Source organism: Thalassophryne amazonica, chromosome 6 (assembly GCF_902500255.1).
Source record: "Thalassophryne amazonica chromosome 6, fThaAma1.1, whole genome shotgun sequence".
NCBI classification, from domain to species: domain Eukaryota; kingdom Metazoa; phylum Chordata; class Actinopteri; order Batrachoidiformes; family Batrachoididae; genus Thalassophryne; species Thalassophryne amazonica.
In genome coordinates, this window is record NC_047108.1 from 98668917 (window position 1) to 98813095 (window position 144179).

Below are 144179 nucleotides of genomic sequence, written 5' to 3' on the forward strand. Positions count from 1 at the left end.
GCCAAGCAGAATTACATCCCATAGTGCTACCTTAATTGATAATATATTCAGCAATGATATTGAGAATAACACTGTGAGTGGATTATTAATCAATGACATTAGTGATCATCTACCAGTTTTCATCGTTTATAATAGAAACCATCGGCGGAATCAGCCAGAGGAGAAAATAAAATACAGGCGAGTGCGGACAGAGGAAAACATGAACACACTAAAGAAGGATTTACAGGAGCAAACTGGGAAAAGGTATACAGTGAAAGTGATGTTGATAGTGCATATGAAACTTTTTTACAAATATTTACATCATTATATGATAAAAACTGTCCAATTAAACAAGACTACAGAAAACAAAAAATCCAAGCTCGACCATGGATGACGAAAGGGTTACGAAATGCATGTAATAAGAAAAATACACTGTATAGAGAATTCATAAAACTAAAGACTAAAGAGGCAGAAAATAGATATAAGAAATACAAAAATAGATTAACTAATATTATACGGGTATGTAGGAAGGAATATTATAGTAACATATTATATAATAACAAAAACATATTAAAGGAATATGGGATATATTAAATAGCATTATCAAAAATGGTAATAAAAAACAGAGTTACCCTCAGTATTTCATTGATAATAATGTCAAGAAGGAAAATAAGGATGAGGTAGTCAACGGTTTTAATAATTTTTTGTAATATTGGACCAAGCTTGGCAGAAAAAATTCCCGATTCCCAACCTGAGGATTGGGATAATAATCTCATAGAAAGAAATCCCTGTTCAATGTTCCTCACAGCAGTGGATGGAAATGAAATTATAGACATTGTGAATAATTGTAAATATAAAACATCTACCGATTAAATGAAATTGATATGGTGGTGGTAAAACAGGTCATTGAATGGATTGTAGAACCATTAACATACATCTGTAACTTATCATTTCAAACCGGTAAATTTCCCAATCAAATGAAAAATAGCTAAGGTTGTGCCGCTGTATAAGACTGGGGATAGACACCACTTCACAAATTATAGACCTGTTTCTTTGCTTCCACAATTTTCCAAATTATTAGAAAAGTTATTCAATAATAGATTAGACAATTCATAAATAAACATAAATTACTTACTGATAGTCAATATGGATTCAGAGCACATAGTTCAACATCACTTGCATTAATAGAATCAGTTGAGGAGATTACAAACGCCATAGACCACAAATTACATTCAGTTGGAATATTTATAGACCTTAAAAAGGCTTTTGATACAATTAATCATGACATATTAATCAATAAACTTGAACAGTATGGGATTAGGGGGTTGGTGTTGCACTGGGTGAGAAGCTACTTAAGTAACAGAAAACAGTTTGTGAAGTTGGGGGAATATACATCATCATGCTTGGACAATGCTTGTGGCGTCCCACAGGGGTCAGTATTGGGTCCAAAACTGTTTCTAATTTATATAAATGATATTGTCAATGTTTCCAAAATATTAAAATTAGTATTATTTGCAGATGACACAAGCATTTTTTGTTCAGGGGGGGATTTGCAGGAGTTACTGAGGAGGATCAGTATAGAAATGGGAAAATTGAAAATATGGTTTGACAGAAATAAATTATCATTAAACTTAAGTAAAACAAAATACATGTTATTTGGCTATTGTAATACAGACATACAGGTTCAGTTACAAGTCGAGGGGGTCGATATTGAAAGGGTACATGAAAATAAGTTTCTGGGGTGATAATAGATGATAAGATAAACTGGAAGACTCATATAAAACATATACAAAGTAAACTGTCAAGAAGCATTTCAGTTCTAAACAAAGCGAAACATATTCTGGACCACAACTCACTCCGCATTCTTTACTGCTCACTGGTTTTTATCATATTTACAGTACTGTGCAGAGGTATGGGGTAATACTTATAAAGGTACACAATCACTATCAGTAATGCAGAAAAGAGCTATAAGAATTATTCATAATACTGGCTATAGAGATCATACAAATCCACTATTTTTACAATCCAAATTCTTAAAATTCACAGACTTGGTTCATTTTCAAACAGTACAAATTGTGTATAAAGCAATAAACAATTTACTTCCAGCAAATATTAAAAATATGTTTTTTAACAGATCAGGGGATTACAGTCTGAGGGGGAAATTTAATTTAAAGCATCAGTGGGCACGAACAACATTAAAAGGTTTCTGTATTTCTGTCTGTGGGGTGAGGATGTGGAACAGATTGGGAGTGGGGCTCAAGCAATGTCCAAGCATGAACCAGTTCAAACAGCGGTACAAAAATATGGTTTTTTCTGGGTATAGGGAGGAGGAAGGGTAATGAGGGTTAGGGTGTTTTTGTTTTTTGCTTCGGCTTGTAAATATATAGTATTTTGTATGTAAGTAGGTATGTGTAGGTGTATATTTATGTTTGTGTATATATATGTGTATATATGTATATGTGTATGTATGTTGATGTGTATATGTATGTGTATGTGTATATATATGTATATATATATATATTGATATCGGTTTAGGTGTGTAGGATTTATGTGTATATGTGGCAAAGGGTATTACTGGTTGTGGGGAAGAAGGGGTAGGGATAAATAAGCTGATGCTTCACCCTACCCCTTTTCGGACATGTTGGGTACACAGTAGGAACTTTTTTGTTGTTGTCTTTACTGATCTATCTTGTAATTGTTGTTGTATCAAATGTTCGAAATAAACAGTTTTCATTCATTCATTCATAGATTGAAGGTTTACTTTCAGCCTTAAAATCAAAACAAATATAGAAGAAATTAACAAACAAAAATAGAAAAGCAACAAATCACAAAATAAAAAAACAAACAAAAAAGGTAAAACAAAGAACAGTGTCAACATAACATGTCTGAAAGATTGTAGGAAGAAGCATATTTTATTCATCGTACCCATTGCACTTTCTAAGGCCTTTTCTTAATCATCAGTTGATTTCAAAATACTGTCTTTTAAACGTAAAGTATTTGCAACTAGATGTATGTAAATACCTACTAACACCTCACAATTCTACATATTTACATATGTGCATATTTACAGACAAAAAAAATAATATATATAAGTAAATGTGAGTTTCTTTGAAACATCTGGTGACCATCAAAAGCCTTTATCCTCGGTTTACCCTGTGAGACCATGTTGAACAGTTATTACCCTCTGCCAAGGAGGTTATGTTTTCACCGCGTTTGTCTGTTTGGCATTTGTCTGTCTGTCTGTTTAACTGTTAACAGGATAACTCAAAAAGTTTTGAACACATTTGAACGAAATTTGGTGGAATGATGGGGAATATGTCCAGGATTATTCGATTAAAATTTGGTGATGATCCGGATTAAACTCTGGAATATAGCATAATGTATTAGTTTGCCCCTTTGTGAATCCACATCCTTCTATATTGATATGTGGCGTGGTGGAGGTATGCACTCTACTGAGTGACCTTCTAGTTTAGACTCACTTACTCATCTTCAACCTCTTACTCCAGTTAAGGATCACGGGGGAAGGGAGGGGGGTGGCTGGAGCCTATCCCAGCAGTCATAAGGCGTGAGGCGGGGTACACCCTGGACAGGACGCCAGTCTGTCGCAGGGTCACATATAGACAAACAAACATTCATATCTGCACACCTACAGACAGTTAAAAGTTTCCAATCCACCTAACCTGCATGTTTTGGATGTGGGAGGAAGCCGGAGCACCCGAGGGAACCCACGCAAACACGGGAGAACATGCAAACTCCACATAGAAAGACCTCAAGTGGGAATCCATCCCATGATGCTCTTGCTGTGAGGCAGCAGTGCTAACCACTAAGCCACCGTGCTGCACCAGTTATTTAGACTTGATTCTCATAATTCAGTAATCCCAAAGAAGATATTCTGGGGAGCTGCTGTGTGAGAGGGAGCTTTGTGTGTGTGATGTCTGTTGGGGACAGTAGTTCACACTCACTAATGGAAAATTAACTGTCCTGGGGCTCGTGAAAAACAGAATGGAAACATTGTTTTCTTCCCCTTTAACAACTTTTTTTCTCATCTGGAGTTGACACTTGTAATAAAAAAATGTAAACACACTCCGTACATTGTGCTCTGTGCTGTGTGGGTGTGTGTGTGTGTGTGTGTGTGTGTGTGTGTGTGTGTGTGTGTGTGGGTTGTGTGTGTGTGTGAACTAAATGAAGCTTCTTTCCTGCAGGCAATAGGACAGTCAGAGCGGCAGAATGAAAGCAGCTCAGTCACGGCTCAAAGGTTTCATCTGTTTGCTTTGCCATTACGCGTTACGTACTTTCTGGAATAGAGATTATGCTTTACTTAATTAAAAGAGAAAGCTGAACAATTACACTTTAATGAACAAACATTAATTGGACAATATTAATGTGTGATCTGTGATGTGTTCATATGCGTTCGTTTCTCTAGGCTATGTTTTGCCAGGATGAAACTCACACTATCGTGCACGCACCCGGATGGACTCACATTCCTCAGACTCATTTTCTGTTTTACTGCGTGTGTTAATATCACTTCAAAGTATCCAATTATGTCCGAAATGAATCACCAGAAATAACAATTGAATGATGTTTTCACAAAATTTTTTTCAAGTAACAGGCAGCATATTGGAATTTTTTTTTTTTATTTCCAAGCAATGATAATTATTTAACTCTGCCAATGAGGTTCTGTTTTCATATGCATGTGCTGGTGCACAAACCCGTTTTGGTGAGATGGTTTGCTGGAGGTTAGAAGCAACAGTCTTATGACGAGAAGACTCGTGGCTCGGTGTGCAGTCGAGCACCTTGCGTGGCAGGACCCTGACATCGGTGTGTGATATGAGCAACAAAGGGAAATTTGCGATATAAATTTTAGCACAAGTGTGCTTATGGCATGTCTAACTCCATTTAGCTATTTGCATGGCACCTTATCTGAATGCAAGTCAAACACTGTTCACAAAGGGGTTGTGTTCAGAACATTAAATAGACCAAAGTGTCACCCATCATTGCCTGTAAAAGACAGGTACACCATTAAATCTGGCATTACAATTTAGATCGTCAACTCAGAAGTGAGCGGTTCACTGGTGAAGAAAGGTTTTCTCTGCAAAGAGTCAAATCACACAAACCTGAGCATGAGTCATCCACCACAGCTCCCTGAGGTGAAGCATTTGTGTGCCTCCTGCAACATCTCATCATCATCATTGGGATGAAGAAAGCAATGTAAAGATAGAGTGTTATGTAGAGTGTAACTATCTGAATATTTCACTGTACAAACAGCAAAAAATAAAAAAGGAAAGAAAAAAAATCCTTTGCAGTCAAATTTTTATGTAGATGTTTGGTGTTCTATGGCACAATCACTTTCTGCTGCTTCAAAATAGCAGTGCACCTAAACAGTACCTGACCACGCCTCATTTTAATGCTCTGGGGTTCCGGGATATTTTCTTGATTTTACCATACTTTCAGTAATTCCCCTTGTAAGGTATTATTTTTTAGTACAATGCCCATGTGTTACATATCAAAATGTTTACAACAATCTCAGCTTTCAGGATAGATTAATGTATATTTTGTGTTACTGAATCACGACAATCCGTGAGACTGGTTTGTATGTATCACATATTTGCCTAGACCACTGCATGTACAAACAATATGGATCTAAACCTGAAAAAATGAAATGTGTTTTTATAAAATTCTTCAAATCTTTATTAAAAATGTACCTTTATTCATGTGGACAAACATTTTTGGTCTTAGAAATGGTTTCACCAAAATTTTTGGCTCACAAAAGTAGTGAAAATTTTTTAAAAATTGCATATCATTGTATAATAAGAGTCTAAGATTAAAATATGTAGTTTCACTTTTTTTTAGCATGTTTGTCACTCTGCATTAACCAGATGTTAGAGGTATAATGCCCATGTAGTAGAGCGGTTAAGGCCAACTTTTCACAAGAATCGTTCAGTTTGTGAAGAAAGCATGAAACTTTGCACAGGGATACTATGGGATCTAAGGACCATGAAAAAAAATAGACCCCAAAAATTGCGCCCCCCGGTGGCTGCCATATTGAATTTTAAAATGGCCACTGAAATTGACCAATTTTTAATGTTATTTCAATTTATGATATGCAAAGGACAGTAATTACAGCATCTATCACTGTTTTCAATATCAGGCACTGCTGGACTGATAGTATTGCACACCGGGCATTTGCCCGGCGGCCTGATAGCCTACTGGCCTGCGGATTTTTTTTTTTTTTTTTTTAACTAAGTAAAGTGAGCTGTGAGCTTTTCATCCGCGTTTTTTTTTTTTTGTAGCAGCTACGACTCGTCCTCACCTCTTAAAGCGCGGTGATCAGCACACCTGCACTGAGCTTTACAAAGACATTTTTAGACTTTTTTCCTCCTTTATTTAGAATTCTGAGCTGAGCCGCTCCGTATCTGCTCGTTAAAAACAGCTGATCCTCCGCGACGTGTCCACACTATTTTCCACTCAAATGCACCTAAACTCTCTTTCTGAGGACCACATGATGTGAAAACACAATAAAAATTTCTTACCTGTCAATCTGGTCATGTTTTCTGCATAAATAAATGTTATCCATTCTTTGTGCTCAAACGCCAAAGCAGGGGCGAATCCAGATGGAATGGGGGCGTGGGGCAGGGATGTGCCCCCCCACAACACTCCTAGATTAAAGGTCCAGTTTTGAAGCCTTTTTTTTTTACTACAACTACTAATACTACTTAAAATAATAATAATTTCGACAAGCAAAATGTTTAGAGAAACTTTAAATGTTATAAAAATGTTAGAAAGAATTTAACTGTTGTGTGGGCCGCCAGAAGAGGAGGTACTGCTGGCCCACCACCAGAGGGCGCCCTGCCTGAAGTGCGGGCTTCAGGCACGAGAGGGCGCTGCCGCCATGGACACAGCCGGGGGTGACAGCTGTCGCTCATTACCTCCTGACAGCTGTCACCCATCTACTCAACATCATCTCACTCCATAAAGACCAGACGTCATCTCCACCTCGTTGCCGAGATATCATACTTCATAGGAGGTAATACTCTCAGCCTTTTTGTGAGATTTGTAACTCTGTTATTGTGAGAATTTGCAGGAGAACCGGTCGTTTGTGAGGAGGCTGTGCAAGACGGCGCTCCTTTTCAGCTGAGACCGCTGCAACATATTGAATGAGAGGTGGAGGTGGCATTCCCACCGTTGTTGTTACTGGGTGTACACACACCCACACTTGACTGTCTTTGTTCTTCGCCAGCAGTACCAGATCCGACAGTCGGGGACGGTGATCACCTGGGAATTCGGGACTTGGCGGCTCCAGTATTCACCAGGTTCTGGGGCGGCGGAAATCGTGTGGTTCCGGCTCTTCTCAGGACAGACGTCTTCTATCCTCGAGCCTGCCCACACGTCACCTTTGTGTATTGACTGTTATGATATTCTGCGATTGTCTGTATGTTCGTTGTGCACATTCACAACATTAAATTGTTACTTTTTGGCTCATCTATTGACCGTTCATTTGCGCCCCCTGTTGTGGGTCCGTGTCACTACACTTTCCCAACATTAACAGTTACATTTATTAACAATGTAGGTTAGAAATTACAAGTTTTACTGTTACAGTGCTGTCAACAGTTAAATATGAGGTCAAGAAAAAGGTCTTTATTTTACTTTTTATAAAACAAGTATATATTTTCATTGAAGTCAAGAAAGGGTGACTATAAAGTGAGTTTTGGCAAAACAGGTATCATTGTCATGTTGAGGTGGCAGAGGGTTGTTGTGGGCAGCTGGGGAAAGTAACTAAAAAGTAACTAGTAATCTAACTTAGTTACTTTTACAATTGAGTAATCAGCAAAGTAACTAAGTTACTTTTTCAAGGAGTAATCAGTAATTGGATTACTTTTCCAAAGTAACTGTGGCAACACTGGATACCAGTATATAAACCCTCCTATTGGTGCATAAACTGGTAGATCGGCCCTTTAGTCATGATTGATTGTGGCCTGGACCAATGAGGTGAGGGGCAGGCCAATTACCCCTCCATCTCGGGCCTCGGTTGGGCTACACAGTGCGCCAGTGCTGGACAGAGCAATAACAAGCGATATGGATGGTGGCAAGAAGACGAAAGGTGGCACTGAAAGAGCCAGGGATCAGAAGAGAGTAGCCCTTCAGGCAGATGCTGCAAAATGTCTTAAAATAACGGACATGTTTGCTTCACGTGGATGTGGAGCATCCACATCTGCGGCAGGCAGCCTCAGCAAATGGCGGAGAAGTTCAACAGGTGGACGAGGTGGGGACCACTACCGCCATGACGGTAAGTGAAGGTTAACTTCAGCTATTAATTGATGAACAGCAACCTAACTTGTTCATAAATCAGACATCTGCGTGTGAAAGAGATATTCTGATCTTCTGGTCCGAAGTACGTAAAGTGCTGTCTAACTGGGTTACTCAGATATGAATTAAGGTTGGATATAATTTTTGTTCGTGCTAACTCTGCCTGTCACGTAACCTAGCCTAGCAATGTAACCTGTGCAAATGGTATGCATGGCTAGCCACCATGCTGCCGCCGCCAGGTTGTTTCTTTATTCTTTATTCTATTTGTGTGACGGTGGTGGGTCGGTCATACGAAGTATGCTGTTTTGCACAGTCTGTTGTGCGGTGGCGTGGTATAACAGCGTCCCTGTCTAAATTGTATTTTCCCAAGTCCTGGCATAATTTCACATACCTAACATTTTACTTTAAATTGAGAGTCATTCTCTAAGTTGATTAGCAACACAAATTGGTAATAAAAGAAATCCTTGATGTTACTTGTAGCTTGTAGTGAGATAGACAACTGTCTCCATCTTGTCGCCTTTTTGTGTATTGCAGTTTCAAAAGTTCAACCTTTGTATCCAGTCATTGGGTCCAGTCATCCAGTCATTCCTTGCTTTATATGATGAATTGTATCACACACGTAATGATATATTATTTATAGTATAGCCTACAGTCTTTCTATAACAAATGTTTTTATATAATTTCTATTTCTAAATTTAAGTAACAAGGCTGAATGAAATGACGGCTTATTATGTCTAAAAAGTAATGTGACCTACTGTCAATAGATCGTACTTTTGATAAGCCTATGATAACTGTATTTTGGGAGAACTTTTCATAATGCTTCTTATAGTGTTAAAATGTATGTGTCTCCTGGTGCACATTGATTGGTTAAGGGACCAAAACCCCCCCCCCCCCAAAAAAAACAAAAAAAAAACACTGCCACAACAGGCTTAATTTTTTTCCCCTTCGATACCTGGTGGTGGCCTGGTCTTGGTTAAAAATGCCCGGCCTGAAAAATTTCCAGCCCTGATATCAGGGTATATTTCAATTAAGTTCTGAATCTAGTCATATGGCAGCCATATTGGATTTCAAGATGGCTGCCTTGTTTTTTTACTTTTCTTTGCTTTTCTTAAAAATGACAGTAATGCAGGGAAAGAAGTTGATCAAAGTTTAGTATTTTTGGTTCTTAAAACAGTAAATATCAAGGAAAGTCAACCTCAAAGGGCCTTGGGGTTCTTATACCAGTGTTATGTAATAATAAAAACACCTAAATGGATGCTATGGCACTATTTTATGCTGCCAAGCTGCCCAATACATCAGAGATTACAGTTAAGACAGTGCTAAATTTCCAAAGCAAAAGTGCAACTTAAAATCCTATTTAAATTCTTTATCTCTTGTTTGCTTAATAATGCTTATCTTTAATGCATTTCACAATGTTTGGCAAGCTGCTTCATGGTATATGGGGTGCCATATGAGCATAGTATATGATGCAGATGTCAATTCTGCCTGGATGACATTCTTCACAAAATGCTCCAAAAACATTGACAATATTCCTCCAACAAGGGCAGCACTCGAGGAGCACATCAGGAGATCAGTCTTTCAGGCAGGTTACATCTGGGGTCAATGTTTGCATCTTCAGCCAAAACTCCCACAACCAACAGACTGGGGTTGGCAAAAATCTGCAAATGGAGGTTATCAACCATTTTGGACCACATTACCAGTGGCTGAGAAGGTATGCATGGAACTTGAGGCATGCGGCTGCACAAAGTCTTGCACAGGCAATTGCAAATGTTTTAAGACATTCAAAACTAAAAATACTTGCACCCAGCTGTGCAAATGCAATGGGGAGTGCTACGATGGATAAGCTTCTGACATTGATCAGACACATGCCAGCAGGGCAACTTTTAATTATAAACTTGCTGGACATTTGGCCATCTGGGTAAGATTTCCCCACACTTGAGCTATTTGAAATGGATGAAAACGTTCATATATGTTTTTAAAGCACTAAACATTTACTGATGCAACTTTAAATTATTCTGTTTGAAAACAAAAACAACAAAAAAAAATTTGAATATTCAAGTTTGCTGTAACAAAGATAGCATAAAAATCTCCAGTTTTTGCATTGTGCTTTTTAAATAATCTGTTTTGTTCTGTTACAGATCTACACGTTTAATTATAATAAATCAGCTGTTTGTTATAATCTTAATTATATTTTTTTTTTTATAAATTTGGGTCAATAATATCAGTTTGCGCAGGTAATTCCTTGTAAATAACACACTTTATAATGAAGTATCCCAGGAGCGATACAGATTATTCCACTATGGCTAAAATAATTCAACTGAAATGTGGAACTGGCATTAGCTGGTATATGAACCATATCTTTTGGCCTTGTTTATATTCATTTGGCAGCCCACCCATCTATTTTACCTTTAAAGTTGCCATGGTGCATGGACATGTTTGAATTAGATTTCTGCCTCCAGGATTTAAACATAGATCTTTATTACCAGTTACTTAATTTGAAAGGTAATTCTCTGATGTATACTCAACATATATGGCACTGTATGCTAAGTAGGACGCATGGAAAAATAGAAGAAAAATATTTTGACAATAGAGTGAAATATGGCAGCCATCTTGAAATCCAGTATGACAAATATCTAGTAGATGAATTGTGAATGAAACTATTGCAATCACTACTTCATAGATACAAAGGCCTGAGGCTTAAATTTTGAATTTGTCACTAAAATAGCAGAGATAATCAATACTTAATTTTAATTGCAGCCATTTTGGGATCCAATATGGCCAGCATCAGGCAATTAATGTAATAGGTTAATTGGACTCCTCATTACTTATGGGTAAATTTTACAATTCCGCTTCCATCTTTACAGAGGACTGATATTTTTCATAATCTTCATTTTAATGGTGGCCATCTTGGAATCCAATATGGCCTCCATCTCACAAAGTTGAAAATGAGTCCATTGGATTCCCTGACCCCAAAAACATGGGTAAATATTTTGGAATTGTGCTTTTATCTGCCTTAATTTGAAAGTAAATGGCAAACATATGTTGAAAATAATGGCCATTTTTTTATCCAATATTGCAGCCACCAGGTGGCATTATTTTTTGGGGTCTATTTTTTTTTCATGATCCCTAGGTCCTATAGTATCACTGTGCCAAGTTTCATGCTTTCTTCAAAAACTGAACGATTTCTGCCTTAACCGCTCCACTAATGTGTTTCATATCAGAATCTCAGTTCACAGAATATATGAAATATATTTGTCTAGAACACTGTATAGTGAAACAATCCTGTTCCTTTGTTAAAAATTGTTCAAATCTTTAGTGAAATTCCACATTTATTCATGTGGATGAATGGTTTTGATTTTAGAAATTGGTTTTTACCAAAGTGTGAGCTCACAAACATAGTGTAATACATGAAAAATAATTTAAAACATACAAATAAATTACAGCAAATTGTGTGGTGCATTGCAGCCGATCTAACCACTAGGAACTGTTATCAATATCAGAGTCACATTCCATCCATCCATTTCCTATACCCACTTACTCCAATTAAGGATCACATGGGGCTGGAGCCTATCCCAGTAGTCATAGGGCATGAGGCAGGGTTCACCCTGGACAGAATGCCAGGGCCTGTTGCAGGGCCACATATAGAGAAACAAACACATTTACACCTGCACGCACACCTATGGTTAAATTAAAGTCTCCAATCCACCTAACCTGCATGTCTTTCTTTGGATGAGGGAACCCACGCAAACTCCACATAGAAAGACCCTAGGTGGGAATCGATCCCATGAATGTCTTGCTAGAGTCACATTCAAAACCTTAAATAATAATAAATCTTATTAGTAATAATATCCTTAAAATCACTAACAGTTCAAGCTTCTTCTGTCTTCAGAAAACAGAAATGTCCATACTCGTCAAATACATTGGGATTAATTTTGTTAGAATAACTGCAAGAGAAAAGAAGCACTGCAAATTCAATTTAAAAAATGCAATCTAAAATTGTTCAGTGTACAAACGGACTGGCTTTGCATTATCAATCTGATTTCTTCATGAATACACTGCATGACTTTTATGTTGCTTTTCTGCTGTTGGTTTGCACTTCTGTGCTATTTCATCTGTCACACATTTGTATTTTGCACATCAGATTTAATTTTAAATTTGGATATACATGTACCTTGGAAAAAACACTTGAATCCATAACTTGCAACAAAACCTGTTGGAATGTATATGGGGATTCTAGACAAGTCCTTAAAAAAGTATTTTACATAAACCAATTCTTCAACAGTGTGAGCAATAGAGATATTTATGTGATGGTGACATTGGGAAATTTCGGGATTGTTTGGCCTTGACAGATTTATTACTTTTTTGTATCTACAATCAAATGTACATTTTTAAACACTTATATGTTCCTTTTGATAGGCAAAGACAAATGTGTAAAAATTAATGACTGGAAGGTGACCATGTGCACTTTGATTGTCTGATGTGCCCATAGAAAATTTGGCACAGACTATATGCTAAATCACAGATTAGGTAAGCATAATTTTCTAAACTATTTTTAAGGAGACAGGTCTGGGTAATTGCGATTTACTATCACACTTCATTATAATCAAGCACAGTGCTGAGGCCAGTGAGATGAAAAGAAAATATCCTGCAGCGAGATGCCAATGTGAGCTAGAAGCATTGGAAGAAAGTGTCACTCATTTCACAGTCGTTTCTTTGCTGGCTGACCTCAGGGTGTCCTTCCTGTTGCACCAATAACTGCATGTCTTTTACCTTTATAATGGACTCTGTTTTTGTTGTTGTTCTACAACCCCTGGTAAAAATTATGGAATCACCGGCCTCGGAGGATGTTCATTCAGTTGTTTAATTTTGTAGAAAAAAAGCAGATCACAGACATGACACAAAACTAAAGTCATTTCAAATGGCAACTTTCTGGCTTTAAGAAACACTATAAGAAATCAAGAAAAAAAGATTGTGGCAGTCAGTAACGGTTACTTTTTTAGACCAAGCAGAGGAAAAAAATATGGAATCACTTAATTCTGAGGAAAAAATTATGGAATCACCCTGTAAATTTTCATCCCCAAAACTAACACCTGCATCATATCAGATCTGCTCGTTAGTCTGCATCTAAAAAGGAGTGAACACACCTTGGAGAGCTGTTGCACCAAGTGGACTGACATGAATCATGGCTCCAACACGAGAGATGTCAATTGAAACAAAGGAGAGGATTATCAAACTCTTAAAAGAGAGTAAATCATCACGCAATGTTGCAAAAGATGTTGGTTGTTCACAGTCAGCTGTGTCTAAACTCTGGACCAAATACAAACAACATGGGAAGGTTGTTAAAGGCAAACATACTGGTAGACCAAGGAAGACATCAAAGCGTCAAGACAGAAAACTTAAAGCAATATGTCTCAAAAATCGAAAAATGTACAACAAAACAAATGAGGAACGAATGGGAGGAAACTGGAGGAAACTGGAGTCAACGTCTGTGACCGAACTGTAAGAAACCGCCTAAAGGAAATGGGATTTACATACAGAAAAGCTAAACGAAAGGCATCATTAACACCTAAACAGAAAAAAACAAGCTTACAATGGGCTAAGAAAAAGCAATTGTGGACTGTGGATGACTGGATGAAAGTCATATTCAGTGATGAATCTCGAATCTGCATTGGGCAAGGTGATGATGCTGGAACTTTTGTTTGGTGCCTTTCCAATGAGATTTATAAAGATGACTGCCTGAAGAGAACATGTAAATTTCCACAGTCATTGATGATATGGGGCTGCATGTCAGGTAAAGGCACTGGGGAGATGGCTGTCATTACATCATCAATAAATGCACAAGTTTATGTTGATATTTTGGACAATTGAAAGGATGTTTGGGGATGATGAAATCATTTTTCAAGATGATAATGCATCTTGCCATAGAGCAAAAACTGCAAAAACATTCCTTGCAAAAAGACACATAGGGTCAATGTCATGGCATAGGGTCAATGTCAATGAGCAGATCTGATTTGATGCAGGTGTTAATTTGGGGGATGAAAATGTACAGGGTGATTCCATAATTTTTTCCTCAGAATTGAGTGATTCCATATTTTTTTCCTCTGCTTGGTCTAAAAAAGTAACCGTTACTGACTGCCACAATCTTTTTTTTCTTGATTTCTTATAGTGTTTCTTAAAGCCAGAAAGTTGCCATTTGAAATGACTTTAGTTTTGTGTCATGTCTGTGATCTGCTTTTTTTCTACAAAATTAAACAACTGAATGAACATCCTCTGAGGCCGGTGATTCCATAATTTTTGCCAGGGGTTGTATTTTGTCTGTTTCTGTTTTCTGTTTCTTCTGCTTGTAAAAATTGGTAAAATTTTGTAAAAATCTTGTAACTGTTAGAATGACTTAAGCAGTGGGTCACCCCTCTGAGTCTGGTCTGCTTGAGGTTTCTTCCTCATTATCACCGGAGGGTGTTTTTCCGTACCACTTGGTAAGGTTAGCCCTTACTCATTTGAAGCACCTTGAGGTAGCATTGTTGTGATTTTGCACTATACACTCAAATTAGTGTGATATTAGTGTTTAAGAGTAACTAGGCATGTCTTTTTGACCAAGGTCAAAGGTTGTATGGCCAATAGAAAGATGGAATGGCTTCATATTTTGAAGTGTTAGAATACCCATCCTAAATACCACTGAGCCCCAATACTGGCTTTGGGCTGTGATGTTGTTTTTTAATTGCTTTTTCTCCAAAAATCAAGCCACTTTATTTTTGAGTGATCCTCAATCATTCCAACAAGCTTGGTTCAAACAGGATCAGAGCTCTTTGTTATTTTGTTCATACACTGGACAGGTGGACAAAGAGGTTCGAAAACAATACCATGTGTCAGCGCTGCGTTGGAGGTGTAATTACGTCGTGCTATCCGTAAACGTTCGAAGGTGGACACATCCCTTTCAGCCTGGGCAAAGGCTTGTTAGACACAGACACAGTGTGTGTCACAGGGTGTTCAACTTCTCCTCAAAGCCAAACTATTATGACAAAGCTGCTTGTGCATACTTGTAGTTACTGTGCATTTTACGCAGTTCTAGTCACAACAGCTCGACAAAAGGAAGACGGAGCTCATCTTTAATTCAAGACAGGTTTCTCAGAACAGAGACCACTTTCCAGTTCTAAAAGGCTCAAAGTACTCATCTCTCTATTCAGCAACAATTTAGCCTTCGTGTGTATGCTGCAACTTTTTGTTTCTTCTCCGTTATGAGTTACAACTTCATTTTCCAACAATTTCAACACCATCACACCTGGAAATTAAGCATTTTGTCTTATTCTGGCTCTGTGATTCATTGGCATTTTCTTTCAAATACATTTTTAAAGCAGCTGACAATGTGGCTATCTGCAAACATGTCACTGCACAAACACATCAGTGCGGCTGTGACATGACGTGTTATAAGCCGGTGAAGCAGGAAGAGCGCTGGTGTCGTTGTAAATCTGTCTGTTTGCTACGTGCCATCAAGTTGTTATTTCTTTGTGAGGACCCGATGCCTTGAACGGCGTGGCGTTCTCTGCATGAATCATTTAGATGAAAGCCTGAGGAGGAGGAGGGGGAGGAGGGGTGAAGCAACATGAGGCACCTGATGTCAACTTTAATTAGAATCCCGTTCAGGCCGCGTTACCTTGACTTTGAAATCCCAGAATCCTGCAGAGGCGACGGTGAGAGTTCTCGATTACAGAATGTGACCAGACTGGGTAATTGTGGCAATTGCCTGATGCCATCAAAATGAATGTCAGAGAAGTTTGCAATGTTTTTTTTTTTCTTGAACCTTTAAAATGCACATTCTCATTCTAAAATGTACAGCTTCTTGTGCTGTGTGCATTCCACTTCACCAGTGGTGGGCAGTTCCTCATAGTCCGAGGGGTTTTCTTCTCCATCTTCATTTTCCTTTATGTGTTTTTGAATGCCTGATGAGGCCGATAGGAGTGTGGAATTTTTGGCCATATGGACAAGGAATGGTCGCTGGGGGTCTAGGTTGTCTCATCAGACCAGATAATACTGTTTCTCATGGTCTGAGAGTCCTTCAGGTGTCTTTTGGCAAACTCCAGGTGGGCTGCCATGTGCCTTTCACTAAGGAGTGGCTTCCCTCTGGCCACTCTACCATACAGGCCTAATTGGTGGATTGCTGCAGAGATGGGTGTCCTTCTGGAAGGTTCTTCTTTCTACACAGAGGAATGCTGGAGCTCTGACGGAGTGACCATTGAGTTCTTGGTCACCTCCTTGACTAAGGTCCCTCTCCCTCAATTGCTCATTTTAGACGGGCGGTCAACTCCGGGGAAGAGTCTTGGTGGATCCAAATTTCTTCCATTTACAGATGATGGAGGCCACTGTGCTCATTGGGACCTTCAAAGCAGCTATTCATGTCCAATCAACTGAATTTACCCCAGATAGACAGACACTCAGACATCTCAAGGACTATCAGTGGAAACAGGATGCACCTGAGCTCAATTTTGAGCTTCATGGAAAAGGCTGTGAATACTTACGTACATGTGATTTCTTAAATACATTTTCAAAATCTCCAAAAAAAATAAAAACAACAAAAAACATGTCATTATGGGGTTGTCAGGATTTGGAATTTCATTTGGTGTGTGTTCTGTTTTATTTTTCTTTTGTGACGTCTATTCTCTTGCTTTCTCTTTCTGCTTGGGTTTTCTCTGTCCCTTTCTCTCTTGTCTTTCTTTTGGTGCTTGGTGGTGGGCATTTCCCTTTGTCTAACCACACCCCTGTTCTAGAAGATTCTCCTCACACCTGTTCTTGATTTGCAGCTCATCACCTGGGTGTATTTAAGACTCACAGTGCGCTCTTGTCCCTCGCCAGATCGATGCGCCTTGTGCCTTTGCTTCCAGCTCTGTTTGTGTTTTTGCCTTGCCTCATTGTGTTCTTTGACCACCTGCTTGTTTCCTCGACCACGCCTTAAGCCTGATGTTTTTTGTACTGTTGCTCATGTTGGACTGCCTTACCATGTACAGACCGCAGCAAACGACTCCAGTAAACAAATTAAACCTATAGATCTGTGTGTTTGTGTTGTGCACTTGTGTCCAACCTGCCTTGTCAGTCACACCTATACAGGGGTATTGTGTGTAGAACTTTGAGAAAAAATAAAAGTGAATATCATCCATTTTGGAACAAGGCTGTAACATAACAAAATCTGAAAAAAGTGAAGCGCTGTGAATACGTTCCAGATGCACTATAAAACTGGTCTGATGAGATCATCCAAGACAAGCATAGGGGCGTAAACACAGATGATGGTTGTCATGCAGAGGGACACAGAGGTTCATGAGTCACTTACAATAGGTGGTAGGGGTCAGTGACAGATCTTTCACCAACTTCGTCTTCACAGAAAAGCCAATGCCATGTATCCTTCGATCTTTATGATTCATTATCGATATCGGTGGCTTCAGTAATTTCTTTTTTTGTGGTTTCTCAGTTTAGAATTGTTACAGTTAGCAGATTAGCAGTTGTCAAAGCTAACTTTTGGGTGAGCCCCGCCCACCATCTGCCGCTTCACTGCAATTAAAATATCACCTCCACCTTTGAACTCCCATCAAATATATGATCACCCCTGTGTAAGGGTTTTTGCCATGATATGAGTCATTTCATTTCACACTTAATGCGTCCTATCATTTTGCTTTAAGTGTCACCTTAATAATCGCGGCGCGGGTGCAGGCTCTTCCAAATGAAGAGAATGGAGCGTGACTCGACTGTCTGAGTGTTCTGAATGAAACGCGTCTTCTGAAAAGACCCACGAGGGACTCGATTCGCGGGACGGCCCTGCTGTGTCATAAAAGAAGTCGGGGCACCATCACTCGTGTCTTATTTCTCATCATTCTGCTGCTTGATGTGAGACATCAGATCCCACAGCAGGAGCCCAGAGAGCCTCAGACAGAAAATGAGATGCTGCTCGCCGTCATTCTCACCACATTTTGCCCATTTAGCAATCCCATGTCAGACAAGAGAAAAACAAAGTTATTTCAAATACAAATTCAGAATGTGATTGCTTGGAGACAGTAAAACCCAGTGTCTGAATCTTGGTGTAAGTTGACAGTGTTTTTAATGCAGCTGCACCGTCGCTGCAGCTGCTGGCAAACTCTTGTAATTTTTATGGATAATGGACAGCAGGCTGTCACTGTGCATCGACGCTTAATGCTGCACAATCACAGCCAAAATCAGCCATGTGCTGCACTTAAAAATCCATTCATGGCTATTGATTTGGGACAGTGATTACTGACAGGGACTTTTTAATTTAAAAAAAACATGCATTCTGCATCACCGTTATACACACACACACACACACACACACACACACACACACACACACACACACACACACACACACACACACACACACACACACACACACACACACACACACACACACACACACACACACACACACACTTTTCCCTCTTCAGCATATTTTCCACACTATGAACATATAATTTTCAGCTGTAATCCAGACCCGGACTTCAAACAAGTCCTGAGAAAATCTATTTAAAGCCTGTCTACTCACTTTTACATGAAAAACATCCACCTCTTTTACAAATCAACTCTACAGTTACTCAAGATATAACGATGTCAATGCAATGCATCTACTGTGGTTTAATACTGAAATACAAGTCAACATGACGGTGCAGTGATGAACGGTCTTTCCTTGAAGCAAGACAGGTTTTGGTTCAACACGCAGTTCTTTTCTGAGTGTGCTGTAAAATCAGACAAGTCGGCAGGACTTGTTATATATATATATATATATATATATATATATATATACACGCCATTACGCCCCTACGCCATTTCTCCATGTAATGTGGAGTTGCGTCAGGAAGGTTAACCGACATATATATATATATACACACACAGTGAGGAAAATAAGTATTTGAACACCCTGTGATTTTGCAAGTTCTCTCACTTAGAAATCATGGAGAAATCATGAAATTTTCATCTTAGGTGCATGTCCACTATGAGAGACATAATCTAAAAAAAAAAAAAAAAAATCTGGAAATCATAATGTATGATTGTTTAAATAATTTATTTGTATGTTACTGCTGCAAATATGTATTTGAACACCTGTGAAAATCAATGTTAATATTTGGTACAGTAGCCTTTGTTTGCAATTACAGAGGTCAAACGTTTCCTGTAGTTTTTCACGAGGTTTGCACACACTGCAGCAGTGATTTTGGTCCACTCCTCCATACAGATCTTCTCTAGATCTTTCAGGTTTGGAGTTTCAGCTCCCTCCAAAGATTTTCTGTTGAGTTCAGGTCTGGAGACTGGCCAGGCCACTCCAGACCTTGAAATGCTTCTTACGGAGCCCCTCCTTAGTTGTCCTGGCTGTTTGTTTGGGGTCATTGTCATGCTGGAAGACCCAGCCATGACCCATCTTCAATGCTCTTACTGAGAGAAGGAGGTTGTTTGCCATAATCTCGCAATACATGACCCCATCCATCCTCCCTTCAATACGGTGCAGTCGTCCTGTCCCCTTTGCAGAAGAGCACCCCAGAGTATGATGTTTCCACCTCCATGCTTCATGGTTGGGACGGTTTTCTTGGGGTTGTTTTCATCCTCTAAACATGGTAAGTGGAGTTGATTCCAAAAAGCTCTATTCTGGTCTCATCTGACCACATGACCTTCTCCCATGCCTCCTCTGGATCATTCAGATGGTCACTGGTGAACTTCAAACGGGCCTGGACATGTGCTGGTTTGAGCAGGAGGACCTTGCTGCCCTGCAGGATTTTAAACCATGACAGCATCATATGTTACTAATGTAATCTTTGTGACTGTGGTCCCAGCTCTCTTCAGGTCATTGACCAGGTCCTTCTGTGTAGTTCTGAGCTTTCTCAGAATCATCCTTACCCCACAAAGTGAGATCTTGCATGGAACCCCAGGTCTACAGTTTTGTCCCTGGTGTCCTTACACAGCTCTTTAGTCTTGGCTATGGTGGACAGGTTGGAGTGTGATTGATTGAGTGTGTGAACAGGTGTCTTTTATACAGGTAACAAGTTCAACAGGTGCAATCAATACAGGTAAAGAGTGGAGAATAAGAGGGCTAGTTAAAGAAAAATTAACAGGTCTGTGTGAGCCAGAATTCTTGCTGGTTGGTAGGTGTTCAAATACTTATTTGCACAGTAACATACAAATAAATCCAGATTTTTTTTTTTTTTTTTAGATTATGTCTCTCACAGTGGACATGCACCTAAGATGAAACATTTCAGACCCCTCCATGATTTCTAAGTGGGAGAACTTGCAAAATTGCAGGGTGTTCAAATACTTATTTTCCTCACTATATATATATATATATATATATATATATATATATATATATATATATATAAAATAGTATATATAAATAAAATAGTAGTGCTATGTGACTAAAAAGATTAATCCAGGTTTTGAGTATATTTCTTATTGTTACATGGGAAACACGGTACCAGTAGATTCCAACAAGACCAAGCATTCATGATATGCACACTCTTAAGGCTATGAACTTGGGCTATTAGTAAAAAAAAAGTAGAAAAGGGGGTGTTCACAATAATAGTAGTGTGGCATTCAGTCAGTGAGTTCGTCAATTTTGTGGAACAAGCAGGTGTGACTCAGGTGTCCCCTGTTTAAGGATGAAGCCAGCACCTGTTGAACATGCTTTTGTCTTTGAAAGCCTGAGGAAAATGGGACGTTCAAGACATTGTTCAGAAGAACAGTGTAGTTTGATTAAAAAGTTGATTGGAGAGGGGAAAACTTATACACAGGTGCAAAAAATTATAGGCTGTTCATCTACAATGATCTCCAATGCTTTAAAATGGACAAAAAATCCAGAGACGCGTGGAAGAAAACGGAAAACAACCATTAAAATGGATAGAAGAATAACCAGAATGGCAACGGCTCACCCATTGATCAGCTCCAGGATGATCAAGACAGTCTGGAGTTACCTGTAGTGCTGTGACAGTTAGAAGACGCCTGTGTGAAGCTAATTATTTGCAAGAATCCCCCGCAAAGTCCCTCTGTTAAATAAAAGATGTGCAGAAGAGTTACAATTTGCCAAAGAACACATCACTGGCCTAAAGAGAAATGGAGGAATAGTTTGTGGACTGATGAGAGTAAAATTGTCCTTTTTGGGTCCAAGGGCCGCAGACAGTTTGTGAGATGACCCCCAAACTTTGAATTCAAGCCACAGTTCACAGTGAAGACAGTGAAGCATGGTGGTGCAAGCATCATGATATGGGCATGTTTCTCCTACTATGGTGTTGGGCCTATATATCGCATACCAGGTATCATGGATCAGTTTGGATATGTCAACATACTTGAAGAGGTCATGTTGCCTTATGCTGAAGAGGACATGGAAAGGAAATGGCTGTTTCAACAAGACAATCACCCCAAGCACACTAGTAAACGAACAAAATCCTGTTCCAAACCAACAAAGTTAATGCCTCGCAGATGTGAAGAAATCATGAAAAACTGTGGTTATACAACTAAATACTAGTTTAGTGATTCACAGGATTGCTAAAAAAGCAGTTTGAACATAATAGTTTTGAGTTTGTAGCGTCAACAGCAGATGCTACTATTATTGTGAACACCCCCTTTTCTACTTTTTTTTTTTACTAATAGCCCAATTTCATAGTCTTAAGAGTGTGCATATCATGAATGCTTGGTCTTATTGGATTTGTGAGAATCTACTGAATCTACTGGTACCTTGTTTCCCATGTAACAATAAGAAATATACTCAAAACCTGGATTAATCTTTTTAGTCACATAGCACTACTATTATTCTGAACACTACTGTATATATATATATATATATATATATATATATATATATATGCCGGTTGACCTTCCTGACGCAACTCCACATTACATGGAGGGTGGTTTAGGGGTGGCATTTGAACTGTTTTTCTGCACCAAAACCAAGTGCAATAACCACTTGGGCAGGGTGCTAAATATAGCCCAATTAATGTCGGATGCAAGAGACATATACGAGGTATCTTATAAAACTAACCGGCAGTTTTATAAAAAAAAAAAAATATGGATTTGATTGACATGCGATTACACCAATCATGCTTGAACCGCGCATGTGTGAGTTTTTTCATGCGTGTCGGTGACGTCATTTTCCTGTGGGCAGGCCTTGAGTGAGATGTGGTCCCGCCCTCTTGGCTGAATTCCTTTGTTTCACACGCTGCTCGAGACGGCGCGCGTTGCTTTATCAAACTTTTTTCTGGACCTGTGAGGAATATCTGAGTGGACACTATTCGAGAAATTCAGCTGGTTTTCGGTGAAAAGTTTAACGGCTGATGAGAGATTATGGGGTGTTTCTGTCGCTGTAAGGACTTCCCACGGAGCAGGACGTCCTGCAGCGCTTCCAGGCGCTGTCATCAGCCTGTTTCGACCTGAAATCATCCTAATTTAAGGCTTAATTCACCCAGGACGTCGTGAGAGAACAGAGAAGATTCAGAAGAGGCCGGCATGAGGAGTTTATGCGGACATTCCACTGTTTAAGGACATTTTGTAATGAAAGACGTGCGCGCAAATTCGCCGAGTCATTTCCGTGATGACTCGGCGAATCTGTGTGCGCCGCGACAGGAAAAACACCTCCGTGTTGAAAACCATTTGTAAAATTCAGGCGGCTTTTGATGGCTTTCAACAAGTGAGTAACTGAGAAATTGTTTAACAGCTTGGGCATGTTCCAACTTGCCCGTTAAGGTTTCCAACTGAGGTGTTTTTCCTGTCGCGACCCCCCGCGGTCGGGTCCGGCCCAACATGCGACTCTGCCCGCACGTTCTTTCATTACAAAATGTCCGTTAACAATGGAATGTCCGAATAAACTCCTCATGCCGACTTCTTCTGAAAGTTCTCTGACGACTTACTGGGTCAACAGAGCCTGAAATGTGGAAGTTTTCAACTTGAAACGGTGAGACGCTGCTGCCTCGAAGCGCAGATTGCCGTCAGGCGCCTTGGCCGTCCTTACGGTGACACTACCAGACCAAAATCTCTCATCACCCGTTAAAATTTTTACCGAAAACCAGCTGAATTTATCGAATGGTGTCCACTCAGTTGTGCCTTACAGTTTTGAAAAAATTTTGATCAAACAAAGCAGCAGTCTCTGAGCCATTCCTAAACAATGAAAAAAATCGACCAGAGGGTGGGCGACTCCTCACTCAGACTGCCCACAGGCGAATGACGTAACTGACAGGCGTGAAAAAACTCTTGCATGCCCACGAGGGTTCAAGCATGTCTGATGTAATCACACGTGATTCAAATCTATATGGTTTTTGAAAAAAATAATAAGGTCGGATACTTTTCTAACAGACCTCGTATTGCTACATAGATGGGAGGATGATAGCAAAATGGCCCATATTGTTTTGAATCGTGGTGCAACCATACATCTGAAGGATCATTTTTTACTGTGTGTAGTCGGGTGCAAACTTTGCCAGGGCACTTTACAAATACAGCCCGATCAATGTTCGATGCGAAATAGACATTGATATATCTGAGATGCACTGTTTGCACATTGCAGCATTTTCTGCGAGACATCCAGATGCAGTTGCTTCTGCTCCGTCTTTAGCACTTTAAGCCCCAGTCACACGGCACTAACAAAGGACACCGAAGCCAAAACGACACAAGAAATCTGGACTTACATTGACTTTCAGAGACATCGTTTAACTGTCGTCCAGCTTCGTTATGTAGCTGGCGCTTTGTCAGAATTTTCAAACTGTTGAAAAATGTGAACGAATCCTGATGACAACCTCAATTCGTCTGTATTCCATTTTGCTTTCTGTCTTGACAGTTCCTCATCGTTTGTGTAGTATCCGTAACATCAACGTTCTGTTTGATTGTCGTCCCACTTCGTCCAACCTCCCAAGTCCGACGTTTGCACAAACGCTGACGATATCTGGACGGATCAATAACTAAAGCTCAGTCGAGCTGAATGTGACTTGTCCATGTGTGGGATGAAAAGCAACATTTTCATACTGAAAGAATAGCAGCAAGGGCGTTTTTTTATCAACTACTGTAACTATTTACGCACATTCCAGCTGTTTGTGGCTCGCCTGCGTGTGCACACACATTGTTGTCAAGACAACCAAACCCCACACCTGTTGGTGCTGCAGACATGAGGAAGCAGTTGGCTGCACTCGGTCTCATATCCACTGTCAGTCACGTCATCATGAATGTTTTGTTTTTATTTCGTTTAAAGCATCAAGGTCGCTGTTCACTACTTTTTTCTTTTTGGTTTTGTTTCGTTACTTTTGCGCTCTTGATTCACAGGCTTTTCGGTGATGGGAGAAGTTTGGGATTATTCATCTACCTTTTCTCAATGATTTGTGACTTTTTTCCTTCATTCAGCTATCGTCATGTACCATGTGACTAGGCCCTTAGCAGTTTTGGCACGTATTTCGCTGACACTCTCCATATGCCCACCTCCTCTGTCAAAACAGAATGTACTGGACCTGTTCTTATCCCCATCTCATCTGCACATTTTTGGATGGTGACACAATGGTCATGTGGACACTTTGGTGGTTGAGAACGCTCCCCAAGCCCCTTATGTTGACTTTATGATGTCATCAAGCATGGGAATTTTTTTCTTGATTTTTGCAAAAATGAAAGAAGCAACATACTGTAGCTCAAATTTGAGGCCATCCAGTGCGAAAGAGAATCATTTGAGCTTTCAGAAAATCATGTTGGATTTGTTTCCCCTTTCCTTCTTCAAGTAAATCACAATTCAAGTTAGCTTTTTTTGTGGAGCATTTTTAGAAATCACCAAAATGGGGATGTTTATTCTCTCACCAGGAAGTTTCAATAAGCTCACAAGCTTCGTAATTATGGCCAAGGGTCTCCTATAAGATTTTTAATTTTGAATGATTTAACACTGGTTAAGTTCTCAGAATCTCCCCATGCCTCATGACCCTCTGAATCCAACTATCATCAGTGTGTACGCTCCCACTCTCGATGCAGAGGATGTAGTCAAAGAAGAGTTCTGTAGCCAACTCGACAATGTCCTTTCTGCCACTCCAACGGATGACAAGATCATTCTCATGGGAAACTTTAATGCCAGAGTCGGGAAAGAATGTGAACTCTGGATAGGAACCGTCGGCAAGGAAGGATTGGGAAAAGTCAACATAAATGGAACTCTCCTACTTACCAAATGTCCTGAGCACAATCTGGTGATAGCTAACACCCTTTTTAGCCAGAAGAATCGGAATAAGGTCTCCTGGCAACATCCAAGATCGAAGCACTGTCATCTGATTGATTACATTATTGTAAGATCCCGAGATCAGCAAGACGTGATTCTCACTAGAGCCGTCACTGGAGCAGATGAATGCTGGACAGATCACCACCTCATCACTTCCACTATGAAGATAAAACTCTGACCCAAAGTGAAACATTGCAACACAGTCAGCCTCAAGAAATTCAACATCGAAGCACTGCGAGACCTCAAAACTTGTGTAGACTTTCAGCAGCACCTCCAGGTCAGTCTCCAAAACAAGACTCCAAACAACTCCATTCAAGAAGATTGGAAGCAATTGAACGAAGCCATCATCAACACTTGTGAAAAAACCATTGGTTGCAAGAAGAGGAAACATCAGGACTGGTTCAGTGACAATGATGAAACTCTTAGAGAAATGACTGGCCAAAAACAGAAAGCTTTCATCATCCTCCAGAATGACCCACAGTTTGCTACCAAACGAAAGTCTTACAAGGTGTGCAAATCAGCAGTTCAGAGTAAATCCCGCACCCTGAAGAACCAGTGGTGGAGAGAAAAAGCTCGTGAAATTCAACAGTTAGCAGATTACAATGACTCCAGAGGTTTCTTCAATGCCACAAAGGAAATCTCTGGACCATCCCCACATGGGCAAGCTCCTCTGAGGAGTAAGGATGGAATGACCATCCTGAAAAGTAACACCAAAATAGGAGGCAGATGGAAAGAACACTTCGAAGATCTTCTCAATCTGTGTAGGCTCTCAGTTGTCCAGGTGGTTTCCATAGTAGAGAAGCTTGAATGTTCGACTGGACTGGCTTGCTTGACGCGAGGACGTTTTGCTTCAAATCGCAGAAGCTTCCTCAGCTAAAATTCTTGCTCTGGAAGTCTGACTTCTGTCTGACTCTTGTAGAGAAGAATGACTCTGACTCTACAAGAGTCAGACAGAAGTCAGACTTCCAGAGCAAGAATTTTAGCTGAGGAAGCTTCTGCGATTTGAAGTGAAACGTCTTTGCGTCAAGCAAGCCAGTCCAGTCAAAGATTCAAGCTTCTCTACTATCTTCTCAATCATAAAGCTGCCACTGACAGAAACCTCCTTCTCATGATTCCAAACGAAGCTAAAGATGACGCTCTTGCTCAAATTCCATCCTTTGAAGAGGTCAGAAATGCCATCAAATTGATGAAGAACAACAAAGCAGCAGGTCCTAATGGAATCCCAGCTGAGATCTACAAATTTGGAGGTGAATTACTCTAACATCAGTTCCACCAACTCCTGATCAAAATTTGAATCATTGAAGATGCACCATCTGATTTCAGAGATGCCAATATCATTACCATTTACAAATGCAAAGGTGATTGATCTGAATGTGGAAATTACCGCGGGATCTCCTTGTTGGCATCTGCAGGAAAGATTCTTGCACGCATCCTGAACAACCGCCTCAAAACACTGTCGGAGAGGATCCTTCCTGAAACACAGACTGGCTTCAGACCACCACGAAGCACAACCAATATGATTTTTTCACTGCGCCAGCTGCAAGAAAAATGTCATGAGCAACACCAACCACTCTACATGGCCTTAATTGATATTTCCAAAGCCTTCGACTGTGTCTCAAGAGAGCTCCTCTGGGAAATACTCGCCACATATGGATGCCCTGAAAAATTAATCCAGATTCTCCGACTGTTGCATGACAACATGCATGCCAGAGTTCAGACCAATGGGGACAGTTCTGAACCCTTCAAAGTCACCTCTGGAGTGAAGCAAGGTTGTGTGATAGTGCCCACTCTCTTCACCATCTTCATTGCAACAATCCTGCAAATCATAAGAGATGACCTTCCACCTGGCATCGAGATTTTGTACCGAATGGATGGCAAACTTTTCAACCTCGCTTGCCTCAAAAGCAAGACAAAAACAAGAGTGTGAAGTCTGCTAGAATTTCAGTATGCTGATGACAACTGTGTAGCGGCTCTCAGTGAGAATCATCTCCAACAGATCCTGAATGCAACATCAAGAAGACTCAGATACTCTACCAACCGCCTCCCGACCCCTGTGATGACAATCCACCAATGATGCAACTTGACGGAACACCACTGGAAAATGTAGAACACTTCTGCTACCTTGGGAGCCACCTGTCAGCAAACGCTGACCTTAGTGATGAAATACAACATCGACTGAAATGTGCAGGGACAGCTTTTGGCAAACTTCAAAGGAGAGTCTTTGATTATCTTGACCTCCGGAAAGAAACCAAACTCATGGTGTATAAGGCTGTCATTGTACCAGTGCTCCTTTATGCGTCTGAAACCTGGACTCCGTACGGTCACCACCTGAAAATGCTTGGGAAATTTCACCAACACTGTCTTCGGAAAATCCTCAACATCAGCTGGGAAGACAGGAAAACCAACGTCAGTGTACTACAAGAAGTGAGCACTGCCAGCATTGAAGCCTGCATCATTTAGAAACAACTAAGATGGAGTGGTCATGTAGTACAGATGCCTGATGAACGCCTCCCCAAACAGATCTTCTATTCCCAACTCAAGGACGGCAAGCGTTCAAGAGGAGGCCAAAAGAAGCATTTTAAAGATGTCTTGAAAGCAAACCTCAAGAAATGCAACATTGATTTCACAAACTGGGAGGAAATAGCAAGAAACAGACCTCTCTGGAGAACCACCATCAGAGAAGGAATGGTGACCTTTGAGTACAAAAGGTCCACAGAGTTGGAAGAAAAAAGAAGACGACGCAAAGAGCACCAACAAATACCTCGACATGCATTTCCTTCTGGAATCACATGCCCGTACTGCCACCGATCCTTCCAAGCTAGGATTGGCTTTATCAGTCACCTATGGACCCATTAGTGACAGTATGCGAAGACTGTCATCCTTGACCCCAAGGGACTGCCACGAAACAAATCTATAATTTGTGTATATAAACAACTGTTTTCATGTTTGAACAGAAATTATGAGTTTTTTATAATAGTTTCTAAAGGAGCTATATAAGACACTCACACATTACATAGCTGGTTTGCTGGATTATGGTTTGTTTATGCATCAGCACATATTTAATAATTTTTGAAGAAATCCTTATAATCACGTGTTTTTTCATTATATTCTAAGTTGATTCACTGTGCCCCGTGAATTAGTGTGCGGGGCACAGTGAATCAAAGATTTTAAAATCGATTTTAAACACCTGTAAATTACACTTGGGGAGAAATACATAACACAGCCTTATAAACAATAACTTGGTGTATTAAATCCACAATAGAATGACCTAAACCTATGCATAATGTGTTTATGCTGCCACAAAACAACATTTCTGATTCACTGTGCCCCGTGAATTAGTGTCCGGGGCACAGTGAATCAGAAATTTTAAAATCGATTTTAAACACCTGTAAATTACACTTGGGGAGTGTAATTTACAGGTGGGGACATTTGGGGACATTTATCTTTTTCATTTTTTGATGGGTAAGGTGACAATCCTCCCCTGCCTGTTTGAATTACTCCTAAATCCAGGATTACGAATGTAAGATTTCCATTTTATCTGTTAGTGGTTTTTGACTATGTATTTCGCTAAAACAGTGCTTTTGTGTGTGACCACATAAAAGGAGATGTAAGACATTTAAATTATATAATGTTCATCATCAGATTAGAAAATTATACGGGAAATTTTTGATCCTACATTGTCCTTTGACCTCCACATTAGAAATATTACAAGGACTGCTTTCTTCCACCTGCGAAATATAGCGATGATTCATCCCATCCTGTCTATGGCTGATGCTGAGACCCTGATCCATGTGTTTATCTCTTCCAGATTGGACTACTGCAATGTTCTATTTTCTGGTTTACTGCAGTCCAGCATGAGGGCTTTCCAATGGTTCAAAATGCTGCAGCCAGACTTTTGACATGAAGCAGAAAGTTTGACCACATTACACCCATTTTGGCATCCTTTCACTGGCTTCCTGTCCCAGTGAGATCAGATTTTAAGGTTCTGCTACTACAACCCCTGGCAAAAATTATGGAATCACCGGCCTCGGAGGATGTTCATTCAGTTGTTTAATTTTGTAGAAAAAAAGCAGATCACAGACATGACACAAAACTAAAGTCATTTCAAATGGCAACTTTCTGGCTTTAAGAAACACTATAAGAAATCAAGAAAAAAAAAAATTGTGGCAGTCAGTAATGATTAGTTTTTTAGACCAAGCAGAGGGAAAAAAAATATGGAATCACTCAATTCTGAGGAAAAAATTATGGAATCATGAAAAACAAAAGAACGCTCCAACACATCACTAGTATTTTGTTGTACCACCTCTGGGTTTTATAACAGCTTGCAGTCTTTGAGGCATGGACTTAATGAGTGACAAACAGTACTCTTCATCAATCTGGCTCCAACTTTCTCTGACTGCTGTTGCCAGATCAGCTTTGCAGGTTGGAGCCTTGTCATGGACCATTTTCTTCAAATTCCACCAAAGATTTTCAATTGGATTAAGATCCGGACTATTTGCAGGCCATGACATTGACCCTATGTGTCTTTTTGCAAGGAATGTTTTCACAGTTTTTGCTCTATGGCAAGATGCATTATCATCTTGAAAAATGATTTCATCATCCCCAAACATCCTTTCAATTGATGGGATAAGAAAAGTGTCCAAATGTAATGTAATGACAGCCATCTCCCCAGTGAACTTTACCTGACATGCAGCCCCATATCATCAACGACTGTGGAAATTTACATGTTCTCTTCAGGCAGTCATCTTTATAAATCTCATTGGAACGGCACCAAACAAAAGTTCCAGTATCATCACCTTGCCCAACGCAGATTCGATATTCATCACTGAATATGACTTTCATCCAGTCATCCACAGTCCACGATTGCTTTTCCTTAGCCCATTGTAACCTTGTTTTTTTCTGTTTAGGTGTTAATGATGGCTTTTGTTTAGCTTTTCTGTATGTAAATCCCATTTCCTTTAGGTGGTTTCTTACAGTTCGGTCACAGACGTTGACTCCAGTTTCCTCCCATTCGTTCCTGATTTGTAGTGTTGTGCATTTTCGATTTTTGAGACATATTGCTTTAAGTTTTCTGTCTTGACGCTTTGAGGTCTTCCTTGGTCTGCCAGTATGTTTGCCTTTAACAACCTTCCCATGTTGTTTGTATTTGGTCCAGAGTTTAGACACAGCTGACTGTGAACAAGCAACATCTTTCGCAACATTGCGTGATGATTTACCCTCTTTTAAGAGTATGATAATCCTCTCCTTTGTTTCAATTGACATCTCTCGTGTTGGAGCCATGATTCATGTCAGTCCACTTGGTGCAACAGCTCTCCAAGGTGTGATCACTTCTTTTTAGATGCAGACTAACGAGCAGTTCTGATTTGATGCAGGTGTTAGTTTTGGGGATGAAAATGTACAGGGTGATTCCATAATTTATTCCTCAGAATTGAGTGATTCCATATTTTTTTCCTCTGCTTGGTCTAAAACAGTAACCGTTACTGACTGCCACAATTATTTTTCCTGATTTCTTATAGTGTTTCTTAAAGCCAGAAAGATGCCATTTGAAATGACTTTAGTGTGTCATGTCTGTGATCTGTTTTTTTTTCTACAAAATTAAACAACTGAATGAACATCCACCGAGGCCGGTGATTCCATAATTTTTGCCAGGGGTTGTAGTCTATAAAATTGTTCATGGACTGGCACCTCCCTACCTAGCTGACCTAATTAAACCTTACGTACTGGCCCGGGCTTTGCGTTCTCAGGGTGCAGGACTACTTTGTGTCCCTAGGGTGAATAAGAAGTCTGCGGGTCACAGAGCTTTCTCTTATCGTGCCCCTGTTCTGTGGAACCATCTCCCCGCGTCAATAAAACAGTCAGATTCTGTGGAGACTTTCAAGTCCAGACTTAAGACGCACTTATTTTCCCTTTCGTATGGCTAGCATACTGGCATAGTATAGTTCTACACTTTTTATTCTTTTAATTCATTTTATTAGGAAACGGAGCGTGCCGCGGCCTCAACTTTATCTAAATTCTGGGTCTTTTAGTGAAGCTCAGTGCTAGTGGCCGGCGATCACCTTAGTATCCTGTTTTTCTTGTTGTTTAATGCTGGTAAATTATACTGCATTTCTTGTCTTTCTGATGCCTGATTCTGTTTTTTCTCTCTGTTTAAGGTGGAGCTCCATCCAGAGATGGGTGTGATTTTTGTGCTGGAGACCCTCCTGTCCTGTGCACCAACAGCATTTCTTGTATATTTGTTTTATGAATTGTTCTGTATTTTGTGTCTGTAGCATGGCCGAGCAGAGGGTCACCACTCTGTGTCTGGTCTGCTTGAGGTTTCTTCCTCAGAGGGAGTTTTTCCTTACCACTGTTGCTCTGGGAGTTAGTAAGGTTAGACCTTACTTGTGTGAAGCGCCTTGAGGGAACTCTGTTGTGGTTTGGCGCTATATAAATGAAAAATAAATCGAAATTGAACTCAATACTTAATATGTATAGATACACAGTAAATTTAAAATATTCTCGATGTGACAACATTTGGTCCTAGTCTAAATCGAGTAAATTACACTCTATTATAGAGTGAAATCAGCTCTACCGTCTTGTTTCTACTCCAATAACAATTGATTTTACACTGTGATAGAGTTGATTTAGCACTGTCACAGAGTATATTTAACTCTATTTGGACTGGGACGAAATGTTATCCTGGCAGAGTAAATTTTACTCTACAACATTTACTGTGTAAATAAAATTTAATGAGGAAAACACACAGCTATGTGTCAAATTTATGAGGTCCATCCAACATGATCCTTTTTAAATTTTACTAAGTTAAGAAAGCCTTTAATTTGAGCCACAGTCATCTTATTAACAGATTTTTCAGCATGGTGGTTCAGGTTTGAAAGGTGTGAGTGAAACACTTCATGCTCAGAGAAACGTGCTGGAAGCAGCCGTGTGGTTTCTTCACTGTCGGGTTACATTAGGAATCACAATAACGCTAATAACCAAGAGCTACAGTAACAGAAGGGAGTGGCAAAAATGCACTTTATCTATTAACAGGGACAAAGACTTTAATCAAACTTCAGCACAAATCAGTCAATGGGTTCATATACAATGTCATCATCAGTGGTTCAACACAAATAAGGCATTTCAAGTATCGAAAACAGCCTACTGGTATCACTTTTTTTTTGGAATCAGCCATCATTCGGGTGGCTGACATTACCAAGTTAACCCAGTTAAGTGATTTGAAAATCATAGTGACCATACAAAGAAATTGTTAAAAAAAACAAAAAAACAGTAAAAACACCCAACAACAGCATCTAGACACATAAGCTGTATTTCACAATGAATCCTGTTTCATCTGCTGAACATTATGTCCTTGTACTACTACAGTTTTTGTTGTGGGTTTTTGTTGTTGTAGGTGTTGTTTTTCTTTATTCATAGCAACAGGAGTATTCAAAACTGTTTCGAAGGACTTGAATGATCATGTTTCACCATCAAAAAACATGACCTTCTACACAATAAAGGACAATGTATGTACAATAAATTTCCTCATACAGTGTTTTTGAAACAAACCTGAGCGCAGTCGAGTTTCATCCTCCATCGCAGACATTATAATTCCATCTCAGTTTTAAGGGGGGAGGGGGGAGCATCCTAACAATAATACTGTATTCCTTACAAGTTTATAATGAAGTTCTCCACAGGCGGTTTGGATCGTCTGTATTTTCTTTCGTCTTGAGCGGGAGGTTCTTTTGTATTGTACATCTTTTTACACTGTATTCTCAGAAGTGTTCACATCTCTTAAAGCATGAGAAGTCTTTGCGATAACTGCTCCCGTAGCACTGAAACTGAAGACATTTTTAGTAAATAAAACTGGAACATGCTTTGCACATGAACGTGTCTACGACAAGAATAAATCAGGACAAAGGTCATCACAGCGTACATGATGAGACCGACCTGAAATCTGACCTTTGCTCCAGAGGCGTTCCCTTTCTTTCCACGCTCAAACTGTTAGTATGTCGATGTTGTATATGGCTGAGTGTTCTGCCAAAGAAAGAAAGAGGAATTTCAATTTACAGTGAATTTCAGTACGGGCGCCGTTGTGTTGACGCTACAGTGAGCATCGAGCCGCTGTACAGTTTCTGCTATGACATCTTGTTTCCTGCGGTCAGAAGAGGTTATCTTACCCTTGTGGTTTTGATCTTATTGCCAGCATAGCACATCCAGCCTGAGTTGTCAGGGAGCGTCTTGCATTCCTCTCCCTCCAGGCAAGGCTCCATCTCACACCACCACTTCCCAATTACTATGGACGCTACAGGCAGCAAAGACAAAAGACACAATGATGCAGGTAGCTTCCTCTCTAACAGGGTTTAAAAACACCATGGAGCAGCTTAGACGTGGATGTCATTAGGTCCTAGTTTGGAATTCTAACGGGAATGGCACTCATTAAAATGCACACTGCCAGGAATGTGCTGCTGACATGCTGAGTGAATGAATTTTTTATTTTATTTTTTTCCTGTGAGAACTTGGTGAATGCCAGTTCTACAGTGGCTGAGAGAGGCCACAACACCTCCAAATTAAGACAGAAAACACAAAAACAAATAAAACACCTGTGTCAGTTCTACAACAGCAATCAACTGACGGAACACTTGCAAGCACAGATAAAAGCAAATTTTTTCAGCTTCTCCCATTTTCAATTGGGGTCACCACAGCAGATCCATACCAGATCTGCATGTTGGTTTGGCACATGTTTTACACCGGATGCTAGGTGGCCATACGTCTGGCTTTAAGTCGGACGGTCCGGTTTTAAAAAGGCCTGTCCACCTACCGGTGCAGTCTGGATCCGGACGCTCGTTCGTCCTCTTTTTGAAATAATCCCTATTTTGTACTTCTTCTAATTGTATATAATGAAAAAGTAAATAAAAATAAATCAATAAATAAGTACATTCTAATCCAATTACATTTGTTCCACAAATCTGATTAATCGTATGAGATTTCAGACCATAAAATATCGCGTTGACGGTGGCAAAATATTAAAACCGTTTCACATTTGATGCGTTACTCCGCCCCCTCTCCGCATGCGTTGCTATGCAGACGTCAATAAGGTTGCTATCAGCCGAGAGCGGGAGAAACAATGCCGAAATGGATTAATTCAAGCTACCATACAAAAGTATTGATGTGGATTCTGCTCACAGAATTTCCAGTTTGGCACGAAGACGCTGTGGCTATGATCTTTGATGAGCCGACCCCACCCTTTGTCTGTGTAACAGTTTTATGCAGATTAAGATGTAGCCTTCAGTGGTGGACATGGATCCATGCAAACGTTGGAATTGGAACCCTGTTGGTCTGATGATTTGCGGAGGTTAATGCTGGATTTTATGGTCACAAACTGAGTTTTACCAGCGACATGTTAGCGGAGCTGGTAAAATTTCATCTAATTGTATATAATGAAAAAGTAAATAGGCCTAAATAAAAATAAATCAATAAATAATAAGTAGGCTACATGCAAATTACACATCCCCTTTACACATTTGTTCTAACAGATTATGAAAGTGGTGGCAAATAAATTTCTGTCACTTCGGGTTCGTGTGTTATACATCATACAGACAAAGTGAGGGACCTTGTGGTAATTTTTCATCTTATGTTGTCCTTTGACCTCCACATTAGTGACATTACGAGGACTGCTTTCTTCCATCTGCGAAATATAGTGAAGATTTGTCCCATCCTGTCTATGTCTGATGCTGAGACTCTGATTCATGCTTTTATCTCTTCTAGATTGGACTATTGTAATGCTCTGTTTTCTGGTTTACCTCAGTCCAGCATTAGGGGTCTGATTCAAAATGCTGCTGCCAGACTTTTGACACGAAGCAGAAGGTTTAACCATATTACACCAGTTTTGGCATCCCTTCACTGGCTTGTGGTCTCTCTGAGATCGGACTTTAAGGTGCTGTTATTGGCCTACAAAATTGTTCACGGACTGGCACCTCCCTACCTGGTTGAGCTCTATGTACCGGCTCGGGCACAGTGTTCACAGTGTGCAAGTCTGCTGTGTGTCCCTAGGGTGAATAAAAAGTCGGCAGGTTACAGAGGATTTTCTTACTGTGCTCCAGCTCTGTGGAATGAGCTGCAGGTCCGTCAATCTGTCTCTGTGGAGACTTAAGTCTAGACTGAAGACATATTTTTTCTTTGTTTTATCACTAGTATTTTATGTTACTGCGTGTCTTCTTTTATTCTTTTTATTTATTTGTTTTTATTCTTTTATTATGTTTTTAATCTTCTAATTAATTTTGTTCTGCTTTTTAAATGTTTTGTGACGCGTCTTGAGGCAACCTCATTGCGATTTAGTGCTATATACATTAATAAATTTGATTAGATTTTTGATTTGTTACTTTATTGGTCAACAGCTGAATGTAATCAAATTAGCCATGTGGTTAACGCCTGGTCACACCAGGCCAAGTGAATACACCCAGTGCACCTGCAGCGGTAGCAAACCGCTGAAATGCCAAAACCAAAGACTTCATTTAACTGTGAATGGTGAAAAGAGTATGGAGTCATCCCCAAAAGCAGAAAGGACAACTTCCATGCTTATTGCACACTGTCATTGTGATATGGATCTAAGCAGTAAAGATTAAGGCGCCGTTCAACTGACATGCTAGCACAGACAAGCATCGGTGCAACAATCGAAGCACAGGTGCATCTTCAATTTTTTTTTTTTTTTGATGAAGCCACATCGCCCCAGGATGATAAAATTTCTGCTGCAGAACTTTGTAAATTTTATCAAGCATCACTAGTCACACAGGAGTGTCAACTGTGGAATAAAAGTTGACAGAGATCTACAATGACTCGTCAATAGCTAAGGGGGTAACCTGTGGAAAAACAAAGGCTAAAACTCTGTGTGAAAATGTCTTAGCATCCTACTCCGTGGGAACTTCCCACTAGTCCTAGAGTCCACTAATCCTAGTTTTAAGAACAGCATGTTGAAGTTGTTTTTGCATTTATGGTAGGCTATATGGCAAAGCTCTTAATCTACGGGTCAATCTTCATTCCTACTCTCACCTATGGTGATGAGGGTTGGGTCATGACCGAAAGAACTAGATCGCGGGTACAAGTGGGCTTCCTTAGGAGGGTGGCTGGTGTCTCCCTGAGAGATAGGGTGAGAAGTTCGATCATCCTTGGGGAGCTTTGAACAGAGCCCCTACTCTTTCGTGTTGAAAGGAGCCAGCTGAGGTGGTTTGGGCATCTGGTAAGGATGCCTCCTGGGCGCCTCCCTAGGGAGGTGTTCCAGGCATGTCCATCTGGGAGGAGACTCCGGGGAAGAAGACCCAGGACGAGGTGGAGAGATTATATCTCCACACTGGCCTGGGAACTCCTCGGGATCCCCCAGTCAGAGGTGGTCAATGTGGCGTGGGAGAAGGAAGTCTGGGGTCCCGTGCTAGAGCTGTTGCCCCGCGACCCGATCCTGGATAAGTGGCTAAAGATGAGTGAGTGAGTGTAAGCTATATGTTGCACTAAAGTAGGTTAAGTAATGTTACAAAAGTGTGACAATTTAAAAGAAACCCATTTAATTATAGTGAATTACTGTTATTTGTTGATTTTCAATTCAACAGATTTATAGACAACAGTACAGTTAAAAGTGATTAATGGTGTATATCAACATAATCGTATCTTTTATTTTTGTAAATAGAACAAAACTGGATCTGGTTTGTTAGCTATTTGAAAGTATTACATTTATTTGTGAACTTTAAAATCAGTTCGGAGTTGTAATATACACCATCAAATAATATACAGAGGTTAGGACCAGTGGACCCTCCCCATACTCTATCCAGACATGTGTGGACTACATAAAAGAAAATGGACAGCATTATTGACTGGTGACTGATGCATCAAACAAAGGTACAATCAAGTGTTTTCCAATAGTCTAGAGATAGCTTCAGTTTGGGGGGGGGGTGGTGCAGCATGTACTGCTAGATTTTTACAGTGACAGTAACGAGATGTCAGTAGCCATAACCAATCAGCTGCTGGCAAAACTGGAGATGTCTGGTCCAGATGAGCAAAAAATGTCAGCATATACAGCAGACAATGCTGGCGTTAACTATGGAAAACACAACAGTGTTTATCGTGCTTGCTGCAAACTGCTTAACACATTCTGCACAATGCAACAAGAAACACAGTTGGAAGCTTGGACATTGAAGGTGTATAGACATTTTAGCATCTCAGCCAGCAGAACGGCGCAGCTGAGGGAATTTTGCAAGTTTGTGTAGGTGGATGAGTGCAACCTGCTGCGACGCATCATCACCAGGTGGTTGTCTCTGCTGCCGTCTATCAACTGAATGCTGAACTACTGGAAGTCCCTGACCCTAACCCTAACCCTATTTCAGATTATGGCACTGAAGTGTCTGAGATGTACTGTTCTCAGACTGCATTGAAGCACTTGAGGACAAATCATTCAGCGTCACCTCTGTGTTTAAAGTAATGACTAAACTGAAAGGGAAACTTGAGGAGGGTGAAGGACAACTTGTTTTGGGCTTTGTTGTGAACAAAAAACTTAAACAGCTAAGTCACGATTTGGCAAAGAAATGTGAGGCTGATGTCATTCTGTTTCATGGAACAGCAAAGGAATATGTGAGTGAAAAGTTTGACTTCTCTGAGAACCGTCTTTACAGCAAAGTGTCAAAGCTCAACCTCACAACTGCTGTGTCTTATGAAGAGCACAGCGACACAGTCCAGGCCTGCAAACTGAAAGATGTTGCTATGGATGGACTCTACGAAGAACATGGCACAGTGACGAGCCGTATCTGAAGCTGTTTTCCAAACTAGATGTCCCATTTGTGAACCGGGAAAAGGTCAGCGCCTACATCTTCTCTATCCCGTGCAGTAGTGCACATACAGAACGTGTCTTCTCAATCATGACCTCAGCATGGAGAAATGAGAGAAATCGTCTGGATATGGACAGTGTCAAGACAGAACAGCAAATTTGTGTGAACTTCCCATTTGAGTGCACAGACATGTACAAGTTCCTTGCAAACAAGAAACTCTTGGAATATTATGTTATAGGTTTTATGTTATTTTTGATTTTTTTATCCTGACTTTGTTCAGTCTTGAAAAATGAACCCATTTTATGGTGTCATGGAAATGGGCACCCTACCTGATGCAACTCCACATTACAAGGAGAAGGGGCAGCGGGGGACTTAGGATCGGATGACAGCTGACAAATTGCACATGACCCTTACCACAGGTCTGGACCACTTTCACTTTTTACCTGAGGCCATCAGATATGGCCAAGAACTGCAAAGGTTTTGCATCCGTCTGTCCCTGTCTGTCTGCCCTTCTGTCCATCCATCTGTCTCTGCTCAGCATAAGTCCAGTGCTATTACTGCCAGTCTTCAAATTCACAGGGAACATTCTTGGGACACATACCTTGGACAAATTCAAAGATGGCTAACCTTGACATATTTTAAGAGGTATTTTAAGATGTTAAAAAGTCACATTCTGTTTCAATCTGTTCCATTTTGTTTTTGAGTGGCGGGGGTGACAGCCAATCACAGTAGAGCTGCACCGTGATGTCAGTGGCTGGTCTCTCCAAAACCGCTTTGTTTTGTGTGTTTATATACATGTTTTTCATATATTATGTAAAAGCTAGAAATAAACACTTCTAAAACTAAAAACGTTTTTGAAACCTAATAACACCTTTGAACTTATTTACAAGACATTTTGTGGATGTTAGCAGGATGACGTCACAGGCTGGTAGCTAGCTGCAAAACTCTTTCATTTGTGTGTAAATACGATGTCTGTCAAAGTATAGGTCCTTTTTATTTTTTTCAAAAATTACATGGATTTCATTCATATGTTTTTACGTCAGACATGCTTGAACCCTCGTGCGCATGCGTGAGTTTTTCCACGCCTGTCAGTGACATCATTCGCCTGTGAGCACTCCTTGCGGGAGGAGTCGTCCAGCCCCTCGTCGGAATTCCTTTGTCTGAGAAGTTGCTGAGAGACTGGCACTTTGTTTGATCAAAATTTTTTCTAAACCTGTGAGGCACATCGAAGTGGACACGGTTCGAAAAATTAAGCTGGTTTTCGGTGAAAATTTTAACGGCTGATGAGAGATTTTGAGGTGATACTGTCGCTTTAAGGACTTCCCACGGTGCGAGACGTCGCGCAGAGCTCTCAGGCGCCGTCGTCAGCCTGTTTCAAGCTGAAAACCTCCACATTTCAGGCTCTATTGATCCAGGATGTCGTGAGAGAACAGAAGTTTCAGAAGAAGTCGGTTTCAGCATTTTGTCCGGATATTCCACTGTTAAAGGAGATTTTTTTAATGAAAGACGTGCGGACGGGTCCGCGCGTCGGGACGCAGCCGGCGCGGCGGCACAGGAAAAACACCTCCGTGTTGATAACCATTTGTAAAATCCAGGCGGCTTTTGATGGCTTTCAGTGGAGTGAGTATATGAGAAATTGTTTAACAGCTGGACATGTTCCAACTTGTCCTTAAGGCTTCCAACAGAGGTGTTTTTCCTGTGGCGGAGCATCGCAGTGGCTGCGAGCCGACGCTGCAATCCGTCCGCACGTCTTTCATTAAAAAAATCTCCTTTAACAGTGAAATATCCAGATAAAATGCTGAAACCGACTTCTTCTGAAACTTCTCTGTTCTCTCACAACGTCCTGGATCAATAGAGCCTGAAATGTGGAGGTTTTCAGCTTGAAACAGGCTGATGACGACGCCTGAGAGAGCTGCGCGACGTCTCGCACTGTGGGAAGTCCTTAAAGCGACAGTATCACCTCAAAATCTCTCATCAGCCGTTAAAATTTTCACCGAAAACCAGCTTAATTTTTCGAACCGTGTCCACTTCAATGTGTCTCACAGGTTTAGAAAAAATTTTGATTAAACAAAGCGTCAGTCTCTCAGCAACTTCTCAGACAAAGGAATTCCGACGAGGGGCTGGACGACTCCTCCCACAAGGAGTGCTCACAGGCGAATGACGTCACCGACAGGCGTGGAAAAACTCACGCATGTGCACGAGGGTTCAAGCATGTCTGACGTAAAAACATATGAATGAAATCCATATAGTTTTTGAAAAAAATAAAAAAGGACCTATACTTTATTGACAGACCTCGTATATCCTCTGTCATATATTATGTAAAAGATAGTGAGAAATAAACACTTCTAAAACTGAAAATGCTGTTTTTATAACCTTATAACACCCCTGGAGTCATTTAGAAGACATTTTGCACACTAACTTCCGCTAACTCAAAGCTAATTTCCTATGGAGTTAAATTTGTCTCATTAATACCTGCAAATGCACAGAGGATGATCTACAAATATTCCTTGATTTTCACAACTTCTGCGCTTGTCAAAAGCTCATGTACATACACAGTCAAGGCCTCCTGCAGACGCCATTCAATTGTAAATAGTTTTTGATTGATTGATATAGGGGCTTTACTGAACATGTAAAAACTGTACATTAGACAATAGGATCTTAATAATTAAACAACTGCAAATTATAAAGAACACAGTGCTCATATGACCGAGGGTATTTTAGCATTGCGTTATATTTAATTTTTTTGTACATCATGACAAAACCCAAAATATGACAAATTGGTGAATGGGAGAAGTTCTCTTAAATCGCTTGTGCAAAGCATTTACAGTCTAGCTTGTTAGTACGAGTTAATGGTCCTCATAACATCATATAAATCTAAATATAAAGATTAAATAATAACATTTACAGCCAATTTTCTTCAAACACAAGAACATTTCCAAGTCACTGAACATCAAGGGCCCCTTCACGCGTATTACGAATGTGGTCAAATTGCACATAAATTGCGCATGAAGCAGGGATCGTATGCAATACGTGTTAAATCGTAGCTGCCTCTAATGCCATGTACACCTGTTGCTACAACTATTTGCGCACACCAGTGGCTGAAAGAGAGTCAAGCCCATCAATCCATCGTGCAGTAGGTGTCGGTCAAATTCCAGGTTACACACACAAACATCTAATGCCACTTGCTTGGCACTTAGAAAATGTGTGGCCACTCGTGCTGTTAGCACGAAAACAGTCAGCAGACAATCACTTTCAAGCTGGCGGTGAAATGTGTCTAAGTGCCCCATGAGTGTGAAGTTGCCGAGTACACATGTGGCGTGCCTGTGTTTTTCCCGCCCCCCCCAACACATGCATGTGTGTGGTTTGTGTGCCCCCTCAGGCGAGGCACCTCAGATCTGATCACAGCGTGACACCTTGGTCTGTGCACTGAACGGATGGTTGCGTGGCTTGCTGCCAACAGCAGGAGCTGTTGAGACATCTCTGGTTCTGGATGTCACAGCTGCAGAACACATACTGTGTTTTGACGGACATGCGCGTGTGTGTGCTTGCTGTCCATACGTGGAAATACATAAAAACTTATCGCTTTTGCGGCAGGCTGGAGAGTGCGCACAGCTCACACACTGACAGGCTGTCCCAGGCTCCCAGCTGAAACAGACCGTCAGTTCATGTGGACACGCAGCAGGCGATCTGAATATCACATCTGCCTGACAGGACAGGTGTGTCCTGTGAGTGGCGCGTTGCAAGACTATATGGAAGCCAACACTGCGACAAATATGCCACTTTCAGTCATGTATCAGCTGAAATATGTTGTAACAAATGTCGTATGGTCCATTATCATAGCACGTTTTTTTCTCTTTAAAAAAAAAAAAAAAAAAATACATTTATGTCCTTGTTGATTTTAGCCATTTTTCCGCACCTTCTAAAGGACAGCAATGATAGCGCAGTGGTAAAGTTTCTGGACCATAACTATGACAGAAGGCCCTAAAGGGCTGGACCATGACCAAACTGAAAGCAGATCTCAAGAACTTGATCTAAATTAATTAAAAATATAAAAACCAAGATGATGGGTTGCATAAGTAATGAATGAAAGTAATGAAGTAATGAATGTGAGGCATTATTTGTAAAGCGCTTTGAGCGTCTAATGCAGATGGAAAAGCGCTATATAAATGCAGTCCATTTACCATTTACGTCATGATGAAGTGATTATAGGAGGATGTTTATTCACCAAATGAAGCATCCGGCCCCTCTCCAGGAGTTGAGTACCAGAGCCCAAGCTGTGTGTGGAGGTGAGCCTGACTATCTCTAGTTGGTATCTCTCAACCTCCCGCACAAACTCAGGCTTCCGATCCTCACCTATGGTCATGAGATTTGGCTCATGACCGAAAGAATGAGATCGCGAGTACAAGCAGCCGAGATGAGTTTCCTCCTCAGGGTGGCTGGGCGCTCCCTTAGAGATAGGGTGAGGAGCTCGGTCACTCGGGAGGAGCTCGGAGTCGAGCCGCTGCTCCTCCACGTCGGAAGGAGTCAGTTGAGGTGGCTCGGGCATCTTTTCCGGATGCCCCCTGGACGCCTCGCTGGAGAGGTGTTCCGGGCACGTCCCATTGGGAGGAGGCCCCGGGGAACACTCAGGACACGCTGGAGGGACTACGTCTCTCGGCTGGCTTGGGAACGCCTTGGGATTCCCCAGGAGGAGCTGGGGGAGGTGTGTGTGGATCGGGAGGTCTGGGCGGCTTTGCTTGAGCTGCTGCCCCCGCGACCCGACTCTGGATAAAGCGGAAGAAAATGGATGGATGGATGGATGTTTGTTCACCAAAAATAAAATCTAGGCTTGCATCTCAGATGTACCTTCTGGCAAATAGTAACTGAACATTCAGATCTTCTTTTCAAGAAAATCCTATACCAAGTGTTCCAGTACTTTTGGAGGGCACTGTATCAGATCATAGGGTTGATGTAAGTTACAACATTAATGTTAATGCAAAACACCACAATTGTTCAGTCTCGATGGAAATATGTGTTTGTGGACAGTTTTGAACTGCCTCACCTCAAAACTGGCACAAATGAACTTTGCTGTTTTATATCCATGTTCCAGATGGGTCGTTTCAATGCAAAGCTGGTGTGTGTCTGCATAGAGTGCGACTGAGGCTTTTCACAGAGTGAGTGAATTGGTAGGTGCGACTGGGACTTGACTTTAATGCATACTACATTTCTGCCATCCGAAGAGAAAATGACCTTAAATACAGGGTAAGTAGACAGTAAATGGTGTGCAATGTGAGACAGAGGAAAATAATCTGTCGCAGTCGACAGTGAGACACCTCCATTTCCTCCAATCTGCTCGTACGCTGTGGTAATATTTCCAAAAGGATTTAAAATAAAAGGTGCAGGTGAGAGGTTTTCATAAAGCCGATGCATGTTTTATATGTTATTTATTTGCCAAAAGAACCAAATCTGTTCTTTACAATGAGGTGAGCCTGCAGCAGATGTTTGACAAAGGGAGAGAGAAAAAAAAAAAAAAAAAAAAAATCACAGAATCACCATGAAATATCTCAAAGGCCTGTGGTGCCTGTGTAATCAACAAAATTGGTTCATGTTATTCTTTAGTTGTGGCAGTCACTGTGTGCCGTGCGTGTGGCACAAGATTTTTCTTTTGTTGTTACCCAGAAACATATTTTTGATGTGACAGCATACCATGTAATCATAATTTTATCTGCAACAAGGATTTGTTTGGCTGATTTAAGCTTTTATTTCAACAAATCTCTGTATCTTTGCAAAACACAACTTTGTATCTTGCATAATTCCTGGTCAGATGCAGATTCTCTGTAGCTTACGGCAAATTTTGTTGACATTCAGTAAATATAAATCAGCATTTTCTTTGTGCGGTTATTCTTGTTAAATAAAACAATGGATTTTTTAAGGTTGCAGACAGTTGTCAAAGGGTGTGTCCATCATCAAATATCTCAAAAACTAATTGAGGCATTTTAACCAAATTTTGCACAATAGTCAAGACCTCTCCAAGGATGAACCCATTAATGTTTCAGGTTCAGGGGTCGCAGGTCAATGCCATGTAAGGTCAAAAATTTTGCCCAAATGCAAATTGATAGGGGAAAATTTTATATGGCTTGTAACCTACAATCATAGTTCAGAGACTCATGATTACTATTAGACATGAATATCAATTAATTCATGGCCTTTCAATACATACTGTAACATTTCATGTCGAGTGACCTTCATTCAAGGTCACACAAAGTATGTTCACTTATGGTGGATAAACCGAACTAGATAAGCCCACTGTTACTACAACCCCAGTTCCAGTGAAGTTGGGACATTGTGTAAAATGTAAATAAAAACAGAATATGATTTGCAAATCCTCTTCAACCTATATTCAATTGAATACACCACAAAGACAAGATATTTAATGTTCAAACTGATTTTTGTTTTTGTGCAAATATTTGCTCATTTTGAAATGGATGCCTGCAACACATTTCAAAAAAGTTGGGACAGTGGCAACAAAAGACTGGGAAAGTTGATGAATGCTCAAAGGACACCTAATTGGAAACAGGTGAGTGTCATGATTAGGTATAAAAGGAGCATCCCCAAAAGTCTCAGCTGTTCACAAGCAAAGATGGGGCGAGGATCACCACTTTGTGAATAACTGAATGAAAAAATAGTCCAACAGTTTAAGAACAATGTTTCTCAAGTTCAATTGCAAGGAAATTAGGGATTCCATGATCTACAGTCCATAATATTATCAGAAGATTCAGAAAATCTGGAGAACTTTCTACACGTAAGCAGCAAGGCCAAAAACCAACACTGAATGCCCGTGACCTTTGATCCCTCAGGCGGCACTACATTAAAAACTGACATCATTGTATAAAGGATCTTACCATGTGGGCTCAGGAACACTTCAGAAAACCATTGTCAGTTAACACAGTTCACTACATCTACAAGGGCAAGTTAAAACTCTATATAAAGTATATAGAGCATATAAATTATATAAAGCATTGAAATTGTTTTTGGAAATCATGAATGTCGTGTCCTCTGGACAAAAGAGGAAAAAGACCATCCAGCGCAAAGTTCAAAAGCCAGCATCTGTGATGGTATGGTGGTGTGTTAGTGCCCATGGCATGGGCAACTTACACATCTACATCTGTGATGGTACCATCAATGCTGAAAGGTACATCCAAGTTTTGGGGCAACACATGCTGCCATCCAAACAATGTCTTTTTCAGGGACGTCCCTGCTTATTTCAGCAAGACAACGCCAAGCCACATTCTGCACGTGTTACAATAGCGTGGCTTCATAGTAAAAGAGTGCGGGTACTAGACTGGCCTGCCTGCAGTCCAGACCTGTCGCCCATTGAAAATGTGTGGCGCATTATGAAGTACAAAAAAATGACAAAGGAGACCCCGGACTGTTGAACAACTGAAGTCGTACATCAAGCAAGAATGGGAAAGAATTCCACCTACAAAGCTTCAACAATTAATGTCCTCAGTTCCCAAATGCTTATTGAGTGTTGTTAGAAGGAAAGGTGATGTAACACAGTGGTAAACATACCACTGTCCCAGCTTTTTTGAAATGTGTTGCAGGCATCCATTTCAAAATGAGCAAATATTTGCACAAAACAGTAAAGTTTGTCTGTTTGAACATTAAATATCTTGTCTTTGTGGTGTATTCAATTGAATACAGGTTGAAGAGGATTTGCAAATCATTGTATTGTGTTTTTATTTACATTTTACACAACGTCCCAACTTCATTGGAATTGGGGTTGTATTAGATATGAATAGGAAGCTGTATGTGGCCTTTCAAAATATGCCATCACATTTCATCTTCTGTAACCTTGACAGCCACATGCGAGGTCACTCAGACTTTGATCTCTAATGCTTGCTAAATGGTGCAAGATACAACCGTAGCTACTAATAGATATGTACAGAGAGCCTTTAAAAATATGCCATTACATTTCAATTTGCATTACTGTAAAAGTCACAATCAAGGTCACTCAAGATTTGATCCTTTATAATGGTTAAATGGTGCAAGATAAGTCCATTTTTACTGTTAGATGTGGACAAGAAGCCATGTGTGGGCTTACAATATGTAACTTCTAATTAAACCTGAGTGATCTTGAACATATTCAAGGTTAGATCCACTAAAGAGTCCCTGTCGTTTTGTCTTACACTCACCATCAACACATGAAGGTCTGTTTCGGGTGGTTCCAGCCACCTTCCCCGGCAGACAAGAACACTTGACTGTTTGTGACCGTTCCTCTATCCGATTTTTATTACAGCATCGATGAGCAGCAATTACTTCACATGTGCCTCCCTCTGATAAGGAGAAACAGACAGCGAACAACATCAGAATGACAGGCTCGATCAAACACAGGCATTTTGCTTTCTGAGAATGTCTGCACTTCTTTCTGGATGCACATGTTGGCATTAACATAGATTCTTCTGTGCTGTTGCTTCAAAACACTTTGAATATATGCAATGGTAACCAGAAAAATAGACATTACTGCATTGTTGCACATCCTGATTGTGTTGCAATAAACAGAAAAAAAAGGGTAGCTTTTTGTTTGCACTGTGATAGAGAAACATGGATTCCTATGTCATTGTTCGTGCGATGCCTTCCTAGGCTGTGCAAAAGCCTAGGCTGATACAGACAGACAGACAAACATAGTGCAACCCCTCCAGACTGCCAATACAACAAGAGCAATCAGAAATTTCTGACGTCTGCCAATCCGGATCCGAATCACCACTAAAATTCAGTGGAGTCTTCCATACCATAATATGTATCTGTGGTGAAAATTTGGTGAGAATTCCTGAAGTAGTTTTGAAGTAATCCTTCAAAGCCTATATAAAAGGGAAATCTTGATCCAGAATGTGCATCCGGATCTGGATCACCTCCAAAATTTAATGGAGTCTTCCATGGCCTAATACGAGGTCTGTTAGAAAAGTATCAGACCTTTTTACTTTTTCAAAAACCTGATGGATTTGAATCACGTTTGCTTGCATGAGCCAACCTTGAACCTTCGTGCGCATGCGTGAATTTTTTCACGCCTGTCGATTGCGTCATTTGCTTGTAAGCAGCCTTTGTGTGAGGATGGGTGGAGTCTCTCGTCGGATTTTCTTTGCAAGGAAAATGGCGGAACGACTGGAGCAGCGCGACTGCATCAAATTTTGCCAGAAACTGGGCGACAGCCAGGTGGAAACCATTCGGATTATTCAGACGGCTTTCGGTGATGATCCTATGGGCATCACACAGATTAAGGAGCGGTACAACCTGTTTAAAGACGTCCACACAACGGTGGAGACCGCGCTGCGCTCCGGGCGGCCATCGACATGCTGAAATAACCGGATCATTTTCAAAGCGAACGCCGTGGTGATGTGGGACCGTCGTGTGACTATCCGAGAAATTGTGGAAGAGGTGGACATCAGCACTTTTTCGGCACATTCCACTGTGACAGAAGATTTGGCCATGAAAAGAGTTGCAGCGAAATTCATGCCGATGGCTTCGGCACAAAGCTGCTGATGGAGCAAAAGCAACTCCGTGTTGAAGTCTCACAGGACATGCTGGACTCCGAAAAATAATGCTCACCTCTTCCACCATTTGGAAGATTCAGACGGCTTTCGGTGGCTTTTCAGTTGTGTGACTATCCAAGAAATTGTGGAAGAGGTGAGCATATCACAGCATGTCCTGTGAGGCTTCAACTTTTGCTCCGTCAGCTTCATGCCAAAGCCATCGGCATGAATTTCACCACCACTCTTTTCATGGCCAAATCTTCTGTCACAGTGGAATGTGCCGAAAAAGTGCTGATGTCCACCTCTTCTGCAATTTTTCAGATAGTCACACGACGGTCCCGCATCACCACTGCATTCACTTTGGAAATGATCTGGTCACTTCAGCATGTTGATGGCCAACCAGAGCGTAGCTCGCTCTCCACTGTTGTGCAGCCGTCTTTAAACGGGTTGTACCGCTCCTTAATCTGTGTGATGCCCATAGGATCGTCACCGAAAGCCGTCTGAATAATCCGAATGGTTTCCACCTGGGTATCGCCCAGTTTCTGGCAAAATTTGATGCAGTAGCGCTGCTCCAGTCATTCCGTCTTTTTCCTTGGAATGAAAAAACGCCGAGAGCATGAGACACACCTCACACAAAGGCTGCTTACCAGGAAATGACGCAATCGACAGGCGTGAAAAAATTCACGCATGCGCATGAAGGTTCAAGGTTGGCTCATGCAAGCACACGTGATTCAAATCCATCAGGTTTTTGAAAAAAATAAAAAGGTTGGATACTTTTCTAACAGAACTCGTATCTGTGGTGCAAATTTGGTGAGACTCTGAAGTAGTTTTGATGTAATCCTGCCAACGGTAATCCTTCAAAGCCTATATAAAGTGAAACTTGATCCAGAATCCGAATCACCTCCAAAATTTAATGGAGTCTTCCATGGGCTAATATCTGTCGGTGGTGAAAAGTTTGTCAAAATCCATATAGCAGTTTTGACGTAATTTTGCTAATAGGTAGACAGACAAATAAATAAACGCTCATGATTTTGTTACATTCTTGGTGGATGTAATAACAGATTCAGTCATATTGTATTTCACCAAATTCAAAGGACGTATAATGAGGACAATCTAATATCTGATGAGCTTTGATACCCCAGATCAGTCCAAAGACTAACATTACCTATGTAAAATTCCATAGACATGTCTGCCACCTGCTGGATGATTAGTTGTTGATGGAGTATGGTTCTCAGTGAGACAGATTGTCTCATTGTTTACCAGTGGTTTTGTTTCTAAACTGAAATATGTCCACAAGTCCAAACAGAAAGGATTTTGTGTCAATGCCTCCAAAGCAGACACTTCTTCCTTCTCTCTCCATCTCTCTAAGCACATATGTGCTTTTGAAGCTACATGTATCTTGAAATTAACCTGGTTCTCACTTTCTTTCATTTCCAAAGTGTAAATGTTGTAGGCACCAACGCCACTGATGCTTGATTTTGGCTTGATGGACAAAATACAATGCAATCCACAAATTGCAGCCTCATTTTCTCTGTCTGCACACAGTTTGAAAAAAAAAAAAAAATAAAAAAAAAAAAAGCAGATAAAATAATATTTATTGCATTTAATGACATTGCATAGTTTTCTCTTATTGCCTGTGGTGCATGTTGTATGTGTTCGCTGCTGAGCTTTTTATATGCAGTAAAATAAATATGCAAAAATCACACCCACACTTTCAATAAATAGGCATAGTTGTCGTATTTGTCTGCTTGCTGTAAGTGAAGCCCCTGCAGGTATTTGAATGGGAAATGATGAGGAGACGTGCGAGCGCGCAGAGAAAAAGCGCCTATTAGCAGGAGGAGGCCTGCTTGAGGGCTAATATGAACACTGGCTCCACTATGCAATTACTGCCAAAGTGCTGGCTGCGCCCTCACAGATGAGAGGACAGGTCAAAGTGGACTTGACCCGTCTCACTCGCTAGCCTCTCACCCACTGAGCTCAGACTTTTCACATATAACATGTGAGCAAGCACAGGACAAAACGACGACGACGACAGCGATCAGTATTACAGAAGGCAAATTATGTTATAGGGAGAAAAAACAGAGAAAAAGGGGATCAAAATGTATGTGCATGTTGCCAACTAAGTGATATGAAGGAATGATTGACAATGAAATGTAGGTCTATGAAATGGGGCGCAGCTATATTTGCATATATCAGTTTACTGTGGGATACTTTGGACTGAAAATCTTTTCATGCAAAACCACACTCATATTTTAAGGTGTAAAATTTCATGTTTGGATTATTCATTTATTCAATTCAAGATTTCTTTATTGTCATTACACCTTGTAATGGGTACAAAGCTGAATGAAATTTCATTGCCACTGTCTCCATGCACAAAGAAAGATGAATAAAATATCAAATATGGAACAAAACAAAACAGCAGATGTGTGCAAATTGCAGGGTGGAAAGATGAATATATGAAATAACAGATGTATTAATTATAAATACTTTGAATAACAGAATATACTAAATAACAAGTATACAGTAAATACTAGAAATACTGGAATGTGCAATTGAAGGTGCAAAAGTAATGCAAACAGTTAAAAATGTAAATATGCCCATTAGGTCATTTGGTAGTCTTGCTTAGATGTTTGAAGGCAGCTGGACTGCACATTGTGAGAGGTAGCCCTGACAATTTGAACGTGCGAGCATAATTAGCTTTTATATTTGTTATTGATGTGTAAAAAAAAAAAGACATTGTAGCCATAATGTGATAATGTGATATTTGTAGTAAGTTTTGATTATTTTATTTTGCATTTTATCGTTTCACATTTTGTATTGTATTGACTTGAAATCATAATTGCCACGATTCCATACACTCCAATACAGTAGGTGGCAGTATGCACCTCTAAAGGTGGATAGTGATCCACTGATAAACACAACAAAGAACTTTTATTTTTATTCTTTTATGCATTTTAAGATTATTATCAAACTGTTCCTGATGATGTGAGCAAAGTGAGTGCTTTAAATCACAACAAAATTGCCTCAAGGCACTTCACACATGTAAGGTCTAACCTTACCAACCCCCAGAGCAAGCACACAGGTGATAGTGGTAAGGAAAAACTGATGATTTGAGGAAGAAACCTGAAGCAGACAAGACTCAAAGGGGTGACCCTCTGGTTGGGCCACGCTATCGACACAATTGATAATACAGGAAATTCATTATGGCTGCAATGTCTTCATAAAATGCTTTCAATATATTTCTGTCAAGTTTGCATGTTTGAGGAAACATGCACATTTAAAATTTAATTTCATGCATCTTTTTATTTCTTTTACTGAAGCACAATTTGCAGATTTCATAGGCAGAACTCCAACCCCCCACTACCATCCTGTACAGTTGCAATCAGACGTTTACATACAGTCCCAGACATGAATGTCATGGTAGTACTGGACTTTGCTGAAAGATGACTTCTTCATTAATCTATCCATCAATTCCACAAGCAGAAAAACACCCCCAAAGCATGATGCTACCACTACCATGCTTAGCAGTTGGTACAATGTTCTTGGGATTGATCATCTCAGTGTTACTCTTTTAAACATATCATTACAGCCCAATATGTCATATGCTCATAAAACCTTCCCCCAGAAGGATTTTTCTTTGTCCATATGCTTATATGCGAACTTGCTGTTCCATTTCATGATATGCCTGTGACTTGGTGGTTCCTGACTTGCTTCTCACCATCCAAACCAGGTTTAGCTTATCTAAGACTTACACTCTGGGCCTTCTTCCAGATCTTGTCGATGTGGTTGCAAATGCCAGTAATTTGTACTTATATACAATTGTTTGAACGAATTATCTTGGAATCTGCACATATTTAAATATGATGCAATGCTGTTTCTGTGAAGGCTCTCAGTTGTCCAGGTGGTTTCCATAGTAGAGAAGCTTGAATCTTCGAGTGGACTGGGTTGCTTGACGCGAGGACATTTCACTTCAAATTGCAGAAACTTCCTCAGCTAAAATTCTTGCTCTGGTAGTCTGACTTCTGTCTTGACTCTTGTAGAGAAGAATAACAGAAGTCACAAAAGCTGGACTTTTAAACCTAACCAGACCCCTCCTACCGAGAGGCAGACTGCTATAGGCTAGTGACTAAACAGTAGCTCTAATTAGCACCTATTGTGTCCACAAAAGGTCTTGGAAATCTGGTTACAAAAATAGCATTGTCGGTTTTAGAAGTGTTTATTTCTAGCTAGCAGGGAACTAACGAAACAGAGGTTGCAGCTAGCTAGACCAGCCTGTGATGTCACCATGCTAACGTCCATGAAATGTCTTGTTACGAAAACAGCGTTTTCAGTTTTAGAAGTGTTTACTTCTAGCTAACTTTTACATTATATATACACATTATATGACAAAGATGGTATTTACACAATATTTTTGATGATATTGTAATATCATGTAAATACATGATATTTACACATTTACACACAGCTACTAGACCAACCACTGACATCACGGTGCTGCTCTACTCTGATTGGCTGTCACCCCTGCCCCTCAAGAAAAAAAAAACAAAAACACAACAGAATTAAACAGAATGTCACTTTTTAACCTCTTAAAATAGGTCAAGGTTAGCCATCTTTTTGAAGATGGCAGTAATAGGACGGACAGGAGAACAAACGGATGGATGGACGCTAAGTCATCGCAATACCCAATGGCCATATTTGATGGCTTTGGGTAAAAATGGCTCCTTGGACTTGTCTGTACTGTTTTGTCCATTGAGTTCTATCAAATAAAGCACTTATCTTGGTACAGAGAAGGTACCAGCTCTAATCAGTAATCAGTCATGATCACTGGAAGTTAAGAGGCCTTGGCAATTTGAGAGTTCAAAGGAATAATGAGAAGTCCAGAGTCACCATGATGTTTATGATGAGTGTATGTAAACGTCTGACCATAACTATCTCCAGATATTTTTGTTATTCAAAACATCCAAAGTATCAATTACAGAGTGCTAATAAACAAACAAGTTAAAAAATGAAATCAAAGTTACAGGTTTTAATACCCCTGAGATCTCAATGGGAAACCAGTTCTTTGTTTCAGCGCTGTGAGAGACAATTTCAATTTATTTCCCTTTATATATCACAACAAGGTTGCCTCAAGGCACTTCACACAAGTAAGGTCTAATCTTACCAACCTCCAGAGCAACAGTGGTAAAGAATAACTCCCTCTGAAGAAGAAACCTCAAGCAGACTAGACTCAAAGGGGTGACCCTCTGCTTGACACCTCCATCAACTCAGTTTGAAATGCTCAAGAGAAAAAAGTGGGGAAAAATGGCCGCACTGTTAGAAGGATCCACTCTATTAAATACTCAAAGAACCCAAGCACCATCGAACTTTGTGCAAATTCCCATCATTAAAACATGACTATTCCATCCATTTGTAGGACTTTGTGGACCTGAAGGGAGTTAACATGGCTGCCACTACAACTCTTGATACTAGTAGCAACAGTAAGCACACATATAGCCCAAATGACAGCATAGATCGTGATCTGTTTTGTACAGACGTGTCCCATTTGTGAGCTTGGACAAGTGCTGATAGGTTGGTTCATCCAGGACAGAGCAGCACGATGAGAAACAAAATAAGCCAAACACGTTGGACTTCTTGGGCACATTTCATGTGTGCAAAAACACAACCTTTGACTCTGAAGATGACTGCAGAAGCACAGTTGTGTACTTCAGACACAAATCATGCTGTTCGCTTTATTCACTCTACGACTTTACAATGCCAAGTACAGTAACCACAGTCTGACAAGGACACCATGATTGTTGCTATCTGCAAGCTCTGTATCACCATTGCCATCAAGGTCGCTACCATGGCAACTACTTGGTTTGGTTTATCCACCACATAGTATATATGCACTTGTCCCATTTCAAGTGGGATCACAGTGTTCATATTTGGCATGCTCAAACAGAGCCAGTGCAAATGGGGCCGATGATTGGAGGTTGTGAGTCAGCTAATTTGCATCTGAATGAATCAGTATTATGAGTAATGAGACAATAAACATAAATGATAATGCAGCTAATGTTGAAGCAGCCACTTATACTATGACTTTACGGACTGCATACTATTAGGGTTTCATCCATTATGGCCCCTTACGAACTGCAATACCCAAAAATCAATGCAGTTTAAAGTTCAACAAATATGAATGCCAAGACTGTTGCAACACACAGCATATACAATAATGGAGGAGTCATGCATGAAATGTGTTGAACAGCAATCGTCTCAGCACCTCTAAAGGCAGCCTGCAACTGGAGCTGAAAAATGAACCCAACATGGAGTTCCAAATCCTGCTATTCCTTGAATGGCCACTTGAGGCTGGCTGCAAAAGTGAGCCAATCCCCACTGGAGTCCTTGATAAAATCTCCAACTTGACAGCAACAATAAACATGTTTACAGGTACAAAAAACACTTTTGGTCTCTACAGATAGTTTCCTCTTCCATGGCAACTATACGGGGTGAAGCTTTATATAACTCATCAGTTTAAGCTATTTAAGATGTAAAGTTATGAATAATTAGTGGCGTGGTTGCTTTGAGTGACAAGTCAAGCCATTTGGGGTTTTCACATATCCCATAATCCCTTGCATGCCAAAGAGTTGCTGCAGTCAAAACAACAGAGAAGCCACACGATGACAACTGTAAATGAATATTGTACTACAAAAATGTCATTTTTTTTTATAAGAGAGTACATGCATGATACCCTGAAAACAAATATTCCGTGTCTGCTACGTTTAATCTGCGTGGAATTTAATAAGCGCAAACTGAATTTCAGACATATTATATATATTAGTCTGGAACAAAGAGGACAAACAGTGTTGTAAAGAACAATAATCAAGACGTTAAAGAGCAAACTTCACTTTCTCCCAGAACGACATGAACAGGAAGCGATTGTCGCTCACAGCAGCTCCCATTGAAAATAACGGAGAGACAGCCTGTGATTCTCACATGTTTACATAAAACAAACGCAGTAACGTCTAAAAACCCAGAGAATATATTCACAAGAGTTTTAGGCACAATATAAAAATAGTTTTATGTTGCGATGTTAATGGTGTTGTCCGTGTGCAGCGGTTAAAGTTTAGCGTGATCAGAGCGTCTCAATGCAGTTCTCAATGTTACTGAGATCTCGCAGTGCGGTGACCTCAGGTTTTGCAAGATTTGAAACTTGAAAAGCCTCAATGTGACCCACTAGCTGTGGTTGCTAGCTGTAGCGGACTCAGCTGTGTTTGACCTTCTAAAGCATTTTATTAGAAATATCTGACATAATATGGATTGCTGTGTGATTAATAGTAATAAGCAACCATCTAAGTCAGTATTCCAGTATTTCCGTTGAGTGAAATTTTAGTATTATTTAATTTGTATGTTAGCATTAATTAACAGGTATCCATAGCTTGGTGATATTAGCTCCACTGTTACTCAGGTAATATTCTGGCCATAATTTTTATTTTGCTTTTTGTAGGATATTATAACTAAAGTAAAGCTCCACATTTCATGTATAATCTTACAAATATGTAACATTCAGAAAGGCACATGTGTTTTGGTTATGTTTAGGGTTGGAATAGCAATAATAATAAGATGACTTAAACTATTTGTTTTTGCTATTTGTTTGTGCATTACTTTTTTGTACATTTTACTACAGTTTTTTTTGTGAGAATAGCTAACCCAAGCCACACAATAAAAACCACCATCTAGTTAAGAGAAATACATGTATGTGTTAATCAAACACTTGACCCAACACTAGCCTGTTAGCTTCAACTTGTTTGGTAACTACAAGATAGGGGGCGTGTTCTGACATGCCCACGCTCCACCTCTTTAATCATTTACGGGTTGGCTGGGAGTTCGGCAGAGTCATGGACTGCCACGAGGTTGACATTTATAGCCGCCCCATTTGAGCTTCGAACCCGTTCTTCAGAAAACCCACAGCTGACGTCACGGAGAATTTGTCCAGTATATATACTATTTATGTCATCGGTATGTTTTCTTCAGTACTGCTTCTACTAATGTTACTTTATAAATCCTTTTTGACCAACTTTGACGCCGCAGTATCTGTACAGTGATGCATAGCTGTAAAACTGTGATGGCCTCAACCCACATTTTTGAATCAAATCCAAGTAAAGACATAAAGGAACTTAAATCCACAAAGGACTGAGTAAGAGAGATTCCTGTGTCAGTGTCAGGATATAACTGAGCCATCATGTGCGCTTTTGAGGGATTATCCGGCACCGCCACCTCTTGACCCGTTTGTTGATCAAAGCAGATCACTCAGCTTCTCTGGAACCATGTTCTGTCATGTTGACCAAATGTACAACAACAACAACAACCACCACCATCTTCTTTCGTGTAAATACATAAAACCCCGAAGAGATCTCAGCCTTGTTGCTTTATCAACACGGTGATGAGGCTAATTAAGCTTCTTTTTCTCAAATGGATCTGGAGCGTGAACAGTATCTGCTCTTAGATAGGCTTGTGCTGAAGGAAGTGACTATTAATAGACAGCACTGGTGTCAAGACAGCTCAAGGTGTTGTAATTGGGGAGTTTTGAGAAATGAGTTGAATTTAAGTTTAGCAGAGAAAAATGTTTTTCCAGGATTTGTATTTATTTTTTTAAAAAAAATAAACAAAATAAAACACATCAGCAGCCTTAACTGAATAATATCCAGTGCTCCTAGGCAGTCTAGGAGGACGCTGCACGCCGTGTGATGCTCTCAACAAAAGGACATGTCTGCACAGCGTTAATCGTGATGTAGCAGTGGAAGCAGTGGGGCATCATTTGAAAACAGCCCACAGGGGTTTGTTCTTCTTAATGCGTCTCCTTAATTGCATAAGACAGCCCCAGATTTCCTCTTTGATCTATTAAAAACACACACAACTCGACAGAATTAACTTGCATGGCTTGCCGCTAACAAACACAGCATCAAATTAGGAAACTCTATATTTGGTTCTCATCACCTTCAAACAATTAATTCAAATCAAATAAAAATGCAAATGGCTGTGGTCTTTCCAGCTGGCAGGTGGACCTGATACCTTCAAACAAATGTGATGCAACGCTGACGAGAGCTCTTCAGGCTCACCCATGGCTTCAGCCGGGTTTCAACAAGCTCACAGACCCTGTCTTTGCATGATAAATATTTCAGAGTGCGTTGGAGAATGACACGGCTGAAAACGAACGCTCTCATCAGGTGAGGGCTGCAGCCGTGCAAGGGTATAATTGTTTTCTCCATTTCCATTATCGGTGACAGAGTCGGTCTGTGAAAATGACAAAGCGTCTGAGCGTGTGTGTGTGCTTGTGCTGGCTCTAAGTTTTCACTGGCAGGCAACAAGCATCTCTCTGAAATCAACATTGCTTGGGTCAGAGGTCCACCAGAAGCAGAAGGTCTCACCGGGAACTGCCCTGCTTTTCTTGCCACACTCTCTCGTGTCTTCTCGACTCTGAGGTGAGACACCGGCTGTCAGGAAACAAGGTGACCGCCTGCAGCCGGCACCCGGCAGGGCGCGGCTGAGGTCACAAATAGCTGAAAAGCCACAACTTTGTGCTGCAGAAGACTGACATTCTCTCATGTTTCCTGGGATGATTTGTCCCTTTTGTTGCTTAGATTCTGATGTTGAATAATTTCTTGTGCTGCGATTCCTTTTGTGGCCATTTCACACTGACCCATGCTTGCTGCAGAAACAGTTTTCTTCAATGAGAGCAATAAACATGTTATTTTAGTTTATAGAAAGTGTTCAATCCAGGGCCACAGCTAGACATTTGGGTGCCCTAAGAATAATTGCTTCGTGGTGCCTCCCCCCACCACCCCGAGAAAAAAGTGCTTGTAAATACAGTCTCCTGTAATATGAAAAATATTAATATATTTTCACTCACTATTTTAAAGATGAAAACCAGATAATGACACAAAAACCAGTAGTGGTATAGATGAAAGATATTTTTAGCAGACGCACTGGGATGCATCATCAGTGATGTAAGCTGGGTTTTAGGTGTTTTGGGTCTTTCAACATCATACACCCTCAACCAGGCGGCCCAGCGATGGTGGATCAGACTCTGGCTTTTATCCCAGCAGCTCCCACCCAAGTATCTGCCCTCTTGATGCATAGCCACCTTGTGGCTTTCTCTGCAGCTTCAGTAGCAGATCTAATGGCTTTTCTCTTTGCCTCGCCAGTGCTACACAGTAGCTAGAGTACTAACAGGGACTAGAAGGAGAGAGCATATCTCACCCATATTGGCCTCTCTTCATTGGCTTCCTGTTAATTCTAGAATAGAATTTAAAATTCTTCTTCTTACTTATAAGGTTTTGAATAATCAGGCCCCATCTTATCTTAGGGACCTCATAGTACCATATCACCCCAATAGAGCGCTTTGCTCTCAGACGGCAGGCTTACTTGTAGTTCCTAGGGTTTGTAAGAGTAGAATGGGAGGCAGAGCGTTCAGCTTCCAGGCTCCTCTCCTGTGGAACCAGCTCCCAATTCGGATCAGGGAGACAGACACCCTCTCTACTTTTAAGATTAGGCTTAAAACTTTTTTTTGCTAAAGCTTATAGTTAGGGCTGGATCAGGTGACCCTGAACCATCCCTTAGTTATGCTGCTATAGACTTAGACTGCTGGGGGGTTCCCATGATGCACTGAGTGTTTCTTTCTCTTTTTGCTCTGTATGCACCACTCTGCATTTAATCATTAGTGATTGATCTCTGCTCCCCTCCACAGCATGTCTTTCTTGGTTCTCTCCCTCAGCCCCAACCAGTCCCAGCAGAAGACTGCCCCTCCCTGCGCCTGGTTCTGCTGGAGGTTTCTTCCTGTTAAAAGGGAGTTTTTCCTTCCCACTGTCACCAAGTGCTTGCTCACAGGGGGCCGTTTTGACCGTTGGGGTTTATTCTATGGCCTTGCCTTACAATATAAAGCGCCTTGGGGCAACTGTTTGTTGTGATTTGGTGCTATATAAATAAAATTCATTGATTGAGTAAATGCTTTACAGAGTGAATGTCCTGGAAATCCTCAGCAGCCCTCCGCAGACTCACAGCGAGTTCACCAGTTTTTTTTCTTGTCTTCAGGGAGACTCTGGTACTTGGTATGCTTCCTCTCATTGGTCTCTTCCATACCCTCTGCCCATGGCACAATAAGTTTCGGCATGATCTGTTGCTTGGTGGACTGTGACATAATAATCATGTCTTGTCACAGCAATGTTGATGTTATCTCGGCTGGAAATTTCAGCTGCTTACCCACGTCCCCTTACATTTGGCAGTCAGAGGCAGTGGTGAGGAGACCAGACCTTGCCCTACGTTCTCTCCAGCTCTGAGGAACATGGTGGTCTTTGGATGGCGGTAGCCCTTGCTGGAGTTAAAAGCTGCAGCAACACTTAGTAACTGCCTTAAGCACTTGATCATGGCGTCAATGTTAACCCATACTCTTGGGCTTTTGATCAGCTGCTAAGGAGATGTTCTTTCACAACAAAGGGGGCAGGAAGGCACTTCTCTTTTATGCCAGATGTGGAGGTTTTCAGCTCGAACCAGGAACCTGATGCAGTGGATGTCTGCTTGCCAGTTGTAATACAGTTTCTCATCTTGTCTATGCTCCTTGCAAACCCATCACCGCCATCTTTCTAGCTAGTACCTCTTCCACACTTGCTTGCATTTCCTCCTGAACAACATGCTGACACTCTTTGCCCTTCATGTTGTTAATCCTTTTGATGGCCAATCCCTCTCACCCAGGACACAAACTTTTTGTCACCCTCCCCTCTGGCAGATGGCTGAGGTCCATCAGGACTAAAACTCCAAGACACAACAACAGCTTCTTTCCATCCGCAGCTAGACTTATAAATAATGCCAGAGACCTCCATTTACGCTCCCCCCACTCCCACAGAGTACGGATTGACCATCCCTGCAGTGAAAAGCACTGTACATCTGCATGCCTTTGCACAGCCCCATTCCACTTTGTTAGATTTATTTGACAGTGAACACAGTTTTGCCTATTTGTCTATTTGGCTCTTTACTTCTTACAGAAGTATTTTTTCCTTTTCTTTTGATTGTCGTTTATGCACCATTGACACCAGATCAAATTCCTTGTATGTGAGAACTTACTTGGCAATAAATTCCATTCTGATTGGAAAAAAATACCCAAAAACATTTGTCTATACATTCTATGACTTCAGACCCAACAGTGACTTCTGCCTCAGCTGTGACTCCAAGGATTTGAATGTCGCAGTGGATATTGCCATCTATACAAAGTAACAAGATGGACCAAAGCTGGCTGATGTTCTTAGAGTTCTCTTCCTTGGGGATCCACACACCCTTGGCATACATCCGTTGATGGTCTTGCTCACATCTCCATCAAAGTGTACAGACAAGTTTTGGCTTTTAGCTGGAGGCCGCTTGATCTGCTTCTGGGAGACTGTTCTTGTTCTGATATGCTGCTGCACTGAGGGGCTGGGCAGTATGGTTTGATTCCTGGCCAGGCTCCTCCTGCATCTCACCAGGATCAGGGCCTGTACACTGCAGTTTGTTCTCCCGCTTAAAGAATGTCATCCTGGGCCATGCAAATTCTTGCATACTTTTTCGCAGATGCATTTTGGATTCAGATTTTCAGTTGCATTGGCTGGCAGTCTTTTATCTGTCCTGTTTGCAGCTTGGGGTGGGGGGGGAGTACAGAATATGCAGAAGTACAGTGTTCTTATTGCACTTCACAGTACACATAATATGCCAGAACCTTATTCCTGTGTGTTTGCAGTCCCTGTGGCCTAATTTCTGCTCAGTATACAATATTGTACATGATTATAATAGGTTATGCAAATGTTCTCAATAAACACAATATACTGAGTGAACTTTGCTAAATGCTTCAAAACTTTGACAGCTGACGGATCAGGTGACATCCTAATTATTGGTCTTAAGCACGAGGGATAGACGCTTATGTGAGCCAAGATAAGTAGGCTGCAAAGGCAGAATGTATTAGTCCTGTATTTCGAAATAAACCATCATCCACTGGACAGATATCAGCACCTGGTATGTAATTACTCTTGCTTGCCTCTACTGGTGGTTGGCTCTCACTGCGGTATTGTATCACTTCCTGTTCTGGAGTACAGCGGTGTTTTTCTGTATCTGTTAGCTGTTTAATCTGCGCAGTTAGATTGATCTAGTTATCTAGATTACGATTTGTTTCCCAGTGTAATCTTTACGTGCCTTAACTAAAGCACTCCTTCTGCTGAATCACCTCTAAATTATTTACACATTATTCACTTTGCGTGTTTTTAGGAATCCGCTAGCTTAGCGTAGCTACTAGCTCTTAGCCGATTTAGCATGGCGGCTTCTCCTGTCTCTCCCGCACTTTTCTGCTCTGGGTGTGAAATGTTTAGTTATTCCTCGGCCTCCTTTAGCAGTAACGGTACTTGTAATAAGTGTAGCTTATTCGTAGCTTTGGAGGCCAGGCTGGGCGAATTGGAGACTCGGCTCCGCACCGTGGAAAATTCTACAGCTAGCCAGGCCCCTGTAGTCGGTGCGGACCAAGGTAGCTTAGCCGCCGTTAGTTCCCCCCTGGCAGATCCCGAGCAGCCGGGAAAGCAGGCTGACTGGGTGACTGTGAGGAGGAAGCGTAGCCCTAAACAGAAGCCCCGTGTACACCGCCAACCCGTTCACATCTCTAACCGTTTTTCCCCACTCGACGACACACCCGCCGAGGATCAAACTCTGGTTATTGGCGACTCTGTTTTGAGAAATGTGAAGTTAGCGACACCAGCAACCATAGTCAATTGTCTTCCGGGGGCCAGAGCAGGCGACATTGAAGGAAATTTGAAACTGCTGGCTAAGGCTAAGCGTAAATTTGGTAAGATTGTAATTCACGTCGGCAGTAATGACACCCGGTTACGCCAATCGGAGGTCACTAAAATTAACATTAAATCGGTGTGTAACTTTGCAAAAACAATGTCGGACTCTGTAGTTTTCTCTGGGCCCCTCCCCAATCGGACCGGGAGTGACATGTTTAGCCGCATGTTCTCCTTGAATTGCTGGCTGTCTGAGTGGTGTCCAAAAAATGAGGTGGGCTTCATAGATAATTGGCAAAGCTTCTGGGGAAAACCTGGTCTTGTTAGGAGAGACGGCATCCATCCCACTTTGGATGGAGCAGCTCTCATTTCTAGAAATCTGGCCAATTTTCTTAAATCCTCCAAACCGTGACTATCCAGGGTTGGGACCAGGAAGCAGAGTTGTAGTCTTACACACCTCTCTGCAGCTTCTCTCCCCCTGCCATCCCCTCATTACCCCATCCCCGTAGAGACGGTGCCTGCTCCCAGACCACCAATAACCAGCAAAAATCTATATAAGCATAAAAATTCAAAAAGAAAAAATAATATAGCACCTTCAACTGCACCACAGACTAAAACAGTTAAATGTGGTCTATTAAACATTAGGTCTCTCTCTTCTAAGTCCCTGTTGGTAAATGATATAATAATTGATCAACATATTGATTTATTCTGCCTAACAGAAACCTGGTTACAGCAGGATGAATATGTTAGTTTAAATGAGTCAACACCCCCGAGTCACACTAACTGTCAGAATGCTCGTAGCACGGGCCGGGGCGGAGGATTAGCAGCAATCTTCCATTCCAGCTTATTAATTAATCAAAAACCCAGACAGAGCTTTAATTCATTTGAAAGCTTGTCTCTTAGTCTTGTCCATCCAAATTGGAAGTCCCAAAAACCAGTTTTATTTGTTATTATCTATCGTCCACCTGGTCGTTACTGTGAGTTTCTCTGTGAATTTTCAGACCTTTTGTCTGACTTAGTGCTTAGCTCAGATAAGATAATTATAGTGGGCGATTTTAACATCCACACAGATGCTGAGAATGACAGCCTCAACACTGCATTTAATCTATTATTAGACTCTATTGGCTTTGCTCAAAAAGTAAATGAGTCCACCCACCACTTTAATCATATCTTAGATCTTGTTCTGACTTATGGTATGGAAATAGAACACTTAACAGTATTCCCTGAAAACTCCCTTCTGTCTGATCATTTCTTAACATTTACATTTACTCTGATGGACTACCCAGCAGTAGGGAATAAGTTTCATTACACTAGAAGTCTTTCAGAAAGCGCTGTAACTAGGTTTAAGGATATGATTCCTTCTTTATGTTCTCTAATGCCATATAACAACACAGTGCAGAGTAGCTACCTAAACTCTGTAAGGGAGATAGAGTATCTCGTCAATAGTTTTACATCCTCACTGAAGACAACTTTGGATGCTGTAGCTCCTCTGAAAAAGAGAGCTTTAAATCAGAAGTGTCTGACTCCGTGGTATAACTCAAACTCGTAGCTTAAAGCAGATAACCCATAAGTTGGAGAGGAAATGGCGTCTCACTAATTTAGAAGATCTTCACTTAGCCTGGAAAAAGAGTCTGTTGCTCTATAAAAAAGCCCTCCGTAAAGCTAGGACATCTTTCTACTCATCACTAATTGAAGAAAATAAGAACAACCCCAGGTTTCTTTTCAGCACTGTAGCCAGGCTGACAAAGAGTCAGCTCTATTGAGCTGAGTATTCCATTAACTTTAACTAGTAATGACTTCATGACTTTCTTTGCTAACAAAATTTTAACTATTAGAGAAAAAATTACTCATAACCATCCCAAAGACGTATCGTTATCTTTGGCTGCTTTCAGTGATGCCGGTAATTGGTTAGACTCTTTCTCTCCGATTGTTCTGTCTGAGTTATTTTCATTAGTTACTTCATCCAAACCATCAACATGTTTATTAGACCCCATTCCTACCAGGCTGCTCAAGGAAGCCCTACCATTATTTAATGCTTCGATCTTAAATATGATCAATCTATCTTTGTTAGTTGGCTATGTACCACAGGCTTTTAAGGTGGCAGTAATTAAACCATTACTTAAAAAGCCATCACTTGACCCAGCTATCTTAGCTAATTATAGGCCAATCTCCAACCTTCCTTTTCTCTCAAAAATTCTTGAAAGGGTAGTTGTAAAACAGCTAACTGATCATCTGCAGAGGAATGGTCTATTTGAAGAGTTTCAGTCAGGTTTTAGAATTCATCATAGTACAGAAACAGCATTAGTGAAGGTTACAAATGATCTTCTTATGGCCTCGGACAGTGGACTCATCTCTGTGCTTGTTCTGTTAGACCTCAGTGCTGCTTTTGATACTGTTGACCATAAAATTTTATTACAGAGATTAGAGCATGCCATAGGTATTAAAGGCACTGCGCTGCGGTGGTTTGAATCATATTTGTCTAATAGATTACAATTTGTTCATGTAAATGGGGAATCTTCTTCACAGACTAAAGTTAATTATGGAGTTCCACAAGGTTCTGTGCTAGGACCAATTTTATTCACTTTATATATGCTTCCCTTAGGCAGTATTATTAGACGGTATTGCTTAAATTTTCATTGTTACGCAGATGATACCCAGCTTTATCTATCCATGAAGCCAGAGGACACACACCAATTAGCTAAACTGCAGGATTGTCTTACAGACATAAAGACATGGATGACCTCTAATTTCCTGCTTTTAAACTCAGATAAAACTGAAGTTATTGTACTTGGCCCCACAAATCTTAGAAACATGGTGTCTAACCAGATCCTTACTCTGGATGGCATTACCCTGACCTCTAGTAATACTGTGAGAAATCTTGGAGTCATTTTTGATCAGGATATGTCATTCAAAGCGCATATTAAACAAATATGTAGGACTGCTTTTTTGCATTTACGCAATATCTCTAAAATCAGAAAGGTCTTGTCTCAGAGTGATGCTGAAAAACTAATTCATGCATTTATTTCCTCTAGGCTAGACTATTGTAATTCATTATTATCAGGTTGTCCTAAAAGGTCCCTAAAAAGCCTTCAGTTAATTCAAAATGCTGCAGCTAGAGTACTGACGGGGACTAGAAGGAGAGAGCATATCTCACCCATATTGGCCTCTCTTCATTGGGTTCCTGTTAATTCTAGAATAGAATTTAAAATTCTTCTTCTTACTTATAAGGTTTTGAATAATCAGGTCCCATCTTATCTTAGGGACCCCGTAGTACCATATCACCCCAATAGAGCGCTTCGCTCTCAGACTGCAGGCTTACTTGTAGTTCCTAGGGTTTGTAAGAGTAGAATGGGAGGCAGAGCCTTCAGCTTTCAGGCTCCTCTCCTGTGGAACCAGCTCCCAATTCAGATCAGGGAGACAGACACCCTCTCTACTTTTAAGATTAGGCTTAAAACTTTCCTTTTTGCTAAAGCTTATAGTTAGGGCTGGATCAGGTGACCCTGAACCATCCCTTAGTTATGCTGCTATAGACGTAGACTGCTGGGGGGTTCCCATGATGCACTGTTTCTTTCTCTTTTTGCTCTGTATGCACCACTCTGCATTTAATCATTAGTGATCGATCTCTGCTCCCCTCCACAGCATGTCTTTTTCCTGGTTCTCTCCCTCAGCCCCAACCAGTCCCAGCAGAAGACTGCCCCTCCCTGAGCCTGGTTCTGCTGGAGGTTTCTTCCTGTTAAAAGGGAGTTTTTCCTTCCCACTGTAGCCAAGTGCTTGCTCACAGGGGGTCGTTTTGACCGTTGGGGTTTTACATAATTATTGTATGGCCTTGCCTTACAATATAAAGTGCCTTGGGGCAACTGTTTGTTGTGATTTGGCGCTATATAAAAAAAATTGATTGATTGATAATTACTAGCTAACAGTTATTTGCCATATACACAGCTTATAACATTAAAGTATACAATATTTTTTGCTTGAAGCTATCATAAACACTTTAGCTTGCTAATATTAGCTACCTGGTTCAAGATATTTCCAACATGAATGTTATTCTCATGTAGGCTACATGGCTTTCCTGCATTTTATTAGTGAATATTATAAAACATAATGAGCTGCAAGCGATGCACATCATTCTTTTCTACTCCAGCTTCATGTTACCTTTTTGAAGCCATTTCTGAAATTGTTGCCTTAATGTCAGGCACTATGGAACAAGGACAAACAGGAATTCATAATCAATAATTCATTTTAATATTTCAATCTTGTATTGTATGTACTGTGTTATAATGACGGCAACTGTGGTAGTGCTTTATCTTATGATAATTATTAGGGTTGCAGGATTTGATGAAAAAAAAATTGTGATTATTGTCTGAAATATTCTGATTTGTTATTGCGGTATGGTAAATATATGGTCTTGTATTTCTTTTTCACTAGTCAAAGCTTAATGAACAAAAGCTTTGTGAAGTGTATTTTAACATTCATTTAGAACATCAGTTGAATTATGAAACAAACTGGCGAGTTTGAATCATTATGCAGCAATTTTTACTTTTCAAATCAGGTTTTCATTTTTTTCCCAATGACTTTGAAGTAGAGTGGTATAATCCTGGGATGGTGTTTCATATCAGGTAAGATTAAAAGTATTTGGGGGTATTCTGCTGCATGAAAATTCAGTAAGGTATATCTTATATATTACATTCCAATTCTAAGGTGGAACTTTGCTGGTATACAAAGGTATATCTAAATATCTAAAAAGGAAGTGTAAAATAGGAGAGTAGGAAAGAGTAGAGTAGAGCCACTTAGGTGCCTGGTCTTGAGAACCAGGGATGGTAGGCTGAAAAGCTTTATCCCATGGGAACTCTCCCTACCCATCCAAGCAGCTCAAGAAAAAAGGATATATAATAAGACATAAGAAAGATGAGACATCACAGGAGAAGATTGTAGTAAAGATAATTACTATATAGACTAGTAGTAAAATCAAATATAGTTAGTAGGCTAAGCTGTAGAAGCAGAAGCTGTGAATGTGTGAGTGTACTGGTATCTGTCTAAAGTAACTGTTAGCGTACTATAGGAAAATAAAAAGTATAATCATTATGCTATGAAATGGAAACCTAAGAACGTAGGTACTATATGTTGATGTCTTTAGAGGAACACATAAACTGATGAATCATTAAAAATCTACACCATGTAAAATAGAATTGTAAATGGCGACTACTATCTACTATAGTTATAGTAGATAGTAGTAGTTATGTTATTGTGTTACTGTACTGCTTCTAACTCCTTTTTGAACATATAAACAAAGTGTCTAACAATTTATTTGCTTCATGGTTTTCAGTGTCTGAATATTTTCCCCAATGTGCTAACTTCAATCAATCAATCAATCTCACTGATGAACAGTGATATACATTTTCATCTTCAAATCTTTTCAGTGAAAGTTAAAACCTCAATGAAAAAAAATTCAGTCATTTAACCTAAAACAAGTGGGTGTGAATCCTGCAGCTCTTGAAAACAGTATGTGGCATTTTGTGCAGAGCCTTGCGTCACTTTGAGCTCTTCAATTCAGCGTGGGTACTTGAGCGCATTAATACAGCCTTGGATGTAGTTAAAATCCATAGGAGGCAGAATCTGTCAAACCCATTATATTCCACCTCTGCAGAAAACTAGCAGTTCACTTCAGACCATCAAGGCCATCTCAAATGCACCAGATGACTTTATAGTGGCATACTTATGATCAATCAATTTATGCATGAGCGTGACATGTATGAGCTGTTGCAGATGCTCAAATGCTTTACAGTGACACCTCACATTCACACACACACACTCACGCCCTGGTGTCAGCATGCTGCCATGCAAAGTGCTTAAATGCACACTATGAGCAACTTGGGGATTAAGGAGCTTTCTCAAGGGCAGCTTACTAGGTTTCCTTTCTGACAGGGAATTGAATCACAGATCCTCTGGTCCCAAATCCCCCACTTTGCTGTATATTTGTTCAATTTATAATGAATTTTGTCTTTTTTTTAATGAAACATTCCATAAAGTTGTGTAGATTTTGTGGCCAAATGATGTCACTGAAACAATTATGGCCAAAATTAATTAAAATTCACATACTTCTGTATGGAGTCTCACCATCACCTTAATTAACATTCTATTCTATCAGCTTTTTCTTTTTTTTTTTTTTTTTTTTTTTTTTTTTTAAGATTCCTGAAACTGAAAATTGTTGCCGTTTGCTTTAAATAAAATAAATTTAGCAGTGAGAAAATCTGGCATTTGTGAAAACTAACAAAGCCTTTGGCATTTGCACACAACATCTCAGAGGAATCTGCTTTGTTGAGGTTAGCAAATTGAATTTGTCAGCCCACTTTAGCATCCCTGTATTATCTACACAAATGACAACATGTGGCATGCGGCAGCAGTACTGATGAGGCTCTGGTACAATGACTCCAAACTCGAGGTCCAGTGAGTTAAGGACAGTGATCCTGGATGAAGGCCAACAGCATCCAATCATGCGTCGTATGATTCCACGGCTCTCTGGTGGCGCCTGCTTAATAAATGTGTGGAGACTTCATAAAAGATTCTTGAAAAGTGATGAAACAGGGCGAAAATGGTCAGGATATCTCAATCGAAACGTCGCTGTGCGATAAGTATGCAACGACGCACTGTCGACCGTAATGAGCCCAGACTGTGTGCTTGCCTCCGGAGAGCAAATAGCAAACATACTGTCTGAATGGTGACACTCCTCTGCCATCTGGTGCATGTAGATCTTATTTACATGCAAAAAATATACAATATCTGTAATTTATAGAGCGATTATGTGCAAAGTTATCATCTGGGTAAGACTGAATCCAAGCGAAGTATGTGTTTTTAATGAACTCAGTGTCAGACTGAAAGGAGAGTAATCAGTCTTGCACCTCACATACAAGTCAAATACAAACCTGAAGAGACTCAGTTTAGCAGGTAACTCGTCCCTCTGCTGGGGATTTGGATCCCTGTGATTGGCAGCCCGTGGCACTTCGTGCACGCTCACACATATTTAGGGGTTATGATGATATGTTACATCTTGATAATCGACATTTGAATAACTCCCTGCATGCTCAACATCTGCATGTACAGTAGTCCCTGAACGCCCCGAGTTCGTGTTACCTGTATGTCATTATTTTGTAGCCTAAGCATCAATTTTTTCAGACAGCATGCTTGGATCTCCAAAACAAAACACCCCATGGTTTAAAGCAACATGCCCGTCTCCTTTTAATGGGAATTGCACCCAAGGTGACCCATAATTTCTGCGTGCAGACTTCCAAGCCGGCAGGCTGTAGCGTTTCTGCAGCTGATGGGAAACAGGAACTCCAGATTAGAGAATGTCAAATTAATGCAGATGGAAGACAGTGAGAGGCAGAAAACATGCGACGGCATGGTGTCAGACTGAGCAGACTACGTTTTTCTCTCTCGCTTTCCTTTCAGTGAAAACATCTTAAGTCCCTGTAGCAGTATTGTGATTCCAGACAGGAACACTGATGTGAAATCGACTGGCATATTGCCTGATAAACAACAAGAGAAAACCGTCTCTGAGCTGAAAATGCAGATGATTGAGATCACAACATTTTCCCCACATAAAATTGAGAATTTGTAACTTTAAAAAAAAAATCTCAATAAAACCAACTGTGTGCATGAAGGGAGCCTGTGTCTGGAATTTACAAGTGATGGAAACTACCAATTGCCGTTTTGGAGAATGCGTCACTTGTGACAAGTGAAAGCAGAGGAACTTTTGAAAAATGGAGGTTTTGACGCGAGGTCCTTCAGGCTGCAAGAAATGGGAGAAACTTCATTGAAATGTGAACCGACGACTGAGAGCAGAACTGGCATTGTTTTAGGATGCATGGAACACAAGAAGCAAGAATGCGTTTTTCATTTGCTTGTCTGCTCCGCTGTCACCAACATCACAAACCCGGCGCTGTGAAAGAACTGATCAAGGGCATTAAAAATGATTGACTCTCATCGTGTAGGACCCGCACATGAAAAGCACCCGTGGTTATTTGTGTTTTCTGTTCGAGTCTGTCTTGTTGAGCGTGACAGCAAAGTCCTGCGCTACAACAATGGCACAACAGCGTTTATATCTACTAAACATTTTCAAACTAAGACGCCCTACTGTGCTTCTTGCAGCATATGTGGAATACTGAGTCGGCTTTACTTGGGCAAACAGAAAATTAGTGTTAAATTCTATTTTTCCTCCAGCAAGTTGTCATTCATTTTTAAATGTCAGGCCGTGCCCGTACCTCTATCTAGCCCTTTTCTTGACTGGCAAATGTCCAGAACTGGTATTTCTTATTTTTAGATTTCCTGATGAAACGGCTGCATTCATCAAGAAGAAAAGGCGCCTGAGATAAACCCGACTCACAGACCCTTCATGGAACAGCTGTTGGGCTGCGATGTGACCGCCGGCCTCTCCTGGTGCTGCCCAGTCGGTCTGTGCCGATGTGTGTGACACATGTAAACTGTGTACTTATGCAGAACACAACGGATGAATGACCTTTTCTCTAGTATGACAAGTACAGCATCGCAGCAATTATGTAAGACTGAGAAAATGACAAGGTGAGAAAAGGGTGGCGTAATTCAGCATAGCGTCAGGATTTGATCAACACTTTGATCAAATCCTATTAAACAGCAGTGACCTGTTATTGGGCTCCAAAGTTAAAAACAAATGTCACAATAGGTTTATTAGAATTTATTGAAACCTTCACAGTATTTCTAGATTCCAGGGCCTTCATTTATCAACTGCTCACATGCACAGATTTGTACATAAACCATACATAGAACTATTTCTACACCAAGTGTGTAATTTACTAACTCGTACTTATATTTAGAAATGTGTAATATACACACACCACTAACCACGCATAGACACAGCATCTAGTGGTAGAACAAGTCAACTGCAAATATTTAATGAATATATCGTTATTAATTATGTCTAGTGAGAAAAACATGTAGCATCATTGGTGTCAAAACCCATAAGACACCTAAACCTATAAGCCTAAACCCAAAAATCTATAAAAGACACCTGGGTATTACAGAGCAGTTTTTGACCTCAGCAACAAGCACCTCAGTCTCCTCCAGGTACTACAAGGCACAAAGCAAATAGTTTTCTTCTTGCAATTTTATATTAAAAATGGGCGCACATTATCTTCACTGACCAAATTTCATTCTGAAAGATTTAATGTTAATAAAGACAGCAGCATGGTGATGCTACAGTAGCACAAATGATTCTGAGTCAATTGTGAAAATAAATAATTGTCAACTCATGTTAATTGAAAGTTTTATACTGGTTCTTGTGACAAGCTTCTTAAAACTTGATAAAATTATGTCCATAAGGGATTGTGATTTCTTAAATGAGAAACAAATGTTATACCACAAGTGAATGGTGGTTACAAATGGTTGGGTTCAAACTACTGGTGGACTCATTATTCCCACCCAGTGCTGCCAATCGTTGCATTTATTTTTATCATCCCACTGCTACAACCACGCACAGGCACCTCAATGTCCGTTTCACAAAAGTTTTTTTTCTTTGCTCTCTTGTTCTGTTATTCTGGTGATGAACACAAGTAAGAAACAGATTTTTTGGTACCATGGTTAATTGAGGGCATTTCTGAATGCAAATCACCATGAACTTGCACAAGTATGGGATTTATCAACAGCTAATGCTTACTGATACACATACAACCGACAAGTGCCTGTTAAATATGGATATTTTGTACTTACATGCACACTAAGTTTTGTTTATTGCAAACCATTTCTATGCAATATAATAAATGAGGCCGCATGTCAGGTCTGGGATCATGCATTGGTGCTGCATGCTGTCACATCCACCACCCTATGGAATTGCCAAGGGTCATGGATGACAACCACCCAGCCAAACAACTGGACTATCTCCACTTCTGGAGAGTAACCATCAATCTGACAACCAGGAGAAAGGTGGGCCTCTCCTTCACCTTCTCTAGCCACTGAGGTCCTCAAACCTCACACATAGTCACTCCAGGAGTACCCAAGGATCTGCCAAAGAGACCTAGTACTAAAGACATCCAGTTGTCATGTTAAGTCAAGTAGTTATCAACGCAGTCTCACAACAGTACATTCAGACAGGAACCATCAGGACTCTCAAGACTTAGACTTTGTTATTCTGCAAAGATAAACATAGCATAGCTGAACACCTCTGTCCAAAAACCTTTTGACTTCATAAGTGCTTCCCAGGCATCGCTCACTCTCAAAGCCTGTGGACCCAGAGTCATGAATGTTACCCCCAGATTAGTGAATGTTGCTACAAGTTCTCTCTCTCACTGCAAACAGATATACTTCTAGCAGCTGAGTCGAGGAAGTCAATGAAAGCCTCGATCTTCATCCAAAAAATTGCAAATCCAGACATTCTACAAAGAGCACAATCTAAAAATTAACTGCTGTCTCAATGAGAAAAAGTGATGTAACAATTTGCATAGATTTTTTAAAGTTATTTAATCTTAACTAAAGAAGTCTTGTGGCATTAACTCAGTTGACATTTGAAATAACTAAGTTGAAATAACTTTAAAACAATTTAAGCCAGTGGTTTTCAAGCAGTGAGGCGCTGCCCCCCGCCCCCAGCGGGTTTGTCATCAACCACTTCTGCAGCGGGTGTTCTTGAAGCTTGAACCAACGAAGCAGTGCTCTGGCCGACTGCTTCATTGGTTCATTGTTTTGCTGCTTTTCAGAAGTGGCAAGTTCCCTTCTTAACCCCTCTCAAAGCCATTTAAAAATGTCAATTGTGAGTCACTTTTGTGCAGATTAAAGTCACTAACTGGGACTCTTGTCTTGTTGCAGGCAAGAAGCAAGAACTGTCCTCCGTTACATTTGACCAGCTCTAAATGCTGTGCGGCTCTCTGCCAAGTCAAGTTAGAGTCCGGCCGGAATTAATAACATCAACGCGAATCAACGTTTTAAATAAAATGACACCTCTTTCCAAACGTTGGAACACAGAGAACAAACTACAACAGACTAAAATGTTTTTTTTTCCTCCCAAAATGAGATGTCCTGTGGTCTTTATGAATTACACTGATGTTGACTTGCAGCACAGTCGGCAGCAAGAGCTCAGCTCAGAGGTATGGAGTGACATTCATGCCATTAATGTCTGAAAGGAAATGCTTTTGAGAAAAACTATAGATTTTGTTTATTTTTATTTATAAAAATAAATTTTTATTTATGTATTTAAGGGAGGTGGTGGCATAATGGTTTGCACATTGGACCGGGACACCAGCGAGCCGGGTTCACTTCCTGATTGCATCCTACTTGCACTTTCAACAACAGCGCTGGGGAGGAGTGACAGACACATGCCGTGAGCCCTTCTGGAAACAAGCTGTGTGCCAATTTAATGTTGGCTACCCACATTAAATATGATCCTCTTCTTCTATGTCCAGAGATCAAGGAGCCAGGAACCAATTTCATATTTATTTACCTTAAGACTCAAAATGTAATTGACATAGAAAATCTGTAAAGCCTACTTTTAGTAAACAGAAAATTCACAGGAGGTATTGATAAGGGAATCAAGTTCAGCGATAAGTGGAATCAAAATTCCGCTTATCGGATTGATAAGCAGAATTGATAATGGCATCGATATCGATTAAATCTTACCCATACCCACCCCTAGAAAATGCATTAGTTATGCCAAAGACATTTAAAAACATGCAGAGATGTTTAAATATAAAAAACAATGTTTAAAATGACAAAAGGTAAAAATAGAAGAATAGAAAGTTTTTTAAAAACATGTTTAAATGTTTGCAAAGGCTGTAAAATGTGTAAATGTGCAGCTCACTGTCAATCCTAGCATCATGTTACTCATATCTGACAAAATATGATTTCTTATTTCCCTCCCAGATTTCATTTGTGCACGTTCCAGTCTGTGCAGAAAATGTAATTGGATTGGCATTAAACCCAATATTAATTACTTTGTGTATTTCTTACACTACCCTCCCCCTTGGAACCAATTAGTAAGTTGAGATGCTTCTTTTCAATTTAATGAGGTCTAAGTAAAATAATGAATGTCATATTCCTGCCAAGCATTTAAAATAGGCTACAGGAACCACAAAAGAATTGCCATATAAAATGATTTCCCAAGGATATTTGCCATACTGCAAGAAGTATTATTTGAATTTAGAAAATCTAAAAGGAGGAAATAGACTATTTCTATGTGTTCTCATTGCTATATATGTGCTGTAAATTACATAAAGAATATATGATAATCCCAGCAAACATACTTTTGATCAAGTACCACGTTTTGATGAGAGGCCATTCATGTTGTAATTCATGCTTTAATTCACGCACATAATGTAAATGTATGAGAGAAAACGATGTCATCCTCCTTTTGGCTGCTGGCATTTGCCCATGGTCACCACAGCAGGCCCAGGCTGGATTCACATGCTGATTTGGTGCAACTTTTACTCTGTATGCCCTTCCTGATGCAACATCAGATGTTCTAGGAGAATGGATGTGGACGGGATTGAACAGATGCTGTTGTCCGCTTTGGACTTGGGGATTAGAAATACTACTCACTTAACTATGGTGTTTAAGACTTGAACGGTCAGCTGACTGTGTTGAATACCCCTCATGGGTCCATGATCTTTACCACCTACTTGACTGTTGGTCACTGTGACCACTGGAGTTAATTACCTGGATCCTTAGTTCCATCATCTCTGTCTTTGCAAGTTTGACCATTCCTTGTGGTGCTTAGATTTTTTTGTTATTGGTCATATGGTGAAAATAGATGGTCACCCCTCTGAGTCTTGTCTGCCTGAGATTTCTTCCTATCATAATCACTGTGCCAGTGTGCTTACTCAGAGCGGTAAGATCTTTCTCATGTGTAGAGCGTTGGGGCATGGATGATGCACTGATATTTGCAGAACCATTACATGCCTGGATTGCAAGTGCTTGATAAGCTGAATGAGGGGTTTGGGTGTCTGGGTTTGCATTTTTCCTAAATCAAAGATTCAATTCATTTCAATTTATTATATTGATATAGTGCCAAATCACAACAAAGCTGCCTCAAGGTGCTTCACACAAGTAAGGTCTAACCTTACCAACCCCTACAGCAAGCACACAGCCGACAGTGGTAAGGAAAAACTCCGTCTGATGATTTGAGGAAGAAACCTCAAGCAGACCAGACTCAAAGAGGTGACCTTCTGCTTGGGCCATGCTACTGACACACATGACAATACAAATATAAAATCCAGACAGTATCTGCCCATGCTGAGTGTGTCACACTTGTAGAGAAATTCACTTATTTATGTCTCTGAGTTCTTGGGTTTTGAGAATGAAATATGCCTGAGTAGAGCTTAGAGGTGTTTGACATTCCCAATCCTTTTGCAGGAGAATGAAGATTCAAGTCTTTGGGGTCCTTAGACTTGCTGTCTGTTGTGTAGTTATGAGACTTGGGATACTGTTGAACATTTTTTGCTAGCTCTGGAACAGTTTTGTGTCTAATGAACAGTTCCTCATGGAGACTTAGATGAGGCGCACCACTTGCATTGTGAGGAAATCAAGTTATTTCCTGCTTTTAAACTCAGATAAAACTGAAGTTATTGTACTTGGCCCCACAAATCTTAGAAACATGGTGTCTAACCAGATCCTTACTCTGGATGGCATTACCCTGACCTCTAGTAATACTGTGAGAAATCTTGGAGTCATTTTTGATCAGGATATGTCATTCAATGCGCATATTAAACAAATATGTAGGACTGCTTTTTTGCATTTGCGCAATATCTCTAAAATTAGAAAGGTCTTGTCTCAGAGTGATGCTGTTAATCCTGATCCTGTTAATTCTAGAATAGAATTTAAAATTCTTCTTCTTACTTATAAGGTTTTGAATAATCAGGTCCCATCTTATCTTAGGGACCTCATAGTACCATATCACCCCAATAGAGTGCTTCACTCTCAGACTGCAGGCTTACTTGTAGTTCCTAGGGTTTGTAAGAGTAGAATGGGAGGCAGAGCCTTCAGCTTTCAGGCTCCTCTCCTGTGGAACCAGCTCCCAATTCAGATCAGGGAGACACACACCCTCTACTTTTAAGATTAGGCTTAAAACTTTCCTTTTTGCTAAAGCTTATAGTTAGGGCTGGATCAGGTGACCCTGAACCATCCCTTAGTTATGCTGCTATAGACTTAGACTGCTGGGGGGGTTCCCATGATGCACTGAGTGTTTCTTTCTCTTTTTGCTCTGTATGCACCACTCTGCATTTAATCATTAGTGATTGATCTCTGCTCCCCTCCACAGCATGTCTTTTTCCTGGTTCTCTCCCTCAGCCCGAACCAGTCCCAGCAGAAAACTGCCCCTCCTTGAGCCTGGTTCTGCTGGAGGTTTCTTCCTGTTAAAAGGGAGTTTTTCCTTCCCACTGTCGCCATGTGCTTGCTCACAGGGGGTCGTTTTGACAGTTGGGGTTTTTCTGTAATTATTGTATGACTTTGCCTTGCAATATGAAGCACCTTGGGGCAACTGTTTGTTGTGATTTGGCGCTATATAAATGAAATTGATTTGATTTATGACATTTCTGTCATATGGAGAGCATGATCTCATAGCAAGGTGCCTCAGTGTTGAGGAGCCCAGCAAGTAGAAAAGGCTAAAGGAATGCTCACAAATCACCTGATTTTGAAAGATCGATGGACCACTGACTTACCTGGATGGTTAGCACACAGGACACAAGGTGATTTTGTTGTGTGGTGGTTGGATGCAGCAACGTGTGGCACCATTGCATGCTCCAGACCTGATCTGACCTGTATTTAATCTCATGATCTCAACTGTAATGTGAATGTGTATATTATCTGCCAAAGGGAGAACGTGTGCATGTCAGAGACAAAGAATGAATTATAGAATGAACTACTCTGCATATGATAACATCTAAAACAAATGGGCCAAAAGTCTTCAAAATCCAACTCTAAATACTGTATTCAACATTGAAGTAAAAAAAAACAAAAAAAAAAACAAGAAAAAAAACCCTTGTTCATGGTTTAAAGAGCAAAGAGGATGAAAGCTGTCACATCTCAAAAATCCCACGCAGATCATGTGCAGAATAAAGCCCAGAACTGGAGTAAACATGTGGCAATCTGCGTGCATGCTGAACTGTGTGCCGAAACATTTTCTTTGTATGAACAAAAACACTAGAGAGCAGAGGGGCTTTTTTTTTTTTTTTTTTTTTTTCTTTTTACAATGGCTTAGGTCCAGGAAAGCATAAGGAGAAAGAGGTTGGCGAAAAAGTTTTGGGATAGTCGGAGAGATGAAGAAAGTAGACAGGAGTACAAGGAGATGCGGCGTAAGGCGAAAAGAGAAGTGGCAAAAGCAAAGGAAAAGGCATATTGCGAGCTGTACAAGAAGTTGAATAGTAAGGAAGGAGAAAAGGACTTGTACCGATTGGCCAGACAAAGGGACAGAGCTGGAAAGGATGTGCAGCAGGTTAGGGTGGTAAAAGATGCATATGGTAATGTGCTGACAAGTGAGGAGTGTGTGCTGAGAAGGTGGAGGGAATATTTTGCAGAGTTGATGAATAAACAAAATGAGCGAGAGAAAAGGCTGGATGATGTGGTGAGAGTAAATCAGGAAGTACAAGAGATTAGCAAGGAAGAAGTGATGGCTGCTATGAAGGGGATGAAGTGTGGAAAGGCAGTCGGTCCAGATGACATTCCAGTGCAGGCATGGAAATGTATAGGAGAGATGGCAGTAGAGTTTCTAACCAGATTGTTTAATAAAATCTTGGAAAGTGAGAGAATGCCTGAGGAGTGGAGACAAAGTGTGCTTGTTCCTATTTTCAAGAACAAGGGTGATGTGCAGAGCTGCAGTAACTACAGAGGCATAAAGCTGATCAGCCACAGCATGAAGTTATGGGAAAGAGTAGTAGAAGCTAGGCTTAGAAAACAGGTGAAGATCTGTGAGCAGCAATATGGTTTCATGCTGAGAAAGAGCACTACAGATGCAATGTTTGCTCTGAGAATACTGTTCGAAAAGTACAGAAAGAGTTACATTGTGTGTTTGTGGACTTAGAAAAAGCTTATGATAGGGTGCCAAGAGAAGAGTTGTGGTATTGTATGAGGAAGTCTGGAGTGGCAGAGAAGTATGTTAGGGTAGTACAGAACATGTACAACAATAGTGTGACAGCGGTGAGATGCGCAGTCGGAATGACAGACTCATTCAAGGTGGAGGTGGGATTACACCAAGGATCAGCTCTGAGTCCTTTCTTGTTTGCAGTGGTGATGGACAGGTTGACGGATGAGATCAGACAGGAGTCCCCATGGACTATGATGTTTGCAGATGACATTGTGATCTGTAGTGAGAGTAGAGAGCAAGTTGAGTCTAGTCTGGAGAAGTGGAGATATGCTTTGGAGAGAAGGGGAATGAAAGTCAGTAGAAGCAAGACTGAGTACATGTGTGTGAATGAGAGGGAGCCCAGTGGAATAGTGCAGTTACAAGGAGTAGAAGTGCTGAAAGTAGATGAGTTTAAATATTTGGGGTCAACTGTTCAAAATAATGGACAGTGTGGTAGAGAGGTGAAGGAGAGTGCAGGCAGGGTGGAGTGGGTGGAGAAAGGTGGCAGGAGTGATTTGTGACCGAAGAATATCAGCAAGGGTGAAGGGGAAAGTTTACAAAACAGTAGTGAGACCAGCTATGTTGTATGGTTTAGAGACAGTGGCACTAACAAAAAGACAGGAGGCAGAGCTGGAGGTGGCAGAGCTGAAGATGTTGAGATTCTCTTTGGGAGTGACAAGAATGGACAAGATTAGGAATGAACATATCAGAGGGACAGCTCAGGTGGGACGGTTTGGAGACAAAGTCAGAGATGTGAGATTGAGATGGTTTGGATATGTGCAGAGGAGGGACCCAGTGTATATAGGGAGAAGGATGCTGAGGATGGAGCCACCAGGCAGGAGGAGAAGAGGGAGACCAAAGAGGAGGTTCATGGATGTGCTGAGAGAGGACATGCAGGTGGATGGTGTGACAGAGGAAGATACAGAGGACAGGGTGAGATGGAAACGATTGATCTGCTGTGGCGACCCCTAACGGGAACAGCCGAAAGACAAAGAAGAAGATGGAACAATTTTGCAAAAAGCATAATACAAACCAGCAAGAATTTCCCAATACAGTATTTACAAACAGCATGAACACAGCCGTCATTAATTTGCAAGTGCAGTTTTTGTTTCATGATGTTTGATTAAAGAGGAACATTCCTCACATATGAAGCCACATGGGCCTGTGCCACCGCCGACATCAGTAATTACTGTAAAGTGAAGTGATGCTGGGATCTTTTACCATTTTGACGGCATGTTTTATCTAGCACGGGAACATTAGATGAAAGGGTTGGATTGCTGTATTTTTAATTAATCAAGAGAAAGTTGAAGTGCTGTCATTGTGGCAACACAGAGAGTCATAAGCTGCCAGGGTGTGTGTGATTGCAAATGGGACAACCAAAAGCTAAAAATGTATAATATCCACTAATGACACCTCATCCTATTTTTTTCCCCCCATGGAGCTGCAATTTAAGGTGATGAAAATGTAACGGTAATTATGTTCAACATCGTCATTAGAAATTGATATGAAACTTTAATGTTATAAATAACAGTATGTATTCATTTTTTTAAATCTACAGAAGACCTCAAATGCTCAGTTGGGATGTTATTGATGTACTGATCAGATCTGCCCAAGAGTCTACACTTTTGTCTGGGTCTGCTGGTTCAAATGCAGGGTTCGTCACAAAAAAAACAAAACAAAAAAAAACAAACACATTTTTGATGTCAGAAGTGTATGGTTTAAGCTCTCTTTGATAGACAGTCTGCCCATTTTATGTAGTGTGCAGAGTTCCCAAAAAGGCCTTTTCAAAATTTCCTACATATGCCCACAAATGTACACTGCATCCGAATATGCATACTAACATACTATACAGGAAGCGAAAAGCAGCACGTCACAATTCATAGTGTATATGGATCCTCAGTAGACATGTAGTAGTCGCTGAAGGGTACCTGGATGATCTACAAACGGATTACACTATACTACACTCAAAAAACAACATGGGTATTGTTGATTTTTATGTTACATGAACGCAAGTCTAACATGTTGCTTCTACGATATAGGATTAAGTTTTATGGGTGAACACATTCAAATCATGTAACAACTTAAAATTTAACTTGTTCAGTGAACATAATAAAATTATGGAAAGTACTTCCACCCAAGTACAATGTGTTAACACAGCCAGAAACAATTTTGCCGAGTGACCTAAATGTAAATTTGTTGGGTCAACATGATGAATTTGCGTTACTGTTACTTAATTACCATGGGTCAGGCCAACTAGATTTGTAAGGGTAAATGTAACCAAAAAAAAACAAAAAAAAACCCCAAAAACAAAATGGTAATTACCTCTAGCTGCTCACTTGTTTGCGCTCGGGGTCGCCACAGCAAATCCAAGGTGAATCTGCATAAATTATGCTGATCCAACACAGCAAAGTTAAGTTGACATGTAACTATACTATTTTAAAAGTAGTTGTAACTACTTAGAGGGCAGGGGTGGTGTCCAAGTGGTTAGTGCACTTGGTTTCAGTGCGAAAGGTTCCCGGTTTAAACCCCACCCCTGCCACATTTCTCCATGTAATGTGGAGTTGCGCCAGGAAGGGCATCTGGTGTAAAACCTATGCTAATTCAACATGCAGGTCCGCCGCAGATTTGCTGTGGCGAACCTGAGTGCAACAAGGAAGCAGCCAAAAGGGCTTACTTTTTATTTTGTTGGCCTAAACCATGGTAATTGAGTACCAGTAACGCAAATTCATCATGTTAACGCAACAAATTTACATTTAGGTCTATATTTACCTTTTCAAATCTAGTTGGCCTGAACCATGGTAATTAGGTAACAGTTACACAAATTCATCATGTTAACCCAAATTTACACTTAGGTCACTCAGAATTGTTTCTGGCTAGGTTAACACATTTTACTTGGGTGAAAATGCTTTAGATAATTTTTTTTATGTTCATTGTGAACTGATTAACTGATTCCATTCGCTCAAAGTGATAATCTGTGAAATCACCTGGTGCAGTGGGTGGTTACAAAGAAATCCTGCACCCTCTTGGCCCTTTCTGGAATCAGTTTGACACCTATGAGCTAGAGACTGATAACTGAAGAAGACAAAGAAGAAGAACAACAACAACGTCTTCTTGGGAAAATAGCAGATATACATGGAGATGGTACAGGCATTCAAGGGGCTGTGGCTTTCCATGAATATACATCAGGAGCTGTTAAGAAAGTATGCCATTGCAAAATTAAAGTTTTTGTAGCATACGTGGGCATGCACATATACGTCCTCTGTTAACATCCAGGTCAAAGGACAGGTAACATGATGGTGGTGTAGTAGTCAGGCCAAATTGTCTCTACTCTTCACTCTCTCACTTCTGGTGTGTACTACAGTAATGGTTGGCTAGTATGTACTTACCAACTTTCAGATGCAGGGGTAGTGATTTCGATTCCAGGCCAGACCAACATTTTCACCAGTCTTTCACATGCATCACATTTGCGATTCTTATTTCTGTGATCACTTCCCAATATGAGTTTCTGGTTCTCTGTCTGATCACACTCGTTTTGTTTAGGCTGTATTCCTGTGGTTCCTGCGTGGGATTTTCACTGTATGTTCTTGGTAATAAATGATTTTGTTTTTACGAGCTCCTCTGAGTGTTTTTGTGCCTGTGTGTAGGTTAATTTGGGCAAAAGCCTGTAACCCTGTAGACACTCCAGTGGACATTTGAAAGGTGAAAATTTTTCAATCATTGAATCATCTTTTCAGCTGTTACCATGACACCCGCAACCAATGGTTGAAGAAAATGTGCATTTTCTCTACTGGAAGACACAGATGGATTTGTTTAGGAAAGGTATTCCTGGTGGGATTACAAGCCAGTAGACCCACTCCTTGACTGATCATGACTTCAGTCAACTTGTCTGGGTGTCCAATGTCCCCTGCACTTTGTGTGTCTGTGTTACTAAAAGTTACTGTCATCAGTTTTCAGCAGGCACATATCAGACCTCTGCTGTTATAAAACACACACACACACACACTGCAACTGACATAAGTCCGATTTCAAATATGCATCAATAGCTAGATACAAATTGTTACTATCTATTGACTTGGACTCTATTGGATACTTCTTCTGTAACACTGGAATGACTTTGTATCAAATCAGTGGTTACTTAGGCAGACTTGCATTGTGAGAACACATCAGCTATGACATTGTGTCCATGTGGAATTTTTCTCTGGGCATCATCCAGCATACAGTTGCCTCAGTGTTGAAGAATCCAGAAGCTGAAGATGGTCGACTGTATCCACTTGACTACTTTCCAGAGAAGAGAATGAACCAATTGTCTATCTGGGTGGTTGCCATCCAGTACCACAGGTGGTTCTGTAGCATGGCAGATCTGGCATTGTCCAGCATCGGTCCATGCATCCACACAGTGTAGGGCAGCTTTAGCCGTGGGCTAACAGTTCTCTGGAATCTGGGCTAGGTGGGAGGTGATAGCTTTGTTGGTGAAGATGAAGTTTTAATTTCAGATTCTGGATCAAACTCTGGATCAAGTACCAATATCAGTTCAGTGGCACTTTATTGAAGACATCCTTCTTTATTTATAGTTTCTGTAGTTACCACTGACAGGACTCTGGCATACTTATTAAATTGTGGTGCAGCATATGTATATTGTGAATGAACTTTTCCATACTGGACATTTGGTGTGCAAGATGCTTAGGTTCAGTATGCCCTGTGATGCAGAATAACTATAGTCTTATGTCAAGTTCAGGCCAAACACCTCTGCCAATGTGCCAGGTGTTGAACCTTGCTGTTCAGGTTAATCCAGATGGTTTCTTGAACATTACTGCTTTGTTTAAATCATTTCTAATTTACAGCAGAAAAAAAAAAAATGTGTCCATATTCCCAACCAGCAACAATGGCACCAAAATGGTAACATTTGAGAATATTTTGTGTTAATAATGCTCCTGTTATTGATGCAAAAGATTTCTGAGGATTGGCTGAGACACAAAACAGCTGGTGCAGTCTTGAGAGAGAAAGCTGGCTAATTAATTAAGCTGTGGGCCACAGAAATTCATTTTACTTATAAGTGTTGTGACCACAAACCATAGCCCTAGCACAAAATTGGTTGAACAGCTTCAATTAAACATGCTGTTAAAACAAATATCCATGAGCTAAGACGAGTGTGCTCCTATGAATAATTCATAGACTGAATGAGAAAATAAATGGAAAATACTAAAATATGTAAAACATATTTGTAGCTGTGAGCATGCAGTAGTAATTAGGCCACTGATTGTCTCAAGATTAATTGACTTAATCTTTTTTTCTTTTAGACCCAGCAAAGGAAATAGTTTAGCAAATAGTTTGTTTTCAAAATATGACATTATGTGGATATGCGGCTTGACATTGTCTTGCTGAAATAAGCAGGGACGTCCCTGAAAAAGACGTCGCTTGAATGGCAGCTTGTGTTGCTCCAAAACCTGGATGGACCTTTCAGCATTGATGGTGCCATCACAGATGTGTAAGTTGCCCATATCATGAGCACTAACACAACCCCATACTATCACAGATGCTGGCAACAATCTGGATGGTCTTTTTCCTCTTTTGTCCAGAGGACAAAATGTCCATGATTTCCAAAAACAATTTGGAACGTGGACTCAGACCACAGCACACTTTTCCACTTTGCATCTGTCCATTTCAAATGAGCTCAGGCCCAGAGAAGGTTGCAGCGTTTCTGGATGTTGACGTATGGCTTTCACTTTGCATGGTTTTAGAGTTTTAACTTGCACTTTTAGATGTAGCGATGAACTGTGTTCCTGAGCTCACGCGGTAAGATCCTTTACACAATGATGTTGGTTTTTAATGCAGTGCGGCGTGAGGGATCAAAGGTCACAGGCATTCAATGTTGACTTTCGGCTTTGTTGCTTACGTGCAGAAAGTTCTCCAGATTCTCTGAATATATTATGGACTGTAGATGATGGAATCCCTAAATTCCTTGCAATTGAACATTGAGAAACATTGTTCTTAAACTGCTGGACTATTTTTTCACGCAGTTGTTCACAAAGTGGTGATCCTCACCCCAGCTTTGCTTGTGAATGGCTGAGCCTTTTGGGGATGCTCCTTTTATACCTAATCATGACACTCACCTGTTCCCAATCAGGTGTTTGAGCATTCATCAACTTTTCAGTCTTTTGTTGCCCCATCCCAACTTTTTTGAACTGTGTTGCAGTCATCCATTTCAAAATGAGCAAATATTTACACAAAAACAACAAAGATTATCAGTTTGAACATTAAATGTGTTATCTTTTTGGTGTATTCAATTGAATATACACTCAATCAAATCAATTTTTTTATATAGCGCCAAATCACAACAAACAGTTGCCCCAAGGCGCTTTATATTGTAAGGCAAGGCCATACAATAATTATATAAAACCCCAACGGTCAAAACGACCCCCTGTGAGCAAGCACTTGGCTACAGTGGGAAGGAAAAACTCCCTTTTAACAGGAAGAAACCTCCAGCAGAACCAGGCTCAGGGAGGGGCAGTCTTCTGCTGGGACTGGTTGGGGCTGAGGGAGAGAACCAGGAAAAAGACATGCTGTGGAGGGGAGCAGAGATCGATCACTAATGATTAAATGCAGAGTGGTGCATACAGAGCAAAAAGAGAAAGAAACAGTGCATCATAGGAACCCCCCAGCAGTCTACGTCTATAGCAGCATAACTAAGTGATGGTTCAGGGTCACCTGATCCAGCCCTAACTATAAGCTTTAGCAAAAAGGAAAGTTTTAAGCCTAATCTTAAAAGTAGAGAGGGTGTCTGTCTCCCTGATCTGAATTGGGAGCTGGTTCCACAGGAGAGGAGCCTGAAAGCTGAAGGCTCTGCCTCCCATTCTACTCTTACAAACCCTAGGAACTACAAGTAAGCCTGCAGTCTGAGAGCGAAGCGCTCTATTGGGGTGATATGGTACTACGAGGTCCCTAAGATAAGATGGGACCTGATTATTCAAAACCTTACAAGTAAGAAGAAGAATTTTAAAGTCTATTCTAGAATTAACAGGAAGCCAATGAAGAGAGGCCAATATGGGTGAGATATGCTCTCTCCTTCTAGTCCCCGTCAGTACTCTAGCTGCAGCATTTTGAATTAACTGAAGGCTTTTTAGGGAACTTGTAGGACAACCTGATAATGAATTACAATAGTCCAGCCTAGAGGAAATAAATGCATGAATTAGTTTTTCAGCATCACTCTGAGACAAGACCTTTCTGATCAACAAAAATATAAACGTAACACTTTTGGTTTTGCTCCCATTTTGTATGAGATGAACTTAAAGATCTAAAACGTTTTCCACATACACAATATCACCATTTCCCTCAAATATTGTTCACAAACCAGTCTAAATCTGTGATAGTGAGCACTTCTTTGCTGAGATAATCCATCCCACCTCACAGGTGTGCCATACCAAGATGCTGATTAGACACCATGATTAGTGCACAGGTGTGCCTTAGACTGTCCACAATAAAAGGCCACTCTGAAAGGTGCAGTTTTATCACACAGCACAATGCCACAGATGTCGCAAGATTTGAGGGAGCGTGCAGTTGGCATGCTGACAGCAGGAATGTCAACCAGAGCTGTTGCTCGTGTATTGAATGTTCATTTCTCTACCATAAGCCGTCTCCAAAGGTGTTTCAGAGAATTTGGCAGTACATCCAACCAGCCTCACAACCGCAGACCACGTGTAACCACACCAGCCCAGGACCTCCACATCCAGCATGTTCACCTCCAAGATCATCTGAGACCAGCCACTCGGACAGCTGCTGAAACAATTGGTTTGCATAACCAAAGAATTTCTGCACAAACTGTCAGAAACCGTCTCAGGGAAGCTCATCTGCATGCTCGTCGTCCTCATCGGGGTCTCGACCTGACTCCAGTTCGTTGTCGTAACCGACTTGAGTGGGCAAATGCTCACATTCGCTGGTGTTTGGCATGTTGGAGAGGTGTTCTCTTCACGAATGAATCCCAGTTCACACTGTCCAGGGCAGATGGCAGACAGCGTGTGTGGTGTCGTGTGGGTGAGCGGTTTTCTGATGTCAATGTTGTGGATCGAGTGGCCCATGGTGGCGGTGGGGTTATGGTATGGGCAGGCATCTGTTATGGACGAAGAACACAGGTGCATTTTATTGATGGCATTTTGAATGCACAGAGATACCGTGATGAGATCCTGAGGCCCATTGTTGTGCCATACATCCAAGAACATCACCTCATGTTGCAGCAGGATAATGCACGGCCCCATGTTGCAAGGATCTGTACACAATTCTTGGAAGCTGAAAATGTCCCAGTTCTTGCATGGCCGGCATACTCACTGGACATGTCACCCATTGAGCATGTTTGGGATGCTCTGGACCGGCGTATATGACAGCGTGTACCAGTTCCTGCCAATATCCAGCAACTTCGCACAGCCATTGAAGAGGAGTGGACCAACATTCCACAGGCCACAGTTGACAACCTGATCAACTCTATGCGAAGGAGATGTGTTGCACTGCATGAGGCAAATGGTGGTCACACCAGATACTGCTGGTATCCCCCCTAATAAAACAAAACTGCACCTTTCAGAGTGGCCTTTTATTGTGGGCAATCTAAGGCACACCTGTGCACTAATCATGGTGTCTAATCAGCATCTTGATATGGCACACCTGTGAGGTGGGATGGATTATCTCAGCAAAGGAGAAGTGCTCACTATCACAGATTTAGACTGGTTTGTGAACAATATTTGAGGGAAATGGTGATATTGTGTATGTGGAAAAAGTTTTAGATCTTTGAGTTCATCTCATACAAAATGGGAGCAAAACCAAAAGTGTTGCGTTTATATTTTTGAGTGTAGGTTGAAGAGGATTTGCAAATCAGTGTATTCTGTTTTATTTACATTTTACGCAACGTCCCAACTTCATTGGAATTGGAGTTGTACATTCCGGGACAGCAGCCCTTCTGACTAATCTATTGAGTCTCTTCCTGTCCCTCTCAGAACTTCCACAGCTCCAGCACACCACACCATAAAGTATGGTTGATGCCACCACAGAGTCATAAAAGGTTTTCAGCAGTGTCCTGCACAAAGCAAAGGACCTCAGTCTCCTCAGCAGGTAAAGACAACTTTGGCCCTTCTTGTACAGGACATCTGTGTTGTGTGTCCAGTCCTGTTTGTTGTATTTGTACTTCTCAATCTCTATGTCCAAGCCCTAGATGTTCACAGGCACAATCTGAGGAGCCTTTCTTTCGAAGTTGATCACCACCTTCTTTGTCTTGCTGGCATTGATGCAGAGGTGGTTCCGTTCACACCAGAGCACAAAAGTTGGTGACCTCCATGTACTCCAGATTGTTCCCCTCAAACACACATCCAACAATGGCTTTGTCATCCAAAAACCTCTGGAGGTGACAACTGTCTGTGTTCTAGCTGAAGTCTGATGTGTACAGTGTGTCCTGCATACTACCATATCAGACACACAGTTGCAAAAAAAAAAAATCACATCCTGTGGTCTGTGGGTGAGGGAGTCGATGGTCCATACAGCCAGACTGTATGGACCATCAGACTATACAGACTGTCTACTCCAGCTCCTTTCAGCTTCCCCTGAGAAGTGATGTGGCTGAATTGTGTTGAAGGCACTGGAGAAGTCAAAGAATATGACTCAGTGATCCCAGTGCTCTCCAGATGTGACAGTGACCTGTGCAGCAGGTAGATGATAGCGTCTTCCACACCGATGCCAGGTCGGTAAGCGAACTGCAGGGGGTCCATCTCACATTTCACCAGGTGTCTGAGGTGCATGAGAATAATCCTCTCCAAGGTCTTCATCATGTGATAGGTTAAAGTGGTTTCATGAGGATCCGATGACTGTATAGAAGATATCATGTGCATTCACTGTGCTTGTACACAATCGATCTGTAGCTCCCTTGGGGGGGGGGTTCCATAACGGGAATCAAACCCAAGACCATTGGATACATATACTTGCAATCCTGCAAACCTGACAGTATTCTAACAGTATTTGATTACATAATCTTTCAAATAAGCCATACCTCTCTATTTTTATGTAGAATAATCAAATTCATGGTAACCAGTGATGCCCATCTTACATCAATCATGCAACTTTTGATGCTTGTATCACCTTTTGCCCAAACTTGCACTTACTGTATCTGCTGCAGTATTTGGGAACTATTATATAAAACCCATTGCATTGCAAGGTGTATTTGAAGATTACATTTGGGCAGAGTAACCCAGAGTGTCACCTGATTTTATCCAACAAGTTCATGAGTTCATAATTCCAGTGCAGGATTGTGTTTGTCAACACAATGGCAGGCTAGACTATGATATTTGTAGAGGAGTTCTTTTTTTTTTTTTTATTCTTGCTATATTGCACTGGTACTTGGCAGTGAAAAATTTACATCTACATAATGGATACCTCATGTGGAGTACATATACGTGCATACTAATGAGGACAACATTACGGACAGTGGTCATGTAACGTCACAGCAGCATGTGCAGCAACTTGAAGATAAAATGGATTTGCCAAACTCCAGATGTGAGTGGGCCTGGGGCTGAGGCTACATGCCACTTCCCATTGGCAGTCCAGTGGAGCAGGAATGACACTAGTGAGACCGCAGTCAAGAGGAGGAGTTGTGGAGGGGCTGAAGAAGACATATGTCAAAATAATGCGCCTCCAGGATGCATTATATAAGGCAAAAGCATTGCATAAAGGACACTACTTCTGTTTGTGACAGCCAAAAATCATTTTTTTTATATTTGCTCCACTGTGAGTTTTTGGAGCGAGTGGTTTCTTTTGTCAAAACACACAGAAATAAAGTCCTCTACTCCTTTCTCCTTGCTCAAACTCATAAAAGAGAAACAAGAACGATTTAAGTTGTAGATTTAATCTAACAAAAGAAATGAAACTACAGACATACAGAATATAATACAGGAAAACTGCATAATAAAGTTTTCTTTGTAAAGTGAAATTTTGTCCGTGTTAAAAAGGTCATTGTTTATGATGCACTGACTGCCAAGTGGAGACAGAAAACTGTTTTCTCAGACTTTGAACGCTTCGAGTAGAGCAACGTCTGATTGTATCCCCGGTTTTACTAAAATTATTCCGAGTCTGACCCCGTAAAGCTGACTGTCGGTGGGAGTGAGTTCATGAGAGCAAGGCCACCTCAGGCTCTTTGTCGTAGTCCGTGCCAACACCTCCACATCGTGCCTCGCTTTTCTCTCACTGGTATTAAACTTCTGCTTGACACACACTCTTGTCTTAATCGCTACAGTAAAGGACAGCATGGGCCCCACCCTGGCAGTCCATGACTGTCTTGCGTGTAAAGTCATGGACTGAGATGAAACAGGTGTAACAGGATGGAATATTCTTATACGTATGTGCTTCATCCAAATGCCGCAGCAACTTCCAGTATGACACCTCTTTTGCCAGCTTGTTCCACGCAGATACAATTCGACTGTAACTGGACTTTCGCTGTCATGCACTTTATCAATCAATCAATTTTATTTATATAGCGCCAAATCACAACAAACAGTTGCCCCAAGGCGCCTTATACTGCAAGGCAAGGCCATACAATAATTATGTAAAATCCCAACGGTCAAAACGACCCCGTGAGCAAGCACTTGGCTACAGTGGGAAGGAAAAACTCCCTTTTAACAGGAAGAAACCTCCAGCAGAACCAGGCTCAGGGAGGGGCAGTCTTCTGCTGGGACTGGTTGGGGCTGAGGGAGAGAATCAGGAAAAAGACATGCTGTGGAGGGGAGCAGAGATCGATCACTAATGATTAAATGCAGAGTGGTACATACAGAGCAAAAGAGAAAGAAACAGTGCATCGTGGGAACCCCCCAGCAGTCTACGTCTATAGCAGCATAACTAAGGGATGGTTCAGGGTCACCTGATCCAGCCCTAACTATAAGCTTTAGCAAAAAGGAAAGTTTTAAGCCTAATCTTAAAAGTAGAGAGGGTGTCTGTCTCCCTGATCTGAACTGGGAGCTGGTTCCACAGGAGAGGAGCCTGAAAGCTGAAGGCTCTGCCTCCCATTCTACTCTTACAAACCCTAGGAACTACAAGTAAGCCTGCAGTCTGAGAGCGAAGCGCTCTATTGGGGTGATATGGTACTATGAGGTCCCTAAGATAAGATGGGACCTGATTATTCAAAACCTTATAAGTAAGAAGAAGAATTTTAAATTCTATTCTAGAGTTAACAGGAAGCCAATGAAGAGAGGCCAATATGGGTGAGATATGCTCTCTCCTAGTCCCCATTAGTACTCTAGCTGCAGCATTTTGAATTAACTGAAGGCTTTTTAGGGAACTTTTAGGACAACCTGATGATAATGAATTACAATAGTCCAGCCTAGAGGAAATAAATGCATGAATTAGTTTTTCAGCATCACTCTGAGACAAGACCTTTCTAATTTTAGAGATATTGCGTAAATGCAAAAAAGCAGTCCTACATACTTGTTTAATATGCGCTTTGAATGACATATCCTGATCAAAAATGACTCCAAGATTTCTCACAGTATTACTAGAGGTCAGGGTAATGCCATCCAGAGTAAGGATCTGATTAGACACCATGTTTCTAAGATTTGTGGGGCCAAGTACAATAACTTCAGTTTTATCAGAGTTTAAAAGCAGGAAATTAGAGGTCATCCATGTCTTTATGTCTGTAAGACAATCCTGCAGTTTAGCTAATTGGTGTGTGTCCTCTGGCTTCATGGATAGATAAAGCTGGGTATCATCTGCGTAACAATGAAAATTTAAACAATACCGTCTAATAATACTGCCTAAGGGAAGCATGTATAAAGTGAATAAAATTGGTCCTAGCACAGAACCTTGTGGAACTCCATAATTAACTTTAGTCTGTGAAGAAGATTCCCCATTTACATGAACAAATTGTAATCTATTAGACAAATATGATTCAAACCACCGCAGCGCAGTGCCTTTAATACGTATGGCATGCTCTAATCTCTGTAATAAAATTTTATGGTCAACAGTATCAAAAGCAGCACTGAGGTCTAACAGAACAAGCACAGAGATGAGTCCACTGTCCGAGGCCATAAGAAGATCATTTGTAACCTTCACTAATGCTGTTTCTGTACTATGATGAATTCTAAAACCTGACTGAAACTCTTCAAATAGACCATTCCTCTGCAGATGATCAGTTAGCTGTTTTACAACTACCCTTTCAAGAATTTTTGAGAGAAAAGGAAGGTTGGAGATTGGCCTATAATTAGCTAAGATAGCTGGGTCAAGTGATGGCTTTTTAAGTAATGGTTTAATTACTGCCACCTTAAAAGCCTGTGGTACATAGCCAACTAATAAAGATAGATTGATCATATTTAAGATCGAAGCATTAAATAATGGTAGGCTTCCTTGAGCAGCCTGGTAGGAATGGGGTCTAATAAACATGTTGATGGTTTGGATGAAGTAACTAATGAAAATAACTCAGACAGAACAATCGGAGAGAAAGAGTCTAACCAAATACCGGCATCACTGAACGCAGCCAAAGATAACGATACATCTTTGGGATGGTTATGAGTAATTTTTTCTCTAATAGTTAAAATTTTGTTAGCAAAGAAAGTCATGAAGTCATTACTAGTTAAAGTTAAAGGAATACTCGGCTCAATACAGCTCTGACTCTTTGTCAGCCTGGCTACAGTGCTGAAAAGAAACCTGGGGTTGTTCTTATTTTCTTCAATTAGTGATGAGTAGAAAGATGTCCTAGCTTTACGGAGGGCTTTTTTATAGAGCAACAGACTCTTTTTCCAGGCTAAGTGAAGATCTTCTAAATTAGTGAGACGCCATTTCCTCTCCAACTTACGGGTTATCTGCTTTAAGCTATGAGTTTGTGAGTTATACCACGGAGTCAGGCACTTCTGATTTAAAGCTCTCTTTTTCAGAGGAGCTACAGCATCCAAAGTTGTCTTCAATGAGGATGTAAAACTATTGACGAGATACTCTCTCACTTACAGAGTTTAGGTAGCTACTCTGCACTGTGTTATATGGCATTAGAGAACATAAAGAAGGAATCATATCCTTAAACCTAGTTACAGCGCTTTCTGAAAGACTTCTAGTGTAATGAAACTTATTCCCCACTGCTGGGTAGTCGATCAGAGTAAATGTAAATGTTATTAAGAAATGATCAGACAAAAGTGAGTTTTCAGGGAATACTGTTAAGTCTTCAATTTCCATACCATAAGTCAGAACAAGATCTAAGATATGATTAAAGTGGTGGGTGGACTCATTTACATTTTGAGCAAAGCCAATAGAGTCTAATAATAGATTAAATGCAGTGTTGAGGCTGTCATTCTCAGCATCTGTGTGGATGTTAAAATCGCCCACTATAATTATCTTATCTGAGCTAAGCACCAAGTCAGACAAAAGGTCTGAAAATTCACAGAGCAACTCACAGTAATGACCAGGTGGACGATAGATAATAACAAATAAAACTGGTTTTATTTGTTATTATCAAATTATTATTATTACTTTAGCACAGAACAGGTGAGCTTTCATGTTCTGTGAACATTGCAGTGTGTGATCAGTATTTGTAATGTGTTTTTGCATAAAAAAAAATGGGTTGTTATATTGTACAGTGCTTTGGGGAAGCATTCACAGCGCGTCGCTTTTTTTCCCCACATACAGGCTTATTCCAAAATGGCTGAAATTTATTTTTTCCTCAAAATTCTACTCATAACACCTCATAATGACAAAATTAAATTATTTTTTTTTTTTAAATTTGAAATACAAAACTAAGAAGTCACGTATACATAAGTATTCACACCCTTTGTGTAGTACTTTGTTGATGCACCTTTGGCAGCAATAAGCCTCAAGTCTTGAATATGATGCCACAAGTTTGGTGCACCTATCTTTGGGCAGTTTTCCTCATTCCTTTTTGCAGCACCTCTGAAGCTCCATGTTGGATGGGGAGTGTCGGTGCACAGCCATTTTCAGATCTCTCCAGAGATGCTGAATCAGATTCAGGTCTGGGCTCTGCCTGGGCCACTCAAGGATATTCACAGAGTTGTCCGGAAGCCACTCCTTTAATATCTTGGCTGTGTGCTTAGGGTCATTGTTCTGCTGAAAGATGAACCGTCGTCCCAGTCTGAGGTCAAGAGTGCTCTGGAGCACGTTTTCATCCAGGATGTCTCTGTACATTGCTGCATTCATCTTTCTCTCAATTCTGACTAGTCTCCCAGTTCCTACTGCTGAAAACCATCCCCACAGCATGATGCTGCCACCACCATGCTTCACTGTAGAGATGGTGCTTGGTTTCCTCCAAACAGGAAACCTGGCATTCACAGCAAAGAGTTCAATCTTTGGGTCATCAGACCAGAGAATTTTGTTTCTCTGGCAAACTCCAGGTGGGCTGCCATGTGCATTTTACTAAGGAGTGGCTTCTGTCTGGCTACTCTAGCCTTAAAGGCCTGATTGGTGGATTGCTGCAGAGACCGTTGTCCTTCTGGAAGGTTCTGCTTGCCTCCACAGAGGAATGCTGGAAATCTGACAGAGTGGCCATCGGCTTCTTGGTCACCTCCCTGATTAAGGGCCTCCTCCCCTGATCGCTCAGTTTAGATGGGCAGCCAGCTCTAGGAAGGGTCCTGGTGGATCCAAACTTCTTCCATTTATGGGTGATGGAGGCCACTGTGCTCATTGGGACCTTCAAAGCACCAAAAATGTTTCTGTACCCTTTCCCAGAGTTGTGCCTTGAGACAACCCTGTCTTGGAGCTTTACAGACAATTCCTTTGACTTCAGGCTTGGTTTGTGCTCTGACACTTGATTTCACTACTAGTCTACATACTAATTACCTTTACTACAATCTTCTCCTGTGACGTATTATCCTTCTTATGTCTTATTACATTATATACCTTTTTCTTGAGCTGCTCGGGTGGGTAGGGAGACTTCCCACGGGATAAAAAAAGCTTTTTAGCCTACATCCCTGGTTCTCAAGACCAGGCACCTAAGTGGCTCTACGCTACTCTTTTCTACTCTCCTATTTTACTCTTCCTTTTTAGATATACCTTTGTATACTGGCATAGTTCCACCTTAGAATTGAATATAATATATAAGATATACCTTATTGAATTTTCATGCACTGTCAACTGTGGGACCTTATATGTAGACACGTGTGCCTTTCCAAATCATGTCCAAACAACAAAATTTACCCCAGGTGGACACCAATTAAGCTGTAGAAACACCTTAAGGATGATCAAAGGAAAAAGCATGCACCTGAGCTAAATTTTGAGCTTCTTGGCAAAGGCTGTCAATACTTTTTTTATTTGAATAAATTTGCAAAAATCTCCAAAAAAATTTTCACATTGTCATTACGGGGTATTGTTTGTAGAATTTTGAGGAAAAAATGAATTTCATCCATTTTGGAATAAGGCTGTAACCTAAAATGTTGAAAAAGTGAATACTGTCTGAATACTTTCCGGATACACTATTACACACTGTGCTAGACTTAAAACCAGATTTTTGGTGATCTGTGGTGCATATAGTGTATTTTTTTTTTTTTTTTTTTTGAAACTGTGTTCCACCTGCTGTGCAACTGATCACACATTATTTTTAGAAACTACCCCATGAGAACATTGACGAGTGCACGTATGTTTGTTTATCAAAGAACCTGGGCACTAGGCATGAAAACCAGAACTGTAGCAGGTGGAAATTAGGAATGATGGTTGTGTAGCACTGTGCACTCTTTTGCACCAGGTAGAAGATAGGTCCTCACATAGCAAAGAATGGTAAAAAGTTTGTATTTTCACCATGGGTACCTCATGTTGACATCCATGTCTATTTGCACTACTCAGACCCGATTAATTAACTCTGGTGTTTCCTCACTCTTATTGGCTGAGCACACCTGACCGAGTTAATCAGCTGTGGGCGGAGTCGCAAGAGTTGGTAAACATGCAGGGGCAGTGCTATCCAGGATAAGGGTTGGCGATCCCTGGTATAGTAGTTGACGAAATGTGAATACTAATGAGGAGAAGCTAATTTTGAATTTCTGGCTATATCACCTGTACTATGCAGCAGTGCATTCATGGTTATGTCATGGCACCCTAATGTGGAGTAGATGGTGTAGTGAGTGTTGTTTTTACATAAATGTGCATGAAAAATGATGGTTGTGTGAGGCATCACAAAGCATTTGCCGTTTTTCTGAGCCCACTAGATGGTGCCATCTTTAAAGAAGTTTCAAAGCAAACTGAAATGCAATGTGTTTTTTTATTTTAAAGATATCAAAATATTTTTTCACATTGTCATTATGGGGTATTGTGTGTAGAATTTTGAGGGAAAAATGAATTTAACCAGAGATATCATGAGTAGATAGTGTAATCTATTATCAATTAAATGTTACATGTAAATGTAAAATGCACCATGTATTCCAATGTGGACACCAGTATTGCTATCTTGACAGAACATATTGCAACAGAAGGCCTTCTTTTTACACATAAGGTGTGCTCAATGGCTGAATCAGTGGTTTAATACATAAATTAGCAAATTATGAAAGTTTATTTTGCAGTGTTGTGGGCATGAAACTGTCTGCCCATTGCTGGATACATGATAAAAGAACCAATCTGCTGTCTTTTTTGCACCAAATAAATGCAGCTCTTTATGAATCATGCCGTAGAGAACAGTCTGTCTGCATTACGAAGGCAGAGAACACTGAGTGTATCTGAGAGACTGGCAGGCAGCAATCTTTAGGCAGAGCTGTATGGTGGAAAGCAGACCACCTTGTCTGAATCACTGAGCATTCACAAGCTCCTTCTCAAGGGTCATTCAGCTAATGGACTTCTGAGCACCCATTCTTGGCAATAAAGGTTGCCAGTGTGTCAGTGCACCAGCAGAACAGTTGCGTGTACCCTGTCAAACGAAATTATTACTGAGAACCTTTTCAGTGAGCAACACAATACTGTTGATTTATCAGCAATCTTCCCCTCTCGTATAGCTTTTTTTTTTCTAGAGGTGCTATTTATTTACAGCTCACACATCAACTGGAGTTTTTCCAAGTGTAGTGAAAGCATAAGGCATTCCAGTCACTATTTAGCTGTCCTCGAAGTGCTGCTATATGTAATCGCCTTTTTTTGTTGTTAAGAACACAGTCTCCCTATAGATCTAAATTTCTATTGGCAAGGACACAAGTGATCTCTCACCTTCTGTAATCTCAATTTCCCCTAGTAATACCAGTCACCGTGAACTTGTGGCATTTTGCAAGCTTTAATGATTGGCCCAGTGGTCTGCATCCAATGGCCTTCCTGCCACCAATTCATGACCCGTCAACCCCAATCCTCCCGCCAAGCCACCAGGCACACAACCCACAGCACAGAACAAATGCCCAGTGTCAGAATCAATCCAGACAGCCATCCCATCCTCATAAACCTGGCATCTCATTTATCCAGGATTGAGGACTGAACCATACTATGCTAAATGAAATGACGTTTACACTTTCAGTAGCAGATGATCCCGAAGTACCCAAATTACTATTTTTCCCCAAGGTCATACCTGAAAACACATCTGAAATATTACTTTAATTTTCTCTTTATTGAGATGAGACCACTTCCAAGAAGATAGCCTACATTTGAATGTGTTTTCTAAATATTTGTTCACTTCAAATGTGCATGTGGAGGCATGAGTAATTAAATAAAGGTGCTGGAACATGAAGTCTTCAAGCACACAATACTGAGAATATTGGAAATGTGTCTTGCTAGTAATGCTCAAGGTGCACTGGTGCATACACAAAATTACAGGATGTGCACACTCACGCAGCGGCGACTCTATTTCAAGTTCTGACACCATACAGCAACTTTCTCGCTTCTGTTGAATTCCCATACCATAATTATTAACTCAAAGCCACCTGACAAAACAAAAGTTTGGTCATGGTATCTTGGTTGGGAGCAGAATTACACATCACATGGAGGGAAAGCATAACAGCAAGTAAATGACAACCTAAGGCTAACACTGAACTAGAAGCAATCGGAGAGCACAAACCTCCACCAAGGCCATAGGGTCACTGATGTAACATGGAATACCCTTCGGCATTCCATGTTGTTTCATGCATCTACCGTCATCTTTCAGATTCAGTGGTTAACCCTCTGGGGTCCGAGGGCATTTTTTGGACAGTTCACTCACCTGGCATAAATGTTTTATTATTGCTGTTAACAGCTCTCCCTGCATCCAACAATCTAGTTTTATGTCTCTTTTTTTCAGGACAACCTGTGCTTTCAAAATATATATGCTATAGCGGACCGGGAGTGACATGTTTAGCCGCATGTTCTCCTTGAATTGCTGTCTGTCTGAGTGGTGTCCAAAAAATGAGGTGGGCTTCATAGATAATTGGCAAAGCTTCTGGGGAAAACCTGGTCTTGTTAGGAGAGACGGCATCCATCCCACTTTGGATGGAGCAGCTCTCATTTCTAGAAATCTGGCCAATTTTCTTAAAGCCTCCAAACCGTGACTATCCAGGGTTGGGACCAGGATGCAGAGTTGTAGTCTTACACACCTCTCTGCAGCTTCTCTCCCCCTGCCATCCCCTCATTACCCCATCCGCGTAGAGACGGTGTCTGCTCCCAGACCACCAATAACCAGCAAAAATCTATTTAAGCATAAAAATTCAAAAAGAAAAAAATAATATGGCACCTTCAACTGCACCACAGACTAAAACAGTTAAATGTGGTCTATTAAACATTAGGTCTCTCTCTTCTAAGTCCCTGTTGGTAAATGATATAATAATTGATCAACATATTGATTTATTCTGCCTTACAGAAACCTGGTTACAGCAGGATGAATATGTTAGTTTAAATGAGTCAACACCCCCGAGTCACACTAGCTGGCAGAATGCTCGTAGCACGGGCCGAGGCGGAGGATTAGCAGCAATCTTCCATTCCAGCTTATTAATTAATCAAAAACCCAGACAGGTCTTTAATTCATTTGAAAGCTTGGCTCTTAGTCTTGTCCATCCAAATTGGAAGTCCCAAAAACCAGTTTTATTTGTTATTATCTATCGTCCACCTGGTCGTTACTGTGAGTTTCTCTGTGAATTTTCAGACCTTTTGTCTGACTTAGTGCTTAGCTCAGATAAGATAATTATAGTGGGCGATTTTAACATCCACACAGATGCTGAGAATGACAGCCTCAACACTGCATTTAATCTATTATTAGACTCTATTGGCTTTGCTCAAAATGTAAATGAGTCCACCCACCACTTTAATCATATCTTAGATCTTGTTCTGACTTATGGTATGGAAATAGAAGACTTAACAGTATTCCCTGAAAACTCCCTTCTGTCTGATCATTTCTTAATAACATTTACTCTGATGGACTACCCAGCAGTGGGGAATAAGTTTCATTACACTAGAAGTCTTTCAGAAAGCGCTGTAACTAGGTTTAAGGATATGATTCCTTCTTTATGTTCTCTAATGCCATATACCAACACAGTGCAGAGTAGCTACCTAAACTCTGTAAGTGAGATAGAGTATCTCGTCAGTAGTTTTACATCCTCATTGAAGACAACTTTGGATGCTATAGCTCCTCTGAAAAAGAGAGCTTTAAATCAGAAGTGCCTGACTCCGTAGTATAACTCACAAACTCATAGCTTAAAGCAGATAACCCGTAAGTTGGAGAGGAAATGGCGTCTCACTAATTTAGAAGATCTTGAGTCTGTTGCTCTATAAAAAAGCCCTCCGTAAAGCTAGGACATCTTTCTACTCATCACTAATTGAAGAAAATAAGAACAACCCCAGGTTTCTTTTCAGCACTGTAGCCAGGCTGACAAAGAGTCAGAGCTCTATTGAGCTGAGTATTCCATTAACTTTAACTAGTAATGACTTCATGACTTTCTTTGCTAACAAAATTTTAACTATTAGAGAAAAAATTACTCATAACCATCCCAAAGACATATCGTTATCTTTGGCTGCTTTCAGTGATGCCGGTATTTGGTTAGACTCTTTCTCTCCGATTGTTCTGTCGGAGTTATTTTCATTAGTTACTTCATCCAAACCATCAACATGTCTATTAGACCCCATTCCTACCAGGCTGCTCAAGGAAGCCCTACCATTATTTAATGCTTCGATCTTAAATATGATCAATCTATCTTTGTTAGTTGGCTATGTACCACAGGCTTTTAAGGTGGCAGTAATTAAACCATTACTTAAAAAGCCATCACTTGACCCAGCTATCTTAGCTAATTATAGGCCAATCTCCAACCTTCCTTTTCTCTCAAAAATTCTTGAAAGGGTAGTTGTAAAATAGCTAACTGATCATCTGCAGAGGAATGGTCTACTTGAGTTTCAGTCAGGTTTTAGAATTCATCATAGTACAGAAACAGCATTAGTGAAGGTTACAAATGATCTTCTTATGGCCTCGGACAGTGGACTCATCTCTGTGCTTGTTCTGTTAGACCTCAGTGCTGCTTTTGATACTGTTTACCATAAAATTTTATTACAGAGATTAGAGCATGCCATAGGTATTAAAGGCACTGCGCTGCGGTGGTTTGAATCATATTTGTCTAATAGATTAGAATTTGTTCATGTAAATGGGGAATCTTCTTCACAGACTAAAGTTAATTATGGAGTTCCACAAGGTTCTGTGCTAGGACCAATTTTATTCACTTTATACATGCTTCCCTTAGGCAGTATTATTAGACGATATTGCTTAAATTTTCATTGTTACGCAGATGATACCCAGCTTTATCTATCCATGAAGCCAGAGGACACACACCAATTAGCTAAACTGCAGGATTGTCTTACAGACATAAAGACATGGATGACCTCTAATTTCCTGCTTTTAAACTCATAAAACTGAAGTTATTGTACTTGGCCCCACAAATCTTAGAAACATGGTGTCTAACCAGATCCTTACTCTGGATGGCATTACCCTGACCTCTAGTAATACTGTGAGAAATCTTGGAGTCATTTTTGATCAGGATATGTCATTCAAAGCGCATATTAAACAGATATGTAGGACTGCTTTTTTGCATTTATGCAATATCTCTAAAATTAGAAAGGTCTTGTCTCAGAGTGATGCTGAAAAACTAATTCATGCATTTATTTCCTCTAGGCTGGACTATTGTAATTCATTATTATCAGGTTGTCCTAAAAGTTCCCTAAAAAGCCTTCAGTTAATTCAAAATGCTGCAGCTAGAGTACTAACGGGGACTAGAAGTAGAGAGCATATCTCACCCATATTGGCCTCTCTTCATTGGCTTCCTGTTAATTCTAGAATAAAATTTAAAATTCTTCTTCTTACTTATAAGGTTTTGAATAATCAGGTCCCATCTTATCTTAGGGACCTCGTAGTACCATATCACCCCAATAGAGCGCTTCGCTCTCAGACTGCCTTGTAGTTCCTAGGGTTTGTAAGAGTAGAATGGGAGGCAGAGCCTTCAGCTTTCAGGCTCCTCTCCTGTGGAACCAGCTCCCAATTCAGATCAGGGAGACAGACACCCTCTCTACTTTTAAGATTAGGCTTAAAACTTTCCTTTTTGCTAAAGCTTATAGTTAGGGCTGGATCAGGTGACCCTTAACCATCCCTTAGTTATGCTGCTATAGACGTAGACTGCTGGGGTGTTCCCATGATGCACTGTTTCTTTCTCTTTTTGCTCTGTATGCACCACTCTGCATTTAATCATTAGTGATCGATCTCTGCTCCCCTCCACAGCAAGTCTTTTCCTGGTTCTCTCCCTCAGCCCCAACCAGTCCCAGCAGAAGATTGCCCCTCCCTGAGCCTGGTTCTGCTGGAGGTTTCTTCCTGTTAAAAGGGAGTTTTTCCTTCCCACTGTAGCCAAGTGCTTGCTCACAGGGGGTCATTTTGACCGTTGGGGTTTTACATAATTATTGTATGCCCTTGCCTTACAATATAAAGCGCCTCGGGGCAACTGTTTGTTGTGATTTGGCGCTATATATAAAAAAAAATTGATTGATTGATAGTTGTGTTTTATATGTGTAATAAAGATTTAAAATCAGAAAAAGGAAAAAGTAACGCGGAAAACCAATTCCGATTGTACACTCACATTGCTCACATCACACAGCTTCTATGAGTACAAAGATGGTGGATGGTGGCTCAAAAGTCCGGAGTTAACTTTTCAGCAAAAAAAAAAAAAAAAAAAAAAGTTTATCATTAAAAAGTTATTTATAATTTAGTAAAGCTTGGTCTCAGCTGTTGTATACAATGGTGTCGGCCCCAGAGGGTTAAACCCTTAGATCTTCAGCAAATATATTTATAAAGAGAAACTGCATGAACTACACAAGTTTTTTTTTTATTTTCTAATAAGTTTATTCAATGAGGAGAAACAAATGCTAAATTGTTGTTGTGTCATATCTTAATTTTTGTTCAGCCTTTGTGACCCATCTTCATGAAGTTAAATGCAAAAATGTTGAAATTGGCCCTATCCTGCAATGATAAAGAATTATTTAAAAAATGACTGGATCTGGATCGTGTTCCAGATCATTACCAAAATTTGGTCACTTCTATGTTAGGCCAAGATACACCCCTGGTAAAAATTTCATTGAAATCCATAAAGGATTTTTTGAGTAATCCTGCTAACAAACCAACCAACCAACAAACAAATGGACGCGACCGAAAACATAACCTCCTTGGCGGAAGTAATAAATGTAGAAAATACGCTGGATCTGAAAACTGGATTAACGGAAAAATGCTAACACTGGATCAACATAGATATTTGGGTGATTCTTAGACTACGGGCACTTATTATGTCCTTTGATCATATTGTATGAAAAACAGAAAAAAGGGGAAATTTCACACCTTTATAGTTATCTTTACAATGAAAGTGTGTTAAGAAATTTGTTCTTGTGGTCTATGATGACTTTCACCTTTTTTCAGCATCATTATATGCAAATATTGCCATTTTGTGCTTGTCCCACACCCAGACTTTTGATCTTCAATGATAAAAATGAATGGTAAAGAAATGTGTTTTTTTAATGTTTTAAAATATCTCTGAATAAAATATCAGTAAAATAATCAAAACATAATTGGGGTATTCAATGTCATACAACTGTTGTGATTTTTTTTTAAACAAAATGTAGTTGTCCCACACTATTGCCGTAATTTCCACCACAACACTGTAATGTCCCTTTAAACAGTTTGTATGAAAGATTGTTTGGGTAGTTTCTATGGAGATAAACAGTGACATCAGAGCACATGTATATAGCACCAAATCACAACAAACAGTTGCCCCAAGGCGCTTTATATTGTAAGGCAATGTGTGGTGGAAATTACATTTACAAGGCCAATAGTGCCCATAGTTAAAGAATCACCCATTTACCATCCATATATTAAAAGCCAAGTGACCTCTGTGTATGTGCTACCATATCTCAAGACATGTCATGATTCAGCATCACAGAATATACATTACTCTATTGGTTCATGATATTTTCATGAAAAATGCTAAATTTTTGTATCAGGAGCACAAATTTATTCTAATACATTCTATGATGGTTGCACAAAATTAAAAGTGATGCGCGTGGGGGGGGTTATGGTTAGGGGAAGGAGTAGGGTTAGTAGTAAGATAAAAAAAAACCCCATCATAATCTGACTCATTTCGTGACAGGAGCATGAGAAAAACTCGTGAGACTGGGTTGGTATGCCTGCATTCGAGTGTATGAGGTCTGTCAATAAAGTAACGGTCCTTTTTATTTTTTTCAAAAACTATATGGATTTGAATCACATGCAATCACATCAGCCAACCTTGAACCCTCGTGCGCATGCGTGAGTTTTTCCACGCCTGTCGGTTGCGTCATTCGCCTGTGGGCAGGCTTTGAGTGAGGAGTGCTCTCTTCTAAATAAAACAAAGGCTCTTTGAAGAGCAAAGCAGGTAGTTCAGTGAGATAGGAGTTGCACTACCAGTGTGTAAATCTGGAATCAGTCCACACCTCCAGTCTGTGTCCTTGAAGACACTGCATTGTCTCAGTCCACCCAGCTGTAAATGGGTGCCAGCCTCAGCTGGGGAAGAAATCTGTGATGACCTGGCATCTTGTTGTGGAGTAGGTATAGACTTTCATCTGCTGCGCACTACAATATCCAGTCACCGGCACAAATGGGCCTCAAAGCCAGTGTCAAAATTTGTTCTTTTAAGAGCCACGGCCTTATTCTTGATTCTTATTCCTGTTCCAGTATGTTTAAACAAATTAATAAATAGCTTGACATATAGGGAGTGAAAATTCAGTTAGAAAGATTATTGGTTTGTATGCATAGGTAAAACACTAGATGTGAGTGAATTTATTCAGTCAAAAAGTGCACAGGATACAGATATAATGTACATTGAAATACACGGATAATAACACAAGAAAGTGAAAATCACTTATTTCCATTGTGGTCACATCACTGTAAGAAAAATGGTCAGATTTTTAATTTTGTTATGATAGTTATTTTGTCATGATTTCAAGATTAAATGCAATAACTTATCTAATGATGACAGGAAATAAATCCTGAAACTATTGAAGTACACACACAAACTTGCATGTCAAAGTGTAACATCATCACAGGGCTACAGGTATAGTGTACAAAAAGATACAAATAGTAAATTGTATGTGACTATCAAATGTTCAATGTTTCCTTACTTTAAACTTTAACAGATAAGGTGTAATAATTGTCACTTCACATTGCTGCATTTTTTGAATCCAACATCTTTTTTCATTGTTTTATTAAAACTGGTTACACTTTTTTTTTTTTTAAATGAAACATTTTAAGATATTGATTTTTTTTTAATTGGGTCCCACACGTTTAACCATAATCAGTACCCCTGGGGTCCAAGAGATCCTCGGGAGCATATTTTGATATATTTTCTGAACTGAAATTATGTAATATTCAAATATATCTAGTTGTCTTATATTTCACTTTAGATCATGATTTAATGTAATATTGTCAATCAAATCAATTTTATTTATATAGCGCCAAATCACAACAAACAGTTGCCCCAAGGCGCTTTATATTGTAAGGCAAGGCCATAGAATAATTACGTAAAAACCCCAACGGTCAAAACGACCCCCTGTGAGCAAGCACTTGGCGACAGTGGGAAGGAAAAACTCCCTTTTAACAGGAAGAAACCTCCAGCAGAACCAGGCTCAGGGAGGGGCAGTCTTCTGCTGGGACTGGTTGGGGCTGAGGGAGAGAACCAGGAAAAAGACATGCTGTGGAGGGGAGCAGAGATCAATCACTAATGATTAAATGCAGAGTGGTGCATACAGAGCAAAAAGAGAAAGAAACACTCAGTGCATCATGGGAACCCCCCAGCAGTCTAAGTCTATAGCAGCATAACTAAGGGATGGTTCAGGGTCACCTGATCCAGCCCTAACTATAAGCTTTAGCAAAAAGGAAAGTTTTAAGCCTAATCTTAAAAGTAGAGAGGGTGTCTGTCTCCCTGATCTGAATTGGGAGCTGGTTCCAGAGGAGAGGAGCCTGAAAGCTGAAGGCTCTGTCTCCCATTCTACTCTTACAAACCCTAGGAACTACAAGTAAGCCTGCAGTCTGAGCGCGAAGCGCTCTATTGGGGTGATATGGTACTATGAGGTCCCTAAGATAAGATGGGACCTGATTATTTAAAACCTTATAAGAAGAAGAATTTTAAATTCTATTCTAGAATTAACAGGATCAGGTTTAACAGCATCACTCTGAGACAAGACCTTTCTAATTTTAGAGATATTGCGCAAATGCAAAAAAGCAGTCCTACATATTTGTTTAATATGCGCTTTGAATGACATATCCTGATCAAAAATGACTCCAAGATTTCTCACAGTATTACTAGAGGTCAGGGTAATGCCATCCAGAGTAAGGATCTGGTTAGACACCATGTTTCTAAGATTTGTGGGGCCAAGTACAATAACTTCAGTTTTATCTGAGTTTAAAAGCAGGAAATTAGAGGTCATCCATGTCTTTATGTCTGTAAGACAATCCTGCAGTTTAGCTAATTGGTGTGTGTCCTCTGGCTTCATGGATAGATAAAGCTGGGTATCATCTGCGTAACAATGAAAATTTAAGCAATGCCGTCTAATAATACTGCCTAAGGGAAGCATGTATAAAGTGAATAAAATTGGTCCTAGCACAGAACCTTGTGGAACTCCATAATTAACCTTAGTCTGTGAAGAAGATTCCTCATTTACATGAACAAATTGTAATCTATTAGATAAATATGATTCAAACCACCGCAGCACAGTGCCTTTAATACCTACGGCATGCTCTAATCTCTAATAAAATTTTATTGTCAACAGTATCAAAAGCAGCACTGAGGTCTAACAACAAGCACAGAGATGAGTCCACTGTCTGAGGCCATAAGAAGATCATTTGTAACCTTCACTAATACTGTTTCTGTACTATGATGAATTCTAAAACCTGACTGAAACTCTTCAAATAGACCATTCCTCTGCAGATGATCAGTTAGCTGTTTTACAACTACCCTTTCAAGAATTTTTGAGAGAAAATTTTATATAATGGTATCTGGTTAGACTACACCACAATTTTGACCTTTGTGTCAGTTTTTTCCTACCTACTGCACTGTTAGAGCAGCTTTCATTCAGGATTTTTGCATCCCAGCAACTGCAGTATTATATTGAAGTCATGTTTGAAAAAGAGAAAAAAGTGCCAGGGTTTGGTCTTGTTGTATTATGTTTACCCTATTCTGTTTAGTTAGGTTTGGTTGTTTTTGCTGTGTGTGATTTCTGTTGCTGGGTTTTTCCTGCTTGGGCTTTGTCTTTCCCCATCTCGCTTGTCTGCCTCGCTTTGTGCTTGGTGGTGCACACTGTTTGGCCACACTCTTATTCTCGTGCTTTCCACACACCTGTTCCAAATCTGTAGCTCATCACCAGGGTGTATATAAGCTTCACTGGTTGCACTGTTTCCTTGCTAGATCGTTGTGCCTTGTGCCATTGCTTCCAGCGCTGTTCCTTGTGTTTTCCTCGCCTTGCAATGCTTTCTAGTGGTTTCTGACCTGCCTGTTTTTTTCAACCGCACCTTTTTGCCTGATGTTACTGATATACTTGCTGGTTTTGGGCTGCCTTTTTGTGTACCAGACACTGCATGTTCCATCAGTAAACGTTCTTAAAATTCAGAGCTGTGAGTTTGAGTCCTTCATTTGTGTCCAGACGTCTTTGTTTACCAAACCTGCTAAAACGTTAGTTCTTTCTAAATGAAATGTGGTTTATTAATGTCAGGATTCAGAGCCAGGTATTTAACAAAATAGAACCCAAATGCAAGACAGCCAAAACACAGGAGGTGAGTTCAAAAAAGTAAACTTAACGAATTTCCTTGATCATTAATATAATACATACCACCATGACATGAGAAGCATCAGCAACAAACAATAGACCATCCAGGACTAACTCAAAATGTGACCTTAAATAGCCAGCTGATCTAATGAGGCACACCTGTATTGATTACACAACAAGAACATGTACTGACAAAAGGAGAACACCAGAGTGCAGCAAAGAACAGCCTTCCATTTGAAAAGAAATATAACACTTGACCCCCAAGTCATAACCTAAATACATCAGAGACAGGAACTGCAAAAATCAAATGAAACCTGAAGGACTGTTAACAAATAAAACAAAGAAATAACTTAGACTAAAAAGGGGAACAGACCTGAACACCAAAAAATAATCCATCACAGATGGCTGCATGACAATTAACCCGATACTCAATTGTTTTTTGTTTGTTTATTTTTTTAACAGTTGAAAAATTACCCTAATTATATGCCAGATATCTGTAAAAATATTAACAGTATTAAAAAAACAAGAAATTCTGATGGGGTCCGCCGGTGTACAGATTACTAGGTTTCACTACGTGTACTGATGAGAGTTAAGGTAAATCTATGTCAAAAGTTTTGTTTCTAGTCCAGACCCAACTTTTTCACCATATTTTTTGTAAAAAATTGGTTAATGTTCCTTAGAGGAATCCTGCTAAAAAATCCCCCCCCCCCCCCCCCAAAAAAAAAAAAACAATGGAAAAAACACAACTACTGGTGGAAGTTAATACAACGCATGCTTGTGTGAGAAAGAAGACGGATGTGTCATGTCTTCTACTCTGGTGACAGCAATGAAATACAACCAAAGGAAAGACTGATCGTAAGGATATCTTGTTTTCTTTCTTTTCTATGGCCTTGATGAAACTAGGAGAGCTCGGAGCAAGACAGAAAGAAGGACTCACCAATCATGTGAATGGTAGTTCGTCCAGGCCGTGTCCCATGGTGCTGTTGGACGGTGTCATAGAAAGTGGCCTGACACAGCTGAATAGCAGATACACTGACCCAGAGGCACAGGCACAGCAGCCAGGACATGACAGGGCACATCTACTTAGGACCAACAGAGATGAGGTAAAAGCAAAGCAGTTTTCATCATGTGCTCAGCATGTATGACCTTACAATCAAAAGCAAACACAGTGCAAATGTATTTAACTCCCTCAGAGCTGCACTGATCCCTGAATCAGTGGTTCCCATAAACCCTGCTGGAGTGTTGCTTAATCCTCTGTTACCTAGTTCATTGTTACACTGTAAAATACTGATTATTAGCCACATCTTCAGACTGTGGGATGAAGCCAAAAAAGTAAACCTACTATAGTAAACCTATATATATATATATCTGTTTGCTAGAATAATTCTGAAAAAAGACTAATACTTTTTGCAGCACAACCTGTAAACTTTATTGTATAAATTTATTGTAATTTACAAAAATTACATTTTAAACCAGTACATACAAAAGCATTTTTTAAAATTTATTTATTAAATTAACATTATGATGCTGTTTTTAAAGTGATTATTTTCTCATTCAATAAGATTTGCTTGTGGTGTTCCTATTTTATTCAGGGCAACCACAGGAGGTTTGGCGTGGGATCCACATGTTGATCTGGTTTCGTAACAACACTCTAGTCTGTATAGGAAGAATTATATAACGGCTGAGTGGCTCCTTGTCATTTGATTGGTGCTTTCTATGTCACATGACACGGATTATTCATCGCATTTGTGTTGCCTTGCATTTAGAGTGCAGTTTGGTTCATTCAGCGTGAAAATTTGGTTCCATACATTTTGTACCTTTGCACGTTGCAGCCCACTAGTGGGCGGGGTTGGTTGTCTAGAAATTAATATAGTATCAGCCTAGTACAGCCTTGAACCTGAGATATTTTACTTCAGAGACAAGGATGCTGACACAAAATAGGAACTACTCTGAAAATACACTGCTCAAAATAATTAGATGACCCAGTGTTCCTCTAATTATTTTTATCTATCTATCCTGCTCAAAATAATTATGAGGACTCCCTGTTCCCACATTTGTTTTGAGCTGTATATAATGAATTATATATCATATTGACATGTTTTTTTTTTTTTTTTTTTTAGTTCTGAAAAAAAAAATCATGTCTGTTTAGTACTGAGTAGGCTAAATACCAATAGGATAAAAGCAATTCTGCAGTTCAATACATTTTCAGACTATTTCACACCATGTGCACTCACAGAAATATTTAACCCTAACTTTTAAGATTTATGTAATTTTATTACATGACAAATTCCCATTTACTTTTTTTTTTTTTTTTTTTAGATAATTTTAATACAAACCTACCAAATAAACCTTACATGATGCATATTCATTACTGTAATAAATCCTATTCATTTGAAATGCATAATCCTCAGCTTTATGTATTTAGTATTAATAAAATATAATTACTCTAAATCAATAATAATGACAGTATTTATTTAAAATACATAAAGTATATTGTTTGAATTGCATAATAATTATGTTACCTATGCCATTTATCTTGTATAGAGTGTGCTTACTTTCCAGAGTAGCTCCTGTTCAAGGTTGTCTTTACCCCATTCTCGTCTTGTTAATTTTATGTTTGTAAATCACGATGGTTTTATTCTCTGAAATTTACAATATCCTATTTAGATATTTATATATGTATTTTTTTACACCACAGCTGCCATTTTTCCCCTGTAAAAACAGAGGAATTTTTGGATTTTTTTTTTTTTTTACAGTGTAAAATCTACTGTTTGTGGAGTCAGCTTTCGACTATAAATTGAACTGAGTCAATTAATATGCGAGAAAGGAAAACAGTGAGTGCTTGGCAGCAGCTCTGTGTAGACAAAAGTGTGCAACGTTCTATCAGGCTTTCTCTCACAGCCTGAAGACATGTAGCTTTGTAACAGTCTTAGTATTTTACAATGCAAGAATGAGCCAAACACTATCAAACTGTCAACTCTTTAAATTCAATTATATACATTGCCAAATCACAACATAAATCATGCACAATACATGAGCAAGTACGCCTGGCCATGCTCCTGGAGAACACCTCCTCTGCATGTTTTCACTTCTGCCTGCTCTGTTCACACCTGATTCTGGTATTTCTCAGCTCTTGATTGCCCATACACACCTGACTGAGATAATTAGCTGTGAAAGGAACAGGCAGACTTGGAAAACATGCAGAGCAGGTTCCCTCAGAGTGCAGGATTGAGCTTCCTTTGTCTGGACTTTTCCCACCCCATAAGCAAGCACACTGGTGACAGTGGTAAGGAAAAATCATATTATTATCTTATAGGAAGAAACCTTCATTAAATCCAACTTAGTGGGGTTGACATCTGCTGTTACCATTCTATGAATACAGAATACAAGACACAATATTTACATAACATACAGCAACATAACAGCAAAGTTTCAAGTGAGACAACTAAATATCTCATTGGAAACAATAGCAGGAAAGATTTACACAATACATAACAACAACGTGTAGATCAGAGTGCCAAAGAACAAGTGCACAGAGTATATGGGCCCGATCTTGACACACATCCGTTTTGGGTGTGTCTGGGTCAGCCCAGTCTCACATTTCTTTTTCGTCGTCTCGTCACTAAATGAGTCAAATTTTCGTGACGGGGTGTTTTTTAACTCACAATTACTAACCCTACTCCTACCCCTGACCCTAACCCTAACCATAACCACCCCGACACCCCCTGCTTCACTTTTAATTTTGTGCAGCCATCATGGAATGAATTAGAATGAATTTGTGCTGCCGTGACGAATATGAGGTGCTTTTCATTACAATATCACAAACCAATAGATTGATGTATATTTTGTGCTGCAGAATCACGACTTGCCGTGAGACTGGGTGTGTCTGGGTGCACACTGCTATTTAGATGGTACAAAACACCAATGCAAAGCTGGAAACTGGGCTTAGGTCTTGGATTTGCAATGTTCATTATGCATGGGCGGGTTGTAGTCAGAATATACTGTATCAACTAATCAGAGTGGCACCTGTCCACCCTAGTAAACCTGTGTGTACCAGGCACACACTGCTCTAATATTGAGAAAGTGTACACACGTGAAATTGTTTTTTATGAAGTAATGGTATCATGTGAACCTGTCAGAGTGCCAGCAGCCACCAAAGCTCCCTGAGGTGAAGTCTGTAATAAGTCATATTTTGTATTTTTCCAGGAGTGTTTACTGGTTTTGGTTTAATGCTTGTTTTCAACTCACTTTCATTGTTGTTACCTGTGCACTTGAGTACCCCTCAATTTTAGACCAACATGAGTCCCAGTGGTATTGCATTTTGGAGAACATGGGTGCAGATGTAAAAATGGCAACTGTGTCAGATGGAAACTAGTAATGACAGCCATGCACTGGCCTATTCACCAGGCTGTGCAGAGTTGTTCACCAGGCCGTGCCCTGGGGCCAATTGCAAGATCTTATCCATCCAGATTGGAGAAATCTAGAACTTCACTCCACACCAGTCAGACCTTTTTACAGGTGTTAATTTAACATCTACTCTGGGTTTATATGTGAACCATTAGTGCAGTTTTTAATTAACTTTGAGGTTGAAAAATTTGAGATTTCCCATTTGTGTTGCACACAATCCAAATAAACATGTCAGAATAAATGAAATTCAACAATTTGTACCAGCGCTTTGGTCTATAATTGGACTTAAAGCCCCTCAGAGGAGTCAATTAGTCACCGGAATTTAACACGAGCATGATTATATAAGTATGAGCTCCTCGCTGTTCGTCTTTGACCTGTCTTGTCCCTGAGACACGGCACAGTAAATGTGGAGTTATCCCTGAGGAGTTTTTGCCGTGCTGCTGAGATTTCCCCTGACAGGTTAGCTCTCTTCAGGAGCTCTGCTCCTGCCTGAAAACACAAATCCAACTTAAGAAATGTTGCCAGCAGCTGGCTGCCGAGGCTTCTCTGTGTCTGTCAGAATAATGTGACAGTAACACTGCAACAGTCAAAAAATCTTGTAATGTTTCATGATGTTTAAATTAGAAAAAAAAAAAAGGAAATTAGAACAGTGAGGTCTGATCCTGGTCGCAGGAGGCTGGTGATTAACACACACCAAAACATTTGAGCCATGAAATATTTGAATAATTACACATCCATTAGCATTACAACAGGCAAATACTGGGTTAATCATCTTCTAATATTTTAATTAAAATGCATACATGATGCATTTCAATATGTATTCTATTTCCTATTTTGTTATTTTCCCAACTCTTATCAAACCTCTTGTTAATGAGTATTGCAAATACATTAATAATGTTCATTAGATGCTGCAGACGTGCATGCTTTTGCACGTCATCAGTGCCCGTATAGTGCACTTAAAATGAACAGTTCATTCAAAGTTTATGCAAATGAGGCAGGAATTTTTGACAATATATCACGTTATAAAATATCAGAAAATACACGTTGTTTTGTCCCAGTCAGTCTGAAAGTGGGGCAGCAGAATGCAGTTCTACATCATTTTGTTTGTTCACATTCCATTTGCAAAGCAACAATTTGAACCCAACTTCAACGTGAGGCATCATCGCTCTTCTCATGCAAGAAGTTCAGTCGCATAAAAATGACAAATCCCCCACTACCACCTTAGCAGAAATATAAAAACCTTACCTGAACAAGCCACACGAGAGTATTTAAATATCTCAGCAGATTGAATTAAATCCATCCATGGTGCTGATGATGATCATCCCATCCAGTAACATGTGAATTTGTCTGAAAGAGGAAACTCCACTGTCTTTGCCTCACTACTCCGCACTTTGATAGCAACAGTCCAGTGATTCTGAAATTACCGTCAAGCTGGAGTCAGGATGCAGATTTACACCTCTTTCAATTCCACCTTTGAAATATCACTGCATCGTCTTGAGGAGCTGCTTCCACTCACACTGAATTAATTTGCGCCTGTGCATTTATAGGCACGTGCGAAGTGCACCTTAATTAACTGTAGAGGAATCTCTCCTTTCACCGTCCGCATCCTTCCAGTGAGAGGCAGCCTCTGAGCATCACTGAGTCCCCCTCAGCCAGCGCTAAGAATCAAATGCTCCTCTCCAGCCTTGCTGGGTGTACAGACTGTATCACATGTCTTAAAGCCAGACTGCCTCTGGATTAAATGGCATGCTTGGATTCCACCTGATCATTTTCTTCTGACAAATGCAAATCCAGAAAACTGGCAGCACTCCTGTAGCTGTGACCACCTAATTAAAAATTATTTACATTTACAATGGATTTTTTTTAATCACTTGGAGGCAAATTTTTCTTTCTGTTGCAAGCTGCTGCATGTATGTATGCTACATTTTAAAGAAACCAAGCTTAAAGGGGTCACTTTACTGTATCCAAAATCTGTTTTTACCCAGTGTTAACAGTTACATATTGCTGGGGTTTTAAGTCAGACCCCTAAAATACCAGATTCTCTCCTACTGTAACCTAAATGGAAGCTTGAAACAGTTCAGTATAGACTTCTGTAACATATGTCACAGAAGTTGGTATCTGGAATAGCAACACACCCATTATATGTGGGAGAGAGACCAATAGAAGCTGGCCACACCCTCTCTCCAAAAGGAAAATGGGTGTGGCCAGTGTATTTAATGTGCCTTGATCATTTCAGTTTATAAAGCTGTTGAATATCTAAGTTTTATGCGTAGATAAATCAAAAGTACAATTATACTAACCTTTTTAAAAATGCATTGCTTTTAGAGAGACTCCATAAAATTGGATTTCATTGAAGTTTTTTTTTATTATTGAGTGATGATTAGCAGCTATCTTGAGTTGCACAGTCAGAAAAATCAACTTTGTGTGTGTGTGTGTGTGCATGCATATGTTTTAACCTGAAAATGAGGTTTGACTAACAAACTAAATAAATACTTTCTGAAATAAAATGTTTTAAAAATATTTTTTGTTGGACTGGAAATACACTGAAAAAGAACCAACTTAAAAATTACAAAGTTACAATTAGTAAAACCTGAATGAATTAAGTTGTTTGTACATAAGTTAGCAAGTTAGATCAACTCTAACTTACATACTTAAGTTCAAACAACTTAATTTATTCAGATTTTACCAATTATAATGCTTTGTTAAGTTGGTTCAACTTAAAACCAACTTTTCTTTTATCAGTGTAGGCAGCACGGTAGGTTATTGGGTAGCACTGTTGCATCACAGCGAGAAGGTCATGGGATTGATTCCCACCTGTGGAGTTTACATGTTCTCCCCGTGTTTGCGTGGGTTCCCTCTGGGTCCAAAAACATGCATATTAAGTGGACTGGAAACTTTAAATTGTCCGTAGGTGTGTGTGCGAGTATGAATGTGTTTATCTGTCTATATGTGGCCCTACATGCGTAGTCCGCCTCACGCCCCATGACTGCTGAGGTATATGCCAGCCCCTGTGACCCTTAATTGGAGTAAGCAGTTGAAGATGAATGAGTGAGTGAGTGGAATAGGAATGTTTGAACAGTTCTAATTTGATTTCCTGTTCATCCACAAATAACACCATATCAAAGCAGATCAAAAACTGAGGCTCCTATCTTTCAACCTGATGAAAGCTGTGCAAAGTGTCATTGTTAGTTTTGAAGTGACACAGTTGTCATTTTCAAGTCCAGTATACACATTCTTCAAATTGCGAGTGTACTTGCACTTATTTGTGCGTCCATGGACTTGTTGGTCTTAAAATGAGATGTGGTCAGATGCAGTTCTGGTGTTGTGCTATCATGAAGAAGCACAACAGCAAAAACCTTCTCTACAGTTGAGTAAGTACTTATGAGGTGCAAAAATCAGATATGCCTTACATAGGTGGGTCCATGCTGCGTGTGCACATCACTTAACTGAAGTGAAAACAACAGCTAAATTAAATAAAAAAATAAATAAAAAAATACAGAACTTCACCTAATGACTTCAGTGCTTCACCTGAGGGAGCTTTGGTAGATGTTGATGCATCCAATGCTAATCTTTAAATTCACCAGAAAACCTCCCGAGTCTGCTGGACAAATGGCATCTCACAAAATTTCAGCACTTACAGGAGATGATGGGTGAAAATCCAATGAATAATGTTCATTTGTGAAAACACACCCATGGCGAATGAAATCACTAAATACAACCCCTTTGTGTCCTGCATATTGCGTTCACGTCATCAATCAATCAATTTTATTTATATAGCGCCAAATCACAACAAACAGTTGCCCCAAGGCGCTTTATATTGTAAGGCAAGGCCACAAATAATTATGTAAAAACCCCAATGGTCAAAACGACCCCCTGTGAGCAAGCACTTGGCGACAGTGGGAAGGAAAAACTCCCTTTTAACAGGAAGAAACCTCCAGCAGAACCAGGCTCAGGGAGGGGCAGTCTTCTGCTGGGACTGGTTGGGGCTGAGGGAGAGAACCAGGAAAAAGACATGCTGTGGAGGGGAGCAGAGATCAATCACTAATGATTAAATGCAGAGTGGTGCATACAGAGCAAAAAGAGAAAGAAACACTCAGTGCATTATGGGAACCCCCCAGCAGTCTAAGTCTATACCAGCATAACTAAGGGATGGTTCAGGGTCACGTGATCCAGCCCTAACTATAAGCTTTAGCAAAAAGGAAAGTTTTAAGCCTAATCTTAAAAGTAGAGAGGGTGTCTGTCTCCCTGATCTGAATTGGGAGCTGGTTCCACAGGAGAGGAGCCTGAAAGCTGAAGGCTCTGCCTCCCATTCTACTCTTACAAACCCTAGGAACTACAAGTAAGCCTGCAGTCTGAGAGCGAAGCGCTCTATTGGGGTGATATGGTACTATGAGGTCCCTAAGATAAGAAGGGACCTGATTATTCATAACCTTCATGTGTCTTGTCACTACCAAACTGTAGTTGGATATGCCTTAAATACACTTGCACTATGGACTGTCACAATAGGGCCTTAAATTATTTTTATTATCAAAGTTTTGTTTGCATAAAACGTATGCACATTATTATGTTATCCAAGGAAGTCACTTAGTATAAGCTAAGACTTTTTAAGTGCAAATAACCACATTTGTTTTATTTTAAAACTTGTACACTTCAAAGTAAATGTGTAATCCACTCTCCAAATGCAGTTTTCAGTTTTTTTGTAATTTGATATTTGCCAGTGGGTTGTCTTGTGTTGTTTTGCGCAAGCAACTAAAATCACTGGGCATCACCTCAGTGAATATAGGCAATTTTCAGCAAGAAATCTTTGTTTTTTCCTGCTGAACTTGTGTATAATATGACCTCATTAAGGTATTTCAAGTAAGTCAGAGTATTAAATGTCAGAAACAGTCTGAAGAACAAAAGTGAACCATCAGTCCTTGAGATGGTGTTGTAAGTGAAAGGGCACAAAAAAGATTCAGATTAAACCTGTCTCTACTTGCTGAGCAGAACAGAAAATTGAAAGTGGACTGTGTCAAGAAATAATCATGCTTTTCAAATGCAGGTAATCCTCACTTACAGTGGGAGACTTCTGAGATGTTACATTGATCTTAGAAGTGTGTCTTTTTTTTTCTCGCTTAAAGAGTAAATCAGCTTCAATCTGCATATTCTGGAAACAGCTTGATCGTCTCTCTACTACCTTCATTGCACGGTGAGCTCTGCTTGCATTAGATTTTTATTATTATTTTTTTGTAATCACTGCCAAACATGCAGAAGGCCTGCAGCTCACAGTGCCATCTTCAGCATGAAGATGTCTCACTTTTTTGTGTGATGCCTATTCAGGAATACAGGGTACATTCCCAGTTCAGGAGGGAATCAAGAACACCCGGAGTGAGGAGAGCAGCAAGGAACTACTTGAGACGGAGACATCATGATCATGTCTGACACTCTGTGCAGGGGATTGTGAGGAAGCGTGTATTGTGTGGGGAGACGCTAAATAGTCCCTGATGATTTATGCTGGATCGTGTTAGAACCCTTAGCAGGTAATCGGTAAAAACCAATGGCTTTGTCCATATCATTTACTGCAGCTGTCTGGCAACTTATGATGTGGTTATACACTGTTGCCACAAATGGCTGGTTAGGCTGATGTTGGCGAGGAATGCTATGAATTGCAGTCCTGCTCAGTGTTGAGCTTCAGACTATCAATCAATCAATCAATCAATTTTTTTTTATATAGCGCCAAATCACAACAAACAGTTGCCCCAAGGCGCTTTATATTGTAAGGCAAGGCCATACAATAATTATGTAAAACCCCAACGGTCAAAACGACCCCCTGTGAGCAAGCACTTGGCTACAGTGGGAAGGAAAAACTCCCTTTTAACAGGAAGAAACCTCCAGCAGAACCAGGCTCAGGGAGGGGCAGTCTTCTGCTGGGACTGGTTGGGGCTGAGGGAGAGAACCAGGAAAAAGACATGCTGTGGAGGGGAGCAGAGATCGATCACTAATGATTAAATGCAGAGTGGTGCATACAGAGCAAAAAGAAAAAGAAACAGTGCATCATGGGAACCCCCCAGCAGTCTACGTCTATAGCAGCATAACTAAGGGATGGTTCAGGGTCACCTGATCCAGCCCTAACTATAAGCTTTAGCAAAAAGGAAAGTTTTAAGCCTAATCTTAAAAGTAGAGAGGGTGTCTGTCTCCCTGATCTGAATTGGGAGCTGGTTCCACAGGAGAGGAGCCTGAAAGCTGAAGGCTCTGCCTCCCATTCTACTCTTACAAACCCTAGGAACTACAAGTAAGCCTGCAGTCTGAGAGCGAAGCGCTCTATTGGGGTAATATGGTACTACGAGGTCCCTAAGATAAGATGGGACCTGATTATTCAAAACCTTATAAGTAAGAAGAAGAATTTTAAATTCTATTCTAGAATTAACAGGAAGCCAATGAAGAGAGGCCAATATGGGTGAGATATGCTCTCTCCTTCTAGTCCCCGTCAGTACTCTAGCTGCAGCATTTTGAATTAACTGAAGGCTTTTTAGGGAACTTTTAGGACAACCTGATAATAATGAATTACAATAGTCCAGCCTAGAGGAAATAAATGCATGAATTAGTTTTTCAGCATCACTCTGAGACAAGACCTTTCTGATTTTAGAGATATTGCGTAAATGCAAAAAAGCAGTCCTACATATTTGTTTAATATGCACTTTGAATGACATATCCTGATCAAAAATGACTCCAAGATTTCTCACAGTATTACTAGAGGTCAGGGTAATGCCATCCAGAGTAAGGATCTGGTTAGACACCATGTTTCTAAGATTTGTGGGGCCAAGTACAATAACTTCAGTTTTATCTGAGTTTAAAAGCAGGAAATTAGAGGTCATCCATGTCTTTATGTCTGTAAGACAATCCTGCAGTTTAGCTAATTGGTGTGTGTCCTCTGGCTTCATGGATAGATAAAGCTGGGTATCATCTGCGTAACAATGAAAATTTAAGCAATACCGTCTAATAATACTGCCTAAGGGAAGCATGTATAAAGTGAATAAAATTGGTCCTAGCACAGAACCTTGTGGAACTCCATAATTAACTTTAGTCTGTGAAGAAGATTCCCCATTTACATGAACAAATTGTAATCTATTAGACAAATATGATTCAAACCACCGCAGCGCAGTGCCTTTAATACCTATGGCATGCTCTAATCTCTGTAATAAAATTTTATGGTCAACAGTATCAAAAGCAGCACTGAGATCTAACAGAACAAGCACAGAGATGAGTCCACTGTCCGAGGCCATAAGAAGATCATTTGTAACCTTCACTAATGCTGTTTCTGTACTATGATGAATTCTAAAACCTGACTGAAACTCTTCAAATAGACCATTCCTCTGCAGATGATCAGTTAGCTGTTTTACAACTACCCTTTCAAGAATTTTTGAGAGAAAAGGAAGACTAGGCAAAATGGTGGAGTTACAGTAGAGGAGAGAGAGTGCCCAATGACAGTGAGTGAAACACCCAAATGTCCACGAGAGGGGGCCTTTTCCACAGCCGCCCCCAGATTTCCCATAGGAAATCTGAACTATAAACGAAAAGGCCCATGTTGATAATAGCAAGGTTGCAGAATCTGTTCGTCAGGTGCAGAGCTGGAAGAGCCTACTGACTGGACGGGAGTAGTTCCGGTTGTCAACCTGTATGTCAGCTGATTGCACTTTGGCCGCAATGAACAAGGTAATTAATGTTTCATGATCATGACAGTCTTACCAACATGGCACTGTATGCCACTTCTGGTGGGCCTGAAGGCTGGTGAGGTAGAACTTAATGAAGTGCTTCCAGAGGTGGTCGGCAAGGAGATAAAAATGTTGCCAAAGTCTGGATATTCCACTAACAGAAGGGCGGCATCTGGGTGGCTCATAAGCAAAGAATTCAGGGTTATTGGACCAGGGTCCGCAATGATGGTCAATGTGTAGTGCAAAGGTTTAAAATTGCGAATGCCTTAAACCTTGATTAGGAGTGTTCTCAGTACCTTCTCTGCCACCAGCTGAGCACCAAGAGTGACCCATAAGGCATGCTTGATGGAACGGATTTCTCATTGCCAGTAACTGCCAAAATGGGGAGCATTTGGGGGGTTGTACTTCCAGTTGCTCTGTTGGGAGGCGAGCAATGTTTGGAAGTCTGGCTGAAAAGCAGCAATGGCTTCTCGTAGTTCTTGTTCACTTCCCTTAAAGTTGGTTCCCTGATCGGAGGGCACTTCGAATGGTTTGCCTCTCCTGGCTATGAAATGCCTTAGAGCCATTAGGAAGGTATGATTGTCAAGGCTAGGGAGGAGGTATATGTGCACAGCACATGTAGTCATGCATTTGAAGAGCACTCCCCAGCATTTCTCACTCCTCCAATTCTGATGGTGTACGGACCAAAGCAATCTAGTAATCCAGTGGAATAGAAGGCTGGCTTGTACAGCCATAACCTCAAGGGGCGTAAGTCGGCCATTTTGAGTACCTATGGTTTGCTGTGCCACTTCCAGCATTCAGGGCAGTTACGCTGGTAGCAATGTATGGCCTCTCACACACGGGGGATCCAGTAATGGTGTCGAAGCTCAGCACAGACTCGTTCAGGCACAGAATGGAATAAATTTATATCAAAGTCCTGCATGATCAACTTAGTGATGGGATGTTGGGCGTGAAGGACAGTAGGGTGAATGGTATCTGGACTAAGTTGATTACTGTACCAAAAGAAACCTCCTACCCGGATGAGATTATCCCTTTCATCAAATTCTGGGGCCAGAGTGAGAATGCTGCTGGTTTTAGAAACTGGTGTTCTAGCGTTCAGGACATTGAACTCAATGGGGAAACAATCAAGCTGGATCTGTCACAAGAGTAAGGTGTGGGCTTGATGATAGTCTTTCGCTGTCAACTTATCCCAGGCCGCCCCATGTAAGGATTGTGCAGTAGCACCGAGATCCTCACAGGTAATGAACTGAGTGGCGTCTGGTACAGGGTGTATGGGAGGTACACCTGTGAGGCCAAAAAAGGTAGGCTTCCCCAATTTTTCAATTGGTTCTGTTGTTTGAAGTGAAAGTGTTTGTGGCCATTCAGTTGAACTTTGAATGAATTAAGGAATTTATTCAGCACACAAATCAACAATAACAAAAAACTCATAAGAAAACAACTCTACAATGAACCCGTGTGACCAAAAGGGTGTGGGCAGAAGCAAAGCTTATAAATACCCACTCCATCCATCCATCCATCCATCCATCCATCCATCCATCCATCCATCCATCCATCCATCCATCCATCCATCCATCCATCCATCCATCCATCCATCCATCCATCCATCCATCCATCCATCCATCCATTTTCTTCCACTTATCCAAGGTCGGGTCGCGGGGGCAGCAGCTCAGGCAAAGCCACCCAGATCTCCCAATCCGCACACACCTCCCCCAGCTCCTCGGGGGGAACCCCGAGGCGTTCCCAAGCCAGCTGAGAGACGTAGTCCCTCCAGCATGTCCTGGGTCTTCCCCGGGGCCTCCTCCCAATGGGACGTGCCTGCAACACCTCTCCAGCAAGGCGTCCAGGGGGCATCCGGAGCAGTGGCTCGACTATGAGCTTCTCCCTAGTGACTGAGATCCTCACCCTATCTCTAAGGGAGCGCCCAGCCACCCTTCGCGCATCACGACCGATTCGCTGATGAAGCGAGACATAGGAACACCTCCGTTTCAGAGTGTTAGAGGACAAGTTGGGACATGCCCAGCTCTCCACAATTTCTCTTATACTCACTCGACTGGTAAGCACTGAAAGCCGAGATAGGCATGTCCCAACTTGTCCCCTGGCACTCCGAAACGGAGGTGTTCCTTTGTCTCGCTTCATCAGTGAATCGGTCGTGACGCGCGAAGCCTCCGTGCGGCTTTCCATGACAAAATCTCTTGTTAAAAGTGAAATCTGCTGGAAAATGGCTGATGTCCAGCTCTTGTGATAACCAGAGAAATTGCACACGATGGTCCCGGCTCCACACAGTGATCCGTTTAGAAATGATGTGGTGGTTTCTGCCTCTTGATGGCGGCTCGGAGCGTGGCGTGCGCCATTGTGGGCCGTCCTTAAAGCTGTAGTAAAACTCCTTATTCTCTGTGAAGCCCATAAAATTTTCACCGAAAGCTGGATAAATTTTTAGAATGGTTTCCAGCTGCCTGTCTCTAACAATTTCTGAAAAAAATTCTGATGGAAAAAAGCCCAAATCATTCCGCCATTTCCTCGCAATGAAACAACGACGAGAGGGGTGGAGCAGTGCTCACTGAAAGCCTGCCCACAGGCGAATGACACAACCGACAGGCGTGGAAAAACTCACGCATGCGCACGAAGGTTCAAGCTTGGCTGACGTAAAACATATGAATCAAATCCATATAGTTTTTGACAAAAATAAAAAGGTACGATACTTTTCTAACAGACCTCGTAAACACAATTTCATAAATGCATATCTACACACACACACACACACACACATATATATATATATATATATATATATATATATATATATATATATATATATATAGATATATATATATATATATATATATGTATATATATATAGATATATATACACACACACACATACCCATGATGACAAATACCAAAACAGTGTGCAAAATTAGTCAATGAACTCCAATTTACAAAACCCAACCAGACAAACAATGGTACCTAACACCCAATCCCGAAGGCAATAACAAAATCAGTAAATCTAAATCTTCAAACTGTAACAAGCAATTTTATTTTCTTGTAATGTCTTTTAAAGCCTACTAAAGTACCAAGTACTTTAATATTGTCAGGACAATTATTCCAGATGTTAACACCTTTAACAGAAACATAATGACTTTTTACAGTAGCTCGGATCCTTAATTTCTCAAAAAATAAAATTCCTCTCAAATTATAACTGGAGTCCCTCAGTTTAAACAGATCCTGGACATGTTGTGGCAACAATTTATTTTTAACTTTATACATAATTTGTATTGTGATGTAATCAACCAAGTCCCAGAATTTTACAGTATGTAAACAGGCCAACAATGGATTTGCTGGTTTGCAAAATGATTTGTTACAGATAATTCTTATAGCTTTCTTTTGCAACAAAAATATTGGATTAGTATTAGTTTTATATGTATTTCCCCATACCTCAATATATGGTCACATATGGAATGAGCAAAGAATGATATACAATAGTTAATGAGTGTTGGGAAATAAAATCTGGTGCTTTATGCAAAATTGTAATGGCTTTTGACATTTTAGATTTAACAAAATTAATGTGTTTTCCAGCTCAATAACAACACCAAGAAATTTACTATCAGTTACAATTTCAATATCATTTAATGCTAAATTTCTGCAGAATTTCCGAGACTTGTTTCCAAATATTATAATTTGTTTGTATGAAATCATTGTTTAAACTTCTGTAGCCCCTTCTCCATCATGTCCAAGGTCTGCCCCAAGTGATCCCCACTACAAAACACTGTTGCATCATCAGCAAACAATTGACAAACTTGGAAACTAAGCATATGTCATTGATACTGTATACAGAAGAAACAATAATGGCCCCAGAACTGAACGCTGGGGCACCCCACAAGTAATTTTCATAAATTCAGTTTGACCCTCCAATATGTACACACTGATACCTATTGTGTAAATAGCTAGCTATCCAGTCATGTGCCAATCCCCCGATGCAATCACTCTGGCGGTTAGTAAGGTTAGATCTTACTTGTGTGAAGCGCCTTGAGGCAACTTTGTTGTGATTTGGAGCTATACAACCCCTGGCAAAAATTATGGAATCACCGGCCTCGGAGGATGTTCATTCAGTTGTTTAATTTTGTAGAAAAAAAGCAGATCACAGACATGACACAAAACTAAAGTCATTTCAAATGGCAACTTTCTGGCTTTAAGAAACACTATAAGAAATCAGGAAAAAAAATGGTGGCAGTCAGTAACGGTTACTTTTTTAGACCAAGCAGAGGGAAAAAATATGGAATCACTCAATTCTGAGGAAAAAATTATGGAATCATGAAAAACAAAAGAACGCTCCAACACATCATTAGTATTTTGTTGCACCACCTCTGGCTTTTATAACTTGCAGTCTCTGAGGCATGGACTTAATGAGTGACAAACGGTACTCTTCATCAATCTGGCTCCAACTTTCTCTGATTGCTGTTGCCAGATCAGCTTTGCAGGTTGGAGCTTTGTCATGGACCATTTTCTTCAACTTCCACCAAAGATTTTCAATTGGATTAAGATCCGGACTATTTGCAGGCCATGACATTGACCCTGTGTGTCTTTTTGCAAGGAATGTTTTCACAGTTTTTGCTCTATGGCAAGATGCATTATCATCTTGAAAAATGATTTCATCATCCCCAAACATCCTTTCAATTGATGGGATAAGAAAAGTGTCCAAAATATCAACGTAAACTTGTGCATTTATTGATGATGTAATTACAGCCATCTCCACAGTGCCTTTACCTGACATGCAGCCCCATATCATCAATGACTGTGGAAATTTACATGTTCTCTTCAGGCAGTCATCTTTATAAATCTCATTGGAACGGCACCAAACAAAAGTTCCAGCATCATCACCTTGCCCAATGCAGTTCATGATTCATCACTGAATATGACTTTCATCCAGTCATCCACAGTCCATGATTGCTTTTCCTTAGCCCATTGTAACCTTGTTTTTTTCTGTTTAGGTGTTAATGATGGCTTTTGTTTAGCTTTTCTGTATGTAAATCCCATTTCCTTTAGGCGGTTTCTTACAGTTCGGTCACAGACGTTGACTCCAGTTTCCTCCCATTCGTTCCTCATTTGTTTTGTTGTGCATTTTCGATTTTTGAGACATACTGCTTTAAGTTTTCTGTCTTGACGCTTTGATGTCTTCCTTGGTCTACCAGTATGTTTGCCTTTAACAACCTTCCCATGTTGTTTGTATTTGGTCCAGAGTTTAGACACTGCTGACTGTGAACAACCAACATCTTTTGCAACATTGCGTGATGATTTACCCTCTTTTAAGAGTCTGATAATCCTCTCCTTTGTTTCAATTGACATCTCTCGTGTTGGAGTCATGATTCATGTCAGTCCACTTGGTGCAACAGCTCTCCAAGGTGTGATCACTCCTTTTTAGATGCAGACTAACAAGCAGATCTGATTTGATGCAGGTGTTAGTTTTGGGGATGAAAATTTACAGGGTGATTCCATAATTTTTTCCTCAGAATTGAGTGAGTCCATATTTTTTTCCCTCTGCTTGGTCTAAAAAAGTAACCGTTACTGACTGCCACAATTTTTTTTCCTGATATCTTATAGTGTTTCTTAAAGCCAGAAAGTTGCCATTTGAAATGACTTTAGTTTTGTGTCATGTCTGTGATCTGCTTTTTTTCTACAAAATTAAACAACTGAATGAACATCCTCCGAGGCCGGTGATTCCATAATTTTTGCCAGGGGTTGTACAAATGAAAATAAATTGAAAAAAAAATTATTGAAAACCATACCTCTATATTTTATTCAATACCACAGTGGTGGTGGTTCAGCCAGTGAAGTAGTGTGATTGTTCCTGAAACCATATTGCTTATTGCCAGGTATGTGATGTTTAGTTATGAAATCATTTAATCTCTTTACAAATACCTTTTCCCAAATTTTTGAAAACTGTGGTAACAGTGAGATTGGTCTATAATTTGAAAAGACGTGTGTCACCAGTTTGAAACAACAGTATCACTTTAGCTAATTTCATTCTAAAAGGAAATTTCCCAGTCATTATTGACAAGTTACAAATATACATGAAAGGTTTAACAATACAATCAATATTTTTAATCAAAAACATATCAAAGTTATTGCTATCAATTGATTTTTTTTTCCTCTTGAGTTTGTGAACAATGTCTGTTATTTCATATTCATCAGTTTCTTTTATGAACATTGAACCCTGAATTTTATTTTTTTTTCCTCTGTAATCCAAAGAGCACTTTCCAGAAGATACAATTGAATTTGCTAAATTTTTACCAGCATTAACAAAGTAATCATTAAAGTGATCTATAGCTTTATTTCCCCTAACAACTGTATCAGTATTTGTGCAAAAAATGCACGATATCTATAACAACTTTTTTCTTATTCATGATTTCATTTAAAAGCTTCCAAGTACCCTGAATGTTTGTTTTTATTTTTTTTTTCCGAATAAATCACTATAATACTGCCTTTTCTCTTCTCAGTATCAAATGTTCTTAGCTTTAAAAACTGCTTATACAGAGAACTTTTCTTTTTACATGCATTTTGCAATCCCTTGGTGATCCAAGGTTTATCGACAGTATGCTTATTTCCAGTGATGCCGGTAACGCGTTACTTACTAACGCGTCACTCTAATCTGACCACTTTTTTTAGTAACGAGTAATCTAACGCGTTAATCTTTCCAAATCAGTAATCAGATTAAAGTTACTTCTTCATGTCACTGTGCGTTACTATTATTTTTCATTGTGGGTCGAAAGCAGCATTAAACTTGGTCTGTGGGCAGGAGGTCGGGGTTCGACTGAACTGCCCACTTTCAGTGAGCTGTGAGCTTTTAATCCACGGTTTTTTGCAGCTGCTCAACTCGTCCTCATCTCTTAAAGCGCGGTGATCAGCACACCTGCACTGAGCTTTACAAAGACATTTTTACACTTTTTTCCCTCCTTTATTTAGAATTCTGAGCTGAGCCGCTCCGTATCGTCTCGTTAAAAACAGCTGATCCTCCGCGACGCGTCAACAACTAACACTATTTTCCACTCAAATGCACCTAAACTCTCTTTCTGAGGACCACAAGATGTGAAAACTCAATAAAACTTTCTTACCTGTAAATCTGGTCCTGTTTTCTGCATAAATAAATGTTATCCATTCTTTGTGCTCAAACGCCAAAGCAGGGGCGAATCCAGATGGAATGGGGGCGTGGGGCAAGGATGTGCCCCCCTCCCCCACAACACCCCTAGATTAAAGGTCCAGTTTTGAAGCCGTTTTTTACTACAACTACTAATATTGCTTAAAATAATAATAATTTCTACAAGTAAAATGTTTAGAGAGTTAGAATTTAATAGTTACATTTCTAAACAATGTAGGTTTGAAATTGCAAGTTTTACTGTTACAGTGCTGTCAACAGTTAAATATGAGGGCAAGAAAGAGGTCTTTATTTTACGTTTTATAAAACAAGTATTTATTTTCATTGAAGTCAAGAAAGGGTGACTATAAAGTGAGTTGTTGTCGGCAGCTGTGGAAAGTAACTAAAAAAGTAACTAGTAATCTAACTTAGTTACTTTTACAATTGAGTAATCAGTAAAGTAACTAAGTTACTTTTTCAAGGAGTAATCAGTAATCAGTAATTGGATTACTTTTTCAAAGTAACTGTGGCAACACTGCTTATTTCCAACTTTTAACATCAAAGGGCAATGTTTTTCATATAAATTGGAAATATTAGGAATCAAATCAAATCAATTTTATTTATATAGCGCCAAATTACAACAAACAGTTGCCCCAAGGCGCTTTATATTGTAAGGCAAGGCCATACAATAATTACGGAAAAACCCCAACGGTCAAAACGACCCCCTGTGAGCAAGCACTTGGCGACAGTGGGAAGGAAAAACTCCCTTTTAACAGGAAGAAACCTCCAGCTGAACCAGGCTCAGGGAGGGGCAGTCATCTGCTGGGACTGGTTGGGGCTGAGGGAGAGAACCAGGAAAAAGACATTCTGTGGAGGGGAGCAGAGATCAATCACTAATGATTAAATGCAGAGTGGTGCATACAGAGCAAAAAGAGAAAGAAACAATGCATCATGGGAACCCCCCAGCAGTCTAAGTCTATAGCAGCATAACTAAGGGATGGTTCAGGGTCACCTGATCCAGCCCTAACTATAAGCTTTAGCAAAAAGGAAAGTTTTAAGCCTAATCTTAAAAGTAGAGAGGGTGTCTGTCTCCCTGATCTGAATTGGGAGCTGGTTCCACAGGAGAGGAGCCTGAAAGCTGAAGACTCTGCCTCCCATTCTACTCTTACAAACCCTAGGAACTACAAGTAAGCCTGCAGTCTGAGAGCGAAGCGCTCTATTGGGGTGATATGGTACTATGAGGTCCCTAAGATAAGATGGGACCTGATTATTCAAAACCTTATAAGTAAGAAGAAGAATTTTAAATTCTATTCTAGAATTAACAGGAAGCCAATGAATAGAGGCCAACACGGGTGAGATATGCTCTCTCCTGCTAGTCCCCGTCAGTACTCTAGCTGCAGCATTTTGAATTAACTGAAGGCTTTTCAGGGAACTTTTAGGACAACCTGATAATAATGAATTACAATAGTCCAGCCTAGAGGAAATAAATGCATGAATTAGTTTTTCAGCATCACTCTGAGACAAGACCTTTCTAATTTTAGAGATATTGCGTAAATGCAAAAAAGCGGTCCTACATATTTGTTTAATATGCGCTTTGAATGACATATCCTGACATATCCTTTCAGAGGTCACTAAAATTAACATTGAATCGGTGTGTAACTTTGCAAAAACAATGTCGGACTCTGTAGTTTTTTCTGGGCCCCTCCCCACTCGGACCGGGAGTGACATGTTTGAATTGCTGGCTGTCTGAGTGGTGTCCAAAAAATGAGGTGGGCTTCATAGATAATTGGCAAAGCTTCAGCATCACTCTGAGACAAGACCTTTCTAATTTTAGAGATATTGCGTAAATGCAAAAAAGCAGTCCTACATATTTGTTTAATATGCGCATTGAATGACATATCTGTTGTGTGGGCCGCCAGAAGAGGAGGTACTGCTGGCCCACCACCAGAGGGCGCCCTGCCTGAAGTGCGGGCTTCAGGCACGAGAGGGCGCTGCCGCCTCACAGGAACAGCTGAGGTGACAACTGTCACTCATCAACTATGACAGCTGTCACCGATCATCTGCACTCACCCCGGATAAAAGCAGGATGACACCTCCACCACGTCGCCGAGATATCGTTCTTCTACAGAGGTAACTTCTCAGCTGTCGTCAACTCTGACAAATAATCTGAGCTCTTTTTGCAGCCGTTTTCCTGTGGTGTTTCCTTATCTGCTGGATTGGCGTTTGGTGTGATTAGCGACGGCTTCGCCTCACACCCCAACCAGATAAGTGGTTAAACAGGAGCTGCACGAGTGTGTGATTTGAGGTGGAGGTGGAATTCCCACCGTTGTTGTTACTGGGTGTACACACACCCACACTTGACTGTCTTTGCTCTTCGCCAGCAGTACCAGATCCAACACGCGGAGACGGTGGCCACCTGAGGGACTCGGGACCTGGCGGCTCCAGTATCCTTCGGGTTCGGTGGCGGAGGAAATTGTGTGGTTCCGGTTCTTCTCTAGACGGACGTCTCCTATCGTCGAGCCTGCCCACACGACACCTTTATCCATTGACTTTGTATTTATTCTATAATCTGCTGTGTGTGGTTGTGGCATTCACAACAGTAAAGTGTTCAAATTTAACTCCTTCTATTGTCCGTTCATTTACGCCCCCTGTTGTGGGTCCGTGTCACTACACTACACTTTCACAACAATATCCTGACTCTAGCTGCAGCATTTTGAATTAACTGAAGGCTTTTCAGGGAACTTTTAGGACAACCTGATAATAATGAATTACAATAGTCCAGCCTAGATGAAATAAATGCATGAATTAGTTTTTTCAGCATCACTCTGAGACAAGACCTTTCTAATTTTAGAGATATTGCGTAAATGCAAAAAAGCAGTCCTACATATTTGTTTAATATGCGCATTGAATGACATATCCTGATCAAAAATGACTACAAGATTTCTCACAGTATTACTAGAGGTCAGGGTAATGCCATCCAGAGTAAGGATCTGGTTAGACACCATGTTTCTAAGATTTGTGGGGCCAAGTACAATAACTTCAGTTTTATCTGAGTTTAAAAGCAGGAAATTAGAGATCATCCATGTCTTTATGTCTGTAAGACAATCCTGCAGTTTAGCTAATTGGTGTGTGTCCTCTGGCTTCATGGATAGATAAAGCTGGGTATCATCTGCGTAACAATGAAAATTTAAGCAATGCTGTCTAATAATACTGCCTAAGGGAAACATGTATAAAGTGAATAAAATTGGTCCTAGCACAGAACCTTGTGGAACTCCATAATTAACCTTAGTCTGTGAAGAAGATTCCCCATTTACATGAACAAATTGTAATCTATTAGATAAATATGATTCAAACCACCACAGCGCAGTGCCTTTAATACCTATGGCATGCTCTAATCTCTGTAATAAAATTTTATGGTCAACAGTATCAAAAGCAGCACCAAGGTCTACCAGAACAAGCACAGAGATGAGTCCACTGTCTGAGGCCATAAGAAGATCATTTGTAACCTTCACTAATGCTGTTTCTGTACTATGATGAATTCTAAAACCTGACTGAAACTCTTCAGACCATTCCTCTGCAGATGATCAGTTAGCTGTTTTACAACTACCCTTTCAAGAATTTTTGAGAGAAAAGGAGAGATTGGCCTATAATTAGCTAAGATAGCTGGGTCAAGTGATGGCTTTTAAATAATGGTTTAATTACTGCCACCTTAAAAGCCTGTGGTACATAGCCAACTAATAAAGATAGATTGATCATATTTAAGATCGAAGCATTAATTAATGGTAGGGCTTCCTTGAGCAGCCTGGTAGGAATGGGGTCTAATAGACATGTTGATGGTTTGGAGGAAGTAACTAATGAAAATAACTCAGACAGAACAATCGGAGAGAAAGAGTCTAACCAAATACCGGCATCACTGAAAGCAGTCAAAGAGAACGATATGTCTTTGGGATGGTTATGAGTAATTTTTTCTCTAATAGTTAAAATTTTATTAGCAAAGAAAGTCATGAAGTCATTACTAGTTAAAGTTAAAGGAATACTCGGCTCAATAGAGCTCTGACTCTTTGTCAGCCTGGCTACAGGGCTGAAAAGAAACCTGGGGTTGTTCTTATTTTCTTCAATTAGTGATGAGTAGTAAGATGTCCTAGCTTTACGGAGGGCTTTTTTATAGAGCAACAGACTCTTTTTCCAGGCTAAGTGAAGATCTTCTAAATTAGTGAGACGCCATTTCCTCTCCAACTTACGGGTTATCTGCTTTAAGCTGCGAGTTTGTGAGTTATACCACGGAGTCAGGCACTTCTGATTTAAAGCTCTCTTTTTCAGAGGAGCTACAGCGTCCAAAGTTGTCTTCAATGAGGATGTAAAACTATTGACGAGATACTCTAGCTCACTTACAGAGTTTAGGTAGCTACTCTGCACTGTGTTGGTATATGGCATTAGAGAACATAAAGAAGGAATCATATCCTTAAACCTAGTTACAGCGCTTTCTGAAAGACTTCTAGTGTAATCAAACTTATTCCCCACTGCTGGGTAGTCCATCAGAGTAAATGTAAATGTTATTAAGAAATGATCAGACAGAAGGGAGTTTTCAGGGAATACTGTTAAGTCTTCAATTTCCATACCATAAGTCAGAACAAGATCTAAGATATCATTAGTGGTGGGTGGACTCATTTACATTTTGAGCAAAGCCAATTGAGTCTAATAATAGATTAAATGCAGTGTTGAGGCTGTCATTCTCAGCATCTGTGTGGATGTTAAAATCGCCCACTATAATTATCTTATCTGAGCTAAGCACTAAGTCAGACAAAAGGTCTGAAAATTCACAGAGAAACTCACAGTAACGACCAGGTGGACGATAGATAATAACAAATAAAACTGGTTTTTGGGACTTCCCATTTGGATGGACAATACTAAGAGTCAAGCTTTCAAATGAATTAAAGCTCTGTCTGGGTTTTTGTTTAATTAATAAGCTGAAGTGGACGATTGCTGCTAATCCTCCGCCTTGGCCCGTGCTACGAGCGTTCTGGCAGTTAGTGTGACTCGGGGGTGTTGACTCATTTAAACTAACATGTTCATCCTGCTGTAACCAGGTTTCTGTAAGGCAGAATAAATCAATATGTTATTATATCATTTACTAACAGGGACTTAGAAGAGAGAGACCTAATGTTTAATAGACCACATTTAACTGTTTTAGTCTGTGGTGCAGTTGAAGGTGCTATATTATTTTTTCCTTTGAATTTTTATGCTTAAATAGATTTTTACTGGTTATTGGTGGTCTGGGAGCAGGCACCGTCTCTACGGGGATGGGGTAATGAGGGGATGGCAGGGGGACAGAAGCTGCAGAGAGGTGTGTAAGACTACAACTAACCTTAACCCTAACCCTAACCCTGGTCCCAACCCTGGATAGTCACTGTTTGGAGGATTTAAGAAAATTGGCCAGATTTCTAGAAATGAGAGTTGCTCCATCCAAAGTGGGATGGATGCCGTCTCTCCTAACAAGACCAGGTTTTCCCCAGAAGCTTTGCCAATTATCTATGAAGCTCACCTCATTTTTTGGACACCACTCAGACAGCCAGCAATTCAAGGAGAACATGCGGCTAAACATGTCACTCCCGGGCCGATTGGGGAGAGGCCCAGAGAAAACTACAGAGTCCGACATTGTTTTTGCAAAGTTACACAGCTATTCAATGTTAATTTTAGTGACCTCCGATTGGCGTAACCGGGTGTCATTACTGCCGACGTGAATTACAATCTTACCAAATTTACGCTTAGCCTTAGCCAGCAGTTTCAAATTTCCTTCAATGTCGCCTGCTCTGGCCCCCGGAAGACAATTGACTATGGTTGCTGGTGTCGCTAACTTCACATTTCTCAAAACAGAGTCGCCAATAACCACAGTTTGATCCTCGGTGGGTGTGTCACCGAGTGGGGAAAAACGGTTAGAGATGTGAACGGGTTGGCGGTGTACACGGGGCTTCTGTTTAGGGCTACGCTTCCTCCTCACAGTCACCCAGTCGGCCTGCTTTCCCGGCTGCTCAGGATCTGCTGGAAGGGAACTAACAGTGGCTAAGCTACCTTGGTCCGCACCGACTACAGGGGCCTGGCTAGCTGTAGAATTTTCCACAGTGCAGAGCCGAGTCTCCAATTCGCCCAGCCTGGCCTCCAAAGCTACAAATAAGCTACACTTATTATAAGTACCATTACTGCTAAAGGAGGCCAAGGAGTAACTAAACATTTCACACCCAGAGCAGAAAAGTGCGGGAGAGACAGGAGAAGCCGCCATACTAAACCGGCTAAGAGCTAGTAGCTGCGCTAAGCTAGCGGATTCCTAAAAACACACAAAGTGAATAATGTGTAAATAATTTAGAGGTGATTCAGCAGAGGGAGTGCTTTAGTTAAGGCACGTGAAGATTACACTGTGAAACAAATCGTTATCTAGTTAACTAGATCAATCTAACTGCGCAGATTAAACAGGTAACAGATACAGCAAAACACCGCTGTGCTCCAGAACAGGAAGTGATACAATACCGCAGTGAGAGCCAACCACCAGTAGAGGTGGAATGAATGGAATGAATGATTCCTATATCAATATCAATGTCCTCAACATAAATGTCACTCCAGTTTTGATTCCTTAAATCCATTATAAAATTTTCCAGTTTCTTCTCTTATTACCTCCGCCAAGGACGTTATGTTTTCGGTGGCGTCTGTTTGTTTGTTGGTTGGTTGGTTGGTTGGTTTGTTAGCAGGATCACTCAAAAAATCCTCAACAGATTTCATTGAAATTTTTACCAGGGGTGTATCTTGGCCTAACTTGGAAGTCATTAAATTTTTGTAATGATCCGGAACATGATCCAGATCCAGTAATTTTTTTAAGGATTCTTGATCATTGCAGGATAGGGCCAATTTCAACATTTTAGCATCTTCATGAAGACGGGTCACAAAGGCTGAACAAAAATTAAGTTATGACACAACAATAATTTAGCATTTGTTTCTCCTCATTGAATAAACTTATTAGAAAATAAAACAATTTGTGTAGTTCCTACAGTTTCTCTTTATAAATACATTTGCTGAAGAGCTAAGGGTTTAAAACTCTGGGGCCGACACCGTCGTATACGATGGCTGAGACCAAGCTTTACCAAATTATAAATAACTTTTTAATGAGATGAAATAGAAACTTTTTTTTTTTTTTTTTTTGCTGAAAAGTTAACTCTGCGCACTTTCAAGCCACTGTCCACCATCTTTGTACTCCTCATAGAATCTGTCTGATGACGTGAGCAATGTGAATGTCCAATAGGAATTGGTTCACTGTCACATGGTTTTCCAAAATCCAATCGTAGGGCAGATTCACCTCACGTGACACACCAAAGATTGTTTATAGGAGTGATGTGTTACTAGTTTATTGTAGTTCGCTGTGTTTTGAATAAATGTCACAGGGTTCCCACTTTCCTGTTGCCTACCTTGTGTTTTGGTTTATTTTGTGTGTATGTGTGCTGTGTAGTGGGCAACAGGTAATGGACCTACAAATTATCCTGTACTGCCCCAACCTGGCGATTGGTTAATTGCAGCCTTGAGAACAGTTTAAATAGGCCATTTGGAGAAACTGGAGGGGTGCAGGGGAGGACGTCTCGTGTGACGCATACCCGGAAGCGGAAGCAGGAGAAGGAGTATCGCACGGATCAGAGACAGCTGCAGAGGAAGACAGCTGCGGAGAAGAGAGGAGATGGGACCCACGCACAAACAGCTGAGTGAAAGGACGATTTCCCCCTACCGTGTGTGTGTGGTGTACGGTTGGGACGTGAGTGAAGCACCGGCTCAGTGTTTGTTTACTTCTGTGTCCCACAGTTGTCGCACGCGTCTGGTCGAGTCGGCAGGAGAGGGAGGAGCGGATCAGCATTTAGATACGCCTTTAAAGCCACACGTAAAGGGATGTACACCATTGAGCGTGTTGCTGTGTGTGTGGTGTTTTTTTAATTTTATTATTGAGCATGTCCGGTGGCTAAGGTCTGACTCTGCGTCCCACAGGGAAGCCTACGGCAGCGCGGTGCGGCCTGGGAAGAGGAGTGAGACGGGGAGCCGAGGAGACACGGAGTCATTGTGCAACGCTATTGTCACGATAAGTAAAGGAATGTGTCCTGCTATATATTTGTGTGTGTGGGTCAAGCACGGGAGGGGCACTTGTTTGAGTCCCGTTATGTTTGTCCCCAGCTCCACATGGTGGCGCTGGTCTGGTGACGGAGGTGGTCGTGGAGCGGACGCGAACAAGGACTTCTGCTAGGAGTATAAGTTTGGTGTGGACGCTTGTTCGTGTGGGGAACGCCTGGGGGCCACGATTGAACACTGCTTCCACCTGTGGACACCCTGGAATCCCCCCCACTGGAGAGGAACTGTCTTTTTTAGTTATTTGACTGGCTTTTTAGTGGCTTAGTCCAGTCCAGTCTGGACTTGTTTTTAACAGGCCTTATTTTAATATAAAAATTTTATAAATTTTAATTAGAACTGTTACAAACCTCTCCAGCTGTCCTCATTTTTTTCGGTGGTACATTTTGGTGACAGAGGTTTTGACATAAATGTGTGTAGAAAATTTTCCACTTTACTTTTTCCTTTCTTATTTCTGATTGTAAACTTTTATTACACTTATAAAACACAACTATAGCATATATATTTTGAAAGTACAGGTTGTCCTGAAAAAAAAGAGACATGAAACTTGATTGTGGGATGCAGGGAGAGCAGTTAACAGCAATAATAAAACATTTATGTCAGGCAAGTGAACTGTCCAAAAAATGCCCTCGGACCCCAGAGAGTTAACCACTGAATCTGAAACATGAAGGCAGATGCATGAAATGATGTGGAATAAGTCTCTTTGCCAAAGGGTATTCCATGTGACGTCAGTGACCCTATGGCCTTGGCGGAGGTTTGCGCTCTCTGAGTGCTTCTAGTTTTCCTTCTGAAATTTTATCAGCTAAAGAATTGAAAACTACAAAAGCCAGCAAATGATCACTGGTGTCACTAATAAGTAATCCCCCCTCTAAATTCCCCAGAGTAACGTTTGTAAAATATATTATCAATAAGTGTCGCTGTATTCAGTTATCCTAGTTGGATGGGTAATCCCTGGATACATTCCCATACAAAATACAGAATTTATAAAATCAGTTATATTTATCTGACCATGAGGATTTAAAGAAGTCTATGTTGATGTCTCCACAAACAAATAAAAGCTTATTATTTTTAATAAAGTTGTACATCTCACTCAGCTTTCCACAATTTTTTTGTATGTTTGATTCTGGTGGTCTGTAGACACAGCTTATAATTCTATTTTTGGATTTATTTTTTTTTTTTTTTGCCTTTTAATTTCCACAGTAACACATTCCATGATATTTTCCAAAGAAAAACACATTCTGAACAACTTCAGTGATAAGTAGAACTAACATAAAGTGCCACACCACCACCCCGTTTATTCATCCTATTCGTAGCAAAAAAAATCATAACCCTCAAACTGAACAGTGTCAATGTGCTCATGTTTTAGGGCCCCTTCACACATAGTACGAATAAGTACAACTCAGGGCGATTCACGGCAGAACAGCTCGTATGAGCAAACCACGAAAACATCGTGCCGCCGGGCAGGCATACACAATGCCACGGCGAAGGTTCGTGCACATGGGAACACAGCTGCTGTGAAGATAAAATAAAAAAATACATGCTGCGATGGTTTTACACGTATTGTATGGAAGCCCGTTTGTGCCACTTGAAAAAAAGGTTTTTGAATAATTGCGAGATAGTATGTCGCAATTCTAAGATAGTATCTCAGCATTGTGAGATACTATCTCGCAATTCTGGCTTATCTCACAATTCTGAGATACTATCTCGCAATTGCAAGATACTAACTCGCAATTCTGAGTTACTAACTCGCAATTCTAAGTTACCATCTCGCAATTCTGAGATACTAACTCCCAATTCTGACATATTATCTCACAAATGTGAGGTAAATATCTCACAATTCTGAGATACCATCTGATCAACACGGTGGCAGCACGCTCCGTCTCTGTTTCGCTTCCCACGCTCCTGCCACAGCAATGTAACAGTTCAGAAGCAGACGGGGTGCACATTTGCCATTCATAACATGCCACCTCGACAACATCTGTTTTATTTCACCTGCGCCAGAGATGGTTCCTTGCCAAAGTTCTTTGTAAAGTTCGGAGGCTTATTTCAATGTCATGCTCCTCATGTAATAGCGTCCGAATCTCACTGTTTGTGAAACCATGCCGAAAATAGCTTTCACTCATCGAATCCATGGAATGACCATGTGGGGTAGGGGGCAATGCATTTCGTAACGTAAAGTATCTCAGAATTGCAAGATAGTATCTCAGAATTGTGAGATAATAAGTCAGAATTGCGAGATAGTAACTCAGAATTGCGAGTTAGTATTTCGCAATTGCGAGATAGTATCTCAGAATTGTGAGATAATAAGTCAGAATTGTGAGATAACTATCTCAGAATTGTGACTATCTCGCTATTAATCAAAAAACCTTTTTTCAAGTGGCACAAACAGGCTTCCATAGTATTGCATACAATTCCTGCTTCATGCGTAAATTGTGTGTGAAGGGGCCCTTAACCATGTCTTAGAAATCACAATAACTGAGAAATGTTTATTTGCATTGTTTAAACAATCCTGAATTTTTTTTTATTAAAGTGTATAATGGAGAATGTCCCATTTAACACAGAAAAATTCTTAAATTGTTCTTCAGAAAAATAATTCCAATGATGAGTAATATTATTAAGAAAAAAAAAACAATCTGGATCTGTATTATATTCAATATTATGAAATCTATATTCAGCGTAATCAAAAACGTTTAAGTTGAGCTCATGTGCAGAAGTCAATTGGTAAGAATCAGTTGACATAGGAAAAAAATTTATAATCCACAAACCAAAAATGTGGCTAAACAAAGACTAGCTGCTAAATATAAATACATACGTTAATGCAAAATTTGTCCCATAACAAAAGAGAGACAAAACAAAACAACAATTATAACAGAAATCACACCAAATAAGCGAAAAAAAGAACCAATAATGAGCATTGTCCTCCTTAAGAAGCAGTCAATCCAAAATCTGCCAAATCCGAGAGCTCTCTTATCATGATGATTTTTGATTCTTCTGGAGATCCATTTAATTTAATCCACATTTTACAGTTACTGATCCAAGTTGCTTGTATTTTTTCTGTTTTCCTAGAGCTCTGGCTTGTCTTGCAATGTCTGCATTTTTATTTAGTAGAGAAGCTTGAATCTTCGACTGGACTGAGTTGCTTGACGCGAGGACGTTTCGCTTCAAATCGCAGAAGCTTCCTCAGCTAAAATTCTTGCTCTGGTGGTCTGACTTCTGTCTTGACTCTTGTCGAGAAGAATGATCCAAAGTCACAAAAGCTGGAGTTTTAAACCTAACCAGACCCCTCCTACCGAGACGCAGACTGCTATAGGCCAGTGACTAAACAATAGCTCTAATTAGAACCTATTGTGCTCTAGTTAGCACCCTCCTAATGACAGGGCAGCTGTGGCTCCCTTGATGACTCTGCTGATGACGTGAATGACTCATTACCATGAACAAAAGACTGAAACTGCTTTGACCTGAGTACCCCATTGTAAACAGGGGATAAAGCGTATCTCAGACCCCCTCCCTGGTTAAGACTGAGTTTCAAATGTTTCACAAAGAATGCCTCACTGACCCCTCTCTCAAACCATTTCTTCTCTCTGGCTAATATTTTAACTTCCTTGTCCTCAAACGTGTGGTTAGTGAGCATATCTCACCCATATTGGCCTCTCTTCATTGACTTCCTGTTAACTCTAGAATAGAATTTAAAATTCTTCTTCTTACTTATAAGGTTTTGAATAATCAGGTCCCATCTTATCTTAGGGACCTCGTAGTACCATATCACCCCAATAGAGCGCTTCGCTCTCAGACTGTAGGCTTACTTGTAGTTCCTAGGGTTTGTAAGAGTAGAATGGGAGGCAGAGCCTTCAGCTTTCAGGCTCCTCTCCTGTGGAACCAGCTCCCAATTCAGATCAGGGAGACAGACACCCTCTCTACTTTTAAGATTAGGCTTAAAACTTTCCTTTTTGCTAAAGCTTATAGTTAGGGCTGGATCAGGTGACCCTGAACCATCCCTTAGTTATGCTGCTATAGACGTAGACTGCTGGGGGGTTCCCACGATGCACTGTTTCTTTCTCTTTTGCTCTGTATGCACCACTCTGCATTTAATCATTAGTGATCGATCTCTGCTCCCCTCCACAGCATGTCTTTTTCCTGGTTCTCTCCCTCAGCCCCAACCGGTCCCAGCGGAGGACTGCCCCTCCCTGAGCCTGGTTCTGCTGGAGGTTTCTTCCTGTTAAAAGGGAGTTTTTCCTTCCCACTGTGGCCAAGTGCTTGCTCACAGGGGGTCGTTTTGACTGTTGGGGTTTTACATGATTATTGTATGGCCTTGCCTTGCAGTATGAGGCGCCTTGGGGCAACTGTTTGTTGTGATTTGGCGCTATATATAAAAAAAAAATTTATTGATTGAATTGATAGTGTCTTTAAGGTGGAGATGAACTGCAGACTGAGGTCCACTGGTGCCCTCTCTGCGGTGCTGGTATAACCTTTGGTGTAAAGGTTGCTTCGTCTCACCTATGTAGTGTTCGTTACAGTTTTCCTGACATCTGATAGAATACACTACATTGCTCTGTTTGTAACTAGGGATCATGTCCTTAGGGTGAACTAATTTCTGTCTCAAGAGTCGTCAAGGGAGCCACAGCTGCCCTGTCATTAGGAGGGTGCTAACTAGAGCACAGTAGGTTCTAATTAGAGCTATTGTTTAGTCACTAGCCTTAGCAGTCTGCCTCTCGGTAGGAGGGGTCTAGTTAGGTTTAAAACTCCAGCTTTTGTGACTTCGGATCATTCTTCTCGACAAGAGTCAAGACAGAAGTCAGACCACTAGAGCAAGAATTTTAGCTGAGGAAGCTTCTGCGATTTGAAGCGAAACATCCTCGCGTCAAGCAACCCAGTCCAGTCGAAGATTCAAGCTTCTCTACTATGGAAACCACCTGGATAACTGAGAGCCTACACAGAAACAATGCATTTTTATTTGTCAAATGTTCATTTACACACACCTCAGTTCCTCTCAACTTTTCTTTCCCTTAACAAATTGTTCTTAAATTTCCTGTTTGCAAACCGGATAATAACCGGTTTATACTTTTTGTCTTTTTTGGAATTGAATGGCAATCTGCAATATCATTACTGTTAAGGTGGATGTCCTTAGAAGACAAAAAATCAATAACCTGTTGCTCCAGTGAGAGAATTTCACCCGGAGTGCTTTCATCCATACTGGCACCACTGCCAAGGGCAGCAGCCCTGGCTCTGTTCGATGTTTAATCCCGATATGACCACCTCTTCCATCCTAATATGCTGCTCTAATTCATCCACACGGTTTTCCAAAATCCGAATTTTATTGTCTTTCTCCTGCAATATTTTTCTGAGCTCCCGAACCTCAGTCAATACTCCAAGCAGTTCTGTTTTTTTTTTTAACCACTTCACAGAGCTCCTCAGACATGAAATTCAAAGACACCTTAATTTCGTCCAAGTCTTCACCTCTTATGGCTTTTTTCAGCATTGGGAGCACTTATAAAAAAGTTTTACCTTAGCCCGCTGGGCCGCGATAACTCCATCCAACAGTAAAGGGCCTGTCCCGATGTTTAGCTGCCACTGGTCAACCTCAGGCCCAGCCGGGTGATAGCTTGGTGCTGCCAGAGCCTGGTTTTAGCTGGTTGGCCCCCGCTGGAGGCCCGTCTCAGCCCAATGTTATCATGTCAGCCGCTGCTGGATGCTGGTTCTCGGCCTCAATGCTAGGTGGTTAGCTGTAATAGGAGGCCAGTCTCACCCTGATGTATGATGGTTAGCTGCCGCTGGATGCCCGACTTGGCCCGTTGTTGGCTGGCAAGCCACCGCTGGATGCTCGGTTCTCGGTCCTGATGCTATCTGGTTAGCTGCAGCAGGAGGCCAGTCTCAGCCCGAAGCTAGCTGGTTGGCTGCCATCTGGCTGGCTGCCAGAGCCTGATCCCGGCCTGGTGGTGATGAAAACAGACCATGACAGAGGCAAACAAACAGCAACATGACACTGATCTAATCGTACATGGTGGCGCTGCTCCGTATGCTGTCCTCACTCACTGACCCAGGAAGCGTGGACCACTACTCCAGCTGTTGTGTTCTGTTAGTGAACAAAGTGGCTTTCCCCACGTGATGTCATCTGCTGGATTAACAGCAGACTCCACATAGCGGCAGGTGGCATCAACTGTAAGATCCTGGATCTCTGCAACTCTGGTGCCCACAAACACTTTGAAACAGCGTGATTCTGAATTCAACCAGACAATGCCAGTAGTAGAATCAGTCCACAACACAGTCTGCTGGATGGAAAGGGTTAGCTCTGTGTTAAGGAGCTTGGCCATCTGAGCCTCTGGCAAAGCACCACAGAATGAGCTGCTCATTACCTTGCAGTGAGGAAGGCCACCTCCATTTGAGCGGGTAGGTGGCTGGGTAGTTACTTGCCCACTGCCTCAGCTCGAAACTACATTGGGCCAGAAGTGTCTGTAGTTGGTTCACTAATGCTGTGGTGTCCTCCACTGTAGCCACACTCCGGAGACAGTTGTCAGCACATAAACTTCTCAACACAGCTTCCCTGGCAGTATCTCCTGGTTGAGTGAGATCAAGGATCACTGCAGGCTGTTCCTATTGTCAAAGATCTCTCCAGAGAAAGCGTAGAAGTGGCTGATCCTCAGGCAGAAGCCTTACTTGGTGGAACGTACTGCGTATGTCACTACTGATAGCCACCGTATTTTCCCTGAAGTGCAGGAGGACAGAAAGCAAGAAAGCTCACAGGGCTGGTTCAGGAAGCAAGAGATTCTTAAGGTCAGTGCCTTGGTACTGTAAAGAGCAGTTGAAGATGACACAAGGTTTACCATTGTGTTCCACCAAATGATGTGGGATGTACCACCTGGTAGGTGTGTCTTCTGCTTTCAATCTGACCACGTAACCAGCTTTCTCCAGTCTGTCTATTTCTGAGATGTAGGCTGTGGTCATCTCAGGTGATTTGGTGAGCCTTCTCTCGATGCATCTGAGGTGTGAGTACTGCTGTCTTGCGGGCACAAATGGAAGGGAAGTTCTTCACCCTCAGGAGTGGAGTGGCATAGCGTTGAACGCTATCGACTTCCACCCTATCCATCTTTGCCTCTAGACAACTGAAGGCCTCGTGATCTCATGCCAACCTTTTATTTGCACCAAGGAAGAATGTCCAGCTGCCATAATCTCTCAATGTGTTGTTCAAGGTCTGGTGGTGGAGTTTTGTGGGCTGTGAAGAGACATTGTTGCTCCAGGAGATAGGGTTTGAGGTGGGGTATTGGCCCTGCCACTGCTGCTCCTGGTGTTATGAGATGAGGGTAGTCTGATCCAATGAGCAGGAGAGGAAAGATAGGCAGTTCCCTTAGGTACCTGAACCTCTGATGCAGAGCTTTTATGGGGTAGGTATGTTCCCCCAAACAAAGATTTGTTGCAGTGAAAGCATTAATAATGCTGAAGTGCTGTTCACGAGAACTTGCTGGTGAGACTGTGAAGGAGACAGGTGTCCCATGAAGCATCTTGAGTTCTTGTCTCATTGTCCGAAGGGGCAAATCCTCAGGCTAACCATGAAGACCTTGGTGTTGAGCTGCAGCATGGAGGAGCAAAGCTTTGGCTGCTTCCTCTGTGGGCTTGGCTTCAGTACCGAGAAGGACCGATGCCTTGGTAGGTGGCTTGATTCCCCTCTTAAGGTCGTGGCCCTTAGATATGTTCCTCTTGGTGCTAGACCCATACTGTGACATGTCTTTCTGGACCTGGAGCTCGTATTCCCACCAGTCTGCTAGATCCAAGAGAGTTGGTATCGGTATCCTCAATGGGTGTATTTAGAGGCTAAGGCTGATCTGAGATCATGTGGTAGTTTTCCCAGCAGCTGAGACACATGTAAACCACAGTCCAGTCCCACCCTTCCCTTATGTCCAAGCTGGTCTAGCATGCTGACAAGGGACCATACATGCAGGGCAAACATCCAGAATGACTTGATGTCACCACTGTTTATCTTGGGTCCATCCATGAATTCAGCAATACATTGAAGAGCCAGCTGGTGTGGTTGTCCATATTGGTGATTCAAGGCAGCCACAGTATCTGAGAAGGGGTAATGACAGTCTGCATAAGAGTCTGCTATGACCGGAGCTTCTTCCAGTTTGAGATGATCCACTAAGATCTGGAATTTGAAGTGTTCTGTGGCATCCCTTGGCAGAATATTATCTAGAGCGATTCACAATCGCGCAAACTCTCTGGCGTAAGGATGGATAAAGTCTGGCATGGCAGGAGTAGGTCCATGATATATCTGCTCCTGACCACCGGGGGGGGTTCCGGGCTAGGCATCTGGGAGGATAGCGCTCATGATAGTTGTGGTGTCGCTCATATGATTAAACACTGTGGGGATTGTGATCAGGAGAAGGTGAGGGGCACTGAAGTCGCTCACTGGTGTACCGGTACCTGTCGTGGGAATTGGAGTGATCATCATAGCCGGCACAACACTCTGGTGAAGAATGGTGTCTGGGGTGGTAACTGCTGGGCTATAGTGGTGTAAAACTCTGGAACTACAAGGTAAAGGTGGTTTACTGGGAGGAATATAAAATGGTCAGTCCCAGTTGTAGGACTCATGGGATGGTGACATATTAAGACGTCTCCCACTAGGTGATGCATGGGCCTGAAGAACATCATCTGACGAAGAGTGAAGGTGATTCTTGGGATGAACTGCATGCTCTGAGTTGGGAGCAAACTGCCTCCGGTGGGCAGCTACAGCTTTGCCTGTGTGTAGGGCCTCCTGAGGTGGCTCAGACTCAGCAGCATCCCGGTGACAACAGTGAGACTCCTGGCTAGAATCATTATGTCTCACCTTTAGCTTCTAGCTCCTGCTTGTGTAACATGAGGTGCTGCATTGAAGCAAGGAGATGATCTCTGTCATACTTGAGCTGCTGACACTCTATCTCCCAGTCATGGGTGGGTTGGTCCCACTGCTCAGTTACTGCGCATCGGGGGTGCTCTACTCCTGACTGATGGGTGAAGCACAGCGTGAGTTACCACTGCTTTATATATCCTCCTCTGCTGGCTTTGGAGGAGGTGAATGTTTGCGCAGATAGTTTGGAACGCTTGAGTCCTGGAGGTATAAGGGAAGGGTTGACTGCCTCCTGACATGCGTACCTCCAGACTCTTTATCCTTCATGAAGCAGCAGGACCTTCATGGCTGGGACGATGGTGGGGGATCGAACCCACGCGGCTCACACCAAAAGACCGTTCCTCTACCAGGTCAGCCAAAGGGGAACTCCCCGTTAGCCAAGCTAGCAGGAACGTCTTTTCAATTGGGACCCGGGACTTTCATCCCGCTACACATCTCCCCACCATTTTTGACTTCATCCCGAAGTCACAGGTGCATGTTAGCATACTCTGTGATCCACATCCTGTTCATGATGCCAGATTGAAGCAGCAGGACCTTCGTGGCTGGGACGACGGTGGGGGATCGAACCCACGCGGCTTGCACCAAAAGACCGTTCTTCTACCAGGTCAACCAAAGGGGAACTCCCCGTTAGCCAAGCTAGCGGGAACGTCTTTTCAATTGGGACCCGGGACTTTCATCCCGCTACATTCATATTCTGAGTGTTCTCTTTATCTGTCTCGAAAGACCATTTGTAGGGATGCTGAATAGTTCCTGATTTATGCTGGATTGGCAAAAATGGCTGGTTAGGCGGATGTTGGCAAGGATTGGTGTGAATTGCAGCCATGTTCCGTGTTGAGCTCCAGACTACGGCAAAATGGCAGTTACATTAGAAAAGAGAGAGTGCCCAATGACGGTGAGTGAAAGACTCAAATGTCCACTAGAGGGGCCCGTTTCCACTGTGTGTGTGTGTGTGTGTGTGTGTGTGTGTGTGTGTGTGTGTGTGTGTGTGTGTGTGTGTGTGTGTGTGTGTGTGTGTGTGTGTGTGTGTGTGTGTGTGTGTGTGTGTGTGTGTGTGTGTGTGTGTGTGTGTTACAAATGATTCTTTAATGATGCCATATTATACACTTTTTTCAGCAAGGTAAGGTAGCTGTCTAAAAACAGATATTAAAGTCTTCAAACAACAATACCCCACAGATACTGAGGTGATGCATCTTTAGAAAATAATATCTAATATTTTTATGGCTGTTTTTTTTTTTTTTTTAAACCTTTATTCAAGACTGCTTAAAATGAAAAGAAACTGTGAGCAATCATTCCCTATGAGGTCATTCAAACCGATCATGTGAGTGCGTTTCTCAGGGCAAGTAGGAATTCATATGTCACAAAAGTCTAAAACAAGCCATTTCAGCTATAATTTTTTTGCTTCTAACACAGCAATTTCCACATGCACAGTGAGAGAATTATGTGCCATTGTAGATGCTGACTATTAAACCTCACTAACTGCAACAGCCGATTAAAACAGAGTTTACACACTGTGACCGCTTTTATGTAAACCCGCTGCGTGATTACAGTGCAGCTGAATGTGACATAGACACTGGCACATTACTCTGCATTTCCCACTGCAAGTAAGAGCTATAACATGTGCATCATGAAAAAAGTGACATTGTTTGCTTTGATGGATTATATTTTCCAAGACGATACTGAGGTGTCATTAAATGTGTTTTCAGCAGAGGTCATCATGCAGTTTAAAATAACCATTATTAGAGTCTGTATTCATACATACCCCATCCGCTAAGTGTGTGAAGGTTTTGGACCATTCTTCTGTCAAATTGTCAATTCTTTGCCCTTTTTGCCCACTTTCCAGAAGTGGGCATGTCTACAGTTCAGAGCACTGTAACATCAAACTGGGAGTTACCAGGCGAAACCAGGAAATTAGGAAAGGCAGTGTTCTGTGAAACATTTGCAAAGGACACATGCCAGGGGACCACACCAAACCACAATAATACAACCCCTGGCAAAAATTATGGAATCACCGGCCTCGGAGGATGTTCATTCAGTTGTTTAATTTTGTAGAAAAAAAGCAGATCACAGACATGACACAAAACTAAGGTCATTTCAAATGGCAACTTTCTGGCTTTAAGAAACAC

The 144179-nt window shown here is 40.7% G+C and overlaps 1 protein-coding gene across 1 annotated transcript; it reads right to left on the reverse strand.

Annotated features, from left to right (window-relative positions):
* Positions 1 to 33312: 33312 nt before the first annotated feature.
* Positions 33313 to 111952, reverse strand: LOC117512728 (chemokine-like protein TAFA-1). The gene is made up of 5 exons (XM_034172912.1): positions 111459 to 111952; positions 106744 to 106885; positions 46446 to 46586; positions 33643 to 33767; positions 33313 to 33499 (listed from the first exon to the last, which is right to left on the reverse strand). The coding sequence occupies exons 2-5, from the start codon at positions 106883 to 106885 to the stop codon at positions 33467 to 33469; spliced, it is 441 nt and encodes a 146-aa protein (XP_034028803.1). The 5' UTR covers positions 111459 to 111952; the 3' UTR covers positions 33313 to 33466.
* Positions 111953 to 144179: the final 32227 nt, after the last annotated feature.

Excerpts from the sequence above, each read along its gene's own strand:
- LOC117512728 (XM_034172912.1), bottom strand. The coding sequence starts at position 106,885 with ATGTGCCCTGTCATGTCCTGGCTGCTGTGCCTGTGCCTCTGGGTCAGT. Across the intron at positions 33,768-46,445 it reads CAGACCTTCATGTGTTGATG|CGTCCATAGTAATTGGGAAG; the intron begins GTGAGTGTAAGA and ends TGCTGCCTGTAG. Across the intron at positions 33,500-33,642 it reads ATAAGATCAAAACCACAAGG|AACACTCAGCCATATACAAC; the intron begins GTAAGATAACCT and ends TTTCTTTGGCAG.